The sequence below is a fragment of the Cervus elaphus genome, chromosome 3 (genome assembly GCF_910594005.1).
Source record: "Cervus elaphus chromosome 3, mCerEla1.1, whole genome shotgun sequence".
NCBI classification, from domain to species: Eukaryota; Metazoa; Chordata; class Mammalia; order Artiodactyla; family Cervidae; genus Cervus; species Cervus elaphus.
Window position 1 is genome coordinate 19,586,630 of NC_057817.1, and position 121,896 is coordinate 19,708,525.

General features: G+C 41.2%; 2 protein-coding genes and 1 non-coding gene across 5 annotated transcripts; all 3 read right to left on the reverse strand.

Moving 5' to 3' along the window:
• Window positions 1-20,364: 20,364 nt before the first annotated feature.
• Window positions 20,365-120,970, reverse strand: POC1B (POC1 centriolar protein B). 3 transcript variants are annotated; one of them, XM_043880895.1, is made up of 12 exons: window positions 120,707-120,970; window positions 120,026-120,110; window positions 93,772-93,943; window positions 89,340-89,519; window positions 78,954-79,061; window positions 78,716-78,831; window positions 77,451-77,584; window positions 74,721-74,789; window positions 73,950-74,102; window positions 55,867-55,947; window positions 25,250-25,468; window positions 20,365-21,519 (listed from the first exon to the last, which is right to left on the reverse strand). In XM_043880895.1, exons 1-12 carry the CDS (start codon window positions 120,965-120,967, stop codon window positions 21,415-21,417), a joined length of 1,683 nt encoding a protein of 560 aa, XP_043736830.1. In that variant the 5' UTR covers window positions 120,968-120,970; the 3' UTR covers window positions 20,365-21,414. The 3 variants fall into 3 exon arrangements, with proteins under 3 accessions (XP_043736830.1, XP_043736837.1, XP_043736843.1); XM_043880902.1 differs by lacking the exon at window positions 55,867-55,947; XM_043880908.1 differs by lacking the exons at window positions 20,365-21,519; window positions 25,250-25,468 and adding an exon at window positions 31,134-34,202.
• On the reverse strand, window positions 38,334-38,436 carry LOC122686229. The gene has a single exon (XR_006338664.1). It is a non-coding gene; the product is annotated as a U6 spliceosomal RNA (small nuclear RNA).
• Window positions 114,378-119,425, reverse strand: LOC122680039 (polypeptide N-acetylgalactosaminyltransferase 4). The gene has a single exon (XM_043880885.1). The coding sequence runs from the start codon at window positions 119,423-119,425 to the stop codon at window positions 117,677-117,679; it is 1,749 nt and encodes a 582-aa protein (XP_043736820.1). The 3' UTR covers window positions 114,378-117,676.
• Window positions 120,971-121,896: the final 926 nt, after the last annotated feature.

A 121,896-nucleotide genomic window follows, 5' to 3' on the forward strand; every position in this document is an offset into this window, starting at 1 on the left:
TTTTGCGTAATTCAGTATTTCGCAGATGCTTTCGGCCACGCTAATGCTTTCCCTCCCACTTAACACTGATCACATAGCAGCCAGTGACATTTGTGTTTCTTCAGGTGCTCAGTCCCAAAGCCTGTGTGAACTATGAAGGACGCTGATGGGAAAAGTGTGAAGGTCCTCGTGATGAGTGACGGCTCACTCTGGACCTGGCGCATTTCTTCAGGCCATTTCTTCTTATTCTCACATTTCTACCTTCTTGCCTATGTCAGCTTATATGCAAGGTGACTCCCCTCTGGAGATTTCAAGATGCTGTAAACAGCAACTGGGTCTAATACTTCTGCCTTCACGGACAGACAAAGAACGTATTGTGCTCGTCCTGCACAGACGGACCCTAACCAGTCCCCAGATCCAGGGAAATGGGGTTGCCCTGTTAGCCTGGACCAGCCAGGGCTCACCCATCCACACCTGGCGGCTACACCGTGGGGAGAGGAGTGGGATCGATGTTGGGGTGGCATTATCAGAATGTCCTCCACAATGTGGAACTGAAGCCGAAAGAGGACTGCGGTCTTGTAACTGCTTGCTCTTGCCACACAAGGCTCCCCAGACAATCGCTCGCTCCTCATGCAGTTCTTGACCAGGTTAACCTGTCCTGGGGTGAGGAAGGGGCCCCGTGAGAGTTGAGGGTAGGGGGCAGAGGCAGTGTCTGACCCAGTGGCTGCTCACTGAGGAACAGATAAGCACGCCAGTGAATTGAGTTGCCTTTTCCATATTTTTCCTTGCTTCCTTTTTTCGCGTTCTTTCGCACGATTGGATTTTTCTTTATCTTTAGCCCCACCGGGCAAGCCTGGTCTCTAGGAACACTCGGGTCACTTCTGAAAAGAGTGCTGAACACAGATTGCTTGCCAGTTCCCCTACTGGAGGCTGAATTCCAAAGGTTATTTTCTTTAAGCCTTAATCTCCACCTTTTGCCTCATAATTTTGAAGTAAAACCCTTCTCAAGACAGGTCCTCACAAAGCGCCTAGAACCGAACAATGTGTCATTGTTACACTTGCAGTAATTCCCAAACAGCATCAGTGAATTCAAATATTTGTAACTTGGCGTGGGTCAGTCAGCTGCAGCCAAGGAGACTCCATGCTGAGGTTAATGATGTAGCTTTAGTTTGATTTAATGCAAACAATGAAGAGAAATCAACACAGGTTGGATTTTTCCGCCTTTCCTGTGAAATAGTTAATGCCACAAATACAGTGCTTTCAGAAGACTACATCTAGCTTTGAAGACTGGCCGTCACTCATTCATCACCCAAGTGATGAAGGATTCTAGGGCTTAGCTGCCTACCGTAGGAAGCCTCAGAAAGTGCCTGAGCCTGTCCCAGAGCAGGTGTCTCTCCTTCCTTCTCTTCTGTCCCCCAGTCACTGCCCCAAAGGAAAAGACCCAAGAAATTACTGAAAATTAATGTAACTAATTACTCCTACAGCCACTTTCTGGCTGCCATTCCTGATATTATCAACCCTTTGTTATTAGATTACTGCCTAATTCATTTGCTAAGTTACCATGTGATGAGGTGTGTTATCACACACACATGCACACATACGTTTCTAAATTTGAAGTATAGTTAATTGATAAAATAAGTATAAGTATTGTTATTTCATAAAATGAATGCTGTGTTAGTTCCTGGTATACAGCAAAGTGATTCAGTTATGTATCTATCTATCTATCTTTCTCTCTATATATATATATTCTTTCTCATATTCTTTTCCATTATGGTTTATTACAAGATGTTGAATATAATTCCCCTGTTGTTTATTTTATTAACAATGGGTTGTATCTGCTAATTCTAGACTCCTAATTTATTCCTCCCCTCTCCTTTCTGCTTTAGTAACCATAAGACTGCTTTCTATATCTGTGAGTCTGTTTCTGTTTTATAAATAAGTTCATGTGTGTCATATTTTAGATTATTCCACATATAAATGATACCATATGATATTTGTCTTTCTCTGACTTACTTCACTTAGTTAGATCATCTTTGGGTCCATCCACGTTGCTGCAGATGTCATTATTTCATTCTTTTTACGGCTGAGTACTATGCCATTCACACATTTTAATGTGAGAACCTTAACACTTCAATTCAAAATAGTGCCGGGAGCTGAGACACTTAAGCCTTCTCCTCACCATCAAGTACTTGCTACTCGAGTCAAACTTAGCAGTGAATTTGGTTTAAATTTTTAGGGTCCCTTTGGGCTACAAGTAACTCCTTAAAACCTGCTGCTTGTCAAATACGTGCCTCAGAGAAGAGTCGGAGCCAAACAATTATGACAGTTTCTTGATAACTCCCCAAGGCCACCTGAGATGTGAGACTCTCCTTTAGTCCCAGAATGACTTCTGCATTGACCAGCTCAGCAAATGTAACACAGGATCATAGCGTCTCAAGGGAGGAGCTGGGCTTGAATGTTCCATGGTCTATTCTAAGCTACAATTTTCTCGCCAGTTGGTAAGCTAACCTCCCCTAAGCTATCTTCTGCCTGGAAGAGTCATCGAGATTCTTACCTTCTTTATGCTGACATATATCCTTCTAAAAATCCCTGCATTACCTGAAACAAATCAAATGAATGTCTAATCTTTGAACCCACAATAATTTAGCTCAGAGTTCTCGCATTTTCCAAGTCTTCTCTTCTCTGCAAATGTTTAACCATCTGCAAATGTTTAAACCCTCCTTCTGAAATGACTTCCAGTTGCTGCAGCTTCTCTGCCTGCCCCCCTCATCTATCCTCTCTAAAGTTCTCAGTCCTACCTCCTCAGCCCCAACAACCAGCATCACAAACGAAGCACATCAGACAGCCGCCCATTCTAAGCGTGTGCTCTGTATCTTCAGTAGAAGCAGAAGGCTTTTATGAAATCAAACACGTACCTTCTTTTCACTCTTTTGAATGATCAGAGTGGAGATTTTTCTTCCTAATCAGTACCATGGTTCCCAAGGATTGTTAGAACCAAGCTCATGAAGAATGAACTCAAAAGGATGATTATGGTCTTGAGGGGAACATGATGAGTCTTCTTTTGATCTCCTGACCACCCATCTTCATTGGGTAAAATAAACAAAGGTATTGACTCATTTCAATTTACTTAGCTAGTACTTGGAAAATAAGTATCTGAAAAAATAGGTCAATGTTTTTATGTATCTTCAGTTTTTGACTGCAAGTCCAGATGGCTCAGTGGTAAAGAGTCTGCCTGCCAATGCAGGAGATGGTGATCCAACCCCTGGGTCAGGAAGATCCCCTGAAGAAGGAAATGGAAACCCACTCCAGCATTCTTGCCTGGCAGGTCACAGTCCAAGGGGTCGCAAAAGAGTCGGACGTGGCTTATCAGTTAAACCACAGCAATAGAAAACCTAATAACTGCATAAACCGTCAGATATTACTGAATGCTGGCATCTCAAGCTGGATGCATTCAAAAGGTCTATGCTTTTGTTTTTGTTTTCCACTCAAGTTTAGAATCTGTAACTCTGCCTCCAGAATTCTGCTTGGCATTTTCACATAACTGTGTTCAAGATGGAAAGTTCTGAAAATAATGGAGCCACCAGCAGACTTCCCCTCCCATCTCATCAGTCAGGGTGGAGGCACCAGGCCAATCTGAGCTATAGAGAAGCAAGGAAGTAAGTTTCTGGTAAGGGAGGTGGATGGTCATGACCAGGGAAAGAGTCTGCTTCTTTGTGTTTAGAATATTTAAAAAAAATAGAGCTTTATTTTATTCTAAAAGTTGATACATAATTATTAAGCAACTTTGTGGGGAAAAAATGTTCCTAATGCCATTGCTCAAAGTCGTTTTTCAATGTACTATTTTAACACTGTTCTAATCATACTGTACAGTGTGCATTTTTTCCTGCTTTTTTCATTTAACATGGTTATTTTAAAGCTCTATGGTTTCTGAAATACAGCTATCATTTTGAAATAAAATATTATAGAAGGCAAAGGAAGTAACATGGGGCAGTGGAAAGAGGGCTGGCTCAGAAGTGAAATGACTGTGCTTGTGGCCCAGGCCCTGGTACTAATCCTTCACTGGATTCCTGTTTCCTCAAAACAGAGAACTGGGTTTCCTTCGTTCCCGCATTTCCAAGTCTTCAAGCTCATGAGAGCTGTACCTTTGAGACACCCAAGCACACTGTCCAGACACTGACTCAACACAGAAGGTCAGGACCACAAAGACAAGCAGCCCGTGAACTGGAGGCTACCTCCGAATGAACTGAATGCCTGATACATAATAACATAAGATACAATACACAATATGTACCACATGACATTAATATAATACCAGTTCTTCTTATTTTTCAGTGGAAGTCAGAAACCTGCATGTTAATGTCAAGTTATTCACTTTTTAAACATGGACTGATGCTGAAGGTCTGATGCTGAATCTGAATCTGCAGAGTCATTGGAAAAGACCTTGGTGCTGGGAAAGTTTGAAGCCAAAAGGAGAAGGGGGCAGCAGAGAATGAGATGGTTGGATGACATCACTGACTCAATGGACACGAATTTGGGCAAAATCCAGGGGATAGTGGAGGTCAGGGAAGCCGAGCATGCTGCAGCCCATGGGGTCACAAAGTCAGACACAACTTAGCGACCGAACAACAACAAAACATGGGCACCTAAGTTGAAAAACAAAATATTTTAGAAGCCAAACAAAGCATGTCTGCTAAATGCAGTCTGCAACTCTGGCTAAACTAGTAGCCAACTTGAGCAACACCAGATAAAAAGATGTACAGGTATATCACAGAGGAGTGGTAAGAAGAGGTGCTTATAAGACATTTTGGCTACACCGCTACTGGGTTATTACAATCCATCTAAAATATAGAATGTGTATATTAATGGTGAATAAATACGGTCTACGATTTTATCATCTTTAGTGTTTTACATTGATGGTAATTGATAATTACTTCCCACTGCTGTTTCTGAAACACCCCAGGGTAGGAGCTGAGCTTTGATGTGCTCTTTTGAACACATGTGGGCTGTACGGGAAACATCTGAGTCAGGACCCTGCTAGGCCACGACTCCTTTCATATGTGTGTTTCATGTTCATGACTTTTGTAGTTCAAAATCAAGGCCTGCGTCTTTTGTCTCAATCATTCAGGGTAAGGACAAAATGAAAATGAAAAACGATGAAAGTCTTAGACAGGAGTTCCCTTGAGAAAGAACCACCACCGCAAGCAGCTTGTTCTCTTCTCGCCCTGATACTGCATCTTTAATCTCTCCTTTTCAGAGAGACAATGAATGATCAACGTCACCAGTCACCGCGGGCCTCCGTGCTCCGTGATTGAGACTCTCGGTAGCTGAGAGCAGGACAGAGAGAAGATTTGACAAACTTTGAACTTTCTGTGTGATTTTTGCCTTCGCCACAGCTGTTATTAAAGTTCTAAAAAAGCAACAGCTCCCTACAAGAACGTCGAGTTTCTGAATGATTCATCTTCTCACAGACCCTGATATTTAATCCAGGTGTAGGAATAAACAGTATAACCCTTGGGTTCTCTCCTCGGGGCTTGGAAAGGCTTCAGTGAAATTCTATAGCTAAAGGCCCCTGCGCTTCCCCTGACTTTCTTTGTTCTACCAACTTTTTATCTCTGAAAAGCAGAGGGATTTCCTTTGGGGCTTAAGCTGAGGAAACAACCTAAGGTAGTGATAGTGTTTCATTAGCATTATGAGATGCAAAAATATCCTGAAGTCAATTCAACAAGCAACTCTTGGCCCCGATCTTGGAAGGTTCCCCCTGTCTATCCAGCAGAGAGGATCACAATCCCTTGCCTCCGTGAGGCTTCTTGTCCTCTGATCTGGCCTCACCAATATCTTGGACAGACAATCTTGGTTTTTTGAGTAAGGCAGAGAGGTGTCTCATCTGAATGTGATACATGCCATTTTTTTGTGTGTGTTACTTTTTCTTTTTAAAACTTTTTACCCATTTTATTTTACTAACATGAAATCACTTTGCAATATGGCTGATTTATGTTGTTGAACAGCAGAAACTGGGGCTTCCCTGGTGGCTCACTTGGTAAAGAATCAGCCTGCAGGGATTTCCCTGGTGGTCCAGTGGCTAAGACTCCTCACTCCCAGTGCTGGGCGCCCAGGTTCGATCCCTGCTCAGGGAACTAGATCCCACATGCCACAACTAAAGATCCTGTATGCTGCAACTAGGGCCCAGTGCAGCCAAATAAATATTAAAAAAAAAAACCAAAAATCAGCCTGCAATGCACGAGACTTGGGTTCAATCCCTGGGTCAGGAAGAGCCCTTGGAGGAGAAAATGGCAACCCACTCCAGTACTCTTGCCTGGAGAATCCCATGGACAGAGGAGCCTGGTGGGCTATAGTCCATGGGCTTGCAGAAGAGTCGGACACGACTTAGGGACTAAACCACCACCACAGCAGAAACTAAAGGAACAACGTAAAGCAAGTTTATTCCACTAAAAAAATAAAAGGAAATGGAAGAGCATTCAAAAAAAAAAAGATAACTTAGAATAAAATTTTAAACACACACACAGGCAATGGATAGGTGCTATTCTCATCCTGCCGTGTCCTGGTTTTGAGTCACTGAAAGAATCGGAGGTGGAAGACTAAGACGGATGATTTATTTTCTTAATGACAGACCTCAGAAGCTTCTGTTCAAAGAATGACATGCAAGTGTCAGTTTCCTGTTCACAGAAGGCCAGTGTGCTATTCTACAGATTGCTCCTCCTCACACTTCTTATTCCAAGCCTGGAGTCTGCAGAAGGATTAGGATATGACAGTAAAAGAAAAGGATTTGTGTCAAAGCAGCTACTAATGCTAGCCTGACATATCCGTCTCCTGTCAACACAAAGCTAGATAAAAAGTACATATGTAGCTGCTATTCAAGAGCCACTGAAAAAACCTTGAAATAAACAACATATATCACATTTCTATCAGATCTCTCAAAATTTTACATTCTGATTGATGCCTGACATTTACTTTAAAAATGTTCAGTAATGGTAACCTGAATGAACAAATTTTAAAGTAACCGTGTTTTTATTAATTACTCTTGAAGCCCTAAAGTAACTGTGTTTTTACTAATTACTTTTGAAGTAAAACAAGTTTTATTCTCTTTTGGTTAATGATTAACCTCAGCATTTTCTAAGTGCCAACTATTTTTTTCACATTTCCTTATGTAACTTTGTTATATTTTCCTTTTACTTATTATGATCACTCTTTACATTTTTAGGGAGACGCTTGGTTCATACTTTCATTATTTTGACTATATCTCATCTAATTTGACATATCGCATATCTACTTGCACTTAAAAATATTCTTCACTACATTTGGGAGTTTACTGTCTGGCCTGAATATTATTCAGTAAAGTTTTCTTTTTCATATTTTTTGATTAGTAAATCTAATTTTATGATTTACTCTCTGGATATATGGAATACAGAGTTGTGACTTACTTATGTGTTACAGTATGTGGTCAATATTTGTATAAAATACACTTGGGCAAAAAAAGCAAACTTAGTTATATTTTCATATAGTTTTTCACACATATGCTAAATCTGCTGTATTAATTTTGTATCACTTTGTGTCATGTGGATTAACCAAATTCTACTTATGAACTGTTGATAATTCTAATTACATTATGTATTGTATTTCTGCCAATTTTTTCTATTCATGTACTTTATAAACTTAGAAGTTCAAGATGATTGAGTTATTTCTTCTACTGCTTTTGGTTGTGAAATCTACCTTATTATGAGAAGAATTTCAAATCAGAGGCTTTATTTTTAATATTAATAGAAACATGCTTGAGATTTGGCCCAAAAGAAAATGCAACTGATGGACTTTGCGAACAAAAAAGTAGTTATAAACACCCTTTCCACCCCTCATTAACCTCTGCCTCTTGGCAAGCCATTGACCTATTTTCCTAGTAAGGCCAGGTTACCATTGTGTTATCTGGCTGAGTCACAGCTGGGGCTTATAGAGGACAGCCTGGCAATTACACTGTGTTCCTAGATTCAATGTACATTCATAAATCCTCTGGTGCATGAAGTCTAAGATCTTGTGACTTGCTAAGGCAGCATGTTGTATAAGCCATGAGGGAAAATGAAGCATAGAGTGCATTGATGTAATTCCACTTATCTACCACAGACCTATCTGTTTTTGTCATTAAATTTGCTCATGAGTTGAGCACAATTATTTGTCAGTAACCTCTAAATATTTAAATTTTTTCCTTAGCAGCCAAATATTTCCACCCGGGGCAGACCGTTTATCTTCCAACCCTGTTGTATGGTCAGGATACTCAAGATGGCTGTTCTCTTGCTCTCTGTATAACCCCTGTTTCATCAGTCCCTGCCTCCCCAACGCCCCACGCACATGAGTGTCTTTCCTCCGGCCAGAACGTCTCCACCCACTAGTTTATTAAAAGGAAACATCAGCCCTCCTGATGAGGATGTGGCTCAGCTGCTGGTTTCCCTGGTAACCGATAAGCCAATAAGGGGGAATCATTCCTCCTAGAAATGGTAGCCTCCTTCTGCCACGTCCTGACTGCTCCAGGACCCCTTGCCTTGGATGTGCAGGCTCCCCTGTCCGATAAATCACTGATGTCTCCATGGCTGTCTCTGGACTCTTTCTTTAGTCTCCAGGCTGGGCAAGTGCAAGGCTTGCAGGCAGGGTGCAGCCCAACAACTGCTGAGCCTCAGACACTCCTCTGAGTGCATGATGCCGGCAAGTAAGGACAGGGAATGCAATGTTGTGGAGGTAACCCCAGGGTAGCCATCCTCTGGTATCTGGGACCTGATAGTTGAGGAGATAACTTCGAACCATCTATCCACTGGCATGTGCGGCCCAGTGACAGCTGAGTACCATGAGAGAAGTCTTTCTCTTCCATTGTATTGATATTCCTGCTAACCTCAGTCTGTTTCCAGGATACAGTAACAGCCCCGTGCTCCTAACTGCATGAGGATGGCTGGTGAATACAGATGATTGCAAGGACCTGGATTATCTACAGAATAAAATGATTATCCCCACCCACCACCCCTAGACAATTATAGACACAGGCTCTAGGGATATTAACTCAGGAACAGGCTTGTGAATTGAGTGTTGCCAGTTACCCGGAGAAGGCAATGGCACCCCACTCCAGTACTCTTGCCTGGAAAATCCCATGGATGGAGGAGCCTGGTAGGCTGCAGTCCATGGGGTCACAAAGAGTTGGACATGACTGAGCAACTTCACTTTCACTTTTCACTTTCACGCATTGGAGAAGGAAATGACAACCCACTCCAGTGTTCTTGCGTGGAGAATCCCAGGGACGGGGGAGGCTGGTGGACTGCCGTCTATGGGGTCACACAGAGTTGGACATGACTGAAGCGACTTAGCAGCAGCAGCAGCAGCAGTTACCTGGAAGGGTTTGATAGGGGCCCGAGGCAACAGCAAAATAAAAAGAATACCCTTGGGGCTCTAGTCCCAGCTGTGGAAGGGTGCAGAGCAATGACACAGAGTGATGGAGCAGATGGAACAGCGGCTACATGCAGTCTATGATGCTTTCCACCACGTGGAAGACTTTCCAAAAAGCCTGCCTGAGTCCTTGCTGCTGCTGCTAAGTCGCTTCAGTTGTGTCTGACTCTGTGCAACCCCATAGATGGCAGCCCACCAGGCTCCCCCATCCCTGGGATTCTCCAGGCAAGATCACTGGTGTGGGTTGCTATTTCCTGAGTCCTTGAGCAACACACCAAAAAACCACTTGCTGTGAAGTTCAGGAATTGACCAACAAAAACAACATACATCGGCCTTTTCACCTGCCCTACATCCCTACTACTGCTGGGCTAATTGAAAGGATGAGTGGATGACTTAAACAACAATTGAGATGGAAACCTGCTTTCTCCACACGGGGACTAACTTAAGCCCTATTAACTATATAACTGAACATCCCAGGAGCAGTCATCTCTAACCCTATGCCATATGAACCCAAAGGCAACTAGTCAACACAACCTGATTTCAACTGTTGACCACTACTGGTCAGGAAAATAACTCACTTTTGCCCTTGTCACAGGATCTACCCCAGGGGAACACACGATAAGATGGGACTAGAAAGTAGGTCCCCAGCGGTTTGAGTTTGCTGCCCCATGGGGAACAGAATTAGAGAAGGACTTGCAGATTTCACCGGGGCTTCTACCTGGCCCCTCCTAAGACCACTAAGGTAATTAATCTGGGCCCCCTACTGGAGAAAGTCACCATCACATGAACCCTGTGGGCTGTTGTTAAACCGCCTCCCCAGCACTGGGCTCCGGTGGGGGGATGGATGGTGGACAGGTGGAATGGTCCTGAAGGCCAGGAGGGAAGTCACAGGCAGGGGCGCCATGATCTCAGGATGCTGTTACTGCTTGCAGTTTGCCTAGCAGTCGTGATCTTCTCTGTACTGTGCCTGCTCAACATTTTATGTTTCTTCCTTAGTCTGAACAGAGGGAATCTGCTTGTGGCCTGGGCGACGACCGTGGCCTCACTGAGAAATGGGCTTGATTGCTGGGTTGACAGCAAGGTACTGCTATCATCCTTTGGACTTCCATGAAAGGGTGATCCAATAAAGCACCTGTCTCCAAAGTCTACCCACCAGTTGGACTCTTGATACTCTCACTGCTGTTGTCTGTACTACAGTTGTGATGTTTGGCTGAAGGGCACTTCTCCATACCTGATTCCAGGGCTATCAAGGACGAGGGGCAGACCAAGATCATAAGGGTTATGCGTAGTACAAGTAGGGGTGGACTGTGGTTAGGCCACTCGGATGACTGTTCTCTTGACTTTCTACATCACCTGCTCCACCAACCCCAGCCTCACCTACAAAGCCTCGCGTGCATGGATCAGGTGGGTGGCCCCCCTCGATCATACGCACACCCCCCATGTTCACCTGCACACCCCCTTTTGTTCACGTGCCCCATCTTGGGTCACATGCACCGTTCCCCCTTGATCATGTACACACCTCTCTTGATCACAGGGTACACCCCCTAAAAATCCTAAGTGTTCACCATGGCTGGCATTCTGTGTGCCCTCAAGGGTACATGTTATAGCTTCAGATCTTGGGCCTACAGCTGCTCTGACATCTGGCACATAGGTGGGATTTATTTCTTTGGATCCAAAGGTGAATTTGAAACCAGAAATCCAAAAATAGTCTCAAAGGAGCGCTAACCAGGGTCATTCCTCCAGCCCTGTCCAGTCCACCTCTTATCCGCAGGAAGTACCCAGAGCTGACCTAGCCCTTTCCCCTCCTTAGGAAAGAACGATCCAAAGATGAGGGGCTGAACCCAAGGGTTAGATCCACTCCACTTGCCCTCAGGAATTAAAGTCGTGAAGAGTTCAGGTTCTCCAATCAGCACAGAGCCTAACCAATGAGCTGTTTCCCGGAGGAATTACTTTCCAGGAACTTGGAGCCTCAGCTGTGTCTAGCTGGGGCTCAGCAGGCGAGACTGAATAGAACGCCGGACCCCTGCACCGGGCCTGCGCCCTTTGCCGGCGGGTCTATCGTCAACGTTTAGGGACCTGGAGCCTGCGCAGAAGGGCACTTCCCCCGCACCTTTTGCCGATTACCTTTGCCGGCCCTCCGCACGCGGCCCACGCCCCAGCCCGCAAGCGGCTTTATCCTGATCCACCAGGGCCTTCTCTGAGGCAGAGCTGAAGCCTGTCCTGTCGCCTCGCCTGGCTTTCTCCAAAGAAACCCTCTCCCCAGTTCTACCGTCTGCATCTGGGCTGGCTGTGTATCTGGCAAGACGAACTTGGTTTGGTGACCAGTTTGGGAAGCCAGCGGGAGGGCACCCAGAGGGACCTTTGCCCGAGGATCATGGTCCCTGGGGGCACCGAGAGCCGGTGTATGAGCACCCGTGGCCTTGGGTCCCAGCACCACCCCGGAATCCTCCAGGCACCAGCCATCACTTTAGCTTGGTTTGGGGTTTGGGTAGAACGACACCTTTCGGTGAGTAACCTCGTTATGGAAATGGACCTGGCTCTAGGTTGTTCCATGGAGCTTCCCAGATGGCGCTAGTGGTAAAGAATCTGCCTGCATCACAGGAGACAGAAGAGACACTGGTTTGATCCCTGGGTTGGGAAGATCCCCTGGAGGAGAGCTTGGCAGCCCTCTCCGGTATTCTTGCCTGGAGACTCTCATGGACAGATGAGCCTGGAGGGCTACAATCCATGGGGTTGCAAAGGATCCGACAGGACTGAAGTGGCTTAGCATGCGTGTTGGCTGGGTTTGTTCCACAGTCCTGAGTAGATCTCAGTTGGAAGTCCCACTGGCGGGATTTTGGAATCAATAGGAAAGATCTTGGCTGCTGAGGTTCTCCGTGCCTGGGGGAGAGGCCTGGTTCAGCTATTTGTCCTTTTGTTCTGGTCTTCGGTGTCCAGGACCCTCTATATCTGATTGTCTTGTTAAGGATTAGATATCAGGGACTGAGCTTCTTGGTGACCACATTAAGGACCCTGAGCACCTGGAAGCAAGCCCCTTCAGAAAGGTGGTGGTGGTGGTTTAGTCACATCTGGCTCTCAGGACCCCATGCATTGTAGCCCGCCAGGCTCCTCTGTCTATGGTATTTCCCAGGCAAGAATACTGGAGTGGGTTACCATTTCCTTCCCCAGAGGGTCTTCTCCACTCAGGAATCAAACCTGCATCTCCTGCATTCAGGAGTATTCTTTACCACTGAGCCAGTGCAGATTCCCCTCTGAATGGATGATGTTAATTCAACAACTTGCCATTTCCTCTAAGTTGCATTCTCCAAAATTGGGTGACTTTGAATGAGGACAGAAACGGTATATACCTAAGAGAAGCAGAAGATATTAAGAAAAGGTGGCAAGAATACACAGAAGAACTATACTAAAAAGACCTTAACAACCCAGATGACCATAATGGTGTGATCACTCACCTAGAGTCAGACATCCTGGAGTCCAAAGTCAAGTGGGCCTTAGGAAGCATCATTACGAACAAAGCTAGTGGAGGTGATGGAATTCTAGCTGAGCTGTTTCAAGTCCTAAAAGATGACACTGTGAAAGTGCTGCACTCAATATGCCAGCAAATTTGGAAAACTCAGCAGTGGCTACAGGATTGGAAAAGGTCAGTTTTCATTCCAATTCCAAACAAGAGCAATGCCAAAGAATGTTCAAATTACTGCACAATTGCACTTGTCTCACATGCTAGCAAAGTAATGCTCAAAATTCTCTAAACCCGGCTTCAACAGTACCTGAACCATGAAATTCCAGATGTTCCAGCTGGATTTGGATTTGGATCATCGAAAAAGCAAGAGAGTTCCAGAGAAACATCTACTTCTGCTTTATTGACTATGCCAAAGCCTTTGACTGGGTATATCACAAAATAACTATGGAAAATCCTTAAAGAGATGGGAATACCAGACCACCTTACCTGCCTCCCAAGAAAGCTGTATGCAGGTCAAGAAGCAACAGTTAGAACCAGACATGGAACAACGGATTGGTTCCTAATCGGGAAAGGAGTAGGTCAAGACTGTATATTGTCACCTTGATTATTTAACTTCTATTTAGAGTATATCATGTGAAATGCTGGGCTGGATGAAGCACAAACTGGAATCAAGATTCCCGGGAGAAATATCAATAACCTCAGATATGCAGATAACACCACCCTTATGGCAGAAAGTCAGAGGAACTGAAGAGCGTCTTGATGAAGGTGAAAAAGGAGAGTGAAAAGGCTGTCTTAAAACTCAACATTCAAAAAACAAAGATCATGACATCCAGTCCCATCACTTCATGGCAAATAGATGGGGAAACAGTGGAAACAGTGGCTGACTTTATTTTCGGGGGCTCTGAAATCACTGCAGATGGTGACTGCAGCCATGAAATTAAAAGACGCTTGCTCCTTGGAAGGAAAGCTTTGACCAACCTACACAGCTTGTTAAAAAGCAGAGACATTACTTTGCTGACAAAGATCTGTCTAGTCAAAGCTATGGTTTTTCCAGTAGTCATGTATGGACGTGAGAGTTGGACCATAAAGAAAGCTGAGCATTGAAGAATTAATGCTCTTGAACTGTGGTGTTGGAGAAGACTCTTGAGAGTCCCTTGGACTGCAAGGAGATCCAATCAGTCCATCCTAAAGGAAATCAGTCCTGAATATTCATTGGAAGGACTGATGCTGAAGCTGAAGCTCTAATACTTTGGCCACCTGATGTGAAGAACTGATTCATTGGAAAAGACCCTGATGTTGGGAAACATTGAAGGCAGGAGGAGAAGGGGATGACAGAGGATGAAGTGGTTGGATGGCATCGCTGAGTCTATGGACATGAGTTTGACAAAACTCTGGGAGATAGTGATGGATGAGGAAGCCTGGCATGCTGCAGTCCATGGGGTCACAAAAAGTTGTATATGACTGAGCGACTGAACTGAACTGAGTTATGAATCCATGTTGGCGACATTGTTTTAATTCTTGCTGTAAAATGACAGGTTTTGGAATGGGTTCGATGTGTTCATGAATGGCAACTTGTGCTTTTGGGTTCAAATTTCCCACTTCAGAGTTCATTTGGGTGACACCACCCATGTGTATCACAGAGAAGCATGCCTTGGAAGATTAATTCATTTGCGTATGAGATGGAGACATACTGGATTCTTCTAGGCATGTGTGGAACAAAAACCACATCATTTCTAAGAAGTCTTCTCTTCAATCATGACTGCCTTTCCCTATAGCTCCCCTTCTAGGGTCCTGGCCCAGAGTGCAGAAAGGTGGGTCCCCCTGTGTGTTCCGTTCACTGTAAACCATGAACATGCGTATTCATTTTGTCTTGGTGTCACTGACACCACAGCCCTTTAACTCTGCAGGGTTTGGTCTGGTAAAGTACCAAAAGGCATCCAGCATGTGGGGGTCCTGCCTTTAGCATTCTTGCTGACTGTGTATTTTACCAGGAAATCAAGTGCTGAGTGAATAATGATATCAAGTTTGCCTACCTCTGTGAGAGTAAGAAGAACACGTATCACTTGAGTGGGCTTATTCCATTTTGGCTTTCCCATGTTTAATATGTTCTTAGCATCTGTGCATTCTGTCTCATCTTCTCTCCCCCTTTTTTCCTCCCTCCTTATCTCCCAGAAGTCTTTTGAATCAGTTATGAAAGCTACATGGTAGATATGGTTTCTGTTCAGGTGCTTAAGTGTCTAGAACCTCATGTTTATATGTTTCCATTATAGTATATGATAGTATTTTCAACATTTCTTGCAGTTAAAGAAATTAATACCAGAATTGCAAACAACTTAGGGGCCTTTTCAGATGGTCATCTTTCCCTTAGTGATATACATTTAAGATTCCTCCATATCTTTTTATGACTGGATAGCTCATTTCTTTTTAACAGTGAATAATATTCCATTGTCTGGATGGATCACAGTTTTATTAAACAAATCATCCCTGAAAGACATCTTGTTGGTTTCCAAGTTCTGGCAGTTATGAATAAAGATGCTATAATCATTCATGTCCAGGTTATTGTGTGAGCACATTTTCAATCTATTTAGTTAAACAACCAAAGATAACTGATTGTTGGACAGCATGGTAATTTGTATGTTTATTTTTGTAACAAACTGTCAAACTGTCTTGCAAAGTGGCTGCACCGTTCTGCATTCTTATCACGCAGCTCCTGTTGCTTCACATGGTTACCAGCTTTGGTGTCCACAGTGTTTGCATTTTAGTCCTTCTAACAGGTGTGTAGTCATCTCTCCTTGTTTTAATTTGCAACTTTCTAGTGACCTATGATGTTGAAGATCCTGTTATATGCTTATTGAGCCTGAATTTATCTTTGGTGTTTTCAATTGGTTTCTTTCTTTATTTTTGTTTTATGGGGTCTTTTTTGGGGCACAGTCTTCCCCTAGTTGCAGCGAGCAGGGGCTACTCTTCAGTAGGAGCGTGTGGGCTTCTCCTTGCGGTGGCTTCTCTTGTTGCAGAGCACGGGCCCTAGAACCCAGGCTCAGCAGTTGTGGTGCATGGGCTTCATTGCTCCGAGGCATGTGGGATCTTCCTGGATCAGGGATCAGACCCATGTCCCCTGCATTGGCAGGCAGATTCTCAACCACTGGACCACCAGGGAAGTCCTGGGTTTTTGTTTTTATACTGTTGGGCTTCAGTTGTTTTATGCCTATTTTAGATGGGATTCCTTTATTAGATAAGTGCTTTGAAAGTATTTTCCAAGGTTGGATGGGCCAAAGAGACCCTCCTTTTCAGTTCCCGACATTAAAGCACCCCAACAAGTTTGCTCTATTTATCCCAGATCAAAGTTTGGGAGAAAATTACACTGAGATACTTGATGAATAGTTACCTGGTGCAACAGTTAGGACTAGTCAAAATCAAGTTAAAAGATTGATAAAAGGGCCTGAGTCTCTTGGTTCAACCCCTTGCTGGGGGCCCCAGAGCCTTTTATACAAAAAAAGATGAATGGTCAGAGATGAAAAGAAAGCTTCTAGGACTCCTTGTAAAAGCAAGGCTTTTTTATTCAGTCCTAATGTAGACTAAAAGGGGCTTCCCTGGTGGTTCAGCAGTAAAGAATCTTCCTGCCAGTTAGGAGACAAAGGTTCAATTCCTGGCCCAGGAAGATCCTCTGGAGCAGGAAATGGCACTCCAGTATTCTTGTCTGGGAAAGCGCATGGACAGAGGAGCCTGGTGGACCACAATCCACAGGGTCATAAAAGAGTCAGACACGACTTAGCGACGGAACAACAATGGAGACTAAAAGCTAAAGGCGTAAAAGTTGGCAGAACTGAGATGAAATTTTATAAAAATTGGTATATTTAAATAGGTTTTATTGAAGCTGGTTTGCCTAAGTACATTGTCGAAAAAACACTTGGTCTTGCTGGGGAATGCTTCCCTGTGCTGTGCTTAGACACTCAGTCGTGTCCGACTGTTTGTGACCCCATGGACTGTAGCCCACTAGGCTCCTCTGTCCATGCGGATTCTCCAGGCAAGAATACTGGAGTGGGTTGCCATGCCCTTCTCCAGAATGCTTCCCTTGCTTGGTATTACAAGGCAGGGCATATGAATCTGTCCCTCAGGAGATACACTAATTAACATACTAAAGGAAACCAATGGGGTTATCTGAAACTGTGCATTATAAAGTAAAAACTGGGAGCTAATATTTAGGGGCTAACTTAAAAAAAAAAAAGAAACTTTACTCTGGGTCTAGCCTTGCACTCTGAAAGAGGGCCTTTGTTGAATGCCTTGTGCAAGCTCCTGAAGGCCTGATACATTAACTCTGAAATTCTAGAACATAGAACTCTTGAGTTTCAGTTTAGTTGGAAATCTTCTCACTTATGTTAAAAGATCAAATGAAAAAAATATAGTTAGGCAAAATCCATCTTTTAATATCATTTGGGAGGCACTCCGGTTCTTTGGAGAATTATAAAAGCAACTATCTTTCTCTCCCCAGGCAAGAATACTGGAAGTTGCCATGCCCTCCTCCAGATCTTCCCAACCCAGGGATCAAACCCAGGTCTCCCATATGGAGGGCAGATTCTTTACTGTCTGAGCCACCAGGGAAGCCTTCTTGCATATCTCTACAAATCAGAAACTTAGCTATAGCCCACAATGACCTGAGACTGAGCCTAATTAATCAGATAGAAACTGACAACAAGGAGTGAAAAAGTGGAAAAGTAACCTTTAAAAACTCCAACAGTTGGAAAGGCTCCTTTGCCTGGAATCTAATTCATAGCCTCCGTAAGGGTTTATCGAGGGCAAGTAGAAATCTTATGTCTTTTCCAAAAGGAGTGAAGCCCTAGTCCTCTGGGAAAGCAAATTTAACTTATTCCAGCTATTATTTATAAACTGTTTATACTGTTTATGGGCTTCACCGGTGGCTCAGCAGCAAAGAATCTGTCTGCAGTGCAGGAGACACAGTTTTGATCCCTGGGTTGGGAGGATCCCCTGGAGGAGGGCCTGGCAACCAACTCCAGTATTCTTGCCAGGAGAATCCCACAGACAGAGGAGGCTGGTGGGCTATATGCGGTCGCAAAGAGTCAGACACGACTGAAGCGACTCAGCACATGTTTATACTGTAAGTTTATATTGTTTATAAACTTACTTTATAAGTTTATATTTAAGTATATTGTAACACGGGATTCATAACTGTTACAGTGAAGCTATGAGATTTCAAAGTATGTCTGTGTAGACTGAATAGCCTATCACACAGTCTCCAGCCGATCTAGGAGTGAAACTTCCTAGTGCTGTGGGACAAAATTGATCATTAAATGCCTTCCAAATGCTTAAATTTATGATTGAGAGACATAGAATATTGGAGACATAGAATGTTCCTAGCATTTCACTAAACAGAGAATGTTGTGGTCACTACACCCACCCTCGATTGGGCACCCTGAATTCAGAATGGAGAAAAAACAGGATACCGGTACTAGATAGTGAAGATGCATATCAAAGGAATAATATCAATAAGCCCAGACTCTTGCATCTTCTTATACATAGAAAAGTGCTAAAATTCATTAGCTTGAGATACCTGGTTTTATTTAATGGTAATCTTTTAATGTTCTGACTACCTAGTTTGTCTTTGTTATGTTGTTTTATTTGCAAAACTTCTATTTATCCTGGCTCCTGTCTTACCTCTTTAGAAAAAGTCCCTTAGAGTTATCTGAGAGGCTGTATCCTCAGTAAGTGCACTGAAGAAAATATTCTCAACTTTTGGGTTGAGCATTTTTTGGGATACCTATCTGTTGAGCTCCTCCTATGAACTGTGCTAGTTTGGGAATCTAAAGGTGACAGTGCTTACTTTTTGAGAAGGTTAGTTCACCGTGGAAGAGGCAGAACTGGAACGGTGTTGCAATCTTGTTGTATCAGGGCTAGGCAGGGAGTGAATGGAGGGTTACTATTTCACATAGGCTGATTAGGAAGGGCACCTCTGAAAAGGCAACATGTGACCTGGGCTGGAATGTTATGAGCAAAGCCTGGGGACAGGGCTCCAGGCAGAGGAAATGGTAAGGCCAGTGCTCTCAGGTGGGAGGCGTTTTGCTTCTACAAAGGGAAGCAAAGAAGCCACTGTGACCAAGGGCAGTGAGTAAGTGTGGCCCCCAAGGGAGAGGGGAAGGTCTAAGATGAAGGGGTGGGGAGCACATCACCACTGTCAAGCCTTAGTTAGGCTTTTACTCCAAGATGGGAAGCCCTGAAGGGTTTGGAGCCAAAAGAGCCACATGTTTGAACTCCAGCTTTTCAAGAACCACTCTGGCCTGCTGTGCAAATATGACGGTGGAGACAGTTAAGAGGTACCGCAGTAATTCAGGGAAGAGACAACGGTGGCCTGTTTTGGTGGCTGATGAGGGGTGAGAAATGATCAGGTCTTTCATGTGTTCTCATAAGATTTGCTGAAGGAATGGGAGTGGAGTGTAGGATCAAGGATTCAAGGATAACTCCAACCCAAGTGCCTTGAAGGAGAGTTGGAGGTCCGGACACTAGGGGACAGAGGAGCTGGCTGGTGGTTGAGGGTACAGTGGGGACTGACTGGCTTTGGGCACATTCAGAGATGGCCTGCCAGGTCTTCCAAGTGGAGACGTTGCTTATGCAGCGAATAGGCAGCTAGAACAAATGAGAGGCTGGAATCTGAAGGAAAGAATCCTCAAAAGCATAAATAAAGGTGCAGGGGAGGGAAGGAGGATTATAAAATATCCCTCCTGAAAAAGTTTTAAGGCTTTTAAACTTCTGTCATCACTGTTTTTATATCACTTATAATAAAGGTCTATGACTATAAAAGTATGTGGCAACACCATGTTGCAGGAAGTGGTTATAACTGGTCAATAGTTTCTAAACTGTCGGCCTGAGGCCAATAGCACCAAATCTCCTGTGAGTTTGTTAGAGATGCAAATTATTGGGCCCTGCCAGACCAGACCTAGTGAATCATAAACCCGGGGAAAAGCACCAGGACTGTTTTGACAAGTTCTCCAGGAGGTTGTTATGAAGGTTCAAGTTGAGTGAGCTAGATAAGAAATTTAGTATTATTTCTAGATTTTAATCATTTAAAAGGAAACAGCTTTTTTTTAAAGGCAAAATGTCTTTATTGTTTGAAGAATAAAAAAGTAAACAAAAATTGGTATGGCATTTCATTTCTTAGTCTTCTCAATGAGGTTATAAAAAATACAATGCCACTTAGTCTTACAAACTCTTGAAATGGTCTACAAGTTCCTACTTAGTATTGTATAAAAAAGGCACTTAAAACACACGAGATGATAAAACAAAACCACCTCATAAATACAATTGAAATCACTTTGAGAAATTTCTCAATATAGACCCGTACGGAAATAGGACATTTTTCTTTTCCAAAACATAGTATTTTCCCCACGGTATGCCTGCAGGCATCATAAATGTGGACTGTCTTCTCCCACCTTCTGGTTTTGATATAGGTTAACAGAAATGCAAGCTAAATTCATTTTTTCCCAACTTAATCTCTTATTTTGTTTAAGATAAAATCCTTAAATTATAACCAAGATCATTTAGAATGTTTTACTCATTTTCATTTTGTTTCAAATCACAATTAAAAGAAGGAGGTAGACAATGATGCAAATAAATGTTCTTTTAAAGTCCTTATATCCAGGTACCAAAATCACCCTAAATATTCCTGAAGCATGTGAACACACGTGTGTATATTTTTAAGTGTTGCTGTTGCATGGTTCTGGGTTTTGAGGATTCTGCACTAATTTAATCTTCATAAACTGATATCACAGGTTTGGATATAACTGAAAACATTCAGTGCCTTCATCTACAGAAGAAGATACGTGTACTTCACATATTTCTAACTCTTCATTTTCTTCCAGGTTGGTCAAAGAATAAGCAATGTATGCCATAAATTAAATCAAAATCCCTGCCATATATCCTGTGTGTGCTATTGGTAATTAAAATAAGTGTATTCTTGCCTTGGAAATTCTGTGGTTTGACAGTTTGTGAGATCATCTTTTCATCAAATGGCATAGGTAAGAAAGTGTAAATTTTTTTAACTGAGAAATACAAGTCAGATCATTAATTCATTCTCTGCACATAAAATGCCATTTTAGAGGTAAGTGAATTATTTCACCCTAAGGGTACTGTTCACTAAAGAAGTACACTAATTGTTGAAGGAATTGCCTGAATATGGTCAATCTGAAATAACAATGAAATCCATAGATTTGGTTATTTTCCTGGCAGGATTTAACTATTAATGAAAACTGACATTTAAAAAATAATATGGGGGGGGGGAATATAGAGCCACTTGAATGCTTATCACTTTATTACTGGAACCATAAATAGTGATGATTTGAATTAGTCCTAGACACTGGTATGTTTAAACTGGTCCTTAATTATGCCTTTTCTGCCTTTCGTTCTGTTGCTCACCCTTTTAAGAAACACCATGACAATTAGCACATGGTTGCACTGCATGAAGCATCTGGTACTACCTTCCTGAGTATATGTACATGTGTTTATTTCTCATGCCTCTGCTCATATTTTTCTGCTCAAATTTTCTGTTGGATCGCATTGAAAAGCTTTTGCTGATTTTCCAGGCAGTCTTTCAGCTTATCCTCTGTCAAAGTCAGTCGCTGCTCCAAAATTGAAACAGTCTGCAAAAAAGGAGGACAAAGTCATCAGTGCCTGGTGATCTGGTGGTGAGGATGATGGTGATAATCTCTGCACTGATCTTTTTCAGAACTGTAATGCCTATCCTTTTGCCAAGAGGTTGGCTCAGAAATGAGCTCCAGAACTTGCTCCGTTTCTGCACCCCACCACAGGGCAAAGCACGGCCAGGCCGTTTGAGGAAGGGGAAAAAGAGGAAGCATTTAAGGACAAAGGAGTAAATGATCAAGCCTCTGTGGACAATTCTAAAGTCTGGTCTTTTAAAGCATCAATGCCAGAGAAGAGACCACATGAGGCATGTTATATAGTGTCCCAGGTAATGTGGAATAGGGGAGGTGGGACGGAATGCCACATGCCCCACTACTACTTAAATGGCATCACTGGTCATTCAGCCACAATCAATCCATGATGGGCCGTATCTATATTACCCTAGATAGCTGGATACCTAGCTTACTTTGAAAATATAATGACTGCCACTCATTTCTGCACCCAGAAGATGACAACAGCACCTCATAGGGTTGGTAGGAAGACTGAATGAAATAAGGCATGTAAAATGCTTAAGCTAGTGCCTGGCACAACAGGACTTTATGAATCTTAGCTATTCTAACTCCTTCAGCCAGTAAGTGAGTACATGACTAAACACACACACACAACTACTTTTAAATTGTGATTATCAATCACTTCAGTCTTTTTTTTTTAACTTCACTATAAACTAGATTCAGGAAATTGCACACTAAAAAGTGTCAATGAATTCTCATGAGAAAAACACCCTTGTGACCTGCACCAGGTCAAGAACTAGTGCCTTGCATGCACCTTCCCCTGTAACAGCCACTATCCTGACCACTATAATAATAATCTGCGTGTTTTTATGGTTTTACCTTTCAAATATGCATCCCTAGAAACTAAAGCTTTATCTTACCCATTTCATCTGCAGATTCCCCACTTCCTTGCTTTATTTTCTTTATAATTTGTCTGTTTACAGGCTCAGGCCATCTGACCTGTAGATTCCCTCCCAGACTGGATTTTAGGGACTGTGTGCTTCAGGTACAGGTACAGTTAAATCTGTTCTTTTACTCTCTGTATTTTATATAAACTGGAAACGGGATTCAAAGGCTTGGTAAGACTCAGGCTAGATCCCTCGGTAAATCTATTCTTTCTTTAGAGGGCAATGACATTCTATTTCCATTTATTAGTTGGGATGATTTATAAAATACACTTCCATATATTATTTGGTTACCTGAAAGTACAGTTCATACAGGAAAAGCAGCATAAATGCATGGTTACTTTAGTCAACAAGTTTCAAGATAATGAATTGATTCCCTATCAGTTTCTGACAGTAATCAGTTGTTCTTTTTGGGTTTTTTTCCCTATTATCTAATAGTTTTTTTTCTCTCATATTCCATACTATAGATCATGACTCATTATGATTGGCCTGGGAAACAGGCCAATCAAAACTAAAGCTGGCATGAGGTTGAGAGAAAAACTGCCTTTTAGAGGCAAGAGATGTCTGATAAACACAAAGTCACCTCCAGCACAATACTGCAGTTAATATGATCAAAATTAACAGCAATGCTCATAATACTTTCTAATATTTCTTGGGTGCCTACTATGCTCCAAGCATTTTGCCTGATATTTACATAATCACAATGCAAAAAGCAAAAGCTTTTGATACGTATATTATCAACACCTATAACACTGGTTAACTCCAGTTTCCTACTGTCTGAAAAATTATGAGAAAGCGATATTGTTGGGTTGGCCCAAATGCTTGAGTTTTTCTGTAACATCTTACAACTTACAGAAAAGCCTGAACATTTTGGCCAACCCAATACAATCTGTACTGAATTATAAACATTGTCACAGGGTTAGGAGATATTCAGTCATCTGTAATTGAAGTGAATCAGAATGTGTTTATTTCACTTGCTGTTCGCCCACAGATTCACACTGTTCCCATTTTCCAAGTGCACTGTGCCTGCTTTTCACTTCTTTCGTATTTGAAGGGTAGTCAGTCCTTCAAAGTTAAAAAAGTAGAGACTTTCAATAAAGTTTAAAGTGGTCCATTTAACCCTGAACTGGGGGAAAAGGTGAAATGGGTCATGAAGCTGACAGAGCAGAGATGGAAAGACCCTCAAGAGGACCTGCCACTCAATGTGACAGCGCAAGTGAGGAGCCAGGGCCCTGGGAAACAGGCCCATCAAAACTAAAGGAGGTTGAGAGAAAAACTGCCTTTTAAAGGCTAGAGACGTCTAAACACAAAGTCACCTCCAGCACAATACTGCAAAGCAAAAATTGGTGATTTCCCTATGATTTTCACTGAACAAATCTTATGACTCCAAGGTCTCACAAGACTTGTTCTCACAACCTGTCACAACCCATATCCATGTCCCTTAACTCCAAGGTTCGGAGATGTTATCTAAAGGGTAAAATTTTTAATTACTGGCTCTAAACCCAGAAGGGAACATTAAAAGACCCATGCCAAGGCCTTGAATTCTCTGGAGATGAGAATGGACATCTGAATGATTCTTAATTGCCTGGGCGATTATAATGTACAGCCAGGGTTAAAAACAAGAATTAGATAACTTCTATACAAGAGCTATTTCAACTCGAAATATTTATTCTGGGAAAGTAATTGACATCTCTAGTTCACGTCATAGCTTCTTTCTGTACAACTTGGGACGGCATCTGCTCTGACAAATATTAGTATCCTCATCCTGTTTATCAAAGAATGATAAGACTTATTCAAAAGAAACACCAAGGAGAGCTGGAAGGACAGCCTTTGATGTATCTATTTTAATACAACTGCTTCCATTAAATGACATCTAAATTTCCTGACCAAGAGTTGGAAGACATTTGGTATATTAAGATTCATGGTATTCCTTCTTTCAAAGGTAAACTGGCATTCTTTAAAGCAATTATCCTTCAATAAAAAAAAATAAATTTAAAAAAATTGCTTAAATGTAATTAAAAGGGATTAAGCCATTACGTCTTTCCTTTTCACTGTAAAATTAATTATTCACTACCTGCACGACTATATAATGAAAGTTAATAAAAGAATGTATACAGTCTGGTAAAAAAAAAAAAAAAATGAATGCTGAAAGTCATCCTGTGCAGTAAAAAATAAACTGAAATTTAGCATCAATGGAAAAAAAAAAAAAAGACTGGGTAATATTCTAAAAGGGGAATGCGAAAACCTCATCTCCAGAACAGAGTGTCCCATAAGAAGCTTTGGAATGAGGGAAGTTATGCATTGGACAGAGGGAAATATCCTCAGAGTGAAAACTAAAAGCATTGCCAATATTTCATTCTAACTGAAATGATTAATCCCAACACATTTTTTTCTTTTGGCCTTAAATATTTCTTTGATGATATCCAAATCTGAATACACTGCATTGGAAAATTCTTAGGGCAAAACATTACTGTCCAGAATCAAATTTATAGCATGAAGTACCAAAATGGTTCTTCACTGTCTCCTCCCCTCCCTTCTGGTCCTCAGATGCCAGATATAGTACAGTGTGTGTATGCACACGGTTACATGCGCATGGGCTCAGACCTTGCCTCCACAAGATCTAGAGCATCTCAGCAGAGCATGTGTTGCTCTGTTAACTACCACCTTTGAGCTTTCTAAGAAGGAAAGTATCCCCCCTGCTCTGCTAGTTCTGCAGCCTGCTGTAACCAGGATTTTGTACATCTTACCTCTAAGCGTGAAACATGCCAACCCACCTGTGTCAAAACATTGAGCTGTTCCATAATGTGCTCTAACGCGTCGGTTACAGCAAGCGGTATGCTTCTTTGACTCTCAGAAGGGAGGTCGCTTATGTCTTCTGTTTTCTTTTTCAAGATTGTAGGTGAACATTCTGATGACATTAAAGAAGGATTCAAGAAATATCCGCAGATCTCTTCACCCTTGTCTGGTAGAGTTCTAACAGTGGTTTCTGTTGTCTTTGACACCATAGAAAAGATGGGAAGAGTTATATTTTCTAAACTTTAAAATTATATATAGTTTCAATATTTCTCTTTTAAAAGCCCAACTTTCATTTAATTTTCATCTTCAACTACTGCAAATTACAATTACAAGAGGAAAAAAAGGCTAAAAAAGGGAATGGCGGAAATTCACAATTTTCCTTGATTTTTTTTCAGTGAAATATAGTTTGTATGTTGTATCTGTCTGAAGGATGAGGTGTTATACATTTAAACAGGTTGTTAAGTGCTGTCTAATTCTTGATTTTAAAAAGTCACATCCATTGAGATGACTATTATTTTGTTTCTCTGGGGAGGAGACAAGATGGTAGACGAGAAGGACTTGGGCTTGAGTCCTCTCGTGAAACACCAAAATTACAACCAACTGCTGAAGAACCATTGACAAAAAAGACTGAAACCTATCAAAAAAGATATTCTACACTCAAAGATGAAAAAGAAAACACAGCAAGATGGTAGGAGGGGGTGCTTTCCCAATATAATCAAGTCCTGTAACCACTGGGTGGGTAATAATTAAATAATTAAACCACAGAGGTATTCCCACAGGAGGGAGCATTCTGAGCCTCACTTGAGGTTCCTGAACCTGGGGGTCTGGCATCAGGAGGAGCCCCCAGAGCCTCCGACTTTGAAGAGCTTGAGAACAGGAGCTCCACAGGACCCCACTCTTGGAGGGCACACAGAAGATTTCAGATGCACTGCAAGCCAGGGTGAGGTAGTAACTCCACAGGAGCCTGGGCCAGGCCTGCCTAAGGGTCTCAGAGGGTCTTCTGGGAAGGTGGGGCTGCAGCTCACTGTAGCGTCAAGGACACCAATGGCAGAGATACTGGGGAATATTCACTGACAGGAGCTCTCCTTGAGGTTGCCATTTTCGCACTGAGACAGGGCCCCACCCAACAGCCAACAGGCTCCAGTGCTGGAACACCTCATGACAACCAACCAACAAGGTGGGAACACCTCGGGAACACCTCCCAAACGGTGGGCGCCCCATCCATCAGTAGGCACGCTGCCTAAAGTTGTCCTGAATGTACAGCCGCCTCTAAACACACACCTTGACACAGCCCTCCCACTGGGAAACCTGCACAAACCTCTTAGACCAGACACATCCAGCAGGAGGCAGACACCAGAAGCAAGAGGAACTACAATCCTTCAGTCTGTGAAACAGAAACTGCAACCACAGAAAGTTAGACAAAGTAAGATGACAGAGAAATATGTTCCAGATGAAGGAACAAGATAAAACCTCGGAAGAACAATTACACAGAGTGGAGATAGGCAATCTACTGAAGAAAGAACTCAGAATAATGATAGTAAAGATGATCCATGATATCAGAAAAAGAATGGGGGCACTGACCAAGAAGATACAAGAAAATATAAAGAGCTAGAAAATATAAACAACAAACAGCTGGACTATAACTGAAATGAAAAATACACTACAAGGAATCAATAGCACAATAAATGAAGCAGAAGAACAAATAAGTGAGCTGAAAGACAGATGGGTGGAAATCACTGTCATGGAACAGAATAAAGAATGAAAAGAAATGAGGACACTCTCAGAACCTCTAAAACAACATTAAATGCACCAGCATTCCCCTTATAGGGGTCCTAGAGGAAGAGAGAAAGGGTCTGAAAATATTTGAAGAGATAATAGGTGAAAATTTAACTAACTTGGGAAAGGAAACAGGCACACAAATTCAGGAAGTGCAGAAAGTCCCATATATTAATAGATAAACCCAAGGAGGAACACGCCAAGACTAATACATGTTAATCAAACTGACAAAAATACAATCGACACTACAGAAATACAAAGAACCATAAGAGACTACTACAAACAACTATATGCCAATAAAATGGACAACCTAGAAGAAATGGACAAATTCTTAGAAAGGTACAATCTTCCAAGACTGAATTAGGAAGAAATAGAAAGTATGAACAGACAAATCACAAGTACTGAAAGTGAAACTGTGGTTTTAAAAAATCCTAACAAAAGTCCAGGACCAGACGGCTTCACAGCTAAAGTCTATCAAATATTTGGAAAACAGGAAACATCTATCCTCCTGAAACTATTCCAAAAAACTGCAAAAGAAGAAACACTCCCACACTTATTCTATGAGGCCACAATCACCCTGATTCCAAAACCAGACAAATTGTTGAAGTGAAAGTCGCTCAGTCATGTCCAACTCTTTGCGACCCCATGGACTATTCAACTCATGGAATTCTCCTGACCAGAATACTGGAGTGGGTAGCTGTTCTCTTCTCCAGGGGACTTTCCCAACCCAGTGATTGAACCCAGGTCTCCCTCACTGCAGGCAGATTCTTTAGCAGCTGAGCCACCAGGGAAGCAAAACCAGACTAAGATACCACAAATAAAGAAAATTACAGGGCAATATCACTGAACACAGATGCAAAAATTCTCAACAAAATGAGAGCAATGCAAATCCAACAATAGGTTTAAAGGATCATATACCATGATCAAGTGAGCTTTATCCTAGGGATGCAAGGACTTTTCCATGTCTGCAAGTCAATCAGTGTGATATACTACATTAACAAATTGAATAAAAACCACATGATCCTCTCAATAGATGTAGAAAAAGCTTTTGACAAAATCCAACACCCATTTATGATTAAAAAAAAAAAAAACAAACTCTCCAGGATGTGGGCCTAGAAGGAACCTACCTCAACATAATAAAGGCCATATATGACAAACCCACAACTGACATCATACTCAATGGTGAAAACCTGAAAGCATTTCCTCTAAAATCAAGAACAAGATGAAGATGTCCACTCTTGCCACTTTTATTCAACATAGTTTTAGAAGATCTAGCCATGCCAATCAGGGAGAAAAAGAAATAGAAGGAATCTAAATTCAAAAAGAAATAAAACAGTCACAGTTTGCAGGTGACATGATACTGTGTGTGAAGTGTTAGTCACTCAGTCATGTCTGACTCTGCGACCCCGTGGGCTGTAGCCCACCAGGCTCCTTTATCCGTGGGATTCTCCAGGCAAGAATACTGGAGTGGGTAGCCATTCCCTTCTCCAGGGGATCTTCTCAATCCAGGGATTGAACCCGGTCTGCTGCATTGCAGGAAGATTCTTTACTGTCTGAACCACCAGGGAAGCCCAACATGATTCTATAAAATCCTAAAGATGCTACCAGAAACCTACTAGAGTTCATCAGTGAATTTGGTAACGTTTCAGGATAAAAACTTAACATACAGATATCTCTTCCCTTTCTATACACTAAAAGGAAAGATCAGAAAGAGAACTTAAGGAAACAATCCCACTTACCATTACTTCAAAAAGAATAAAATACCTAAGAATAAACCTACCTAATGAGGCAAATAGGAAAAGGAGTACGTCAAGGCTGTATACTGTCACCCTGCTTATTTAACTTATATGCAGAGTACATCATGAGAAACGCTGGGCTGGAAGAAGCACAAGCTGGAATCAAGATTGCCGGGAGGAATATCAGTAACCTCAGATATGCAGACGACACCACCCTTATGGCAGAAAGTGAATAGGAACTAAAAAGTCTCTTGATGAAAGTGAAGGAGAGTGAAAACATTGTCTTAAAGCTCAACATTCAGAAAACTAGGATCATGGCATCTGGTCCCATCACTTCATGGGAAATAGATGGGGAAACAGTGTCAGACTTTATTTTTCTGGGCTCCAAAATCACTGCAGATGGTGATTGTAGCCATGAAATTAAAAGACGCTTACTCCTTGGAAGGAAAGTTACGACCAACCTAGATAGCATATTAAAAAGCAGAGACATTACTTTGCCAACAAAGGTCTGTCTAGTCAAGGCTATGGTTTTTCCAGTAGTCATGTATGGATGTGAGAGTTGAACGGTGAAGAAAGCTGAACACTGAAAAATTGATGCTTTTGAACTGTGGTGTTGGAGACGACTCTTGAGAGTCCCTTGGACTGCAAGGAGATCCAACCAGGCCATCCTAAAGGAGATCAGTCCTGGGTGTTCATTGGAAGGACTGATGCTGAAGCTGAAACTCCAATACTTTGGCCACCTCATGGGAAGAGCTGACTCACTGGAAAAGACCCTAATGCTGGGAAGGATTGGGGGCAGAAGAAGAAGGGGATGACAGAGGATGAGATGGCTGGATGGCATCACCGACTCAATGGACATGGGTTTGGGTAAACTCTGGGAGTTGGTGATGGACAGGGAGGCCTGGCGTGCTGCGATTCATGGGGTCGCAAAGAGTCGGACACGACTGAGCATCTGAACTGAACTGAATGAGGCAAAAGACCTGTACCGTACTCCAAAAACTTTAGGATGCTGATAAAAGAAATTGAAGATGACAAAAACAGATGGAAAGATATCTTATGTTCTTGGACTAGAAGAATCAATATTGTTAAAATGGTCATACTACCCAAAGGAATCTATAGATTTAATATAATCCCTAAGAAACTACCAATAGCATTTTTCACAGAACTAGAGCAAAAAAAATTTTTTTAATTTGTATGGAAACACATAAGACTCTGAATAGCCAAAGCAATCTGGGGAAAGAAAAATGGAGCTGGAGGAATCAGGTTCCCTGACTTCATATTCTACTACAAAGCTACAGTAGTCAAGACAGTATGGTACTGGCACAGAAACAGAAATATAGATCAATGGAACAGGATAGATGCCCATAAATAAACTTATAACCTATGGTCAATTAATCTATGACAAAGGATGCAAGAATATACAATGGAGAAAAGACAGTCTCTTCAATAAGTGGTGCTGGGGAAACTAGATAGCTACATGTAAAAGAATGAAATTAGAACATTTCTAACACCATATACTCTCATAAGTCTTTGTGCCATCAGTAGAGCACTTATCACTTCTTGTTCTAGGTTACTGTCTTGAGGGTAGGAGCCATAACTTGGTCATTTTTCTTCCTAAGGTGCCTAGCATAGAGTAAGGGACACAGACTGGGCTCAACATTTGTTAAACTAAATTCAGCTGACTGTCCTGCATCTGATGAGCCATCAACAAAATGTAAATATTGATAATTTGACAGTACTTGGAGAGAAATATAAACTTAAGATAATACCACTCTCTGCTAAAAATTAGTCTTAAATGCCTCCTAAAGGTGCGGTCTCTTCCCAGGTGACACAGTTGGTCAAGAATCCACCTGCCAGTGCAGGAGATACAAGAGATGTGGGTTTGATCCCTGGGTCTGGAAGATCTGCTGGAGAAGGAAACAGCAACCCACTCCAGTATTCTTGCCTGGAAAATTCCATGGACACAGGAGCTTGGTGGGCTACAGTTCATGGGGTCATAAGGAGTCGGACATGAGCACACACACACGTACACACAAAGGCACAATGAGGGAGCAATATAAGCATTTATCACTTACCTGAAAATCACTTCTTGATTTTTATCCCCTAAAAGTATATATCTGATGGTTTCTGGTGAAATAGCATAAGGATTTTCTGACAAGCATGAACACCAAAGGAGGCACTTCACATGTCAAGTGAAACTGAAAGTAGCTCAGTCATGTCCGACTCTTTGTAACCCCATGGGCTATACAGTCCATGGAATTCTCTAGGCCAGAATACTGGAGTGGGTAGCCTTTCCCTTCTCCAGGGGATCTTCCCAACCCAGGGATCGAACCCAAGTCTCCCCCATGGCAGGCAGATTCTTTTCCCCTGTGCCACCTGGGAAGCCCTAAAATAAGTCAGTTTGGGCTTATAATTAACATTTCTAGTTTTGCTTTAATTCTATAAAGTAGAAAATAAAACAAAGTGAGAACAGTCTATCCAAAAGTGGTCTTGACCCCTGCAGTTAAAGTGAGTTTCCCATCATTGAAGGTTCTAAAATAGACTTGGGATGGCCACTTGTCAGGAATATTGTGAGAAACACACAAACATCAGATCAGGAAATTCAAACTGAATGCCCTTTAAAAGTCCTTTCCATTCCTGACATTCTGAGAGTTTTTAAGTCACTACATGCATACTACTCTCTCTCTTATAAAATGCCTGCCTGAAATAGACTAGGATAACAAAAAATATCTTTTGCCTGGACAAAAATAAAAGCAAAGACTCAAAGAAAGAATGGATCATTTATTTTCAATGAGAACATTCAGAATCAAGATTAGAAACTCCAATTATCTTTATATGGTATCTGAAACAATGAAGATATACCATTTATTCAAACAAGATTGTTTTATTTTAGCACTTATGGGTCTGGAAAATTTTAGATGCCAGAGATATAGGAGTATATTAGTTTCCTACCATGACTTAACAAATTACCCACAAGTTTAGTGGCTTAAAACAACACAGATTTACTCTCTTAAAGTTCTGAAGGTCCAGATAGATTTTATGGGGCTAAAGTCAAGGTGTCAGCAGAGTTCCCCACAGAGTTCCTTCTGGTGGTCCTGGGGGGAGTCTATCCTTGCCTTTTCCAGCTCCTTGAGGAGGCTGACATTTGTAGCTCTAGGCTCCATCACTCTGATCTCTACTTCTCTGCTTCCCTTGCTTCCCTCGATGCCCTCTAAGGACCGCTGTGATTGCACCAGCCCATAACCTAGAGTAATCTCCCCATACCAAGATCCTTAACTTGATCATATTTTCAAAGCCCCTTTGCCATGTGCATGCATGCTTGCATGCTCAGTGGCTTCAGCTGTGTCTGACTCTTAGCAACTCCATGGACCATAGGCCGCCAGGTTCCTCTGTCCATGGGGTTCTCCACACAAGAATACTGGAGTGGTTGCCATGCCCTCCTCCAGGGGATCATCCCTACCCAGTGATCGAACTGGAGTCTCTTCTGTCTCTTGAATTGGCAGGCAAGTTCTTTACCATTAGTGCCACCTGGGAAGCACCTTTGCCATGTAAAGAAACATATTCACAGATGCTGGGGATGAGGACATGGACATCTTTTTGGACCATTACTCTGCCTAATACAAGAAGTGAATAAACAAAAGAGATCCTGTTGACATGGGGTTATATTCCAGTAAATATACAGATATGTGATGTAATCTCAGGTAGTAACAAGGGTTATAAAGAAAAATAAAGCTGGGTAAGGTGTTACATTATGATTTAGCTCCACTGATGATGCATTTTTTAATGTGAAGGAAGGTAGAGAATAAATTTTGGGCTTGTTAAGTTTGAGATGCTTAGGTGATTTTCAAAGGGAAAAGTCATGGATATAACTGGAAATACATGAATCTAGATTTCTGTGGAGAGGCTGGGGCTAAACATATAAATTTGGGAATTATCAGAATATATATAAGCTTCCCGGGCGGTGCTAGTCACAAAGAATCTGCCTACAATACAGGAGACCCAGATTTGATCCCTGGGTCAGGAAGATTCCCTGGAGAAAGGAACAGCAACCCACTCCAGTATTCTTGCCTGGGAAATCCCATGGACAGAGGAGACTGGCAGGCTACAGTCAATGGGGTTGCAAAGAGTTGGGCACAACTGAGGTGGCTTAGCACACAGCATAGAACATACATGTATTGACCAGTTTTCACAATGGACACAAATGAACAGCCAGGTGAAGAGGTACCTAAGGCAGGGTACCTGGAAGGGTACCACTTGCAGAAGCTTCTGTTCCCTTGGAGTTGGGGTGTGAGGCATGTAACTCTTTATAGCTATGAGTCTAGGAACCAAACAGAATAACTGCGAAGACTTTATAAGGCAGGAAGAAAGGAGCAGGAAAGATGACTAGCGGCTCATGTGGAAGGAGAGGTACTGGACTAGAAGCCAAGTAAGGAGAAGGGAGTGGTCACCAAGACCAAGTCCTGTAGAAAAACTGATGTGGCTGAATCACTGGAACCTGGACAAGAGTGGAATGGTGCGGCAAAAGCTGAACTGGAGTGAATTCAGAAGAGTGAAAAAAAGGAAAATGAAAACAGGAAGACTGAATGTATGCCTTTCTTTTCAGGAGTTTTGCCAAAAAGGAGAGCAGAGCAATGCGACAGGAGTTGGAAACAGATGAGGGGTCAAATGAAGTTTTCCTTGTGAAAGATGAGAACTACATTACAAAACGTGTGCTGATGAATAAGATCAAACAGAAAGAAAGCGCTGATGTCACAGGACAGAGAGGAGGGAACTACTTAGTAAATGGATTGCTAGGCAGTACTGAGTGCTCCTGGAGTTTTGTATGAATAAATTTAAGGGGAAGTCAGTCAGCATGGCTGGCTAGTCAAGTTCAGTTGCTTGGGTGTACAGAGTTGGCAGCAAAATTTAACCAGGCTGAAGTTTTTGGGGTGACTACAATGGAGAGAGAAAGGGGGCAAGGGCATGGCTAGGATGATGACTATAGAATCTAAGCCCATTAAGAAGAGACGTGCACACAGACACAGAATGTGAGCAATGAAAAGGCAGAGGCTCGGTGGATTGGCGTTCCTCCTGGGGCTGATGAGTTATCAAAACTGCAGGGCTAGAGGAAGTGGTGGCCAGTGAGTGGGAGGCTTTACACTGAGTTTACCATCAACACAAAGGATTCAGACGGTTACTGAGTTCATCTGAGAATCCTGACCAGGAGAGGACGGATGCATTTCAGAAGTGAGTCAGAGTGTTGCTCTGTCTTTGGTTCTTGCCTTGAGATCAAAAGCCATGTTAACCAAGGTGCGCATGGATTAATCAGAGGCAGAACACAGAGCTATGGAGTCACCCGTGCGGGCTTGTCACGGGGCCACGACACAGGCAGGGTTCATTCTCAGTTTCTAGCACTCTCAGGAAGAAAAGGCTGTTCGTCCTGAAAGAGAAAACCACATCCATCTTATATCCGCACAGTGTATTGTACATCCTTGTAAGAACCTACTTATCTGATCCAGTCGGATTGATTTAAAAATATTTCTAGGATAGAATCGGAGAATGTCATGCGAAATTTGTGTCTCCCAGACTAAATTTGCTGAGCTGAGAAAGCCTTCTGTTTATCCCTTGGGAAAAATCATACATCTTTTTTTCTCAGAGAGAGAAAAAAGAAGCTTTGGGGATAACGTTTTACTGAGGGCTTTGATTTCTCTCTTCAAACCAAATTGAAAATTTCATTTTTGTCAGAAGACTTGAAAAACACCCCTGCCTCAATGCAGCTATCAACTAGAATATCTGAATGATTAATTCAGTGCCCTTGGAAATGACAGCCAAGGCCATAAACCTGTCTGTCTTTATTTTAATCTTTACTATCATCTCCAGAGAAGCTTATTAATTTTGAAGCCATGAATAGGTGGGATAGAGCTAGGACAAATAAATCTGTGCAAAAGTATCCTTCCATGTTTCATGATTAGCCAAACATAAGCTATGAATCCCTTAAAGGAATATTTGTCTTCAAATGCCCTGTGCCGAGTCTCCAATTGTGCACTATCAGATAAATCTTAATTAATGATAAAGCACTACCCAGAATTATCTAGGGGAGATGGAGAAAGAGCACTGGTAGTCCATGAACTAGAATTAGTGCTCTCTCTTCTAAGCTAATATAAAACTAAAAATGCTATTCCCAGTATCCTAGATGAATATAAAACCAATAAAACTTTCTGTAAATTCTAAAGAGAAAAAGCGTAGTTATTACATCTCTTGTAAATCCTGCTGTTATACCCGAAAGGCCTACAGACTAAGGGATTCATTTTTATTATCTCTTTCCTGTAGAATCAACAAGAACATTTAATGCAAACTGCTGAAATGACTAGGGTAGAAATCAACCATTATTTATAGCGATACCTCACTCTGTTCAAAAAAGGTGTGTGTGTGTGTGTGTGTGTGTGTGTGTGTGTGTGTGTGTGTGTGCGCGCGCGCACATCTAAATTCTGAGGCAGGTAGTAGCTTATATTGTACAATGATGTACTGCTTTAAAAGATGTTTTACATTTAAGTAAGGATCACATCTTGCAAAAACTGAAGTTTGATTTGGAAGACCACATTTGGTTTAGTTTCACCCACATCATGTCTCAAAAAAAAAACAAAACCCATCTGTTCATCTTTCAGAAAGCTACCCCTTCTCTGAATGCACATCAACCATCCAGTGAAATTAATATAGGCATGAATAAGAGACGCAACCTCACTGCAACACTAACATTTCTGAATGAATCTGGAATCCTCTTTTCATCTCATAATAACTGATGTTTTTAAGTTCCAATTTTGCTCTTAAAATTCAATGAAAATACCAAGTGAAGTTAAGTCAGAAAGAGAAAGACAAATACCATGATATCACTTATATGTGGAATCTGAAATATGACATAAATGAACTTATCTGTGAAACAGACTCACCACAAACATTGAGAAGGTAGGGGAGGAATTGCTCAGGAGTTTGGGATCAGCAGAAACATACTCATATATGGAATGGATAAACAAGCTCCTACTTAATACCACAGGCAACTATATTCAGTGTCCTATGATAAACCATATCAGAAACCAATAGCAAAAGGAATGTATATATATGTATAACTGAATCACTATGATGTATAGCACAAATTAACATAACATTGTAAATCAATTGTAATAAACTTGCTAAAAAATTCAGTGAAAAGGTATAGGAATAATAAAGCAACCCTCTCCCCCACCTAAGAAATAAAGTATACTCTACCTCTCCCTCTTAAAGGATGCCACCATCTTGAGTATGGTGTCTGTCACCCCAAGCTATGTGCCTTTACTTTGATCACACAAGCTGACATCCCTAAATAGCAGTATTGCTTTTGCATATACTCAAGCTTCACATAAAATAGTATTATATTAGGTCTCTTTAGTAGTTGCTGTTCACCGTGGGATTTGCTACAGATAAGTCTGCTTCACTTATTTTCACTGCCGAATAGCATTCCACTGATGGATTATACCGTAGTTTATGTATCCTTTGTACTGGTAACTAGCACTGAATTCCATAGTAAGCACTCTTACATATGTGTCCGGTACACAGGAAGGTGAGTTTCTCTACAGTCATAGTTTTACCAGATATTCTCCCAAATGGTGGGATCAACCTACTCTTTCCTGAGCAGAAGAAAATCTCCCCTTTTTCTGTAAAGTCAAAAGTATTTGATAGACATTTTAAATTTTAACAAAGTAATGGACAGGAAATGATTTCTCAAGGTTTTAATTTTATTGTGCATTTCTTCGATTATTGGTGACTTGAGCATATTTTACGTGTATAGAGATCATTCTTCTGCAAATTGCCTATTTAAGTCTTCTGTCCACTTTTTAGTTGGCCTACTTCTCTTTTTTCTAATTAATATTTAAGAGTGCCTCATGTAGAGAAGTCCAAATCAGAACTACAGTGAGGTACTACTTCACGCTGATCAGAATGGCCATCATTAAAAAAAAAAAAAAATAGAATTACCATGTGACATAGCAATCCCACTCCTGGGCATATATCCAGACAAAACTGCTATAATTCAAAAAGATACGTGCACATTTATGTTCACAGCAGCAGGATTCACAACAGCTAAGACACAGAAACAACCTAAATGTCCTTTCACAGATGAATGGATAAAGAAGATGTGGTACCTGTACACAATACTATTCAGTTATAAAAGAGAATGAAACAATGCCATTGGCAGCAATATGGATGTGATGAAAGAATATCATACTAAGTAAGTCAGAAAGAGAAAGACAAATACCATGATATCACTTACATGTGGAATCTGAAATATGACACAAACGAACCTACCTATGAAACAGAAACAGAATTAGGGACAGAGAGAATGGACTTTATAACTGAATCACTTTGCTATACAGCAGTAATTAACACAGCATTTTAATTCAACTATACTTTGATAAACAAAAAAGTGCTCCTGGTATATTATGGATGTAATTACTTTGTTTATATGTGTAATACATCCTGTACTCTGTGGATTGGGTTCACTTTTATTTTATGGGATATTTTTTTTACAGATGTTTTTGTTTTAAACATAGTCAAATTTATTAAACTTTTTCTTTTATGATTTGTACATTTTATATTTTGCTTAAGTAATCCTTGCCTACCCAAAATACAAATATATTCCTGTTTTCTTTTAGAAGTTTTGAGGTATGGTTTTTCCTCACTTAAGGCTTTAACCCATCTGCTATTAATTTTGTTTGTGGTTAAAAGTAAGAACATAATTTTATTTTTTTCCAAATAGCTAGCTGTCCCAGCAACATTTATTGAACAGTCAATTTAGTGTCTACCTCATCTTCATGGGTCCAGAGAGTCAGGCCTTTCATATACCAACCATCCACATTTGTGTGGTTCTGTCTATACGTTCTCCACTGTGCACTCTGTCTCACCCTGTAACAATACCGTGTGTGTGTGTGTGTGTGTGTGTGTGTGTGTGTGTGAGTCGCTCAGTTGTGTCCGACTTTGCAACCCTGTGGACTGGAGCCCATTAGGTTCCACCGTGTGTGTGTGTGTGTGTGTGTGTCGCTCAGTTGTGTCCGACTTTGCAACCCTGTGGACTGGAGCCCATTAGGTTCCACCGTGTGTGTGTGTGTGTGTGTGTGTGTGTCACTCAGTTGTGTCCGACTTTGCAACCCTGTGGACTGGAGCCCATTAGGTTCCTCAGTCCAAAAATTTCTCCAGACAAGAATACTGGAATGGGTAGCCATTCCCTTCTACAAGTGAATCTTCCTGACCCAGGGATCAAATCTGGGTCTCTTGTATCACAGGCAGATTCTTGACCACCTGAGCCACCAGGGAAGCTCATTCTTAGAGCTTAATGAGTCCGCAAGCTTCAAAGAGCTTCAAAATTGCCCTGGGTATTTTTGGCCCTTTGCTCTTCCATATAGGCCATGAAATCAACTTTCTAGGTTTCATTAAAAATCTTACTGGGATGTTTATTGGAATTACCTTGAATTTGTAGATTTATTTGGGGAAATCTAACATCTTTATGACCTTGAGCCTCCCTATCTACAAATAAAATATTCCAAAACACATGGCACACCTTTAATAAATTCATGTTATCCTCTTGTGGAGGCCACTCTAGTATTTTCTGTATCTTTTCAATTTCAGTATATGTGCTGCAAAAGCAAATACACCACCACCACTTTAGTATCATGGTAATGTACACAGAGGACCAACCAAACCAACAAGCCAAATGTACTCCTCAAATAACTATCCTCATTGTTTTTATGAAATGTAAAATTACCACAGAATCAAAAGGATTATTTAGAATAAATTTCTGAAAAATTATTTCCTGGGCTTACTGACTCCCTGAAATAAATAATGCCATCCCTTGACATTTTTTACAAGCTTTTCTACTATTCCTTAAAACTCTTCAAGTGCCAAGTTCAGGAGAAGTAAGCTGTGTGTGAAAAGTCATGTTTTAATTGTACACATAAAATAACTCATGTTTCATGCTTTGCTCACTTGAATAAGACTAGCTTCCTCACTGTGTTTTAATACTATAAAGAAGCAATTTTAAGGCAGGAATTCATCCAATCATTTAACAAAGCTACATTCAGAAAACTGGCAAGCTTTATAGAACATCTTTTAGAGGGCAAATATTATATTTATTTATGGTTCTGCTCACCAGCTAGCATAATGTGAACATTATGAACAGTATGATTAATGACAACTGTGATTATAACAGGAATGTATATTCACAGCTGGGTACTGAGAACCACTGTTTTATTTATTATTCATTATATCATTCAAAAAACAGAAAGTGAAAGCTTTCTATGTGATCTTGGTATACACAGTGCACTTTATATTAGTTGATTTTAATTTGCATTTGCAAAATAAGGAAGTCATTCCTCATCTTCCCCAAATAGATGCAATTTGTCCATGTTTTAAATCTCTATAAAAATTCAAATTTTGTTTCTTCAAGGCAGTTGTCATTTTTCCTTCCATTTCTGCTGTTTGTAATACTGTGTAATTACCCATGCTGACATATAATATGGCACTATATGAATGAGGCATCAAGTCACACAGACTCGGGTTTAGTCTTGTCTGTGTGCTAACTGTGTGACCTTGGACAAATTCCTTGGCCTCTTCAAGCCTTAGTTTCCTCATCTGTAAAATGAAGAAATTTTATTGGGATGTATTATAAGGTGGCTGTGAGAATACTGGTAAAGAGTTTAATCTATAGTCTGTAATCAATGACCTATCATTATCAATATTATCATATTGTGTCCTCCCCTGATTCCACCAAAATCTAAATTGCACCTTTCTAGAAGACAGAAGTCATACCTCGTTTTCTTTTAGATACTTGACAATATGGTGAGTACTGCCTGTATAAGGCATGCATAAAATAATTAATAAAATCTGTTGAATTAAACATAATTTTCTATCCATTATATTCAAAGTCTAAAAAATTCTCCTATGTCTGGTTTCTCTAATTAATAGGCTATTTAAGGGCTGGTGGCAGTTGAATAAACAAATGTGTGCGTGCTCAGTCATTCAGTCATGTCCAATTCTTTGTGACCCCATGGACTGTAGCCCACCAGGCTTTTCTGTCCATGGACTTTCCAGGCAAGAATATTGGAGCGGGTTGACACTTCCTACTCCAGGGGATCCTCCTGACCCAGGGATCTAACCTATGTCTCTGGCATTTAGGACAGAGAGCTTATAAGTAGAAAATCAATAACAAACACTTCATTATAAATAACTGAAGATGCCATGTTTTACTGTTTGATAAACATACTATATTTTTCTTTCCTACATTTTTATATGTTTATAGTGTAGAAAGGTATGGGTGTTTTGCTTCTAATTTTGCTGGTGGAAGAAACTCAGAAACCAAAGGATAACAACCATGACTTGATAACTAAGAAGGACCTACTGTACAGTACAGAGAACTATACTCAGTATTTTTAAATAACCTATAAGGGAAAAGAAACTGAAAAAAAAATGTAAATATATCACTTTGCTCTACACCAGAAACTAACACAGTATCATAAATAAACTATACCTCAATTTAAAACATTAATTTTGAAAATGACTGTATTTTAAAAAAATTACCACGGGGAACATGGTCCAGGAGAATTCATGTTCAAATATATCATAAAGTTCAAAAATATTTTTCACGCCATCATGAGTCAAAGAGAATATGAACTAGATTCAGTAACTTTATAAAAAGAGTGGTTAAGAATCATGAAAATTTATTTGCATTAAACACATACCCAGAGGAGTAAGCAGGAAGTTCTTAAAGAGGAAGCCACGACACCACTAGAGCACACTGCTACTTATAGCCATTAAGTGCAACCCACTTTATCTGCTTTATGTTTCTGTTACAGTATTTACCAAATAATCAGCATTATTCAGACAGTTGTCTAATGATTCCTTCGGATGAATGAGGTGAGATTACTGCCAATCATCTATCAAAATCGTTAACGTATCTGGTACGGAGACCCAGTTTGGGGATCATCCCGTGGGACCTTACATCTTACTCAGTTAAAGATTCTTAGATCTGTACTTCTGCCTGGATGCTCCACACCCAAGCCCTGGCTCTCACTGCCATTATCTACCTAGGAGCTTTACACTTGGGAAGTGCTCTATACTCCTCCCTCTCCTCCTCATCTAATCAGTAAACAGAATTTTAACTCTTTCTCTTCAGGATCTCATGGCTCGGTCTTCTCTTCTTTATTCCCCTCCATGTTACTGCTGGAGATCAAACGCCTCCCACCCTGTATCTGGATCACCATTGCACTTGCCTCCTAATGTTCATGCCTCCAGTCTCACTTCCCTCTAACCTCTCCTTTATCATGTCTCTAGAGTAACTATACTAAAACCCAAATTTGCTCTTGCCACTCTCCTGCTTAAAATCTTTCAGTGGTCTGCCAAAAATTATTAGGGTGAATCCAAATACCTTCAAATGGCATTCAAGATCATTCATGATCCACCCTCATCTTTTCTCTCCTGACTCATCTCTTGCTATTCCTCAGCCCCAAGAGTCGGCTACTGTTCCCTGCAGCCAACCAGGAATGTTCATGGTTCCCTGAATTCGCCATCCCCTCTCAAGCCTTCTCACCCTTCTCACTGAACTGTGTGTTTTCCACAACGGCAGGCAAATCCTTAAAGAATCAGCTCAAATTTCAACCCCTTCTGGGAAGTTATCTCTGATTTTCTGTCCCCCACCCTCATTTTCTGGGCTTCTCTGGTATATCAATGGTAAAGAATCCACCTGCCAATGCAGGAGACATGGGTTCGATCCCTGGGTCAGGAAGACCCCCAGAGAAGGAAATGGCAACCCATTCCAGTATTCTTGCCTGGGAAGTCACATGGACAGAGACTGGTGGGCTACAGTCCATGGGTCCTCATAAAGTCAGGCACAACTGAGCACACACACTCTAATTTTCTAGCACTTACACACATGCACACACACAAACTTCTTATTTAACCACTCTATTGATGTACTCCCATAGCAATTTAGGTATTTATCACTATTATTGGACTGTCTTTCATCTGTGTATTCTCATTGCTTGGTATATAATAGATGCACAGCACATATAATGAATAAAAGATTAATATATTCTAGTTGTCTCTTTCTGAATGTTTTTTGAACACTCAGAAAACTAAGATCATGTTATCTGGTTCCATCACTTCATGGGAAATAGATGGAGAAACAATGGAAACAGTGACAGACTTTATTTTTTTGGGCTCCAAAATCACTGCAGATGGTGACTGCAGCCATGAAATTAAAAGACGCTTGCTCCTTGGAAGAAAAGTTATGACCAACCTAAACAGCTTATTAAAAAGCAGAGACATTACTTTGCCAACAAAGGTCCATCTAGTCAAAGGTATAGTTTTTCCAGTAGTCACGTATGAATGTGAGAGTTGAACTATAAAGAAAGCTGAGTGCCAAAGAATTGATGGTTTTGAACTGTGGTGTTGGAGAAGACTCTTGAGAGTCCCTTGGACAGCAAGGAGATCCAACTAGTCCATGCTAAAGGAAATCAGTCCTGAATATCCATTGGAAGGACTGATGCTGAAGCTGAAACTCCAGTACTTTGACCACCTGATGTGAAGTACTTACTCATTGGAAAAGACCCTGATGCTGGGAAGGACTGAAGGTGGGAGGAGAAGGGGATGACAGAGGATGAGAGGGTTGGATGGCATCACTGACTCAATAGACATGAGTTTGAGTAAGCTTTGGGAGTTGGTGATGGACAGGGAAGCCTATCCACGACTGAGCAACTGAACTGAACTGTAGTGAGCTGTTTCTTTGCTCACCCTGCCCCCTCTACTCATTGTTCAACCCACTTCATACTGGCTTGCACCTGTATTAGTCCACTGAAAACGTTTTCCAAAAGGTGACCAAAGACTTTTGTTAAATTCATCATTTAAAAAATTCTTCTCTTAGTTTTCAGCAATGTTGACACTCCCATCTTCTTGGAAACACTCCTCTCTTGGTTGCCTGGACACCACATTCTCCTACCCATCCCTTCGCTCCAGCCATCTTTTCAGTCCCCAGAGCATACCAAGGTCCCCAAAAGTCTCTGCATGTACAATACCCTCAGCCTAGAACACGCCTGCAGTCCTTAATGTCCTCACATCAACTCTTACTGAAGCTTTAGACCAGCACTTCTCAAATTTCAATGTACACATAAGTAACCTGGGGATTGTAACACGCAGAGTCTGACTCAATAGGCCTGGGATGGAACCCAAGACTCTGCATAGATCTAAGATGCTCCCAGGTGATGATCAAATAAACCATGGACCACATTTTGAATAGCAAGGCTTTATATCTCAGCTCCAACAACTTTTTCAGGGAAACTTTCTCTGATCCTACCTCACTTACACTCCTGACTCAATCAAATGCACAATTCCTACTTTTGCTGTATCATGTAACTTTCCATGATAGCTTTGGCTCATCATCATAACCTACATCCATCCTCCTCCCCCTCCACCCCCTATTCCTATTTAGTTCCTGGCATATTCATTTTTTGAAAAATGAATGAACAATGTCTGTTGAGCCAGCCCCTGACTTAGGCTGAGTCATTCCCTTCAGGATGCTACACACCACAAGGTTCACCAGACTGAGCTCAGCTCCTACAGAAATACAGCTCATCTGTGGTTAGTAGCCTGTAAGATTTTCTATTCCTGCCAAGATTCACTCATCTAGGGGCTGCAGAGCCATGGCAGAAGAGTAATTCCATATGTACTGGTTTTTCTACTCTGACAAGCTGGTTGGCCATGTCCTCCATATACACAGTCTATTAGTGCTCCAGATTTTCTTGTGCTAGGTATATAAGAAGCAGAGGAAAAAAAGTAAATCCTGGTTAATGTGGTCAGATCCAAATCTCCCTCCTCTCTCTTTTGCACTGACAAAAACTTTCAGTACCTTCTGAATTTTTTCCATTCAAAATTCATTGTTAGATTCTCAAAAAATTCATTTTTTTTTACATTTAGGAAAATAATTTTGATTAAAAATACTGTAGAAAAAAATTATATAGGTTAATAGCTGGATACAACAGCTAGAACATTTACATGAAATAAGTTTTGAGGTGGAATATAATGGAGGAGTTTAATTGCATAAAGCATGGCAACCAGAAGCATTGCCACTGTTGCCGAGAGAACTGCCTGGAAAAAGTGCCAAAGCAAAACTAAAAATAAACAAATAAAACACAGTTTGAGATAAATCCCAGGAATGTCATTTCTCTCAGCTAATAAGTACATAAAAATAGTTACTGCACATAGTAACAGAAATAATAAGACCTTAATGCTTGATTAAAATATTAATCATGTAATACCTTAGGAAAGACTGTTGCTCTTTAAATAAAATGCTTCAGGTATACTTCAGGGAAGAGATAATTTATCTTTAAACAGAATTTTTTTTCCAATTCTGTTTGATGAACCTATCAGTATACTCAATTTTTAAAATGGTGATTTTTTAAAAACATATTATTTGCTTAAAATGTTTCATGTCATTTAATTGTATGTCAGACAGAGGCTGTTTCCCCTGAGTTGGGAGGAAGAAGGTGTGACTCTCTGATAGATGAGTGGCCAAAATGTAAAACAGCTATAGCCTTATGGCATTTATAAATCACATAATATATATAAACTATTTCTTGAAAAAGAAAAAATGAAGTTTTTAAATAGTTTTTAACAGCTTGAATTTTTTTCAGTAATTTTATTGTGTACTGAATTTTATAGAGAGTACACAGAATTTTCTAAAAGTACAAATCTGGAAGACTGAATTTCTTAGTCAAATTCTTCAAAAGTTTCAACTGATTTTCCAAAGCACACAGCGGTCTTCACTTTATCTTAAAAGAATGCTTAAAATGAGCAATTGTTTTTCATCCTGAAATTTCATTAAACGATTATTATCCCTAAAATGTATTTTTCTGAGTTTAGAATAACATTTACTCTGGTACTTTGTCTAATGCTAGATGTCATTTAACATGAATTTATTTCACATAATATCAACCTTAAAGAATGGGCAAAATAGGGCACAGATTCATTGTACTGAACCTGTAGCGTCAAACAGGAAATTTCCAAGTGACTTCTGAGATGTCTTTTAACATTTCACCTGTGGGGACAAGGGGTAACACTAACAGGACATAATTACTCCCCAAGACGAGATGGGAACTGAGTCTAAGGAGCCGTGAGCTTTGGGACTGGATCCCTAATCTGAGCAATAATAGCGGCAAGAGAGAGAGGAAGGTTGGAGGAGACAGTCTGGGTTCTACAAATAGGTGCACAGCTGGACAAGTGCCTCGAATCACTGGAAAGAAACCCCAAATATTACAGGCTTGAGCAAGCTTTTGAGCCTTGTTCATAAGATTTCCAGACCAATGAACAGAGTATTTACCAAGAAAACATAGCTCAGTTAAAAAAAAAAAAAGTCAATGGAAAATGATATTCACTTTATAAAATTCACACTGTAACCAAATCTGATGGACACTGACATTATCACCTATTCCACACAGGAAATTATATCCGTATGCACCAGAAAGAATACCAGTAACACCAAAGAAACCTTACGCACACACAATTCTTGCCACAAAGAATACTCTGCCTTAAAAAAAGATTAAAAAAAAATTAAAAAATTAAAATAAGTTACAGGGTGAGGTTGAGGACCTCAGACGGTCCCTGAAGTAAGAGAAAAGTAATTACAAAGTCCTGCCAAGGAGGGAAAGCCCAAACTCAATTTTTGTCAACTGTCATAATGATGTTCTATACAGTAATTTTTTCCATCATTCCAGAATCAAATCCAGTCATTCACACTCATTTACTGTTGTTAAACATGGTATGAATATATAATATTCTATCACTTGACATAGTATATTTTATTTAACTCTCTTAAAGGATATTTGTTTGATTTGTGTCCATTTATTGTTGCTGTTGTTTTAAGTAACGCTGAAATAAATACCCTTTAAGTTTTTTTCTGTACATCTTATTTATTTAGGATCTTTAGTATGATCATTCAGAACCCAGCAGGAAAACAGAAACCACAACAGTTATTTTAATAGAGAGAATTTAATATAGGGAACCCAGTTAGACAGGTTTGGAAGTCTGCAAAGGCTAAAAGGAAGCACAGAAGTGAGAAGAAATAGTAAATGCATGAAGCAAGCCCCACTTGGGGCTGAAGGAACAAAGGAAAGAAGCTGGTTTGTTAGAAAGTTAGACACTCAGAGGCCCCTTGCTGAGCTGAGATGGTTTGTTCATAGGAGGGAAGAGGAATGTTCATTAAAAAGACATTCTGAGAGGAAGAGGAAATGCCTGGCATTCCTTCTGCATCTCTCCTTCAACTTAAAACAAACAAGTAACTCTTATGTGCTTCAGTAAAACAATCCAAACAAATACACGAAAAGTTAATAGAATTTTGCCACCATAAATGCTGAAACCCACCAAAATTTTGTAGTGATCTATCTGGAAAGCAGTTTAAAAAGTACATATGATATTAAAGTTGGGCTTTATAGTGACCATCATTGTTTCAACCAAAGGAAAAAGAAAATACTGTAGGAATTAGGAGAAAAAAAAAAAAGGAAGTCAAATTATACCAGAACATTCCTCAGTTGTAAAAGTCATTTCAAGTCCATCGTAATGTTTAAATCATAGGGGCTGATGGGTTGGTTGGTTTGAAGCAGCTTTCTATATGCTCGAGGATGGATGACGGTGCACACAGAATGGTATCTTCTATGATGCCTGACTGTCTCAGAAAGGAAAAGCAAGGGGAACGAAAGACACAGACAGAACTAGGCAAGAAGCAGTGAGCTTCAGTTGCCAGTTCCCTCGGGTTACGACGATTTCAGTCTCTCTTAGGACCTAATATATTAATAGTTTACATCACCTGACGTCATAAAGCACAAAGAACTGACAGAAAAATTGATTTCAGCGGACCTGTGGACTACCTCCACCAAATAATTAGCTGTCAGGTGGCTAAATAAAGGAGCAGAGGCAGCTAGCTTCACCGTATAAGCAGCACCGAATAACTCAAAACCAGACGGGTGTCCTATGTGGGACAGCTGCGGGTGAGGCTTACTGTTTTCCACAAGGCTCTAACAGAGCCGCGAGTGGCGTTTAGCTCCAGAGCAAACCCTCCTCCGGGTCAGCAGGAAGCTGGTTCAGGGCCGACCGTCCGGGAGACAGGCCCCTGGCAGTCATGTCCTGTGTGAAAAGCTCACTGCTGTTCTGCATTCCTCAGGGCGCGTTTCTGCTCCTCTCAGAGGATGTTGCTCTTCCACAGGAAGAGGAAGGAACCAGTTGTTACTGGATGTGTGGGCTGAGGCTGTCGGGCATTTTCAGCATGCCTCAGTCTCAGCTGTGGGAACTGGGGGTGCGGCTTAGATTCCCAGGCCTGGGACAGCCCGGGGGAGTTGCAGCAGTTCAGAAACCCAGGGGCTCAGGAAGTTGGGAGGCAGAAACGATACCTGGAATTTTAACACCTCCAGTTCCCAGCAATGTGCTCATTTTCTAAAGGAAATTCAAAAAGGTATTTACTCCGTTGGGCTCCCAGAGAGCATGTTTTATAAAATCCTTCTGTAAATTCTCGGTCTCTCCATTTCATATAGAAAGGTTTAAGTCCTAAACCACTTTTGTCAACAGGCTATAAAGACCAGTTTTATTGCACAAATTTTTAACCAGGACTAAGCCTAAAATTTTAATTAGTATAAAATTTTTGGTAAAAGGAAGCACTCACAATGTAAGCTTTCTTCCTCTGTGACCTTGAAACTTGAAGGGAGTGAAGCTCAAATTAGTAAATCCTTAATGACAGCTGAGTCAAACACTTAGGGACTTTGATTATTATGATTTTTATAAAAAAGTATATTTTCTTTGGAGGAAAAAAAGAAAGCCTCTGACCAACACTATTAATCTCCCTTTACAGTGGTACTTAGTAAATCAGGTTTTTGAAAAAGCCACGTTCCTTTAACAGACTAAAAAGTTTTAGTTGGTTGCTTTTTTCCATAATCCCAAAACGCATTTTTTTTTTAAAGGTCAGTTATCACATTTACAACTGTTGGTAGTTCTTATAACATATGGGTCATGATGTACCCAAGCAAGGATGCAACTAACTTGAAAATAGTCTCAATCTCTCTAATGTTTTCTCTAAAATAATTTGTATCTGAAAAAAAAAAAAATGTGTTTTCTATTCTAAAGGGTAAGAGATTTATGGAACTGTATTTTTTCTTATTCTGTTAGTTATCATGTGTGACTTTTTTTTAAAAAATGCTCTGACAATTTAATTACTTTATTTCTTTTAGTTTCAAAGAGTGAGGTTTTAAAATTATTTCTCAAACTCTGATAAGAATTCAACTTTTACTCCTAATATCTAACAGTTACACAACTTTTTGAGACACTGAATTAAAAAAAAAAGTATTACTGTATCTCACTTGACATATTCACTATCATTTGAAATTAAGACTAAATGTCTTAATAACATGAGGATAACTGTGGAAAGAACCTCTGTGTCAAGTCCAGAGCTGGGTTTTACAAATGCCTATGCTTATTTTCTTTCAAACACTTAAGAGTGGGGAAAGGAGAAAAATATTGAGGGCCACTGAACCCATGCCTAAAGAGCCCATATATAAATGCCTTTTCCTAAAGCTTAGTAAGCAACAACAAAAATACAAACATATCTAGTTTTGGAAACCATATGCACTAAACTAACAAGTCAAATGCTACCTTATAAACTATTGCAAAGTTTAAACACTTAAAAAAGAACTTCACCTACCCCCAACTTTAGATGCTGTTTATATGATAATCCAGGAATGTTATCATACAGAAAAGTAGTGTAAGCAGAAGCTTTGTGCAACGTGATTTTTACTGGTCTTCCTGGAAAGGTAAATGGGGTATCTGGGGACAAACCATTGCATATTGCCAAGTTACACTTTCCAAATTACAAATTTTAGTTTTGAGACTTTTAGGTTTGAATACACTATTCTTTCAAATAAGTCTTTCCAAATCTTTGCTTACATAAGCAGTTAGGAACTGGAATAACTCTGTAACTAGTTATGCAATGTTGTCTAGTAACCAGGATGAACTGTTGCCACAACATCCATGGAGATATCCTCTCTGCATTGGCAAGTTTACTCTTTGTCTGTCTTTTTATTTTATCAATACATCAGTATTTTCAGATAGCACGTATCATATGACAACCTCCATGAAACTGGATTAACTTTAACCTTTCTCTTCCTAAAAATCGACTGATGTGACCATCTTTCCAGAAGGGGAAATCAATGAACTTTGCTAAAAAATGCAAATCTAAAGGACATCTTGGAAGGAAGAGAATGTTTCACCATTGTCCTTCTCCAAGTCAAAGAAACAGTACAGTATTTCTTGCTTTGATTCAGCTGACCACTTTCTTGATCCCAGAAAAGAATATAGGAAAATCAAAGGTCTTTTTTCTCTCAGCAACTCCTCTAGTAAAATGATGCTGAACTGGGAGATAATCTCGGCCACCCGGAGATTACCCAGGGCTGCACCTTACTATCCCCGGGGACAGGAGATAGGGAATCTCACAGCTGACATCCAATCTGTCAGGAAATCCTCTTGGCTCTGCCTTCAGAATATCAATACATTCAGAATCAGATCACTTAAAACCCTCTCCTCTGCACCCTGGATCAAGCGACTACTGCCTCCTGCCTGATGATTTCATTAGCTTCCAAACTGGTCTCTTTGCTCTCCTCCACCGCCTTTTCCCAATACTTTGGCCACTTGATGTGAAGAGGCGACTCACTGAAAAAGACCCTAATGCTGGGAAAGACTGAGGGCAAGAGGAGAAGGGGGCGACAGAGGATGAGGTGGTTGGATGGCATCACCGACTCAATGGACATGAGTTTAAGCAAACTCCAGGAGACAGGGAAGGACAGGGAAGCCTGGCATGCTGCAGTCCATGGGCTTGCAAAGAGTCAGACCCGACTGAGCAACTAAACACCACCACCACCACCTTCGCCAGCTGTTTCTCCACATAGTGGCCAGAGTGAACCTATTACAACACTTGTCAGATGGTGCCTCTTCCTCTGAAGGAACCCCACCCCCCGGGCAGTGGATCCTCCTTACTCCCAGTCTGGCTTTCTATCACTGCTCCCACTGGCCTGGAGGGCCTCCCCACGTACTCACCTGATTTGTTCACTGCATTCCTTCAGTTCCTTCCACAAACATCACCTTTCACGCGACTCCTGTCCTGACCACTCTCTCTAAACGCACCCCTCCTCCTCCCCGAGTTCAGTGCTATCTACACCTCTGCACTGTTTCTGTCTGCTATACTCTACGGTCTATTTTTTAAATCTGTGAATTGCTTGTCTCCCCTTCTAGAATATAATGCAGGCTTCCTGGGTACAGGCACCTTGTTACTCACGAAGTATGGATTGAGAGCTAACACTGTGTGCGGGCAGCTATGCTCTTGGCATTCTGCCACATCTGCTAGCCCATGAGGCAGGCGATGTCAGAGACTCCAGATGAGACGGATGCACCTGCCTTACTTCGGTACGTATCACATTTTCAGTCACTTCTGAGGCATCTACTTATACCTTGCTTTCCCCACCTGGAATGTCCCTATCAAAATTCTACCCATCTCCAGTCAGGTCAAGACCTGGTCAAAGGTTTTTTTTTTTTTCTTTAAGAGATGTCTTCTTACTTCCTCTAGCCCATTCATGACCTTTTACCAAATCCTTCTGTTAATAATCTTTCATTTGACAATCATATACCCCGGCATCTGGACTTCCCAGGTGGCACTAGTGGTAAAGAACCTGCCTGACGATATAGGAGATGTAAGAGATGCGGGTTCAGTCCCTGGGTCGGGAAGATCCTCTGGAGGAGGGCATGGCAAGCCAATCCAGTATTCTTGCCCAAAGAATACCAAGGACAGAGGAGCCTAGTAGGCTACAGTCCATAGGTCACAAAGAGTTGGACACAACTAAAGCAACTTAGCACGCACTCTTGGCAGCCAGTATTTTGAAACTGACATTTATACTGTGTTTTCTCTCTACCTAGGTTATAAGTTTCCTGAGGTCAGGCAGACACCCTGACATCCTGTCTTCAGGATGTCATGTGATGCCTCCATGCAGTGTGGCTTTAAATATTTTGACTGATGGAGCAAAAAAAGAGACTGTAGACTTTGATTTTCTCCTGTACTGCAATTGTCGACTCTCAGTTATTTAAGTAAATTTAATCTGGAAACTGTCCCTAATTCTAAAGAAAGGCATATATATTACGTTCATACTCTATGTAGTTCCCAGAGTGAAAACGAGAAACGCGGTTCTCTGAGAAGGTCCATTGTTTTGATGGTCAATCAATTGAACATGAGCAAGATTGACAGTTCCATTGTAGTCATTTGTTGGAAAAGTAATAATAAAATACATCAAAACCTAGGAATATAGTTTATCTAAAAATAACAATTTTAGTAATCTTAGTATTTTAAGTAAATTTTGCTTAGTCAGTATTTTTGAGAAATGCCACTTTATATAGACAATTGCTCTTTGAAAGAAAAGCTATGACAAACCTAAACAGCATATTAAAAAGCAGAGACATCGGGCTTCCCTGGCAGGACAGGGCTGGGACTCTGAGCTTCCAATGGAGGGGGTGTGAGTTCAATCCCTGGTTAGGGAACTAGGATCCCGTATGCTGCATTGTACAACCAAATAAATAAAGTAAAATAAATTTTTTTTTTTTAAAGCAAGACATTACTTTGGCACAAAGGTCCATATAGTCAAAGCTATGGTGTTTCCAGTAGTCATGTACGGATGTGAGAGCTGGACCATAAAGAAGGCTGAGCACCAAAGAATTGATGCTTTCAAATTGTGGCGCTGGAAAAGACTCGAGAGTCCCTTGGACTGCAAGGAGATCAAACCAGTCAATCCTAAAGGAAATCAACTTTGAATATTCATTGCAGGGACTGATGCTGAAGCTCCAGTACTTTGGCAACCTGATGCAAGAGCTGACTCATTGGAAAAGACCCTGATGCTGGGAAAGATTGAAGGCAAGAGGAGAAGGGGACGACAGAGGATGAGACGGATGGATGGCATCTCCAACTCAGTCGACATAAGTTTGAGCAAACTCCAGGAGATGGTGAAGGACAGGGAAGTCTGGTGTCCTGCAGTCGAAGGGATCACAGAGTTGGACATAACTGAGCAACTGAACAACAACAGAGGAATTCCTGTCTTGCTTGCCTGGTGAGGAGAGGGGCTGAGGATGTAGCCACACCACATGTCAATCTAATGTTAAATGGCTCCGTACAATTTTGACGACAAAATCTTGGTCTATTTTTAAACGAATAAGTGAAAACATTAAAATATTCAATGAGAATCTTGAACTAAATAATCTTCAGAAGATCAGTATTTAACAAGTGACAATGCAATTAGAATAAGATTCAGAAATTTGAGATCATTTTTAAACTATGTCTATGTGACAGCCTTTACAGAAACATTTTTTTTTTTTTTATCAACAAAGCTTTAAAATGCAGATTGGGAACAGCTTATTTTGATCCTGAAATATTGTATCAAGCTTCCTGCCTGGCATCAGAGACACAAGTGCAAGCCACAAAGATACCAGCGGTTACACTGTATCCCATAATTTCTTTTCTGTTGTAAGAAGGCATCAGAGCACAGATATCAATACACTAAGATCTAGAAATCTGCCTGAATGTGATATTAAATCAAGTCAAAACAGGAACAGAAGCCAATTATTTCCTATATCATAAAAAATCTGCTTTTATCCTATTAATAAATTTCACAAAATAAGTTTTAAAGAGTAATCTTTTTATATCTCATCTTGATGAAAATGAATTTCTAAAGAAATGTTCTTCCAGTCTGCAAAAACCAAACAAATCCCCCAAATAAATAGTAACCACAATAATAAAAACAAAAACCACCTTTAAATACTGCTTTTTTTGGCTTCCAACATTTCTCTGGATTTTTAAATTATAATCACATGCAAAGTTCACACCATACTAGTGCTATATGCCAGAATAGAAACAAATATCCTTTACAATTATGCTTGACTTGTGCAGAAGCAAAAGAAAAGCAGCCAATATGTAGAGGAGATGACAGATTAAGAAATACCATGAAATTAGCGGGCTTCCCTGGTAACTCAGATTGGTAAAGAATCTGCCTGCAATGCAAGAGATCTGGGTTCAATCCCTGGATTGGGAAGATCCCGTGGAGAAGGGAATGACCACCCACTCCAGTATTCTTGCCTGGAGAATTCCATGGACAGAAGAGCCTGGTGGGCTACAGTCCATAGGATTGTATAGAGTTCATGGGATTGCAAAGAGCTGGATACAACTGAGTGACTAGCACATACCACAAAATTAATGGAAAGGCAAACAATCACAGTGATTTCACTTTAGTTTTCTAACTGCTTATCTATCAATAAGCTAAAAGAAAGATACACTGAAAATTTAAAGGAAAGCTCTTTAAAGATACTCCGTATAAAATCTAAATGCTTCATGAGCATCTATGTCTTCAGAAAATGTGTTAGTAAGAGAAATACAATCAGGATTCTTTATGTCTTGCTGGGAGAAAGGCAGCTATCTTCCAGATTATAGGTAGGATCTCATTAGCCCAATTCCAACCCAATTCATAACAAATGAGTTTTTGTTTTCTGTTTTCTTATTTATTTTATTTTTACGTAGCATTGAGCACACAACTCAAAGTAACAGTGGAATCTTCCTTTTAAGACTTGTATGTTGGGCTGAACCATGGGAAATCACAGATATTAGATTGTTTTTGCCTACAAATGGCAACATCATATGATTCAATCTAATATTATCCCTTATGTGGATAATAAATGTAGTCTTCAGTCTTATTATACTGTTTTGTAACACAACTACAAACACCGCTACATGTTTATTATAAAAATTATCTTGCCCATAGAGAACAGACTTGTGATGGCCAAGGCAGGAAGATGTATTCAGAGGTTGGTTAGCAGATGCAAACTATTGTGTATAGGGTGGATAAAATCACAAGATAAAAAGACAGGTTTTCTGTGTAACACAGAAACTATATTCCCTGTGATAAACCGTGATGGAAAAGAATATTTTAAAAATGTATATATGTGTATAGCTGAATCGCTTTGCTGTACAGCGGAAATTAACACAACATTGTAAATCAACTACACTTCAACTTGGAAAAAAAAAATTGTCTTCTTGAGGTCCTACCTACTCTGTATTCCTGAGTCAGTTGCTCAGCCGTGTCTGACTCTTTGTGATCCCATGGACTGTAGCCCACCAGGCTCCTCTGTCCATGGGATTCTCCAGGCAAGAATGCTGGAGTGGGTAGCCATTCCCTTCTCCAGGGCATCTTCCTGACCCAGGGATCAAACCCAGGTCTGCAATGCAGGCAGATTCTTTATCCATCTGAGCCACCAGTGAGGCCCTGGCATTCCTAATTTTGGGCCCCATAATGTAGACACTTGACTTTGATGCTTCTTCAACACCACCCAGGGACAGACAGCCTGCTATCACTTGCGAGCTGGCATTTACGCTCACCTCCATAGCATACTATCAAGAACACCTGGATTCCTCAGTTCATGAGGCTCTGCAAAGTTTGAAGGGTACTGGCAGGGAGAGTGAGTCTCAAAGTTCAGACCAAAGACTTTTGATGATCTCTTGTATCTTCTAAGGCAGAAATATCCAATTTTAGTCTACCAACTACCTCACAAGAAGGCAGCACATCTCAAAAGCCACCTATCTTTTGCTCCTCTACTGGGGCAAAAACTCAACTCATCAGAAATTATAAATTTCAATAGCGGGCCCTTTGAGTAATTCATTGAACATAAATGTATTGAGCACCTACTATAAGCTAAGCACTGTGGCAAGAATTTGATGTCTAGTTAATCTTTAATCTCATAAATAACTTATTAATGCAGGAATGCTCATAGGGTTATTTTATAAACATGAACATTGTAAGAGATAAGACCACAGACCTGCTTGAGGTCCTAGTGCATGCATGCTCAGTCACTTCAGTCGTGTCCCAGTCTTTGTGACCCTATGACCTTATAGAGCCCATCAGGCTCCTCTGTCCATGGAATTCTCCAGGCAAGAGTACTGGAGTGGGCTGTCATTTCCCCCTCCTGGGGATCTTCCCAATCCAGGGATTGAACCCACATCTCTTCTGTGACCCGCCCTGGCAGGTGGGTTCTTTACCACTAGCGCTACCTGGAAAGTTACCAACAATTCTTGGGATTCTCTTTGACAACCAGCCCCTAGGCTGACCCTCCAGCTGACTTCCTGTCTCTGGGACTTCTTATGACTGATCTGGGAGTCTTTTCTGCATGGCATTCACCCTAAAAAGACCCTTTAATAAGCAGACTTCTTTCTGACACAGGATAGACTAGTTCTCTGCAGAATTCCTCTACAATAAATACAATTCTTGAGATCTACTGGTAAGTTTATAATATTGTAATGTCAAGGGCTTTTCTTGCTTGTTTTCTTTTTGGCCACATGTGAATAATTTACCCCAAGTGTTTAACTATACTGACTCTATTTCAGCAGTGTTGCCAAAGACCACGCCATTCCTCCCATTTGTTTATAGGACGAGTTTTGCTCTAACAGAATTGATGGCAGAAATGATCTGCCTTGCAAAGATTAAGCACACTCAAATTGAAAGGCTAAAACTCTCAATTTTTTAAGACTTCAGATACACTGAGTAAATAAATTGTATGTATGTAAATACACCTTAATTTTTGGATTATCCATCAAGAGAGATGAACAAAGGAAAATGACTACTTTTCTTACAGCTTCTAAGGAGAACAGAAGTAAGTTCAGCACCTCTGAAAGGTAATTATCAAAGAAGGAAATCTCTTCTCTAACAGCACCTGAAATGTCACATGGACTACCTTAACAGGAGACGAGACAGCATGGATTCTCCGGCCCTCAAGGTCCTCAAACTACTTTTCTGGAAATTGGTACTCCTCCCCCTGGTGGCAATTTAGACACATTGTAAGTTGACTTTTCATATAAGGTTTTTTCTAAACTGTTAGGCTACTTAGTCAATTTTATAATCTTTTCTCCCACACACTTTTTAAGGAAAATGGATTATGCCAAACAATTAAATACCACTTAGATGCCAAAGGAAACTTACTGTGGTAGAATCAAAAGAAAGGATGTCCACAACAGGGGGAGTAGAGGTCTGCAAATCGATTACATCAAGCTTTGGATTAATCTGCATATATACATTAAAAAGGCTAATATTAGATTTTTATACCATAAGAAATTGGATGTCATTTGTAACAATCTAGAGGGTATTTCCTAATATATTCTCAAATTAAAATATATTTGTACACTAGCATGGATACAAAATTTTTAAATATTAGCCTATCAAATCTATCAGTATGTAAGAAAAGATCATTGTGACCACGTTGAATTTATCCCAGGAATAAAAATTGTTTTTTACATTTGAAAATCAATGGGATTCACCTATAAAGGGCTATTAAAAGTAAAATAAATAACCCACCTTAAAAGATGCAGAAAAAAATCCTAGCCAGTTCAGTAAGACAAGAAAAGGAAATAAAAGCATTAAGATGTAAGAATTGAAACAGAAGAAATAAAAATTGTCATTCATATATAATTATCTATAAAGAAATCACAAAAGAATCTACCACTAAATCATTAAAACTAACAAGGGAGTTTACTAGATCCAAAATTGATACACAAAATCAATTACATGTCTGCACTTTAGTACACAGAAAATGTAGACTTTTAAAAATCATAATTTACAATACTATAAAAATTTAAAAATACATCAAAGAAAAACAAAGATGCATAAGACCTTTATGGAAAAATAAAACTCATGTAAAGATATTAAAGAAGTTTATTGAAAATTATACCATCTACTGGCACAAAGACAGAAATATAGATCAATGGAACAGAATAGAAAGCCCAGAGATAAATCCACGAACCTATGGACACCTTATCTTCGACAAACGAGGCAAGAATATACAATGGAAAAAAGACAACCTCTTTAACAAGTGGTGCTGGGTCAACCCACAAGTGGTCAACCACTTGTAAAAGAATGAAACTAGAACACTTTCTAACACCATACACAAAAATAAACTGAAAATGGATTAAAGATCTAAATGTAAGACCAGAAACTATAAAACTCCTAGAGGAGAACATAGGCAAAACACTCTCCGAAATAAATCAAAGCTGGATCCTCTATGACCCACCTCCCAGAATATTGGAAATAAAAGCAAAAATAAACAAATGGGACCTAATGAAACTTAAAAGCTTTTGCACTACAAAGGAAACTATAAGCAATGTGAAAAGACGGCCCACAGATTGGGAGAAAATAATAGCAAACGAAGCAACAAAGGATTAACCTCAAAAATATACAAGCAACTCCTGCAGCTCAATTCCAGAAAAATAAATGACCCAATCAAAAAATGGGCCAAAGAATTAAACAGACATTTCTCCAAAGACGACATACAGATGACTAACAAACACATGAAAAGATGCTCAACATCACTCATTATCAGAGAAATGCAAATCAAAACCACAATGAGGTACCATTACACGCCAGTCAGGATGGCTGCTATCCAAAAGTCTACAAGCAATAAATGCTGGAGAGGGTGTGGAGAAAAGGGAACCCTCTTACACTGTTGGTGGGAATGCAAACTAGTACAGCCACTATGGAGAACAGTGTGGAGAATTCTTAAAAAACTGGAATTAGAACTGCCATATGACCCAGCAATCCCACTGCTGGGCATACACACCGAGGAAACCAGATCTGAAAGAGACACGTGCACCCCAATGTTCATCGCAGCACTGTTTATAATAGCCAGGACATGGAAGCAACCTAGATGCCCATCAGCAGATGAATGGATAAGGAAGCTGTGGTACATATACACCATGGAATATTACTCAGCCGTCAAAAAGAATTCATTTGAACCAGTCCTAATGAGATGGATGAAACTGGAGCCCCTTATACAGAGTGAAGTAAGCCAGAAAGATAAAGAACATTACAGCATACTAACACATATATATGGAATTTAGAAAGATGGTAACGATAACCCTATATGCAAAACAGAAAAAGAGACACAGAAATACAGAACAGACTTTTGAACTCTGTGGGAGAAGGTGAGGGTGGGATGTTTCAAAAGAACAGCATGTATACTATCTATGGTGAAACAGATCACCAGCCCAGGTGGGATGCATGAGACAAGTGCTCGGGCCTGGTGCACTGGGAAGACCCAGAGGAATCGGGTGGAGAGGGAGGTGGGAGGGGGGATCGGGATGGGGAATAAGTGTAAATCTATGGCTGATTCATATCAATGTATGACAAAACCCACTGAAATGTTGTGAAGTAATTAGCCTCCAACTAATAAAAAAATTAAAAAAAAAAAAAAAGAAAAGATGCTCAACATCACTCATTATCAGAGAAATGCAAATCAAAACCACAATGAGGTACCGTTACACGCCAGTCAGGATGGCTGCTATCCAAAAGTCTACAAGCAATAAATGCTGGAGAGGGTGTGGAGAAAAGGGAACCCTCTTACACTGTTGGTGGGAATGCAAACTAGTACAGCCACTATGGAGAACAGTGTGGAGAATTCTTAAAAAACTGGAATTAGAACTGCCATATGACCCAGCAATCCCACTGCTGGGCATACACACCGAGGAAACCAGATCTGAAAGAGACACGTGCACCCCAATGTTCATCGCAGCACTGTTTATAATAGCCAGGACATGGAAGCAACCTAGATGCCCATCAGCAGACCAATGGGTAAGGAAGCTGTGGTACATATACACCATGGAGTATTACTCAGCCATTAAAAAGAATTCATTTGAATCAGTTCTAATGAGATGGATGAAGCTGGAGCCCATTATACAGAGTAAAGTAAGCCAGAAAGATAAAGACCAATACAGTATACTAACGCATATATATGGAATTTAGAAAGATGATAACGATAACCCTATATGCAAAGCAGAAAAAGAGACACAGAAATACAGAACAGACTTTTGGACTCTGTGGGAGAAGGCGAGGGTGGGATGTTTCGAGAGAACAGCATCGAAACATGTATATTATCTGGGGTGAAGCAGATCACCAGCCCAGGCTGGATGCATGAGACAAGTGCTCGGGCCTGGTGCACTGGGAAGACCCAGGGGAATCGGGTGGAGAGGGAGGTGGGAGGGGGGATCGGGATGGGGAGTGCATGTAAATACATGGCTGGTTCGTGTCGATGTATGACAAAAGCCACTACAATATTGTAAAGTAATTAGCCTCCAACTAATAAAAAAAAAAAAAAAGAAAGTTATACCATAAAGAGCTCAGGAGCAAAGCCCTGTATATATGAAAACCAAATACAAAATAAAAATGGTGCCACAAATCAATAGAGGAAGGATGACTTGTACCTGAGAAAACAGGCTCACTAAATAGATCCCTAACACTACATAAAAGATGGACAGCAGATAAATTATAAACCTAAATGGTATGTTAAAACTATAAAGTTAATAGAAGTAAATGTGTAAAAATATCTTTCTGACCTGGGGTAGAGAAGGATATCTTAAACTGAAGCGGCAAATGTAAAGCCATAAGGCCAAAAAAATTAAAAACTGATCCATCTTGTTTACACCAATATTAAGGATCTGTTTCACAGTGGATACCATAAAGTTAATAATCAGATAATGGAACAGGAGGAGATACTATGTTTGGAACTGGAAAAGGACAGATATCTAAAATATATAAGAAAAACCTACAAATCAATGTGAAAAGAACAGAAGTCCTAAAAAAACATCACAGGAAACCTAACAGTTATCTAGAATATGAAGAGATTTTCAGAAACATTAGTAGTAATTAGAAAAGGGAAGCGTAAAGCAAAATCCCACTTAATACCGATCAGATTACAAAAGCTGGAAAGTTCAGTGATCTGCTGACACTGTTTATAGAACATTTTTTCTAATGGCAAAAACAAAAACCACAATCTTGCAGAAACTAACACTACATTGTAAATCCATTGTCAATAAAATAAATGAATTCAAGAAACAAACCACAATCAGAAATCCCCAAATGTTTATCAACAGTAGAACAGATACATAATCATGGGAATTACTGTCTTAAATTCACTGGAATCCTATACAGCAGTGAAAATGAATGAAATACAACTATGTACAACAACATATGAAAGCATGAATTCAGAATCCATACATACAAATCTCAGGATTTTAATGATAAATAAAAAAGCAGGTTATATGAAAATATACATAGTATGATTCCATCGTATAAAGTTTAGAACTATCCAAAATGAAATAATATCTAATTATTGATTCAAACATATACAGTAAAATTTAAAAGAAAAGCAAGGGAATAATAGAGTGGTGACTACTTCTGAGGGAGATTATTTCAGAATTGGGGGGAAAAAAAAAGGAAAGAAACCACAAGGTCACTAATTATTTACACTAAACGTTATGAATACAAAGCAGTAAACAAAGGGCAACAAAGATAGCAGAAGTTGGTATCAAAGAAGGGCTCCCAACAAGCAGCGTCCTGGCGAGCCTCAGGAAGGGACTGTGGACTGCGACAGGCTTCCCATGGAGAAAAGAGAGCCTAAGATGACTTCTTTAGAAAAGTGAAGAAAACAAAAGCCAAGAGAGACGGAGACGAGGTCCCGAGCCTCCCTGAGCCCAGAGGAGAATGCCGGCCCAGCCTGCTGCACAGGCGGCCACAGGAGAGGGTGGCGAGGTCAAACCGTGAGGGGGAGGGCATCTGGGAAGCCACAGGAAAACTGGAGGCTAAAACGTGCTTTAGAAAGATTGTGCTGACGGGAACACGTAGAGTATCCAGAATAAAGCAGGGATGTGGCAGTGAGCACAACACTGCACTTATCCCGGTGGTAATAAGGGCTGAACCCGTGGTAACAGGAGTGGAGTGATTTTAAGAGCGAATCTGCGGTAAGAGGAGTGGAATGATTTTTTAAAAGCACGTATCATGTTTGATCGGTACAGCTGTGGCTTTGGAAACATTATGAAGTATTTACATTTATCCAGCCACTTGCGTTACAGGCAGAGGCGTACACACCCAATAATCCCCATACTGCAATAAAGAAGGAATCAGAACCACACAAGGCCATCTGTTTGGCCGCCTAAGTTTTTTCTGGCCATTCCGCAGAGCAGAACGCACGGCCTCCTTCCCATCAGCTCTGGGTCCAGAGTTGAGGCAAAGGTAAGAAACCTGAGGCTGACTTGCTTTCCTTTCAATGGTGAGCTAGCTGTCCAGAAAGTGCTTGCAGACACCTTATTTTCTTTTATCTACTGCCATCTAGTGTAGATATGAAATTGTTAACCAATGAAAAATTCAATCTGCTTTTGCCATCCGAAACAAGAACTGCTCCAAAAGATGAAATCATATGGAAACGATCAGCGTCTCTCGTAGAGAAATCCTTGAGCTTCTACGGGCTGGGAAATTCTTGCTGTAACATTTTACTGTATTGTGCTACAAGTTGCTGCCACATTCATTAAATGAAGCAGGAAGGTCTAAGTAAAAGTTTATAGCCTTCTCCACAAAGAAAATATGCTGAGACAGTGACACTTACAGTTAAGTTCTTTGCAAGCTAATCTCCACGAATATTAACAGCACCTTCTAGCTCTCCATTTTTATTGAAGGAAATAATGCTTCAATAACTACAGTTGCCTTGAAATGGGAATCACCTGCCTTATGAGAGGCTGAGTTTTAATCACCGAACAAGGGATTCACGCATGATGGAGGATTAATACAGGTGCCCTCACAGATTCCATTCCACGCTGAGGTTCTGGTATATCCACCACAGTGAGGCGTTCATGAGCTAACAAGTTCTGAAGAGTAAGAAACATGCCCATCCTGTCCACTGTTGCATAATCTAAAGCTACTATGATGTCCAGTATTTGTTAACAGGATGAAATTAAATTTTGATTCTATTGAAGCACTGTATGAAAATAGTTAAAGGTACAGAATGGAACCAGGGTGACTGGTTGCAATTCTCAGGCCGCTGCTTGCTAGCTCTAAGATTTAACTTACACGGACCTCAATTTCTCATGGAATGGAAATAATGCTTATTTTAGCTTTTAGGAAGACTTAAGGACAGTTTATGTAAGGTAATTAGAATAATGTTGCATGTGTTAGATATTATTATTACTGCTGCTATTATTATATAATCTCTAAAGAATATTTTCAGAGATACAAAACAATACACATACCACAGCTAGAACTGAAATACAAAACTGGTAGAGGAGTGGTCAGTTTTATTAACCATAAATTAATGACACAACGTTTCAACCTTAATAGAAGGTTGAGATAAAAACTCAAGCTCAGACTCCAAGTCGTAAATTGATCACTTGTATTTTTCAACTATGAATCGTGGCCAGACTACCACACAGTATCTTTATGTAAATATTTGGTTAAGTTAAAGGAAGTTTTTCTTCTTGCTCAATATCATACAGAATTTCCTATGCAATACGGTGACTAAGGTAACCTCAAATGGCCATTATGAAATCAGAAACCAAAAAAACAATTATTGACAACATCTTTTTAATTAACTACTACCCCTTCTTACTGGACATCGATTTGAGCAAACTCTGGGAGACAGTAGAGGACAGAGGAGCCTGGCGTGCTACAGTCCATAGGGCTGCAAAGAGTTGGATGCAACTTAGAGACTGAACACCACCACTACCAGCCCTTCTTACAATATCCTGCAACTCTCCGAACAGCTATTTTGAAGGCTTTCTGTCTCCAAGATCTACCACCGTCCTTTAGAATGGCTCTATGTCTTCCCATCAAAATGTGCAAAAAGGTGGGGAAGAGAAGTGTCAGGCACACACAGTTCCTCCTTCAAGAAGGAGAGTTGGGTTTTGTCTGGGGGTGTGGACTGTGTAGCCCAGCTCGTGCCAATCTGAGAAAGACAAGTCAGCGTGAATTAGTGATGCGCCACTGCACAATGCGGACAGGGTTAAAATACCTTGTATTGAAAATGAGCTGCTTTCCCACCAAGAAAAGAAAGAAGTTGTTCTTACGTTTTAATTAAGACAGTGTGCCCAGGCCAGGAGCGTTAACAAAGGCTCTGCAGTTAGATGAGCAGAAAGGACAGAGGAGGGGTCTGTCTGACACAGTGAAGAAGAAGATTTTATGCTTTCTGCCTTCTTTCATGTGACCTTCATCTCTCATTTACTCTAAAAGCAATCTGGCCACCACCCTCTCTATCCGTAACATAAAACTAGTAACTTTTATGTATAGTCAGCTGGTACCCGAGGTCTAAGACTCCCTAAGATTCCACACCTTCAAACAAGTGGTACCCTTAAAAAGACTGGCAAATGGATGACTTTTGTAAAATGTCAAATAATTTCACTCAGAAGATTGAGATTATGTGATTAAAATCAGCCTAACAGAAAACACAATAAAATACGAATCACAGGAATATGGTGTTGCTTCAAACTCAGAAATCAAACACTTCTGGGTTACTAAAAAAAGAGGAAGCTGGGGAAATTAGATCATTTAGATGTGATTTATTTCACATTTTCTAATAATATATTTTAATTCTTTTAATTAGGAATTTTGACCTCAAAAAAAGGGGGTTGCTAGTTTTCAATTATTTCCAAAGTAACATATTACTTTGCCTAAAGCTTTGAAACTGATTTTGCCTAAAGCTTTGAAAAAAAAAAGTTTAATCCATCAAATTTAATATTTCAAAGTAAAATTTGCTTATCTTACATAATACACAGTACAACTTCTATTCTGATTCACACTATTCTAAGTGACATCTAAAAATTAACAGCCTTTTAGCTCTTGAGAGATTCATAGACATTAGTTTGAAGCCTTTAAAAAATAATTTGATATTTAACAATTATTTATTCATAATGTTAAAGATGTTCTCTGCCCAGAAAACTTTATATCTTTGCTTTACTGTAAGAGATTTTATGGGAAAAATATGAACAGAACGTTGGTTGTTCTTATGCAGAATCCTATATCACAAAGTCTCTGGCATTTTCTGTCATGAAATCTGAATTTTGACAAATGTAAGCCATATTGTATATTTAGTTTAAGCAGGTAATAAATGTAAAGTGCTCAGGTAGTAACTGACATTTAGTAAATGTTCAATACTCATTATTACTGGGCATCTAGTAAGAATGAAGCCTTTTGCTAAATATAAAAAATAAAAACAAACTGGAGTTGTAAAGAATATCTTTTTGTACAATCTATATACTCTCTCAGGACATGGCTCCTGTCGCTGTCCTATATACAAGCCATACTTAAGAGTATTAAATCATAATTACTTGTTACATTTAGGGAAACAGAACATTAGTTCCCCCAATCATCTTCCATAACTAAGAAAAGGAAAAGAAATGGATAACGACTCTATAAATTGTTCTCTGATCCCCTAGTATTAGAAACTGAATTATGTATCCAGACATTCACTTTCTCAGAAGTGCCATTTTCAAAAATTTTCTTGGTAAATAAATGATAGATGACAATTGCTACTGAAACTTTATTTCAATCCCCATTTAGTAAATATGTATGAGTGCTTACAGGCTTCCCTGATGGCTTAGTGGTAAAGCATCCCACCTGCCAAGCAAGAGACATGGGTTTGACCCTAGGTTGGGAAGATTCCCTGGAGACGGAGATGGCAACCCACTCCAGTATTCTTGCCTGGGAAATCCCATGGACAGAAGAGCCTGGCGGGCTGCAGACCACGGGGTCACAAAAGAGTCGGACATGACTTTGCAACTAAACAAGAGCAACATACAGCAAATTTAAAATGTACACGAAGGCTGACTTTCTCAAGGCAACAAACATAATCATTCAGTCCCAATGTTCAAGATTCTGCACCAAGTAACTGAGCTGTAACTCCAAGACGAAAAGCCAGTTTTTAATAGATTTTTAAGTGCCTATGTGAAAAATATGGGTATAGAATGGTTCTGCATGGCCTGGGTCATCCTGACCTAGCCATACAAAGCAACCCAGCTAGTTTTACTGCTTTCTGGTTGGACTGCCAGAGCAGAGCTACTGAGAGAACTTGTTGACATCTTAAAAAAAGTCTAGCACTCTTAAGTGGGCTAAGGCTGAGAGTAAATCACAGAGAAAACGGCTTGAGTCCCCAGAGCCGAGGCAGTGTGATATTATGGAAGTATCACTAGGTTAGGAGTAAGGAGACCTGCGCTCAGCCCGCAGCTCTGTCACCTACCACTCTGGAAAGGCAGGTGGCTGAATGGATAACAGGACAACAGCAAAGCTGCTGATCAGGCCCAGCCAAGCTACAGAAATACTAGCATGAAAAACACCAAGAGTCAATAAAACCAGCATAGGTAAAGCAAGAAAAGGAAACTCAAGTTAAAATATATTTCACATGTACTTGATGTGAGTTCATTTGATCACAGGGGGTCAACAAATGCATCTATAATTGTAGAAACTGAAACAAAATGTGATAAACCAGAAATTACAATATATTCTTTCTTTCAAAGAAATAAAAGTGGGAGAAGCAAGATGGTGGAAAAGTAGGTGGACATGGAGTGCATCTCTGTCCACAGATAGATCAGGAGTACATCTAGAGATACAACACTTCTCACAGAACACTGGCTGAGCACTAGTAGGAGTCCTTGGCCACAGGAAAGGACTATACACATCTGTGCCTGACTGGGCAGGATGAAAGGAGGAGGAGCAGGAGGGGAGCACGCAGGACCAGACCTGCACCTGGGGGTGGGGGAGCTGAAGTAGGGGAGAGACTCCTGCTGTTGGTTCTGGGTTTTTAGGGTTTCTTTCCCTTCCTTTTTCTCTGATGTTGTGGTTGTTGTTTTTATTATTATTATTTATATTTAGGCTTTGGGGATATATATTTTTTTTAATCATACTTTTTATTTCTTTTATATATGTTCTACTTCTACTTTGGCTTTCTGCTACACTGTCTTTTTAAAATTTTGTGTTGTTTTTTGTTTTCTTTTTGGGCTTTGTTTGGCTCTTTTTGGATCTTCTTGTTGATGTTGTTTTAATATATACAGATATTTTTTATATATACTTTCATTTCAAATTTGCTTTTCTGAATTTTTTTTTTTCCTTTTACCATTTTTGCCTTTTTTTTTTCTTTGCTTTATTCCTCAGCTGGCACTCTGCTTTGGTTCTGCTTTCTGGTTTGTATTTTAGTTTTGTTTTTAACTGGTTGATTTCATTTTTGCTTTCTTTTGTTTGTCAGGTTGCTCTCCTGTAATCTGCTTTCTGTTTTAGCTTCATGTGTGTGTATATGTGTTCTTTTGTTTTTGTTTCTGCTTGTCTAATTTTGCTTTTACCATTTGTCTGGGATTTCATTTTTGTTTTTTTTTAAGTCCCCTTTATTGCCATGACAAACGGCTTATGGGGTCTTGGTTCACTAACCAGAAGTTGGGCCTTAGCCTCTGGGTGGGAGTGCTGAGTCCAGGACACTGGACCACAAGAGTACTCCTGACTCCAAGCAGTATTATTGGTGAGAACTCCCACAAAAGCCTCTATTCAAATCCAAGACCCAGCACCACCCAATTGTCTGAAGCACCCAGTGCTGGGTGCCTCACCCAAAGAATAAGCAAGACAGGAACACAGTCCCAAGGAGCAGCAGGCAGGCTGCCCATAGATACCCCAACACACACCACCTCACACGGCCCTGCCCATCAGCAGGAAAAAACTCACCTCCACTGGCCAGAATGTGGGCACAAGCCCCTCCCAACACAAAGCTTACAGAAGCTACTGGACCAACCTCACCCACCAGGGGCAGAGACGGGAAGCAAGAACTATGACCCTATAGCCTGAGGATAAACTGAAAGTGAAAGTGAAGTCGCTCAGTCGTGTCCAACTCTTTGCGACCCCATGGCTTGTAGCCTACCAGGCTTCTCCATCCATGGGATTTTCCAGGCAAGAATACTGGAGTGGGTTACCATTTCCTCCTCCAGGAGATCTTCCCAACCCAGGGATTGAACCCAGGTCTCCCGCATTGTAGGCAAACACTTTACCGTCTGAGCCACCAGGGTAGCCTGAGGATAGGAGACCTCACACACAACCCTAGGACAAAATGAAAAGACAGAGAACTATTGCACAGTTGAAGGAACAAGGTAAAAACCCACAGGACCGACAGACCATGGAGCTGCAAAAAACAAACAGGAAATAATAAGCAAACTACCTGAAAAAGAATTCAGAGTAATGATAGTAAACACAATCTAAAAATCTCAAAAATGGAATGGAGAAAATGCAAGATTCTTTTAACACATTTAGCAAGGACCTAGAAGAAATAAAGAATAAACAGTGATGAACAACATAATTACTGAAATTAAAAATACTGTGTGTGCTAAGTTGCTTCAGTCATGTCTGACTCTTTGCAACCCTGTGGATTATAGCCAACCAGGCTCCTCTGTCAATGGGATTTTTCAGGCAAGAATACTGGAGTGGGTTGCCATGCCCTCCTCCAGGGGATCTTCCCAATCCAAGGATTAAATTCACGTCTCTTTTGTCTCCTGCATTGGCAAGCAGGTTCTTTACCACTAATGCCACCTGGAAAGCCCAAAAATACTCTGGAAGAAATTATTAATAGAATAACTGAGGCAGAAGAACAGATAAGTAAGTGAGCTGGAAGATAGATTGGTCTACTGAAGAGCAGAATAAAGAAAAAAGAATGAAAAGAATTGAGAATAGTCTCAAGAAACCTCTGGGACAATATTAAACTCACCAACATTTGAATTATAGGGGGCCTAGTTGAAGAAAAGAAAAAAAAAGGGTCTGAGAAAATTTTTGAAGTGATTATAAGTGAAAATTTCCCTGAAAGGAAAAGAAATAATCAAGTCCAAGAAATGCAGAGTCCCATACAGGATAAACCCAAGGAGAAATGTGACAAGACATATTCATCAAACTAACAAAAATTAACCACAAAGAAAAATGTGAAAAGCAGCAAGCAAAAAGCAACAAATAACATACAAGGGAATCCCCATAAGGTTAACAGCTGATCTTTCAGCAGAAGCTCTGCAGGCCAGAAAGGAGTGGCAGGATATACTTAAAGTGATAAAAGGAGAAAAGCCCTACAACCAAGATTACTCTTTCCAGCAAGGATCTCATTCAGATTCAGAAAATCAAATCTTTACAGATAAGCAAATGTTAAAAGAATTCAGCACCACCAAACCAGCTCTATAACAAATGCTAAAGGAACTTCTCTAGACAGGAAACACAAGAGAAAGAAAAGATCTACAAAAACAAACTCCAAACAATAAATGGTAATAGGATTATGGACTTGGTGGCTCAGTGTTAAAGAATTCATCTGTCAATGCATGAGATGCAGGTTTGATCCCTGGGTTGGGTGATCCGCTGGAGGAGGTATGGCAATCCACTCCAGTATTCTTACCTGGGAAATCCCATGGATGGGAGCCCGGTGGGCTGGAGTCCATGGGGTCACAAATGAACTGGACATGACTTAGTGACTAAACAACAACAACAGTAGGATCATAGATGTCAATAATTACCTTAAATGTAAATAGATTAAACAATCCAACTTAAAGACACAGGTTGGCTGAATGGATACAAAAATAAGACCTCTATATATACTGTCTACAAGAGACCCACTTCAGACCTAGAGACACATATAGACTGAAAGTGAGGGGCTGGAAAAAGATATTCCATGCAAATGGAAATCAAAATAAAGCAGGTATAGCAATTCTCATATCAGATAAAATAGACTTCAAAATAAAGACCATTACGAGAGACAAGGAAGGACACTACATAATGATCAAGGGATCAATCCAAGAAGGAAATATAACAATTATAAATATATATGCTCCCAACACAGGAGCATCTCAGTACACAAGGCAAATGCTAACTATAATAGTGGAAATAGTAACACAATAATAGTGGGGGACTTAAACACCTCACTCACACCAATGGACATATCATCCAGAAAGAAAATTAGTAAGGAAACAAGTCTTAAATGACACATTGGACCAGATAGACCTAATTGATATCTAGAGGACCTTCCATCCCCAAACTGTAGAATACACTTTTTTCTCAAGTGCACATGGAACATTCTCCAGAATAATTCACATCTTGGGTCACAAATTAAGCCTTGGTAGATTTAAGAAAATTGCACTTTTTTCTGACCACAATGCAGTAAGATTAGATATCCATTACAGGAAGAAAAAGAACTGTAAAAAAACACACAGGGGCTAAACAGTAAGTTTTTAAGTAGTCAGTCAGTGAAGAAATCAAAGAGGAAATAAAAAAAAATCTAGAAACAAATGACAATGAAAACACAACTCAAAACCTATGGGATGCAGTAAAAAAACAGTGCTAAGAGGGAAGTTCATGGCAATATGAACCTACCTCAAAAATCAAGAAAAATATCAAATAAACAACCTAACCTTTCACCTAAAGCAACTAGAAAAAGAAGAACAAAAACTCCAAAGTTAGTAGAAGGACAGAAACACAAAGATCAGAGTAGAAATAAATGAAATAGAGACAAATAAAACAAATGCAAAGATCAATAAAACTAAAAGTTTGTCCTTTGCAAAGATAAACTTTAAATAAAAAATAAACTGATAAATCTTTAACCAGACTCATCAATAAAAAAAGATGACTTAATTCAATAAAATTAGAAATGAAAACAGAGAAGTTACAACAGACAACCAGAAATACAAAGGATCATAACAGACAAGAGACTACTAGAAGTGACTATATGCCAATAAAATGGACAACCTGGAAGAAACGGACAAATTCTCAGAAAAGTAAAACCTTCCAAGACTCAACCAGGAAGAAATAGAAAATATGAAGAGACCAATCACAAGCACTGAAATTGAAACTGTGATAAAAAAATCTTCCAACAAACAGAAGCCTAGGGCCAGATGTCTTCACAAGCAAATTCTGTCAAATATTAGAGAAGTGCTAACACCTATCCTTCTCAAACTCTTCCAAAAGAGGGAGGAAAACTCTCAAACTTATTATAAGAAGCCATCATCACCCTGATATCAATACTGAAGATATGTCACAAAAAGAAAATTATGGGCCAATATCTCTGATGAACAACCAGCCTCAACAAAATACTAGCAAACAGAATCCAAACAAACACATTAAAAGGATGATACACCATGATCAAGTGAGGTTTATCCCAGGGATGCAAGGATTCTTTAACACACACAAATCAATTAATGTGATACACCATATTAAAAAATTGAAATATAAAAACAATATGATCATCTCAATAGATGTAGGAAAAGTTCTCAACAAGATTCAATGCCCATTTATGATAAAAACTCTCCAGAAAGTAGGCATAGAAGGAACCTACCTCAACATAATAAAGGCCATATATGACAAACCCAGAGCAAACATTCTTAATGGTGAAAGAGTGAAAGCATTTCTTCTAAGATCAGGAACAAGACAAGGATGCCCACTCTTGCCACTATTATTAAGTATTGTTTTGGAAGTCCTAGCCATGGCAATCACAGAAAGAAAAAAAAAAAGAAATAAAAGGAATCCAGACTGGTAAAGAAGTAAAACTTCCACTGTTTGCAAATGACATGATACAATACACAGAACACATCTAAAGAAGATGCCACCAGAAAATTACTAGAACTAATCAATGAATTTAGTAAAGCCTCAGGATACAAAATGAATACACAGAAATCCCTTGCATTCCTATATATTAACAACAAAAAGTCAGAAAGAGAAATTAAGGTAACAATCCTGAAAAGACAACCCTCAAAAGAGAAAATAATTGCAAACAAAGCAACCGACAAAAGATTAATCTCCAAAATAACAGTTATAGCAGCTCAATATCAGAAAAACAACCCAGTCAAAAAACGGGTGGAACACCTAAACAGACATTTTTCCAAAGAAGCCATTTCTCCAAAGATGGCCAACAAGCACATGAAAAGATGTTCAACATTGCCCATTATTAGAGAAATGCAAATCAAAACTACAATGAGGTATCCCTCATGATGGTCAGAATGGCCATCATCAAAAAATCTACAAACAGTAAATGCTAGAGAGGATGTGGAGAAAAGGGAACCCTCCTGCAATGTTGATGGGTATGTAAATTGATACAGCCACTATGGACAGCAGTATGAAGATTCCTTAAAAAACGAGGAATAAAACTACCATATGACCCAGCAATTCTACTGCTGGGTATATACGCTGAGAAAACCATATTTCAAAAAGACACATGTACCCCAGTGTTAATGGCAGCACTATTTACAATAGCCGGGACACGGAAGCAAGCTAGATGTCCATCAACAGATGAATCAACAAAGAAGCTGTGGTACATATCAACAATGGAATATTATTCAGCCATAAAAGGAATGAATTGAGTGAGGTGGATGAACCTAGCGCCTGTTGTACAGAGTAAAGTCACTCAGCAAGAGAAAAACAAATATCATACGTTAACATACACAAACGGAATCTAGAAAAGTGGTACTGATGAACTTATTTTCAGGGAAAAAATAGAGATGCTGACATAGAGAACAGACTGGTGGATATAGGTGGGGAAGGAGAAGAGGAGGTGCACAGATAAGAGCAGCATTGACATATACATAGTACATGTGCAAAACAGCCAGTGGGAAGTTCAGCTTGGTGCTCCGTGACAACCCGGAGGGGTGGGATGAGGGAAGTAGGAGGGAGGCTGAGTCACACTGCTGTATCGCAGAAACCAACACGACACTGTAAAGCAATTATCCTCCAGTTAAAAATGTATATACTTTATCTTAAAAATGAATGATGATTTCAATGCAATACCATCTATTGCATAGAATAAAATCCCATGAGCCATCCTCATGTAAATACATAGATGACTACAGTTTATCAAGCATTCATAGTTGTTTTTAGTGGGAGGTATCCATTTAATCATACTGGTGAAAATGGAACTTCTTACAATCCATTTTGAAGATCTAAAACATATACCACCATGTATTTACACATAGTATGAACTTAATAAATATTTGTAGAGTCTAGGAATATATAATAAAAAAAAAAAGCAAATGATATTACATTCACTTAATGTTCTGAGCTGCCTCCTGAGAAATCTGTATGCAGGTTAAGAAGCAACAGTTAGAAGTGGACATGGAACAACAGACTGGTTCCAAACTGGGAAAGGAGTATGTCAAGGCTGTATATTGTCACCCTGCTTGATTAACTTATAAGAAGAGTACATCATGAGAAATGCTGGACTGGATGAAGCACAAGCTGGAATCAAGATTGCTGGGAGAAATATCAATAACCTCAGATATGCAGATGACACCACTTATGGCAGAAAGCGAAGAAGAACTAAACAGCCTCTTGATGAAAGTGAAAGAGGAGAGTGAAAAAGTTAGCTTAAAGCTCAACATTCAGAACTAAGATCATGGCTTCTGGTCCCATCACTTCATAGCAAATTAGATGGGAAAACAATGGAAACAGTGACAGACTTTATTTTGGGGAGCTCCGAAATCATTGCAGATGTTGACTGCAGCCATGAAATTAAAAGACACTTGCTTCTTGGAAGAAAAGTTACGACCAACCTAGACAGGCATATTAAAAAGAAGAGACATTACTTTGCCAACAAAGGTCCATCTGGTCAAGGCTATGGTTTTTCCAGTAGTCATGTATGGATGTAAGAGTTGGACTATAAAGAAAGCTGAGTGCCGAATAATTGATGCTTTTGAACTATGGTGTTGGAGAAGACTCTTGAGAGTCTCTCGGACAGCAAGGAGATCCAACCAGCCCATCCTAAAGGAAATCAGTCCTGAATATTCATTGGAAGGACTGATGCTGAAGCTGAAACTCCAATCCTTTGGCCACCTGATGTGAAGTACTTACTCATTGGTAAAGACCCTGATGCTGGAAAAGATTGAAGGTAGGAGGAGAAGGGGACGACAGAGGATGAGATGGTTAGATGGCAACACTGACTCAATGGACATGAGTTTGAGTAAATTTTGGGAGCTGGTGATGGACAGGGAGGCCTGGCGTGCTGCAGTCCATGAGGTCGCAAGGAGTCGGACACAACTAAGCAACTGAACTGAACTGAATGTTCTCATTTCAACACATTATCCTATTATTACATTTTACAATAAATGTTGAAATAACTGATTTAAAAAAAAGAGAGAAAAGTGAGGAAATGATAATACAATAAATGGCACAAAGATTAAGTAAAGCACAATGGTAAAATACTTTAGAAGGTCTGGAAAAATGGTGGCAAGTTGAAAAGGACAAAAATTATAGCAAAGAACTGAAAATAAACACTACCATGGAAAAACAAGGAAAGAAATCCCAATGATGTGGCCAAATTAAACAAAATCTAGAAAACTGTCCAAAGATATCAATTTTTTCTGGAAACTTACTCCTGAGTGTACACACACACACACACACAAACCCTGAGACTAACAGAAACAGCTGTGGTAGGACAAAAGACCAAGAGTGACGAAACCAAAATTAAAGGACTGACAGCGGGTGAGGGACCCAGGAACCATTTGGAAGGGAGTCGAACTGCAGCGTGAACAACAGTCACGAAGTGGCTGGGGACTGCCATTCAGGAATAACGTCTTAAAAATTCAAAACATCTACTCTAAAAACAAAGAAGGATTCTGCCAATGATTGGGGGAAAAAATTCAGATGAACAGACAATAGTGATTCCTGATTTCAGCTCTTGCTGAGAGAAAAACGAACTTAAGAAGAATCATGCAAAATGGAAAGAAATAGACTAATACCAGCTAAGTATCCAGCAAAGACAAATTTACAGCTAAATAGACAATTATATACTTGAAAATATATGTTGGCAAACAGTAAAATGGTCTCAATTACTAGATGTAATGCTTAAACCTCTTCTTACTGTTCATAAGACTTGCTTCAAGATACCCATTTCAATAATTGCTCTAAAAATTCTTGCCTTTCAGCTGTTCTCATGACAGCTATCACACGACTTTCCTAAACACATCTAGAACACGAACTAGTTCAGACTTTACAGCCAGAGGCCTTAGATTTGATTCTTCATTTCCCATTATTATTATCACAGTTTTTAAGTTTTATTTCTAAATCTTCAAGCTGCAAATATGAGGCTTTAGCACTTTACATACTACTCTATTTATAGTTTTATTAGTGAATATAATTGTTTCTTAAAGTGCTGTTGTTTTAAAGGAGGACTAGGCTTTATATAATTAAGTATAATTCCAAGCATATAATTCACCAACAGTCCCAAAGTGAACACTTACAAATGGCAGGGCAAATACTCATTAAATACTCACTTCAACAGTTTCAATTCTTCCCTCATGCGGATGTGGTGTCCTTGGGTAGATATCGAGAAGATGTGGCGGTGAATCAAAGTGCAGTCTTTTGAGGTTTCTTTTACTAATATCTTTACAATTCAGTTCATCAAAGTTAGTCCTCCATAATAAGACCTATAAAAATTAATCAAGTTGGCAGTTACTGATTTGCAAGTACAAGTAGTAGAAGGAAATTTTTAAAAAATGAACATATAGAATAGGCTGTCAAAATAGTTAGGAAGGCTAGATATATATTCCCACATTATATCTCAATACTTTTTAAAAGGGTAATAGGGAGAGATTTCATATTCTGAATTTTCTTTATGTCCACCTTATTCAATAAATGTGGCTCTGAATGACTTTTGGTCATTTCAAATAAATACAGACTTGTTACAATTTAAATGTACCATACTCAAGAAGTTTAATCAACATTTGAAAAATAAAACACACAGACAATAGATTAGGCAACAATTCAAGTGAAAAGGCCCACACCAATATTAGGCACTCAGTGTTAGTTTTATGTATAAGTATAAAGATGAGCAAAAGAAAATAACTGCTATTTGAGTTCCAAAAATGATCAGAACTGGTACCATTTCAGCTACGAGAGAGCAGATTCCCTGGCACTAACTAAAATATAAATTCATTCATAATCATCTGAAATAGACAAACTAGCTGGTTGTAAAAATCTCAGCTGAGGTCTCAGATTCCATTTTCCCTAATCAAATCAAAGAGGGAGCAGAGAGCTTTACAAACCTGTGCATCTGCACCTCCTGATGTAAACAGCTCTCCACCTTTTGAAAATGAAACAGTGAAGACAGGCCCCTAAGACATAAAGGGAGATAAAAGGAAAAAAAGCATTTGATAATGTGTTTCCGTGGCCAAGAAGGCTGTGAGTATTAATTTTTCATCCTAATTTGTGCAGACTATTTATGCAATAAGTCTGAGGACATATTCAGCTGCTAGCAACCAAGGCAGGCAAAGAGAATCAAAGCATCAACTCAGTTATCTGAAGACATCTATAAACAATACTAACTGAAAAAGAGATACTAATAAAAATGAGAAAATACACTTTTCTTCCCTTTAAAGAAGTTTGTGCATAGGTCAGTGAGTAAGAATTTCTTCTGTTAAAATTTTCTGGCTTTGGAATCTTATTCAACAAATCACTAGCAGAAGCTGAATGATAACCCTGGAAGTGATGGGAACGAGGCTGTATGAAGAGAAGTCATTTCCTGAACCCCAACATGCTTCACCGAGTTCTTCACGTGGGCCAACAGTGAGCCACTTAAAGTTCTGAGAGCAGGACACAGATAGGAGAAGAGCTGTGACTGATGACAACTGATACCATGACTGTGAGAATGATGAGCTGGAGTTTGAACGAACAGTTGGAAGCCACTTAGGAAGTTACTGCAGTTATCAGGGTGGGAGGTAACAGGAAAGTGAGCGTGGTAAGCAATGGCTGCGGCGCTGGACGGCTCTTGGCACAGTCATAGAATGACCTCTGGGTCAGCTTTTAGTCAAGAGGATTCATTTCTCATCTCAGAAATGCTAGTATACTGTTTGTTTTTTTAATAAGTCAGTAATAAGTTCCATTCCATACAATGGAAACAGTGAGAAACTTTATTTTGGAGGGGCTCCAAAATCATTGCAGATGTTGACTGCAGCCATGAAATTAAAAGATGCTTGCTCTTTGGAAGAAAAGCTATGTCCAACCTAGACAGTTTATTAAAAAGCAGAGACATTACTTTGCCAACATAGGTCCGTCTAGTCAAAGCTATGGTTTTTCCAGTAGTCATGTATGGATGTAAGAGTTGGACTATAAAGAAAGCTGAGCACCGAAGAACTGATGCTTTTGAACTGTGGTGTTGGAGAAGACTCTTGAGGGTCCCTTGGACTGCAAGGAGATCCAACCAGTCCATCCTAAAGGAAATCAGTCCTGGGTGTTCATTGGAAGGACTGATGCTGAAGCTGAAACTCCAATATTTTGGCCACCTGATGCGAAGATGTGACTCATTGGAAAAGACCCTGATGCTGGGAAAGATTGAGGGCAGGAGGAGAAGGGGATGACAGAGGATGAGATGGTTGGATGGCATCACTGACTCAATGGACATGAGTCTGAGTAAGCTCCAGGAGTTGGTGATGGACAAGGAAGCCTGGGGTGTTGCGGTCCATGGGGTTGCAAAGAGCCAAACACAACTGAGCAACTGAACTGAACAGAATCTATACATGAAAACTTATGGGGAAAAGCCTCTTATATCTTTCACGTAGACCAGCCCACAGTCTCAGGTTAACACCTCATAAATACCTTCACGTCCAGACTGTGAAAATTTCCATCTTCGTGTATAGTGCTTTTCTCCTAAATTATTTTATTTACCTTTTTTCCCAGTACTCAGTCCTTCTTCCAAGGATATTTTAATCCATGGCCACTTTTATTGGTTGTTAATCCAGCCCAAATCCATGGGTACACATATATCTGAGCTGGTTAACTGTCTATTTCTGCTTCCCTCTAACACAGCTGTGAAACAAATGATAAAGCAAGCAGGAAGCCCAGCAGGATACATGAAGACAGAAAAAGAAAACTTCTCCCCTAGACCACAAAGCCCAGTCTATTTCTGGATATAAATCGCTTATACTTGGTTAAAAGGAAGTACCTAGTACATCTTATTTTTAAAAGAAGAGGGGGATGTATTCTAAAAAATTTAGAGAAGTTTGAACATTTACCCAGAAAGGAAGAATAGTTTTTACACTTAAAAAAGTTTTCCTTTGCAATATTATATATCAGTATGTGCATGTGTGTCTGAGTGAACAGGCTCCATAAACAGCACCCCATTTCCCCACTGAATTCCTAAACTAATTAAAAAATAAGACAAAGAAATACTATCTTTCTTACTGATGAGGGCTTGTAAAGAGAGAACATGGCTTCATCTGTGGGCAAACAGGCTTTCTAGAACTGAAACCCAGAATGAGTCACACTTGAGTACCCCGTCACAGGCAAGACTGGACAAGGGCTGGCCTCCCCACAAGAAATGCCAGAGGAGAGCCATGAGCACAGGCTCCTAAGAGCTGAGGGCATTAGGCTCGACTTGTCAAGTTTCTCCTTCTAAACTCACCCATCAGTTTAGTGGAAGACAAGAGTGAAAGGGTGGGGAGGCTGAGAGGGTCAGAGCTGGCACGTGAAGGGAAAGAGCAGAAGTCAGAAAAACACGTATCTGTCACCATTTAACCAGTCAGACCCATACTACATACCGAGGAAGACAGCCGTGGAGGGTTACGTTACCGGCCATTGAAAGATACACATTGATTTTGACAAGAACTACAATAAATAATATTTCGAAGAGCTGCTTCCAGAGGATGAAAACACATCCTTGCAAGCAAAAAAACCAAAAATAAAATTGTAATAGCAGCCATGTGTAGCACACTTGGGAAAGTAATACAGCCATATAATAAGGTGGATCAGAGCTAAAGCAAATATCTTAGGGTTCACACCGTATGTCCTTGAAGTGTGTATATAAGCCTTCCTTCTAAGAGGTCCAGGATCTTCAGCGTACCATCTGAAGAAGCAGTGATGAGATAGTTACCCGAAGGATGGAACGACAGACAATTAACTCCACCGCTGTGAACTGATTTGTGGAAAATAAAAGCAAAAAGTTCAGAGAATAATTCTTAATTCTAAAGATGCCCCTTTACCCTACTAGCAATATGAGGTTGAAAGCAAGAATCAATTAGAGGTAATGTCTGTCTCCATAGCACCAAAACTCTACATAGCTCACTAAGACAAATAAGTAGTGTGGCATCAAACAGCTTAAGCTTCCAGTTCATGAGACAGAAAAACTTTACAAATGAGAATCTGTCAAGGAAAGATGGTCTTATTAACTACCTAACTATAAAATCTTTGGATATAGTGCCAATATAAACAACCATTGTCTACCACCAGTTCACGTAACGTATACATCCTAGCCTTAAACTAAATTTAATAACCAGTTAGTTGCTTGGGACAAGGCGAAGAGTATGGAGATATCTTTGGAGAAGGGCAGCCGTGCCAGTTTGAGAATTCATTTCTGGACACCATCCTTCCAACAGGAGGCAGTATAACACAGTGATCAAAGTTTGTTAATCACTGTACTTTGTAGAAGCGTACTTTGTAAACAGAAAGACCCATGTCAGTCCGAGCGATATTTTAGCAAGTTACATAGGCTCTTTCAGCCTCAATTTCCTTGTCTTTAAAGTGGAGGTAACAGTAATACCTCTGAGGGCTGATGTGAGAATTTAGCACAGTGTCTGCTACATTATGTTTATTAAGGAACGGAAATTTGGATTTAATATAAATCTAATACACATTAAGAAATCAATTCATTTCTCTTTTAACTTTAATAGACAGGCACAGTAGGATGTTGTTTTCTGCCAGTTATAACACCTATTTATGCTCAGGTATCTCATTCTGAGTCAATTTTAATCCTGGATTCTTGTACAAAGCAGATAACCAAAGTCTGAAAATCTTATAGTAACTTTTTTTCTTTTCTTTTTCCTTTTTTTTTTTTTTTAACAGCTCTGGCATCATTTTTAAGGTTCATCCACCTCCCTCTGCAGGCTGGCACCTACCCCAGCTCCTTGGACCATGCTGCTGATGGTAACTAACTTTTCTCTGGTCAGTGCATCACACTCAGTAATAGGGCCAAGCCACACTGATAATAGTCTCTGCCAGTGTAAGAGAAGCTCACTGTACAATTCAATTCTGTTATGGGAATCCTTACCTTGATAATGTTGGAGTAGCTTGTTCACTCTTATATCCCAGATTTTCACAGTATGGTCAGAACCTGCTGAAGCTATGCATGTACCATTAGGGTTAAAAGCCACAAAATTTGCAAACCTGGGAGGGAGGAATAAGATGGTCTAATATTTCAATTTCTCTTTCTTTATTTGAATTGTAAACAATTAAATGTCTCCTTAGCATACTAACCCATAAAAATTCAAAAAGAGAAATGGACTTACCCTACGAAATCTGAGAAGTTGTTGACACACTGCTTATTTGTGGTATCCCAGATTTTAATAGTTTTATCCTCACTGCATGATACAATTAGCCTGCCATCAGGTGAAAACCTGGAGAGCATAAGAAAGATCATTCTTGTGGAAGGCTCCTGAGAATCACAATCAACTCTACCATGACACACAAGTCAGGCTATATGTATTAAATGATACCACAGCATGCAGCAGAATCACGTTCTGCTACCAACATCTTTCCAACTGAAAATAACACAATGAATGACATTAATAAACCATTAAAAAAGATCACAATATACTATATAGACTAACCAAGTTTCTCAACCTTTTATTCTTTTATTTAAATGATTTACTTTTATGGTACCTGTTCTAGGTCTGCACTGCTTCCAAGTCAAATATCTTATGCTTTTTTTTTTTTAAGTATTCTCTATTTCTGTGATTTTCCGGTGTTATCCATATGACCCAAGAGAGTCTCTATTACTCATCTTACCAACCCTGCAGTGAAGCTCTTTGTAAGAAAAGGACTGGTATCTTAAGAATTAAAATTGAATGCTATCATCAATAGGGGCTTCACTGGTGGCTCAGTCGGTAAAGAATCTGCCTGCAATGTGAGAGACCTGGGTTCGATCCCCGGGTCGGGAAGACCCCCTGGAGAAGGAAATAACAACCAACTCTAGTATTCTTGCCTGGAGAATTCCATGTATAGAGGAGCCTGGTAGGCTACAAAATGTGTCCATGTGGTCACAAAATGTCGGACACGACTGAGTGACTATATCATCAACAGGAGAACAGATTCCCCAAATCTGTAACTTCCTGGATGAGGGGAGGCCAGAGAGCTTCAATGAACTGAAAATAGGACAACTCATTGATACAAAACTGAAGCTCCTTCATGGACACACCTACTATCCACACACCCCATTAAAAAACAAAACGAGAAAATTCTCAAACATCTTGTCTACTGCTTTTATACTCTCTCTCCCTTTAAGATCCTTTCCAAGGTTGCTTTTCTGCCTTAAGTGCCTTTGAAAAATGGAGACAGAAGGGCAGAAGATCAAAAAGGAAGTGAAAACTATCAGGAAACTATGAATACTAATTCTGCCATTAATACTTTAGCAATAACAAAACCCAAAAAAGACAAATTTAGGTCACAGACCAATTATGTTTCAATTTTATTTGTAGTTTCCCTCTCGGCCCAGATTACTATGAAAGTCTTCAACTAAGTAAGGGTGTGGATTATAATTGAAAGCTTTTCTTTTTGTTCTCTCACCATCCCCTCCTCCCAACTCCTGTTCTTAAGGCTGGCCTAAAAATAATTCTTCCTAACAGAAACTTTCAATCTAGAGTTTATGAATTCACCATATTTTAAAAAGGACAGAGATGCATAATTAAATTCTATGTGAAATAGTCTTTAAAAATTCAAAGAAATAAACTTGAAAGGAAATATCTCCCACACTGGGCAGTTCAGCTTGATTTTATAATAACATATTAATCTTTTCCTTTAGAAAATATGTGAGGAAGATTCAGATATGAATGACAGTATTATAGAAACACTCCAAAGAGATGAAACTTATTTTGTATAGATTCTGGAGCAGAAAAACCTATTCAGTATCCCCATGACAATAACCTCTGCATAAAATTATAAATAATTAATACAAGAAATCAAAGTGTGTTTCTTAAAATGCTATCTTTTTAAAAAATTACTTAATGTGAACATTTAAAATTTTATTTCTAAGAGATGACTCAGTTCTTACATTTTAAGAAAGCAATGATGAAAAATGTAATAAAACAGAAGGATTAGGTGAAAGCCGAGTACAAAGTACAAACTCACGCTCTGACATTATTGGCCAAATACAACCACTGCCCCCGCCACAACTACCACCATCCTCATTTATCCTGCCAACATTAACTGAGCATCTATGTGCTAGAATGGTTCTTAGCACTACTTATGACAACTCATTTAATTCTCAAAATAACCCTACCAAACAAGGGCTACTGCTGGCCTCACTTTACAGATGAATCAACCAGGGCGTGTAAAGGCACAGGAAGTTGCCAGTCACACAGCCAGGAAGATGTGACCTAGGAAGTCTGGCTCCAGGGCCAAACCGCTCGGCCGCTCTGCTGAAGACTCCGACAGAAAGGAACGTTTCTCTTACTGGCCAGAGGAGCGCACAGGAAGTTCTGTGTGGCTTCTCTGTGACCACAGAAAGTTCTAAAGTGGAAGCAAACCACAAGGCCATGCTCTTAGGAGGCTAAGTGCCTGGGTTCTGCTTGACAGGCTGACCACTTTTAATAAAATTCTGTGTGTGTCTGCCGCCGTGCCCCATCAGTGCCCTTGAGGAGTTTGTGGGAAAGATATTCATTCATTGATTCATTCAAATATCTACTGAGCACCTGCAGGAAGCAGGCATTGGGCACTGACCTGGTTACAGGAATATCGCGGTCAGTGAGACCGATGAGACCCCTGCTTTCAGCAGGCTCTCATTCTAGGTGGGAGGGAAGGCACACAAATCATATAATTCTAGATAACGGTAAGAAAAAAGTTTTTAACAAAAAGGTACCCGTTAGTCACTAGAAGCTCCCCAGAAGAAACTTGTGAATTAGGAAAAGAATTTTACCTTGACTAGCCAGAAATTCATCCCAAGCAGCTGGAATTACAGCCTGGGAGAAATTTCCCCAGAGACGGAGAAATGAAATGAAGAGAATGTGAACTTCAGATAAGTGGGGAGTGGAGGAGCTGGCTGGGATGAAAGGAGCCGGTGCAGAGAGGATGTTTCTATCTCCAGCTCGGGGAGGCGGGGCTCAGGAGCCTGCTCTGGACACTGTATTCCAAGCCCTGCATGGACTGTCTGCAGGTTCTTTTTGTCTCTTGTGTGCATGCTGTCCCTCAGCCACGTCCAATTCTTTGCAGCCCCATGGACTACAGCCCACCAGGCTCCTCTGCCCATGGAATTTTCCAGGCAAGAATACTGGAATGGGGGGAATGGGGTGCCATTTCCTCCTCCAGGGCATCTTCCCAACCTAAGGATCGAACCCACATCTCTTGCATCATCTGCATTGGCAGGCGGATTCTTTACCACTAGTGCCACCTGGGAAGCTTTTTTGTCTTTGGAAGGGTTGAAAGTGACAATGGCAATTTGGCCTTTTCCTCCCTTTTATTTTTATTTTATTTTTTTTTTTTTGGCCCCACTCTGCGCCCCCAGAGCCAGCAGCGGGCGCAGGAGGAGCCCTCCCTTTTATTTTTAACTAGATATATCAGAGAGAGTTTAGCACCAATAAAAGAGGCTACTCTTTGCCCTGACTTTGACCACAAAATGACAGTCCTTTTTTTTTTGAGGGCTCAAACAATACCTAACAGGGTTATTAATTTTAAGAATATTAAGAGGATATAAAATTTCTACCAAGACATTAACAAATTTCTAACTCTCTAATTCAGTACCACCCAACCACCTTTTAAAACTTCCGGCGGGGCGGGGGCGGATTGGGATGAGGAACACATGTAAATCCATGGCTGATTCATATCAATGTATGACAAAAACCACTACAATATTGTAAAGTAATTAGCCTCCAACTAATAAAAGTAAATGGGGAAAAAAAAGAAAAAAAATAAAACTTCCAGCAAGCGTGTCACCAAGATGGATATTAGTCAATGGTGACTAATGGATCAGCAGATGTGAACTGTCTGTAAGGCATTTGAGAAGTTAACCACTTCTTATTCAATCCCTTACAATGTACTTTGGAGAAAAGGAGGAAATTCTCAAGCGTTTTTCTAGAAAAACTGGTTCATATGTCCTTGAGAGTAGCCCAAGGTATATAATAGGAGTTCTTTAACTTTGAATCTATGGGGTTCCTAAAACTATATGTAAAACTGTAGTCCATAAGCACAGTGATTGAGTTATTTCTTCATTAGTGACTCAAACAGATCCGTGAACCCTGAGTTTTAAAGTGCATTAATAAGAAATCAAAATTCTCATTTGGATAATTCTTATCATTAGACTAAACATTCTATAAAAAACCACTATATACGTACATGTACCAAATTACCACACTGTACACCTTACCCTTATACAAGGTTATATGTCATTATATCTTCATAAAGCTGAGGGGAAAAAACACAAGGGCACACATCTCCACCCCTGCCAGACACTTAGCTGCACGGAGGAAGGGCTAAGCCTTCTGAGGTGAGAGCCTGTGACTCAACTATCAGCCCTCCACGCAGGAGAAGGAAATGGTTTAATTTGAAAGTTAGATAGGCGACATTTAGGAATTAGTTATCAGCCACACCCAAGGCTCCAACTGCCTGGGGGTTAAAAAAAAAAAAGAATTTAAAATAAGGGAGGATAGAAAGGAAATAGGGGAAGAGAAGGAGAGAATGAAGAAAACATAGAAAGAAATATATTCTCAAAAACCAAACTTACATTTCTGGCCCTCAGGGTTCTGAGACCAAAGTAGGCATTGTTCCATGTCCCTTAAGAAACAAATCATTAGTAAGTGGTACTCTGAAGCCAGCAGCTACTCAATAGGAGGGGAAAGCAGTGAAAAGAAGACTGCTCGGTCAGTACAGAGTCCTGAATTTTAGGCCATTTCTGCAGCTGCCCAGCTATGTAACCTCATGAAGCTCCTAACCACCCGAGCCACTGTTTTCTGCCTGGATAATGAGAGAGTCTAAACTGCATTCAAGCCTGAAACTTTCATGTGGTGGTTTACTTGCTAAGTCGGGTCCGACTCTTGCAAAACTTTCATAGGCTCATTAAAAAAAAAAAAAAAATTGGCAGCCTCAAAGTTTGCTTTGATGGGATTTGGGTTTACATACTGAAGGTGGAGTTCAGGCAATAAGCAAAACATTTATGTTTTTTAAGTGTTGGTCAGCATTAGAAGAGAAACCATCTGTTGGTCGCAGTGATAGAATTCATTCCTATAACTGCTGAGAGACAAAAAGCAGAGGAAAGAGATGTAAAAAGATTTAGGTATACTGTGAAGTGTGCTAATTATTGTTGGATCATTTACCATCTGCACGCCCGGACTTCTCTCCTGGGATTCCCACCCATAAGGAGAACTGCCTAGTAAGCGCTTCCTCTTGGATACCCTGCAGGCTCTCTGACTCCGTACTTGTCCCAGTCTGAACTCATCTTCCTCCCCAAACTCCAGTGTTCCTTTTCTCAATAAATGATTTCTCGAGCCAGAAACCTAGGAGTCAAGCGTGATTCCTGTGTCCTCCACTCACCGTCACATTCCAGTCCATCACCAGACCCTGCCTCTTCAGATCCTAACAGGCCCTGCTGACGTTCCACTATCCACAATCAAGAACCATCTATAAATCTTTTTTTTTTTTTTTATTAACCTTTGGTGGTTTCACATTTTTCACGGGAAAAACTGCCTCGAGGATCTGCCCTCCTGTCTCTTCATCATCACCTTACACTCCTGGCGCTGCACCCCTCGTCTCCCTGTTCCTGCCCCAGGTGGTCCCTCATACGCCGTTCGCTTTGCTTCAAACACTGCTCCCTCCCTTTATCTTGTTTCAAATACTGACCCTTTGTGACCCCATGGACTATACAGTCCATGGGGTTCTCCAGGCCAGAACACTGGAGTGGGTAGCCGTTCCCTTCTCCAGGGGATCTTCCCAACCCAGGGATCGAACCCAGGTCTCCCACATTGCAGGCAGATTCTTTATCATCTGAGCCACCAAGGAAGCCCTTTAAATACCTAAGAGGATTTAAATCAATTTAAATCCTTCAAGTCTCTGCTCAGGATCCTCCCCCAGTAGGTTTGCTCCCCACACAGCCAGTTATTCCATTTGCTTCCCTAACAGAATGTAAACCTTGGGAGGAGAGAGACTACATTTGTCCTATTCACTGCTGTATCCCCAGACACAGTACACAGTACTGAGTATGAAAGTGAAAGTTGCTCAGTCATGTCCAACTCTTTGCAACCCCATGGACTACACAGTCCATGGAATTCTCCAGGTCAGAGTACTGGAGTGGGTAGCCTTTCCCTTCTGCAGGGGATCTTCCCAACCCAGGGATCAAACCCAGGTCTCCCACATTGCAGGTGGATTCTTTACCAGCTGAGCCACAAGGGAAGCCCCTAGTACTGAGCATGCCTTTCAGTAAACAGGTAGAGCATTAAAAAACTTTGCAATGGGATTGGGACTAACTTCATATTATGGTCAATGACATGACTGAGCAACTAAGCATGCATACACACAGTCAGTGAAAGCTGATGTGTAAAACTTTTGTAACTATTTGCACAACATGAACGTACTTAATGCCTCTGAACTATACACCTGAAAATTGGTTAAGTGGTAAATTTTATACTATATATAGTTTACCCAAATACAGAAAAGTCTTTGCAATTCAGAGGATCAAAGATCACTTGTAACACAACCAAAAACTGAAAATTAAGGTCAGATTTTCCCCATGAAAATTAATGCTAGAGAAACAATGCTGGAAAAGTTGTTTCATTGGCCTCTACTTGACTAAGGATACCATAAAAAAACACAAGTTACCCCACAGCACACATTATTTTTAAATACTGAACTTTTAGAAAAATTCTTCTGCCACTAAAAATAAGTATTTCTCACTTGCATATGTAGATATTTCAAACAATACATGTTTTCTTCACTACTCATTAAAGACAAATTGCAAGTTTAAAAAAGCTGGGAAATATAGTAAGTAGAAACAGCCCCATAGCACCATCACTCAAACAAAATCATATAATATTGTGTCTATGCAGGAACTTTATCTTTTGTTCACGTATAGATCTTTTATATTATAATCACGAGTTCTGAATATTGCCCCTCCTACCCCAAACACAAACATATTTTCAAGTCACTACTTATATATCTTCTTTCAATAGCTATATAATCATTTAAGTTTATTTAACCAGCTTTCTCTACTTGGAGAACTTGATTATTTCCAAGTTCTCATCATTATAAATTATACTGAAAACAGTATCTTTAAATACAGATTTTTTCTTTGAATAAGAAATTTGAATAAATCTATTTAGGATAGATTTCCAGTTGTGAACTCACTGTAACAAGGACTCCTGATATATTTTCAAATGGATTTCTAAAAAGACTATACTAATTTCTATTTTTAAAGCATGAATATATCTCCCAATAGATAACATATATCTTAAAAAAAAATTTCTGTGAATCAAGATGTATGATTGAAACAACAGTTAGCCTAGAAAACACAGCAGCTGTCCTTACACTAATGGGCACTGCGTCTATGCCGCATGGAGTGAGTCTGGGCTCCAGGGACAAACTCACAGTCAGAACTGGGCCCAGAAACAAGACACTGAACTTTAATTACTTAAGTCCACGGCACACTTAAAATTCAAATAGTTAGAGGAGAAATAATTGCTCTGTTGACCCTCTACATTCATTTAAATACATTGTCAATGCATTGGAAGGAAAAGCAGTATCACTTAGACTATTTCTAATGTTAACCTAATTCATCTGTAATTTTTGTAAATGTGTGGTGTGCAATACAGATCTAACTTTAAATTTTTCCAAACCTAATTATCTGAACTACATACATACATTTTAATATATTAAATAACTACTTAATATCATCTTAATATTTTAACAACTATTCATCTACTTCACCACTGATTGGAATTACCATCTTTATCAGAAAACATATGCGGATCTGCACCTGAACTTTCTATGACCCATTTTTCTAATCTGGTACCATGACTGTCTTATTTTAATTTCTACAGGTTTATACTGTGTTCTAGGAGTCGGTTACACAAGCTTCTTTCAACTTTTTCTGGTCATTCTTTTTGTGGTTATTCTTGGACATTTAATTCATACATATGAATTTTTAAATCAACTTGTAAGTTTCCACTAAATGCCTTTGGCAAAGCTTCCCATTCTGAATAAGGGTAGCAATGACTTACTCCCCTACTATAAAAAATCATACAACTCAGCAAAATATATGAAGCTATTGTTTTTAGGCACTGATGAGAGACAGAACAGGGTTGTGAAACTTGAGAGCTAGAAAACAAATGAGATAAGCACCAGATGCGTCCCAAATTTCTACCTGGGAGCATTTCTCAGGCATGGCTTAAGGACACAGAGCCCATGGAAGCAGCTGCAGTCTCACTGGGCAGATAAACAGCAATTAGAATTCAGAACTGCTGAAGGGCTGGAATCTTGAGGGCAGGATTGATAAAAGGACCTGTGAAGAGCAGAAATACCTCCAAATGTACCCAAGTCTTGAGTCTTTGATTAAATACAAACCTGATAAGGCTCAGGACAAGAAGGATTGAAAAAAAAACAAGAGTAAAGCCACTCTAGATCCACCCTAAAAAGTCTATATCCAACACAATCTAGCTAGGCCAACAGAAGTGTAACAGCTTACCAAAACAAAACTCAACACTTTTTAGAAGATGATAGAGTAACTCATACTCTCAAACATTTAGCCATGTTTGAGCATATAACAAAAAATTTTAAAAATATAAACAAGCAAAAATTTTGACTCGGATATGACATAAATATTGGAATTAACAGACAAGGACTTTAGAACTATTATAAATATGTTCAAGAATTTAATGGAAACGATGAGCATAATGAGCACACAAATGGAAAATCTCAGAGAAATGGATAAGCTTGTAGTACACCGGACATGGTAAGGAAAAAGTGCCACTGAACTTGAAAACAGGCCAATAGAAACAATGCAGATTGAAGCACAAAGAGAACTTAAGTTTGAGAACACGAACAAAGCCTCAATAAATGAGGGAGGTTTACTGCAAAAGTCTCCACAAGGGATAATGATGCTGAAAATGAAGGCAGTGTTGGGGCTGGAGATACAACAGATATTATGAGTGCACATGACGGTATGCAAGGTCCACTCCCGCTTTTCGAAACTCTCCTTCAGGATCACTTCCTATGGAAAGTGCCTTTCAAAAAAAGAGTGAAAGGAAATGTTTTAAGGCTCGTATCTCTGTCTCCCTCCCCCCCTCTTCCCCTTCCCTTACTAATAATTCCAGGTATGGCTTTATCCCGAAACCACACCATGTAATTAGACAGCAATTTCTGCCTTCCTCTCACAGCTCCACTCTCCTCTAAAGAATCAGCATCATTCTCAAATCAGTGTTTTGAGCACAGGGTGTCCCCCAGCAGTACGAGCTCAAATAAGACTTGGCCTGTCTCACGCCAGCCCTCTAAATGCAAAGTCATGCCAGGAGAACAGATCCATAACAAAAAAGAACTCGGATCACACTTTAAATAAGGAATTTAAAACAAAAGTGCTTCCCTCCCAGGCCAATTTCAATAAGGAAAGGAGATACATATTTTAAGTACTGTAGCAGCGTGTCTTAGAAATAGAGGGCTCCCTGGCTGTTAGCAGATGCTAATAACACTTATGATAGCACTCGTCCCAGTAGAATGTTGCCAAAGGTTATGGAGTCATTCTTGGTTCCTCTTTCTCTCATCCCATCCAATAAGACAGCAAGTACTTTTGCTTGTAACTTAACTACAGTAGACCCTTGAACAACATGGTAGTTAGGGGCACCAACCCTCTGCACAGTGAAAAATCCACGTGGAATTTAGTTTACCCTAGGAATCCAAGGTTCCTCCATATTCACAGTTCTGCATCTGTGGATTTAACCAACCACCCCTGCAGCTCAAACCCACGTTGTTCAAGGGTCAACTGAATAAATGATCTAAAAATCCAACCACGTCTCAAAATCTCCACAGCCACTACTGTGGACCAAACCAAGATGAGAACAAGTGCAACAGCCCATACTTCCCAGCTCTGTCCTGACTTTCGATGGTCTACTCTCCACATGGTGGTCAGGGAGATCCCACTAAACTAAGTCAGAGAGAGGAACAGGCTCCAGTGGCTCATCTGCTCCACCTGTCCATCGGGGCTATTCCTCCACGCTCCCACACTCTCCACCACCCCTGCCTTCCTGCTCTTCCTCACATGGCCACCCGGCTCCCGCCCGAGGGCTTTCACTCTTGTTTCTTCTGTGCAGGACATTCCTTTCCCAAACATCTCCAACCCTCACTCCCTGCCCTCCCCTCGCTCTCTGCCCAAAGGTCACCCTCTCTGGGAGCAGTCGCTGAACACCCCGTTTAAACCAGCAGCTCCGTTTTTCTCCACAGCACTTACCACCATCTGACCCACCATATCGAGTTTCCTATTTGCTTATTCTCTGTCTCCCCTCCCTAGAATATAAGCTTCGTGAGAGCGGCAGTTTTTGACCATTTTGTTTATTATTATTTCTGGCACACAATAAACATTTGATGAATAAATAAATAAATGAATGAGTGAATTTGCCCTCAATCCCCTTTTCTGGGATTTGGGGGTAAAATACAGACTATGGCAAGAAAAAAAATATGGAAACCTTACGGTGAAACCCTGCACTTACTTGGCACAGCGAACCCAGTGTGTGTGTCGGTACAAGGAGTACAAGAAGCGCTGGCGACACATGTTCCATACTTTGATAGATTTGTCTTCAGAAGCTGTAGCAAGAAACTGGCCATCGGCTGAAAAGTCCACGCTTCGAACTGGAGCCGTGTGAGCTTTAAATTCAGAGGATTTCCCTCTCCTGGAAATAAATAGTTTAACATTTATAACATGTGATTTAATTATAATCAAGATCTCATCAGTATACAGACTTTGAAACATATACCATAGTTTAACTCATAAAAACTGACAAAAAGTGTGGAAAGGCTGTTTTGTATTGCACTCTGCATCAGAACTGTTTAAGCCGGTTTTGTTCACTGAAGTCACAGCTGATACTTAACAAGACAGAGACCCTGGTGGTCATGACCCGGAAATTCATTTGCTGATTTTGTTTTAACGGGAAGCTAGGAAATAATATTTTGAACAAATCTCTACCATGTATTTTAAGTTCCTGTTGTTCCTCTAGAGGCCGCAATATACAATTTAAATAAACTGCAACCTAGCAAAGCTAAGATTCGTTAAATAAAGAGCTCTAAGGCAGTGTTTTCAAACTTTCACATGGAAGTTGTGTGGGCTGGCAATCTAGGTTGGGAAGCAGGAAATGTCCTCTGTATCATATGCCTTGACAAAGAATGTCCCTGGGTGATTTGACTCTCCTGTTTTGACCCACCAGCAATGGGAACTGAGACCTCTGGGGTGTACCTAAGATCTTGCTCACCTCTGAGCCCAATCTTACATTCACAAGCAAAACAAAAGACAAATGGTAATAACAAACTTCGATTCTCAACACCTTGAAATTTCAGATACCTTCTTTCTTTTTCTTGGCTAGGGTGCAGAAAAGAAAATAGGGAAGAAAAAAAAAACGATGAAAATAATGTGTGGCATTTAAGAAGCAGCAGCAGGAAAAGTACTGAAATGATTCGGGGCAGGCTAGTAGATGGAACTGGAGTTATAAACAGTGACATTCAAGAAATGCTACTTTGTGTCAGCGTTTCCACTTTCCCAAGGTACTTTCACTTTATACCACATTTAGACTTAGCAATTTTTTCCATTCAGAAAGTCACATTTATACAGGTGATGCCTTATGGGAAAAACTGCCACAAGTGTGTTAAGAAGATTAGGCAGCAGAACTGGCAGAAGCCTAGAAGTTACACCCAGCTCCTCCTCTTCCCCAGTATCCGAGGGGTCAACAGACCTATTTAGTGACAGTGAGATCGCCATCACCTCCTAAAAATCTCCTGAATCCCTTCTCTTCTTTGCATCGCAGCTGTGCTCGTATTAAGGTGGATATACACACCCTCTGTATCCTTCACCTAGATTACTCCAAAAGCCTCTTAACTGGTCTCCCCACTCTAATCTTTTATCCCCCTCCAGTCACCTACATACTGTGTTTATAGACTTGCTAAATGTGTGATTCTAGGCATATAAATCCCAGTGTAAATGTGTCATAGGCTGCTCTCCAAGAAAAAGTACAATGCCCAAGCTCTTTGGCAAGACCTCCTGCAACTGCACTGACCTTTGTACAGTTAAGAGAGCCACACTGCCTCAAACAATCCTCTGGCTTTGCACTAGCTGCTTTCTTAGCCTGACTGCTTCCTCTTAACCAGCCCCCTTTCACCAACCCAGATAGGCTTACTTGTTCCCTATCTGCCATGTCTATTTTGCTTATCGTAGTATACAGTAATGTTTGTTATAAAATAGACCTGCTTCTCTCCTATTAGGCAATAATTTTTCTGAGGACAGGAATCATGACTTACTTATCTCTAAAAGACCAGCATCGAGCACAACGTCAGGCATGTAAAAAGAGCTCAGTATGCTTTGCTGAATTCTGCTGGGAAGAGTCGATACTTAAATGGTTCTTAGATCCATCCTGGCTTTCCCTTCCAGTGGTCTGTAGCAGGCAGAGGCGACTCTGTCATAGATCTCCATCACCTGATACGTGGTATTTCACCACGAATAATTAAAATAACATAGGAGGGAGCATTCGGGGACTAGTCCAGTGAGGTTTCAAGGGAATGTTCTGAGCAGAAGTCAGGAGGACAGCATGATTCTCAGTATACGGCCCAGAGTAAACAAAGTGGAGACGGCATCTAATGTGATCAGGAAGCCAAGGAAAGTCAGCACCATCAGAATCTGCCTTGATCTTTACTGGGCCCTCCACACTTCAGGAAGTCTATCCTGTCTGCCTTCTTTGTAATAAATCCTCCTCCTGGCAATAGGCAGGCCCAACTGACGGATCCAGATCTGGTCCCAACAGGAAGTATTGTGAGAACCCGAGATAAGAGTGCCTCGTGTTTGTTGTGCTGGTGCTTAGCTGGTTTCTAGCTCCTCAGCTGCCTTAACAGAGTCTTTCCACCTCCCACACAGTTACCTGCCCTTTCTGCCTGAATTCTCTTGACTGCCCACCGTGACCAATGCCAGCCAGACCTGCCTCCCAGCTCGCTCCTGCTATTCCTTCTCAGCCTTCCGACCACCAGCTTCAGGGTCGGTCTGCTCACCTGGCGGCCCACAGTTCCTCTTTCCCCTGGGCACACACACCTCTCTTCCTCACCTTGGCAGAATCCACCAATTTCTCCTCCTTCAAATCTCGAGTCTCAGTCAGGCTACTGTTGTGACTGACTGTGACCAACGGGATGTGGCAGGAGGCACACCGTGCAGGCTCCAGGCCCAGCCGCAAAGCAGCCTAGCAGCTTCGGCTCTGATGATCCTACAGCTGCCACGCTGTAAGGAGGCCCTTTTATGCTGCTGCAGAAAGGGCGTGTGGAGGACACAGGAGCCCAGCCTCTGGCCAACACCGAGGCCACCGGCCTCTGACGGAGGCACTGGGCCTGCCAGCCCAGCTGCCAGCGCAATGAAGCTGCGTGACGGCCCACATTAACGGGGCAGTGGGAAAATCGTCCAGACCGCCCCCAACCTGGGAGAGATGATGGTGACTGTCTTAAGCTACTAAGTTTGGGGACTGTTATGCAGCAACAGATAACTGGTTCATCAGTTTCCTTCTCATCGCCATGACCCGCTGTTGCCCTGGCCTGCTGAGATATGATTTAGGAAGAGGAACTAGACACATCTACACAAGCCTAATTGTGGTGCTTAGATCAGGCAGTGAAAATTAATAATTCCATGTGCTTTTAGCTCATCTACCCAGTGGTTTACTCACTGGGCTTTCCCCAAAGTAGCAATGGGAGGCGGAGGCTGTGCTGAAAAACAGCAAACCACTAGTCCTAAATTGTCAAAGTCAAGGCTTTTAAAAATGTTTTCCCTTTTAGACCCTGAGCCAGTCTCTCTTCCTTACAGTTCCCTCTTAGGCTGCTATCTGTAGTGTCAGACAGAACATGTCAACATGTCCCTTCTCCTCAGTAGCGTTTGCTGCCTTGAGACAATGTTCAGATTTCTCAGTTTGGAGTTTCCTTTGGGCCGTGGCAGGGAAAAAAGTGCCCACTGGCAGGGAAATGCTTCAGGAACCTTCATTTATTTGGGAGTGCCTGAGCCCATTCAGGCACGAACCACAGATCAAATCCCGCCCCTACAGAGTGATGGAAAACATTTCTTATTATCTAAAGAGAAGTGATCTGATATGTACATATTCCAGAAAAAAAGGGGGTGGACAGATGAAACAAGACTGATAAGAACATTGAAGAATTACTGAGTGTGGTGGATGGTTATGGTGGGGAGCTGTCATGTTATCTACTCTACTTTCATATATCTTTGAAATCTATATAATTTAAGAGTTTAAAAACTTTTAAAATAATCAAAGCTCAATAACTGCTTAAAATAGATGGACTTTCAGCTAGGGTTTGAAAAGGTAGTAGGTTGAAACTGAAAGTGTTCATTGCTCTGTCATGTCAGACTCTTTACAACCCTGTGGACTGTAGCCCACTAGGCTCCTCGGTCCATGGGATTCTCCAGGCAAGAATACTGGAGTGGGTAGCCATTCCCTTCTCCAGGGGATCTTCCCGACCCAGGGATTGAACCCGGGTCTCCTGTATTGCAGGCAGATTCTTTATCATCTGAGTCACCATAAACTGTAAAATCTTGGTTAGGCAGTCCGATGTGTATCTCTCTGGAGAGATGATGTAAAGCTTACATGAGATTTATAAAGGGATTGATAACCATCACCCTCCCAAACCGCCTCTCCCACAAAAACACTTAAGACATTATTAAGCATATTTCCGTGGCTAGAAATAGTTTTCAAGTAGAAGACACAATTATGAGTTCAAGATGAGGGAAAAATGGTATGAAATAATTTTACCAGGCAGTACACCTCGTCTGTGACTTAGACAAAAGATGTACAGGTAACTGGGGGGTTAGGCAATCCAAGGGGCATAGCACACAGCTCAGCCCCAGTTACCCTTTACATTTCTAAAGCCATAGCAAAGAAGGTGTTCTTCTCTTACTTATCAGGGATCCAGAGTCTAATGGTCCTGTCTCGTGAAGCTGATGCCAGTAAGTTTCCAAGTGGAGAAAACTGCACGCTGGTGACAACATCCTTGTGACCCACGTATCTGAAAGCTCTAGCTTGTGGCCTGAAACTCCACAGCATGAGAAATGTATCCCAAGAACCGGTAGCTATTAAGAAACAGAAGAACAAAACCATTGTGTGTGAAAATGCAAACATAGGCATGTCTCATTACAATGGGCGGGGTATCTAATAACAAGACATCCAGGTAACAGAGAGGCCGGAGGTGGCACGACAGACCAGGAAATGGCAAAAATATTTTAAAAAGAAACCCAAAGCCACGTCACTAATATGCAGGCATGGCTGTGTCCTATGTAGCCACACAGCAGGATCAGTGGCCCCTGTATTTGGTTAGAACTCAATGACTACTTATTAAAAGAAGGCAGCTCAGTACAACAGAGACACAGGACTGGGGGTGAGTTCTGTGTCTCTCAGGCTGACTGAGAGAGTAACTTAATCTCTGTGTCATAAGCACTGCATGCTTCTCCCGAGAGGGCTGGAGAAGATGATTTTTTTCAACTGTTCATGTGGAGATAATTTCACAGTTGCAGAACAGTTATACTAACAGTATAACGAACACTAATATACTTTTTACCAGATCCACCTGTTGTTACTATTTTGCCCCATTTGGTTTATAATTTGCTTGTGTGCTCACTCTTTTTCTGTACACAAGCATGCATGTGCACGCATGTGCATGCACACACACACAATTTTTTTCTTAAGCCATTTTGGGGTAAGTAAATTCATCACCATGGCACCTAAGTATTCCTAAATACTTAAGTGCATATTTCTAAGAATAAAGCTATTCTACATACCAATAACACTGCAATCAACTTCACAAAAATTATCGGTGACAGTACTTTAACCAACCAAATGTTTTCCAGTTTTGTTAACTGACCAGTAATGTCTTTTATAGCTAGATAAGGTAAGCTTAAAACCCACTTTGTGCTCTGTTATGACATCCTACAATTAATAAAAGAATCATATGTTTCAGACATTACCTTAAAGCTCTAAGAAAAGGAAAACAAATGGAATCAATAGTGGAAATAAATGCCCTTGATCAAGAAGTAAACCAATGAAAGACAGATCTAACTCTTGCCACAAAACCAAATGTTATATACACATTAAAATGAGGTGAAGTGAAAGTTGCTCAGTCATATCCGACTCTTTGCGATCCCATGGACTATACAATCCATGGAATTCTCCAGTTCAGACTACTAGAGTGGGTAGCCATTCCCTTCTCCAGGGGAATCTTCCCAACTCAGGGATTGAACCCACGTCTCCTGCATTACAGGCGGATTCTTTACCAACTGAGCCACCAGGGAAGCCCATTATATATGCCTGTACCCCCAAAATAGCCCCAGTGAGAGAAACCAGGTCAGTGAGAATCATTAAGCTTATATTATAGAATGTTTAGGAAAAAATACCTTGAAACACAGTATTACTGTTAGAAGAGAAAAATAAAGTCTCTGAAGCTCTGAAAAGCTTTTAAGTTCTTTAGCCATAGATAAAATTCATTTGAACTTGACCTATGCATTGTTTCCATGTAAAACAATTAAGAGTTTATAAGCTGCATACTACCCCCCTTTTTTTCTTAAAGTACAAAAGTTGATGTTCCATCACAATTCATCAAATTATTAAATAAATCAGATTCAAATTATTTGGGGCTAATGTGACAAAACAGGGAAAACCATGAATTATCATATATGTTATATTTAGGACTTGAGTTCTAAGGTATTATGCCATAGATTTAGCGAACATCAATCATCTTATAAGTCTTATTAAAGAAATAGAAAAAAAAAACTTTTCCCATGTGATAAGAACTCTTAGGACTTACTCTCTCAGCAATTTTCATATATAGCATACAGCAGTGTTAATTAATGTTATACATTACGTCTCTTGTACTTATAATGGAAGCTTATACCTTTTTTCCCATTCTTAATGTTATACGGAGTAGTGAGTGGTTCTGTTTAAGGAAGGGACATCCCCATTTGAGCAGAGACTTGAGTGAAATGAGGAGTGATTCAGGCTAAGACATGAAGAAAGAGCACTTTAGGCAGAAGGACACCACCTGTAAGGGCCTGAGACAGCAGTGAGCTTGGCAGCCTGAGGAACAGCAAGGAGGCCAGCATCTCCACCAGGACAGGCAGAAAAAGACAACCGGGGCTAATAGCCCACCAGGAAGCAGATGCCAGCAAGGAGCCGTGTGAGAGGTGTGTACTTAGTCCTAAGCCACTGAAGGATTCTGAACAGGCCTATCTTGTGATCTGATTTAAGAAAAATGCCATTCTGACAGTGAGAAAAGGATGGGCTAGCCAACAATAATGGTGGATCAACTGGGTATTCACAATGAGGAAAACAATGTCTCCTATATTTTATACTATACACAAAAATAATTCCATATGGATTACAGATCTAAATGCGACAGATAGAACAATAAGCTTTTAGAAGAGAACTTAGGGGAATATATTCATGGCCACCGGGGTAGGCATGATTGTTTAAACAACACATGAAAATTACTAAAATACTAAAGGAATGATAATTTGTACTACACTAAAATTAAGAAATTTTATTCACTGAAAGACACCACTAAGAGAATAAAATGGCAAGTCACAGAGAGGAAAAAGATATTCACAATACATTTATCCAACATAACAAAGAATATACAAAGAACCCTACAAATCAATAAGGAAAGTTAAGAAAACACAGTAGGCAAATAGGCAAAGGGCTTAAGTAGGCACTTCATAAGGGAAGATATACAAATGGCTAATAAATGTATAAAAAGGTACTCAAATCCATTAGTCACCAGTAAAGTGTAAATTAAAACGACAACGAGACACTACTACACTCTCATTAGAATGGCTACAATAGGAGAGATCTGTTAGTTCAGTCGCTCAGTCGTGTCCGACTTTTTGCGACCCCATGGACTGCAGCATGTCAGGCCTCCCTGTCCATCACCAACTCCCTGGGCTTACTCAAACTCATGTCCATCGAGTTGGTGATGCCATCCAGCCATCTCATCCTAGGCTGCCCCCTTCTCCTCGTGCCCCCAATCCCTCCCATTCATCAGGGTTTTTCTAATGAGTCAGTTCTTCACATCAGGTGGCTGAAGTATTGGAGCTTCAGCTTCAGCATCAGTCCTTTCAACGAATATTCAGGACTGATTTCCTCCAGGATTGACTGGTTGGATCTCTATGCAGTCCAAGGGACTCCCAAGAGTCCTCTCCAACACCACAGTTCAAAAGCATCGATTCTTCAGTGCTCAGCTTTCTTTATAGTCCAACTCTCACATCCATACGTGACTACTGGGAAAAACCATAGCTTTGACTAGACAGACCTTTGTCAGCAAAGTAATGTCTCTGTTTTTTAATATGCTGCCTAGGTTGGTCATAACTTTTCTTCCAAGGAGCAAGCTTCTTTTAATTTCATGGCTGAAGACACCATCTGCAGTGATCTTGGAGCCCAAGAAATTAAAGTTTCTCACTGTTTCCATTGTTTCCCCATTTATTTGCCATGAAGTGATGGGACCAGATGCCATGATCTTAGTTTTCTGAATGTTGAGCTTTAAGCCAACTTTTTCACTCTCCTCTTTCACTTTCATCAAGAGGCTCTTTAGTTCTTCACTTTCTGCCATAAGGGTGGTGTCATCTGCGTATCTGAGATTATTGATATTTCTCCCAGCAATCTTGATTACAGCTTGTGCTTCATCCAGTCTAGTGTTTCTCATGATGTATTCTGCCTGTAAGTTAAACAAGCAGGGTGACAATATACAGCCTTGACATACTCCTTTCCCAATTTGGAACCAGTCTGTTGTTCCATGTCCAGTTCTAACTGTTGCTTCTTGACCTGTACAGATTTCTCAGGAGGCAGGTAAGGTGGTCTGGTATTCCCATCTCTTTAAGGATTTTCCACAGTTTGTTGTGATCCACACAAAGGCAATAAAGCAGAAGTAGAAATTTTTCTGGAACTCTCTTGTTTTTTTGATGATCCAATGGATGTTGGCAATTTGATGTCTGGTTCCTCTGCCTTTTCTAAAACCAGCTTGAACATCTGGAAGTTCAGGTACTGCTGAAGTCTCACTTGGAGAATTTTGAGCATTACTTTGCTAACATGTGAGATAAGTGCAACTGTGCGGTAGTTAGAACATTCTTTGGCATTGGCTTTCTTTTGGGATTGGAATGAAAACTGACCTTCTCTAGTCCTGTGGCCACCACTGAGTTTTACAAATTTACTGGCACACTGAGTGCAGCACTTTCGCAGCATCATCTTTTAGGATTTGAACTAGCTCAACTGGAATTCATCACCTCCATTAGCTTTGTTCATAGTGATACTTCCTACGGCCCAATTGACTTTGCATCCCAGGATGTCTGGCTCTAGCTGAGTGATCACACCATTGTGGTTATCTGGGTCATGAAGATCTTTTTTGTATAGTTCTTCTGTGTATTGTTGCCACAAGATATCTTCTTAATATCTTGTGCTTCTGTTAGGTCCATACCATTTCTGTCCTTTATTGAGCCCATATTTGCATGAAATATTTCTTGGCATCTCTAATTTTCTTGAAGAGATCTTTAGTCTTTCCTATCCTATTGTTTTCCTCTACTTCTTTGCATTGATTACTGAGGAAGGCTTTCTTATCTCTCCTTGATATTCTTAGGAACTCTGCATTCAAATGGGTATATCTTTCCTTTTCTCCTTTGCCTTTAGCTTCACTCCTTCTCTCAGCTATTTGTAAGGCCTCCTCAGACAACCATTTTGCCTTTTTGTGTTTCTTTCTCTTGGGGATGCTCTTCATCCCTGTCTCCTGTACAATGTCACAAACTTCCATCCATAGATCTTGAGGCACTCTATCAGATCTAATCCAGTCAATCTATTTGTCATTTCCATTGTATAATTGTAAGGGATTTGATTTAGGTCATACCTGAATGGTCTAGTGGTTTTCCCTACTTTCTTCAATTTAAGTCTGAATTTCGCAATAAGGAGTTCATGATCTGAGCGACAGTAAACTCCCGGTGTTGTTTTTGCTAACTATATACAGCTTCTCCACCTTCAGCTGCAAAGAATATATCAATCTGACTTTGGTAATGTCCAACCATTTGGTGATGTCCATGTGTAGAGTCTTCTCTTGTGTTGTTGGAAGAGGGTGTTTGCTATGACCAGTGTGTTCTCTTGGCAAAACTCTGTGTCTTTGCCCTGCTTCATTTTGTACTCCAAGGCCAAATTTGCCTGTTACTCCAGGTATCTCTTGGCTTCCTACTTTTGCATTCCAGTCCCCTAACACGAAAATGACATTTTTTGGGGTGTTGGTTCTAGAAGGTCTTGTAGATCTTCATAGAACCATTCAACTTCAGCGTCTTCAGCATTACTGGTTGGGGCATAGACTTGGATTACTGTGATATTGAATGGTTTGCCTTGGAAGTGAACAGAGATCATTTTGTCGTTTTTGAGATTGCATCCAAGTACTGCATTTTGGACTCTTTTGTTGCCTACGAGGGCTACTCCATTTCTTCTAAGGAATTCTTGCCCACAGTAGTAGATATAATGGTCATCTGAGTTAAATTCACCCATTCCAATCCATTTTAGTTCACTGATTCCTGTCGATATTCACTCACTGTCTCCTGTTTGACCACTTCCAATTTACCTTGATGCATGGACCTAACGTTCCAGGTTCCTATGCAGTATTGTTCTTTACAGCATCAGACTTTACTTCCATTACCAGTCACATCCACAACTGGGTGTTGATTTTGCTTTGGTTCTGTCTCTTCATTCTTTCTGGAGTTATTTCTCCACCCTTCCCCAGTAGCATATTGGGCACCTACTGACATGGGGAATTAATCTTTCAGTGTCCTATCATTTTGCCTTTTCATACTGTTCATGGGGTTCTAAGGCAAGAATACTGAAGTGCTTTGCCATTCCCTTCTCCAGTGGATCATGTTTTGTCAGAACTCTCCACCATGACCTGTCCTTCTTGGGTGGCTCTACATGGCATGGCTCATAGTTTCATTGAGTTAGATAAGGCTGTGCTCCATGTGATCAGAGGCTGAGCCAGATCTGCCTTTGAGTGTTTCAGTGTCTCCTGCAGTGGTATGGGTCAGCAGTGGCCTACTGCAGGGGCAGGGGCTCTGGGTGCAGCAGACCTGGGTGTGGCATAAGCCCTCTTGAAGGAGGTCGCCATTAACCCCACCATAGAGCCACCAGAACTTACACAGGACTGGGTAAACAGACTCTTGGAGGGCACAAACAAAATCTTGTGCCCACCAGGGCCCAGGAGAAAGGAGCAGTGACCCCACAAGAGACCAATCCAGACTGGTCCGTGAGTGTCCAGGAGTCTCTGGTGGAGGCGTGGGCTGGCGGTGGCTGCTGCTGGCTCCAGGGCACTGAGTGTGGCAGTGTGCACAGGACCTTTTGAAGGAGGTCACGTTATCTTCATCACCTCCACCACAGTTTGGCCTCAGGTCAGACAACAGGGAGGGAACACAGCCCTGCCAGCCACAGAAAACTGGATTAAAGATTTATGGAGCACGGCCCCGCCCACCAGAACAAGACTCAGTTTCCCCTTCAGTCAGTCTCTCCCATTAGGAAGCTTCCATAAGCCTCTTATCCTTCTCTAAAAGAGGACAGACAGAATGAAAAACACAACAGAAGAAATAAATAGCACCAAATCTTGGTGAGTATGTGGAACAAAGGAACTCTCAGATAATGTTGGTGGTTATAACCACCCTTGGAAAATTGTTTTGAAATCTGTTAAGCTGAAAGACTTCCCTGGTGACTCAGATGGTACAGAATCCGCCTGCAGTGCAGAAGACCTGGGTTGGATCTTTGGGTCAGGAAGATCCCTGGGAGAAAGAAATGGCAACCCGCTCCAGTACTCCTGCCTGGAGAATTCCATGGACAAAGAAACCCAGAGGGCTACAGTCCACAGGGTTCAAAGAGTCAGACACAACTGAGCGACTAACACGTAAACACACCACACACACCACACACACACACCACACCACACACACACACACACCACACGCACGCACGCACACACCACACGCATGCACGCGCGCACACACACGCACACACACACCACACACGCGCACACACACACGCGCACACACACACCCCACACGCACGCACGCACACACACGCACATGCACATACGCGCACACACACACACACCACACGTGCACATGCACACACACACACGCACACACACACATGCATGCACGCACACACACACATGCACACACACACCACACACACTCGCACACAAGATGACTGTATTTGGGCTTCCATGGTAAAGAATCCTCCCGCCAATGTAGGAGAAGTGGGTTTGATCTCTGGGTCGGGAAGATCCCCTGGAGAAGGAAATGGCAACCCACTCCAGTCCTCTTGCCTGGGAAATCCCATGGACAGGGGAGCCTGGCAGGCTACAGTCCATGAGGTAGCAGGACAGTCGGACACGACTTAGCGACTAAACAACAATAAGCAGCTGAATATACACTTACTATCTGACTCAGCAATTCGACTTCTAGTAGTCAAATATCTACAGAAATTCTTACACATGTTCAGCAGAAGATATAGACAGTAATGTTTATGGAACTACTACTCAAAGAAGACCAAAACTAGAAACCCCACTGCCCATCGAAGTAAAATGGATACACAAATTGTGGTATATACATACTGTGTACCTGTGTAATTAAAATGTATTTACAAAGTTCAAGAAGACGCAAAACTGATCTATGGAGTTAGAAGTCAGCACCGAGATTATGTGGGTGGCAGGCAGGGAGGACAGTGGCTGGAAGGGAGATCAAGGGTACTGGCCAAATAGGCAAGTCACACTGTGGAGACTGAGCAAGCTGCTCACTGTTGGTACATATCTTATACTTCAAAAAAGTGTTTAGACAAAACAAACAAAAAGTCTCAGTCTGGCTGTTGTCTGGAGTGCATACAGAAGGAAGAAGGAAGTCAGTCTGGAGGCTGTTGCAATAGCCCAGCCAGAAGGAGGTGGTCTGGACCAGGCTGAAGACTGTGGAAGCGGGAGAAGTAGTCAAAACCAAGGTATATTGTAAAGACAGAGTCCACCAAGGTTTGCAAACACACTAGATGTGAGGGGGAAAGACAGAAAAGAAAACAAAGGTGCCTGGCTGCTGGCCTGGGCACCCAGGTGAATGCTAGAGATAGTTAATGAGATTAAGGCATTTAAAGTATTAAGTGAAATAAGACTCATAAGCCAAGTCAGGCACACAGAAGACACTCAGCTGTAGCTATTATTACAGGAGTGTTAGTTTTTGCTACTGTCAGCAGCGTCAGTGTAGACAATACATTAAAGACTGGAAATCGGATGGGGTCACTCAAGCAGTAAGTCTAGATACAGAATCGGAAGAAGGTGCTTAACCTGGAGAGAAGGAAGCGAAAGGAAGGAGCCATTGGTGGAGTAGGAAGGGCCAGGAGACTGCGGTGTCCAGGAACAGAGTGTGTACTCACAGAGGGTGACGGAGTCGTTGTCAAAGGCTTCAAAGGGACTTGGTGAGATCAGGCCTGAACACGACCAGCTACATAATTTGTGGGATCCCGTATAAGATGTAAAAGTGGGGTCTCTTGTAGGAAATCAGTGAAAATGTCAAGACCGGGATGGCAGGGCCTTAAACTAAATGTGTGACCTGTGCGACCATACAGGTCAATTGCCCAAGAAGCCAGCTGTAGGCCCAAGGATCAAAGGCTGCTTTGGCAGCAGAATTGTTTCAGTGGAGTGGTGGGATCAAAGCTGGAACGGTGTGGGTTGAGGAGAAAATGGGAGGGAGGCAGTAGAGAGAGTTAAGATACACAACTGACCCACGAACTCATTGAAGGTTTATAGGGTCCCTAAAATTCAATATGACAAGGACCAGGAAAAAATGTTATTACAGGATCAATGTGAAGTGGCAATTAATTGGGGCTGGTGGCGGGGGTGGGAGAGACACAGAGCCAGAGGTATAAGAATATGACACATCGGAGATGGTGACATAGGAATTGAGCTTTTACATATTTCCTCAGAAAAGGAAAAGGGCACCTTAACAGAGTTAGTGTTAGTTGCTCAGTCATGTCCAGCTCTTTGTGATCCCACAGACGGTAGCCCACCAGGCTCCTCTGTCCATGGGAATCTCCAAGCAAGAATACTGGAGTGGGTAGCCATTCCCTTCTCCAGGGGATCTTCCTGACCCGGGGACTGAACCTGGGTCTCCTGCATTGCAGGCAGATTCTTTACTGTCTGAGCCACCATGGAAACCCTTACCTTAACCAGAGTGGATGCTCAAAAATTGTTAGCTTTAGGGTTGATGGCTACTTACCCATATTACAGCAATACCTGCTATTGTCAGCATGAGGCCTGCTAAAGAGAAGTGACAGAAAGGTGGATGAACGCTTAGTTTAAAGGATGTGGACAGCTAACCCTGAGAGCCAGGTGGCTTTCCGAGCCTTATTAACTATGAAACACTGGCAGCAGAGATGTCCCACTTACAACTGTGTGGCTCAGCATATACATGCTACATTGTCTTCCAAATCTCAAGAAAACAGAAAAAGGACTAACCATCTACAAAATGCTCATGAATGCATTCTTCCTGGAAACTATGAAAACCGACCCTGAATTTCTCTCCTTAGTTCCTTAACCCTGGCCCACCAAACCCTAATACCATCATAATAAAAGGTATCTGATTATTGGCATCTGTGCTGTAGAGTGTCAACTTGGAATTTGTGTTCATACATTTCCAGTGAACCACACCCTCTATAAACATTACCCCGTCATTTAAAATGTCAAAGCTTGCACCTAATCGCCATCTGTTTGAGATAAACTATCAGAGGGAGGAAGCTAAAAGTTTAATAAGTCTAGCCATTAAAAAAAATCTTTAAATTATATTCTATAACAATAGTCCATTGTTTCAAGAAATCCTTCACACTCACCTGGAGCTGATGACAAAGAACAGACTAATAATGGTTTGCTCTACATAACGTCCAAAAGGGCATCAGTTGTTGTGTTGAATAGCAGTAACTTTCTTTAATCAACCCAAGCACTCTCACTGATTTAACCAAAATCAACTGCGGTTAATTAGAGGCTTGCTTTGTGAGGAATATCTTTTCTGGAAACAATGGTATTGCCTCCGGTTTTCTCCATTTGTTGCTAAATTCCCTTATCTATTCTGTTGTGTAAGTGTGTATGATACAGAATTCCAATATTACAGGAGTATTTACTGAATTTCCCTCCAGCCCTTGGCCACCTGGTTCCCCTTCCTGGAGGCATATTTAACATATTTGTTTAAGCACAGAGGAGAGAAGATACTCTCTTCTGTGCTTAAACAAATGTGGGTGTCTAGTTACATTTCTCTCTAGATTATTTATAATTTTCTCCTCCAGTTTTATTGAGACATAACTGACATACTACACTGTATAAGTTTAAGGTGAACGGAGTAATGATTTGACTTACATACCTCCAATGATTACCACGATAAGTTTAGTGAACATCCATCATCTCATAAACATACAGCAAAGAAATAGGGAAGGAAATAATTTCCCCCATGACGAGAACTCTTAGGATTACTCTTAACTTTTATATATATTGTCGGTTGGTTGATCTGTTGATCAGCTGCTCAGTCGTGTCCGTCTCTTTGCAACCCTGTCCTTAGGGACATCAGGCTCTTCTGTCCATGGGAGTTTCCCGGCAAGAAAACTGGAGTGGGTTGCCATTTCCTCCTCCAGGGGATCTTCCCAATTCAGGGATCAAACCTGCTTCCCCCACACCAGCAGGTGGATTCTTTACCACTGCGCCCTTGGGAAGCCCACATATAACATACAGCAGTGTTAATTACACTTCTACATCCCAGTAGTACATCTCTTACAACCGGAGGTTTGTACCGTTTGACCACTTTCATCAATTCCCCTTCTCCTACCACTGCCTCTGGTAACCACCAATTGGTCTTTTTTTTTTTTTTTGAGTTTGATTTTTGCTGATATTTCCTCGTCATTAGATTTAGGATACATATATTTTGACAAGAATGCCACAAAAGTTATGCTGTGCCCTTATCAGTGCATTGTACTAGGGTACATTTGGTATGTTTGACCCAGGATTGGTGAGATTAACTTTTATCACTTGGTGTAGGTAGTTTTTGCCTTGTAAAGTTAGTGTTTTTTCCCCTTTGTAATTAATAAGTATTTTGTGGGGGAGATAAACTATGTAAATATCCTCTTCCTCAATAAACTGTCACCCACTAATTTTAGCATCCTTCATTAATTTTTGAACCCATTATTCTTTAATTTACTAATGTTTAATTAAATTAATGAACTATTTACTATTTTAAGGATGAATCTTCTCTTTTTCTCCATCTATCTACTTATTCAATACCTCGTTTACATCAGTATGGACTCAGATTATTTTACTCAATGGGCTATTATCCAGATTTATCATTATTTATTCTGATTCTCATACTGTTCCAGATTTGGCTAGGAAAAGCCCCTTAAAGCTCGCCTCTGTGTCCTGATATGTGTCCATCATTCTTTGAATACTTCCTTATTTCCATATTTACAAGGTATTGCAAGATGTATTTTCCCTGCTCCAGCCCTGGTGCAGGTCTTTTTTTCCCCCCAAGAAGTTTGGATTCCTTTTCATAGAGAATGGCAAACTTAGAAACCAAGATATGGCAACTATGTTTGCTCATTGCTACTGGGCTTACCAGGTGGTGCTAGGGGTAAAGAACGCGCCTGCCAACACAGGAGATGCGAGAGATGTGGGTTTGATTCCTGGGTCGGGAAGATCCCATGGAGGAGGGCATGCCAACCCACTCCAGTATTCGTGCCTGGAGAATCCCATGGACACAGGAGCCTGGAGAGCTACAGTCCACAGTACAGAAAGAGTTGGACACGACTGAAGTGACTTAGCACGCATGCATAAACTGCTGTGACAGCTGACAGAACTAAGAAATGAGATATAAACAGAAATCTCAGAAGTCAGAACTAAGAAATAAGATAAAAATAGAAAGCGGTATCTATCCATATGCAGAAATCAAGATAAAGGTATTAAGAACCACGTGTTCATATACTGGTAACTCCCATTTCAATCTAACAGCACAGAGTATGTTTCAGCCCTTCCTCTTCTAACATTTATATCCCACAGTAAAAAGAAAGAAAAAAACCTGGCTCACATTACACTCAATATATTTTTGTTCAAGTCTAGGGCATGCAAACAGTTTCAGAATCACTAACCCACATCCCTGCCATAAGCAGTCCTACTAACTAGAGTCAGGGTGCGGTTTCACTCCTTTTGATCTTGTCAGATTTGGTTTTATTCTGTGTTAGAGTAAGGCTCCTTCAGTTGTGAACTGAGTGTTGGGGCATACCCTTTAGTTCAGATGTAGCCTGATGCCTATGGCCTGGCCTCCCTGGTGTCTCGCCTGAGGTGCTGGGAAAGATCTCCCCTCCGCCTGAGCCACAGCTTGGTCGAGCTCTACTCGGCATGATCCCGGGGATCACCAGCCTCCTCCTCATCCTCCCCCGCCTCCTGCCTAGCAGGAAGGGATCTCCCCGAGACCTCACACTCTCTCAAGTGCACCTCAGCCAAAACTGCAGCGGCCGCACAGAGTCTGAGGTCACCCACCCCACTCCGTAGCAGCTTCTCGGGAATCCGGCCACACGCACCCTGGCCCTGTCACAGCCAGGGTGAAGGCCTCTCCTGCCCCGGCTCAGCCAGGCCCACTCTGCTCAGCTCTCCCTCTCGTGGGCAGCGGGGAGTGCGCCCCCGAGAGAAAGCCAAGGCCAAGCGCGAACGGGAGGGGCTCACCTTGTGTCTCCCCCTTGCAAGGATCACTGGTTTACGTTCCCTGTCGCTCAACATCCGAAAACAGTTGCCTTGTATATTCTGTCTCGTTTTACAGTTGCTTTCAGCTGGAGGGCACATTTGGTTCCTAGTTAACTACCCTGACTGGAGAAAGAAGTCAGCCCCAGTCTTTTTCATAGCTGAATAGTATTCTATGGTGGTGGTGTTTAGTCGCTAAGTCGTGTCTGACTCTTTGCGACCCCGTGAACTGTAGCCCGCCAGGCTCCTATGTCCATGGAATTCTCCAGGCAAGAATATTGGAATGGGCTGCCATTTCCTTCTCCAGGGGATCTTCCCAACCCAGAGACTGAACCCGCATTTCCTGCATTGCAGACAGATTCGTTGCCACTGAACCACCAGGGAAGCCATTCTACGATGTACCTGTATCTTAATTTTTTCAACCAGGTGACCATATTTAGGTTGTTTACAAACAGCATTGTAATGAACACGTGTCATTTCTGACATGTACAAAATATCACTGTGATAGATGCCCTGAATAATTATTGATGGGTCAAAAAGTACGTATTTTAGCAGGCCCATGTTCACCATCTAGTATCCTTCACAACTTAAAAAATTTGGATTATATTCCTCTCAGGCCTTTTCATTCCATAGTCAAGAGGGTCTGAAAAACTCAACCACCTCTATATAGAAATTCTCGAATTTTTCAATTATTTCAGAAGTTCCTCAGTACACTTCTTACCTTCATCACGTCTGCTTTAAAACTCCCTACCGGGACGAAACTCAGCTCTCTGGTACGAAGGCATCACAATTTGTACTTTCTGCTGCATTTCTAGGTTCATTTTGGTTTTGGGTTACAACAGAAAACACTGGATCACCTTCTTCAGGGAGATATAAACAAGAAAATTTTCTAAGGAAATCTAAGGAGGAATTCACTGTAAATATTTTTTTCAAGACAAGAAAAATAAAATGTAATCCCCAGGCAAACACACCACAAACCAAGACAGAAGTAAGAGAGAGGGTTGCATAATACAAAGACAATATTCTAATCATAACTAGATAAACTTTAATATCTAATTCTTTCAGAATCAGCTTGTCCAATCCAAGCACTATGTAATAGTATTGATATAATTAAGTGATGGCACTAACTCAAAATTCCTCTGCCATGAATAGGGAATAATTTTCCTGCTAGCTGACATGAAGTAATTAGCCTGTTAGTAGTGTAAGCAGAGTCTCAAAGAAACTGGGGCTGCTTTAAAAATAATCTTTAGTAATGACAGTGTGGAGAAATTTAATGTATTCAAATTCTCTATGAGGGCTGAGGAGCTTAACAACACAAACCCTTCCGGAGTTGTCACTAAGGGCCAAATCCTTTTAAGAACTTGATAAACATCCTTTTACTTAATCCTCACAAGGAGGCAGGTGACTATCATTATCCCTTTTGTATGGATGAGGAAATGAGGCTTGGTGAGGTGAAGTCACTTGCCCAGGGTCATAAACATAGAAAGGAGCAGAGTTTAACCCAGATCTATCAAACTCCAAGGGCTTCCCTGGTGGCGAGGTGGTAGAGAATCTGCTTGCCGATGCATGAGATGTGGGTTCGATCCCTGGGGCGGGAAGACCTCCTGGAAAAGGAAAGGACAAACCACTCCAGTATCCTTGTCTTGGAAATTCATGGACAGAGGAGCCTGGTGTTCTACAGCCCACCCACCGGGGTCTCAAAAGAGGCGGACTCAACAATAACAACAATCAGACGCCACATTCCACATCAAGAGCCCAGGCTCCGGGGGTTTACAGACTGGCCCCACGGGAGTTCCTGGGGACCTTGTTAAAGACGTGTATCTCTAGGAAGTTACACTCTGTAGAGTGAAACCCAGGAACCTGAACTTTTGACCACCTCCTCAGTTAATTCTGACGGACGTGGAAATCCGAGAAAGACCGCACCCTGCTTCTGCCTCTCAGTGCACACCTGAGGTCACGTTAACACTGGGGAGCGGTGTTTAAAAACAGTGACAGGAGAAGGAGCTTCAGTAAAAGCTGCTACACAGGTTGCCATCAGGAACCAGAATAACAGGCTTCCCTGGAGGCTCAGGGGTAGAAAAGCCACCTGCCAATGCAGGAGAAAACGGGTTTGATCCCCCGGTCAGGAATATACCCTGGAGTAGGAAGTGGCAACCTGCTCCACTATTCTTGCCTGGAGAATTCCATGGACAGAGGAGCCTGGTGGGCTACAACCCATGAGGTCTCCAAAGGGTCGGACACAACTCAGCAACTAAGAACCAGAAGAGAAAAAGAATTTTTGGCAAACTTCAATTATGGTTTCACGGTCAGGAAAATAACTTTAAAAATTCACAATTTCATTCTGCCTCTATTCAGTAAGAAAGGGGGTAAATAAAATTGTTCTACACCCTCATTTATTCTACAAACATCCCAAAGATTAAACAGGGAATGAGTCGATGACAGAGCAACCCTGAACACAAAAAAAGGAAAGGCTGATAATGTCAATGCTGAAATACATCATTTTAAATGGAAACTTCAACACGCGGCTTAGATTGTGCACGTCTTGTGAAAATGCTCTGAAACTCTTCTGATGTTTGTATAAACTTGAGTGCGGCCCTCTGGGAAACTGAGCTGAGGGGGGAAAGTGTGGCTCCAGAAGCTGATGAGAGATTGGGCTCAGCCAGGCTCTGCTGCTTACCAGCTACACCGCCTCAGCTAACTTACTCAGCTTCCCGTTTCCACCTCCATGAACAGGGATGACATTCACAAGCTATCGTTTGCTCCCATCCTCTCCTCTCTGATTGCCTCCCATCCTGTGAAACCCAAGAGCGCACTACCCTCTGAGTATACACAAATCTACCACACCTCCTGTGGTTTCTCCAGGCATGCCTCCAGCCCCACTGCCATCAGTGATGCCTCACTCTCGCTCCCGTGATGCTCGGGATGGTCCCTGGGCTGACCCTGGTACCCACGCTTGCTGTCCTTTCCCCAAAGCTGCCACCTGGCCACAGAAACACCATTTACAGGATCTCTCTTGTGCACACATCCTCCTCTCTGAAAGTCCCTCCTCCTACTTACCTACTTACACATTGACTCTGCCTGGGGACGTCAAGCTCCCTGAAACCCTCCCAAGCGGCAAGCATTTTCACACTTCACCTACCTGAGGTCACAGTCTTTCTCTCTGTTCCAAGTCTTGGTATTATAAGTTCACTCAACAGATATCTCAGCCCTACCACATGTAAGGGCAGGATGGCTGGGGCGGGGGGAGTCCTGAGTCACAAAATAGGCAAAAATCTCTAAACAGGGAGCTTTAGTTTAAGCAGAGAAGAGAGCAACAAGTCAAGGAGCAGGCTAACGTATCAATTTAAATTGTGCTAAGAGGCATGAAAGATAAAGCAGGGTGTCATATGAGAATTTCTCGTGGGCACAGAATCCTTAATTCAGGTGAAGTGATCAGTGGCATTTTAAGTGGAGGCATGAAGGACACAGAGGAACCAGCCAAGCAGAGGGAGGTAGTGAAGAACATTTCTGATCAAGGGCTCACCCAGGCCTCTCTGAAGACCTTTTCTTCCATGTGTCCTCAGCATCCTGTTCCGGTGATCACGCCCTGGATGTTATCACAAGCAGCGCCAACACTTCTCTGATCACTAACTGAAACCCACTATCCTTAACAACACGCTTTCCTTATAGCTGGCTTGCTCACAGCTTCTATCTCATCCAGACGCCAATCCACTGACCTCCGTTCTCCACGGAGGCTCTCTTTCACTGTCTTCATTTCACTATCCAATTTGTAGTCTTCGTTTCTTTCCTTACCCAGTTTATAAACCCTTTCTTGCACATATATTCAGACCTTTGACTTGTCTTCCTCTCTTCAAATTCCTCTGGCAAAATCTCGGTCACTCTGCCTTTTCTGAGGCTGAATCTGTGACAGAAATGCTAGACACACTCCAAGGAAGACTAGGAACAATATAAATTTAAGACTGCTAATTTCATAGGGACTAGTCTACACTGCTCGGTGGTGCTCACTTCTGCAATAATTCCCTCCCCCACTCTCTCTAATGACTAACATATTCTCTCTTTCCAATATTTTTACCCTGCTCTATCTACACCTTGGCTTTCATAATGCCCTGCTATAGTGGCATTCCCTCCTATTTTTCTAACCATTCCTTCTTGGATTCTTTTGCTATTTCCCCTTCTGACCCAAAGGCTGGAGATCTTCGCATGTGTACATATTGAGTCGCTAAATCGTGTCTGACTCTTTGCGACTCCATGGACTATAACCTGCCAGGCTCCTCTGTCCAGGCAAGAATACTGGAGTAGGTTGCCATTTCCTTCTCCAGGGGATCTTCCTGGACTAGGGAATTAACCAAGTCCTGCAGTGGCAGGCAGATTCCTTACCGCCGAGCCTCCTAGAAACAGGCCATTTGCCCTCATTGTTCTATGTTTTTCCCAGGTGACTTCATCTATTCCATGACTTAAAATACCATTCATATGCTATAACCCTAGTTTGAAGACCACCATCCTAGTTTGAAGCACCGTCATCTGCTGATATTACTATAATGGCTCCTAACTGACTTTTCTACTCACAGCAGTTCAATCCACACAGAAACCAGAGTGATTGTTTTGAGGTGTGAACGTGTTATTCTCTCCCTTAAAATCCTTCAGCAGAGTTCCATGACTCTCGGAACAAAAGCCTAAAACACTGCTTCTGTCTTAGTTTCCTGCGGCTGCTGTAACCAAGTACCATAACTTTGGAGCCTTCAAACAACAGAAATTTATTCTTTCACAGGTCTGGAGGCCGGAAGTCCAAAATCCAAGTGTTCGCAGGACCACACTCCCTCTAAAGGCTCTAGAGATTTCATTTTCCAGTCTCTGGTGCCTTCAGGATCTCCTTGGCTGGTGGCTCTATGACTGCAATTTCTGCCTCTGGCTTCATGTGACCTCCTCTTATCTCTCTGTATGTCTCACTCAGGGCCCACCCAGATAGCTCAGGATGATCTCTGTTCAAATCCTGCAAAGACCTTTTCTTTCCAATGAAGTCACACTTACAGGTTCCAGGCATTAAGACTCGGACACATCTTTGGGAGGGTTGCCATTTAACCTGCTACAGCCTCCGAAGACTCAGTGAGCTGCCTCTGCCTCACCCACAACTACACCTCCCAAAGCTTTCTTCACCTCCCAAAGCCTTTTATCTCCTTGATCAACGACAAGCTCTTTCCCACTCTGAATTTTTGCTTATGCTAATCTCTCTCCAGGCTTTGTTGGTGGCTCAGTGGTGAAGAATCTGCCTGCCAATGCAGGAGATGCCAGTTTGATAGCTGGGTTGGGAGGATTCCCTGGAGAAGGAAATGGCAACCCATTGCCGTATTCTTGCCTAGGAAATCCTATGGGTAGAGGGCAGGCTACAGTCCACAGGGTTGCAAAAGAGTTGGACACAACTTATTGACTAAACAACAACAAATAATTCTGCCTCTGGTCTTTGCCTAGCTAGCTCCTCCTTCAGGTCTTGAGTTGAATCTAACACGCAGAGAAGTGTTCTTTGACCCCCATAAACTTAAATATATTGCCCCAGTTACCATCATTCAAAGAACCCTGTTCCTTTTCTTCACCACAAGTTGTATCTGCACATGATTTGTGCTTACTTGTTAATATCTGTGTCTATCACTGGACCATGAATTCTTCATACCATTGTTAAGAAACACATCTGTTTTGTACACTTCAGTATGTACACCCAAGCATAGGCGAGCACCTGACAAACAGCAGAACTAAATTAAGAAAAAAGAAAAAAGTAAGTAGAATACCTCCTATTCCTTTTTGAAAGAGGATCAGGTAAGTATAAATAAATGAGTTAGAATGATGATCAGGCAGCGGAGGACACTGCTGGCCTGCAGGAGACATCCTTGCCCAGCCAGCCTAGAAATGCTCAAGCTGGGAACAAAAGGAAAAGTAGTACCTGATTAATAGCGTTAGGACTTCTCTAGTCTCCAGTTCTGCCACAGACAGCTATACAGTCTCTCTGGAACTCATTTCACTTTTTATAATAATCTCTACCTCCTGTTCAAAACGATTGATTGAGGTTTTTCTGAACGTTTAGGGAAAAACTCCAATACAAACTAATTTCTACCTGTAGCCTAATTCTAAGCTAGGAGGTGCACAGATTTATCTAATTTCCTTAATTATGCTGAATTACAGCATGACTCAAGCATTAACAACAAATACCGCTGGGCTGGTTTAAAGTCTAGTATGCATGGAGGGCCTTCCCTCTTAGCTCAGTCGGTAAAGAATCTGCCTGCAATGCAGGAGATCCGGATTCGATTCCTGGGTCAGGAAGATCCTCTGGAGAAGGAAATAGCAACCCACTCCAGTATGCTTGCCTGGAGAATCCCATGGACAGAGGAGTCTGGCAGGCTACAGTCCATGGGGTTGCAAGAGTCAGACACGATTTAGCAACTAAACCACCATGCACGGAAGAACAGAGAAAAAGAGCAGTCTTTTCTGAGACACGTGAAATTCCCCAGCCACTTTTTGTCCCCTGAAGTTTTGTTTTTTTCTAACTGAGATACAATTCACATACCACAAATTCATCCTTTTAAAGTGTACAATGCAGTGTTTTGTTCAAAGTTGTACAACCACGGTCACCATCTAATCGCAGAACATTCTCACCACCATCAACAGACCCTCCAAAAAATCCACCTTCATGAGTAATCAGTCTCTATTCCTGCCTCCTCCAGACCCTGGCAACCACTAATATTCTGACTCTAAAGATTTTCCAGTCTTTTTTTTTTTTTTAATGTTAATGAAACTGAAACACAGAGAGATGAAATGATTTGCATCGGGTTGCAGCCACTTAGGAACTTACTAGCAAGATTATTATTACTCCTTATTAGGAAGATCACAACACACATGTTTAGGGTAAGTTTTTAAACTGTACATAAAAGAAAAAAACAAAAGATCAGTGAAAATATATTTAGCTTGACTACATGCATGCATGCTCAGTCGTGTCTGATTCTTTGTGACCCTATGGACTGTAGTCTGCCAGGCTCCTCGGTCCATGGGATTCTCCAGGCAAGAATACTGGAGCAAGTTGCCATTTCCTCCTCCAGGAGATCTTCCCGACCCAGGGATCGAACCTTGTATACTGCGTCTCCTGCGCTGACGAGTGAATTCTTTACCATGAGCCACCTGGGAAGCCAAGTTGACTACATATACCTTAAATAAGGCTGCAAGACACCTGAAATATAAGGCAGAGTCCTGAGACTGGTGCTGCTCAGGCAATGTGTCATGCCAGGGATTAGCAGGAGTGGAGGGTGTTTGGCAAGGATTACTGAAAGAGGAAGAAAGATACTACTGGTGGACAGGAATTGTGCTTAGGGACGGGTAATACAGACAGGTTGAGGGAGGTGTGACGCTATGCAGTTTACAGGGCAGACATGTTTCTTTACGGCCCAGGGTTTCGGATGTGTTAATGCGCCCACGTGTCCACTTGGTTCCTTTTATAGTGCTCCCAATTTGTGCCAGAGATTTCTGATCATTTCCAGTTTGTTTATCAGTAGTTAATGCACGAATGGTGTTAGAACCACTACAGAATCCTTGCTGGTTAATGACACTTTGCAAAATAATACATGGAATTCAACTTTTTTAATATTCTACTGTCTGCATTTGTCAAGTAAGTAAAATGATAACAAGTTTAACTTACTCCTATTACCATCCATAAATGTGTACATAGAAAGAGTGATCCCAGAGACTAAAAGCATCAGAATCCATTTGCAAAAATAGTTAGGCATATGTTTTATTTTACATGTCTTAATCAATATTGCAAATATCATTAACAAAAGGAAAAAGGATATAAACCGCTCATCATACACCAAAAAATTCATTGTTCAACAAAAGAGATTAATCTGAATTTCAACATTCTTTGTGCTCATTTCATAACATTATTAAAACACCAATTCAAAAGGACAAACAAGTCAAAACTAAGTATTTCATTAACTAAAATTGAGACCCTAAATCAACTACACAACTGAAAAATAACCTTCCATCAACCAGGAAAAATCTGATTTGCTGACATATAATGAATACTCAAGAGCCTACTACTGGGTGCACAGACAAATTTTCTTTTACAAACAAGTTATTTTGAGTTATACAGACTCTGTAGATGACTAGATTATCATTGTTTTTAAATGGCTGCTAAAAATGACTATTTAGAGTCAACCTATTCACAGAATTGAATACTAAATAACATAGTCACCATTTAAAGTTGAAATTCTTGTCTACCAAATTTTTATAAAACTTTTTAAGCATGTAAATTAACTTAAAAGATCTGTTAATTATATACAGCAAAAGAGCTTTGGTACCAATAAATTAGAAGTAAGAAATCAAAATATACCTTGTAGTTTACAGTGTATTTTAGGAATTAAATTGGAAATGCCAACATATGAAAATGTGAAAGTCTCATTCTTCTATTACCTACATTGTTATGAAGAATGAACCACCCGCTTATTCTGAATTACTGATATAAATAAAACACGAGCCTAAAATTTCTTCCAAAAAGATGACTGGGTCACACCCTGCAATTTAGGCAAAAGGTAAATAAAGAATTCAGTGTTTTACTTTTCAATGCTCCCTTTTGCTTTTGATGAGAGCAGAAAGATTTTAAGATAAAAATAATTCCAATAAATACATCTAGAATATATCAATCTTATCGCTCCCATCTGATAGGGGGCTAAGAAGAACAACCATCTGCCAATACAGGAGACACAGGTTCAATCCCTGGGTTGGGAAGATCCCCTGGAGAAGGAAATGGCAACCCACTCCAGTGTTCTTGCCTGGGAAATCGCATGGGCAGAGGAGCCTGAACGGCTACAGTCCATGGGGTCACAAAGAGTCAGATATGACTAAGCGACTGAGCATGCAAGAAGAACAAGAAAAATAAATAAAAAGAGAAAAGTGATTTTTAAAAACCAAAAGGCAGGTTCAGTAAGGGGTGAGGGTGGGTTTAGGAGAATATTTGCTGCCAATTAACCAATTCAGAGCACTGTTACTAATTCTTCCTAAATTACACCCAAGGTCATGCACATTGCATATAGAATCTAAACCATTCTTTGCTACATAACATATGAAAATTATTAACACATTTTTACTTTAAGAAACAAAAGAGAAACAAAATATACAAAGCAATATTACTGTTTGAAAAGGTTATTCTAAAAACTTTTCTTAAGTTTAGATTTTGCCAAGTTCCTACTCTCCAAGTAATCAAGTAGACACCAAAAACAACATCTGAGTACTGTGGACTGATCCTTTACGGAGCATGCCTTTTTCACAAATCTATACCAAAATGAACTAATTAAGATTTAATTCTGAATTCAGCCTGTGATTGATTTCTGGATATAACATGGGAATAAAAACAGTAAAAGTAACTTTTTAAAAGTATGTTTACTTCTCACATAAATTAGTTTGGAAAATATTAATATTCTTAACCCAAAAGATTCCTTTCAGAGTTTGAAAGATTAAAGAGTAAAAAACAAAATTGGTTCAGCAATTCTCAAAATAAAATGAATACAAACACTGGCCACAACTTTCCACTCAATCCAAAATAAACCACTTCAGTTGAGCTCAGCTCACTTAATTTTCAAAAATCATTTCTTTTTTCCAGCTTCATACCTGGAATGACCATTGCTCAACAACATTATCTACGTTAGCAGGGAGGAGATAAAAGTGTTGTAGAGATTGCAAGGTCGCTGAATGTACAAGCATGACATTCCAGAGCTGGAGGGAATCTTCAAGACCTGCTCCAGCACCCACATTCTACAGATGAGAAAACTGAGGCCCAAAAGGAGTCATTTAATCACAGGACTTACCAAAGTCACATTGTTTGGCTGAGCCATTCATTCAGCCAGTCATTCATTCACCCACAGTTACTGACAGCTATCTAAGCACCAGGCCTGGGGCTCCGTGCAGAAAAGAAGCTGGAAGGCCCCATCTACCATTGCAGAGAGCTATCCTTCCCCTTGGAAAATCTTTAAGATCAACCCTTAAAAGTCCTCATCAGCAAGAACTCTGTAGGAGAGTTGCACTGACTTTGTCAAACAGGGCCCACTTTCAGTTTCACACGTTTCAGTAAACACAGTTGGCCTCTATTGTGTTTATTTTAAGTGATTATTAAGCATTTACTTTAAGTGATTAAGCATTAACAAAGAGAAGCACAGTATTCTGAATGAGTCCCTCTCTGATACATTCAAAGTTGAAGGAAGTGCAATCAGAAAATAACCCATACACACACACAAGTTCACAGAGAGGACAGCTTACGAAATCAGAGCGATTTGAGGTATCAACATAGAGCAGTTAAGTCTAATAGCTCAAGCTGGTAAAGTGTGGAATGTAAATGGTTTCCATTTCATTCAGATGTGGGTGTATTTTTCTGAGATGTCTGTATGTTAGGAAGACCTTTAAACTCAATTCCAATTCATATCCAGTGACAATATAACTAAACCAGGCCTTTCTCCTGAAGAGTAACTTTCCTTGATTTTTATCTGAGTAACAGAAAATTAGAATTAAAAAACTAAACAAAACCTAAAATTTCACATGCTGACTAAAGGAAATTCAAATTCTATGTACAACAAAAATAGCAACAGCTTGAACTGCACATTTCTGAGTTTTTTTGTTTTTTCTTTTTAATGAGATGTGCAGTGGACTTACCCATCAACATAAATCATCCCTCATTTTGCTTGGACTTTTATATTCTTTAATATTAAGTCTGGCACTTAAATGTTTTGTGTATCTTAAGTCACAGTCGAGTCGACTTCTTTAAGAAGTAAGAGAACATATTGACAAAGCTCTTAAATAAAACAACCCCCAAATAAGGCACTTTAAAATATTAAACAACAGCTCTCTGCGCACCCAGGTTCAGTGTTTTGTTTTAACCCAAACGCTCCACCGCTTCTACAGAGCTCGTGCAGATGACCACTGGGTGAATGCTGATGAAATAAATCTTCACTGAGGCTCTCTGCAGGCTGACTCCCCTGAAGCTATTGTCAGTTCCGGACCAAAGTGCTGTTATGCTCATCTATTTCTCAAACTTCCAGATTTGATTTTTATCCAGAGCATCACAAGTTCTCATCTGAACATCGGGCCGGCCCTCGGGTGTCCGGTAAGCACTGAGACACAGTCCTGAGTGGGGATGAAAAACAGTTCCATCTTCTTTAAAATGCCAAATAATGTTTGCTGGGATAGGAAACCCATCTTTGGGACAATTCTGCATTCCCACATGCTTTCGTAGCTCGGCAACTTCTGCACATAACTCCGTCACCGAATTAAACCTTATTTCTTTGTTGGAGGTATATTCAAAGAATTGATTGCCTCCTTGACCATGGCATCCAAATAGGGAAAGGTTAGCACTTGTGGGGTTGTTGTCAGGAGCATTATAATCTAAACATTCAGAAGAGATCCCAATACTGCGAATAGCTCCATGCCAGCCTGGCCTATCCTCTGGAACGTGCAAAGTAGAAAACACATTTTTCAAATACCAATCAAAGCTCTTGCACCTCAGCCTTTCCCGTAGTAATTTTCTTTCAGAAATATCGCCATAAGCTTCTTTCCTTGCTGGAGGGTTTCGATTGTAGAAATGCTCCTTGTACTCGTCCATCCAGACTTCCGCTGCCCGAGCAGTATTCTGCAGGAAATTGGGCCGAGCATATGGTGCCCGCTTAGGGAATACGTGGCCCACGTGGGAACATGGGTGGATCTCCAGTTTACCTCCACACTGCCACACCCTGAAAGACAGCTCCAGGTTTTCACCTCCCCACACTTCCATCCCAGTGTCATAAGTTCCAAGGTACTGAAAATACTTCTTGCTGACCGCAAACAGTCCTCCGGCCATGGTGGGCGATCTGAATGGTTCAATTCTCGATTTACGCCTGTCCCTCTCATGTTTGGGGACAGAATGCCACTGGAAGGTTAGACGCCAGTCGAACCCACCAATCATGGGCTCCCCAGTCTGCATATAGAATTCAAAAGTATTCCAGTCGATGGTGTCTATAACAGGACAAATGATCACTGTTTCATCCTTATGAATCCTTTCCAAAAGTGGCTCCAGCCAGCCAGTATTACACTCACAGTGACAATCCAGGAAAGTGAGGACGTCGCCAGTGGCAAAAGTGGCCCCAATCAGACGGGCCCTCACCAGCCCTTCCCGCTTGTTTGTTCTAATCAGGCGGACTCTATCCAGATTGCTGACGTAAGTCTCCAGCTGTGTCTTCAAATATATTCTGTCGCTCAAGTCATCGACTAAGATGATCTCCTTCAGAAGGACTGCGGGAGAAGTTTCCAAAACACTGTGGATGGTGCGAAGTAAGGTCGACCAGGCTTCGTTATAGAAAGCGATGATGACAGAAGTGGTGGGAAGTCTCCTGTAGTTAAACTTCTTGGACTTACACTCATACATTCTCTTATCCTCTATGTGGCGGTGCAGGGAAATCCTGTCACTGAGGTAAATGTTAATGGCATATCTCTCAATGAGTTCCTCTTGCTGCTTCAGCTCACTCTCGCTGAGCTGGAGCTTGCTGGCTTTCCCCCACTCCCCAAGGGCATGGGAATCTGCAGGGGGCTTCTCATATAGGGGCCGAGACAAATCCACTGCTTTCTTCCCCGGCTCGGAGAGCTGTCTTGACCCCGGCTCGCGGGCACCGCCGACTCGCAAGGAGACATGGAAAGTGGAGACGGAGAGTTCCATCAGGAGGTAGGCCACTGTGAGAAGCGCCAGCAGCAGGCAGCTTTTGCCTGCCCACGTCCACCTCACGGCCATCCGGATCCTCATGGCTGGGGCGCGGACGCGGCCACCAGAGTCACCGCGCGCCGGGGAAAGGCTGCGGGACCCGACGCTTGAGCTCCGGGCTCAGGTAGCAGCGAACTTCCGAGCAGGTCCCTCCTTTCATGCAGGCGTTCGGCTCCTCGGCAGCCGCGGGGGCTTCCTGGGGGTCACCTGGGACCTCCGCGGGGCACGGCCTCCGGTGCAGCCCCAAGTCCTCTCTCCCCACTTCCTCCCGCCCGCCTCACAACTTTTCACAAACTCTGCAGCCAGCAACACCCCACCCTCCCCGGGCCGAGGGCAAACCCCTCCCCTTCCCACTTCCTCCCCCTGGCGGCGACTTCGCGCCAGTGGCCGGCCAGGCCCGGGCCCGGGCCCAGGCCTGTGCGCGACTCTGCGGGGCCTGGCGGGGCCGGGAGCACCAAGGTGACCCCGGGCTCGGGTCCACTCCGGCTCCGACTGCATCTCGGCCGCTCTCAACATGACTCCACCCATATAGATCCTCAGAGGTGGCTCTCCTGGGGACCCAGCGTGGACGGGCGGCAAGGGTTCCCACCGATTGAGCGTCTCATCACACACAAAAAAAAAAGAAAGAAAAAGAAAACTCACCAAGTTGTTTGCCGTTGGGGCTAAAGTCCACGGAGGTGATCGCAGCTTTGTGGCCCTTAAAGTAACGCTCCAGAACCGGGTCCTCCTGGGAAGGAAAGTTGTCAAGTTTTGAAAGCAGGTGCAGACCTCGAATGTGCGGGGGTCGGAGGGGAGCGCGGTCCCCGCCTGCGGGAGCCGGCCCGGGAACCGCCACATCGGTGAGGGGTTGTGGGGAGCAGCAGCGCCCCGAGCGAGCACGCGGAAGCGGGCGCCCGCCGCAGACCACCTGGGCAGAGCGATTGAGATGCACGTTCCGGGGCCCCGCCCGCAGGCTCGCGGTCGCAGGTGCGAGGCGGGGCCCCCCGGCTTCGGTACTTTTCAAAAACCTCCCAGGTGATTCTGACGCAGGCGCTCCACGGAAACCCTAAGAGAATTCTGGGGGGACCATGGGGCCGCCGGGGCGGTCGGAGCCCGGGGACTCGGGGAGGAGCGCCCGGGGCTCCGCCAGGGCTCGGCGCTGCCGGTGCCCCGGAGGCAAGGGATGAGTCACGGGCGCCCCGGGGTGAGGGGCGCGGAGCTCGCGGCTCAGGACTCGGCTGAGGACTCCTGCCTCCATGTCCCGCCAGGTGCGGGTGTAGCCCGGACCTGGCTCCCCGACCCGCGGGACCGGCTCCGGGGAGGCGCACCGCAGCCCGTCCTTACCGGGGAGGAGGCCATGGGGGAGCGCTCAGCTCCCGGCTCCTGCCCGCAGGGGGAACCGGGGGGAGGGAGGGGGCGGGGTAGGAAAGGGGACCGTGCGGTGCCCGGAACCGTCCGCCCGGAGCGGCAGCGCCTCCCGGTCTCTACAACAACGGCGCCCCAGTCCAACCCCGCGCTCCAGGCGTGGCCAGCCGAGCTCCGAGGCTGCGCCCGCGCCGCGGAAAGCCGGACCTCCGCCACCTGGCAAGCCGGACGCCCCGGCATCAGGTGTCGCCACACAGCAAAGCCAACGTTTGCTAACACCTGAGCTTCCCCCGGCTTGATACCAAAAGGAGGGTAGTAACCGAGATAGGTAGGAGACCGATGGTTGGGAGAGGGTTACGAACCTGTGATCGATGCAATCAGAATTCTATTACGCGTTAAAGAGACAGCGCGCGCGAATTTGAAGCGGGTCCCTGACACCTTATTTTTTTATGCGGAAGAGAGTTTGATCTGAAATGAGGCAGCTTGCTATTTATTAATATACACAAAAGTACTAAATCTCTGAAGGACAGACTTGAATTTATTTAATCACTATTTTTCACACACGCCCGGGGTGTTATAAATGTAGATGCTGGATAAACGTGATGAATGAATGAACGAATGTTTTCCATCCACTTAAGGCTCTTCTGCCGTGTTTCTGTTCCAATCTCGTTTGCCTGTGCTTTAGAGCTGCAAATTGATACAGTAGCATATTTGAGGTCTTTAGGAAGACTCAGACACAAATTTTTGTTCTGTTTAAATTACCCGGCCACATAGTAACTATAGACGTTGCTGCAGTAGACTTTCCTACATAGAGTATCATTTGAGCTTCAGCAACACTGTGAAGTTGATAGTTAGGAAATGTTGCCGACCTTTAGAAATTATAAACTTGATTCTTAGACATTTTGATTTAATTATCAAAGGTTACACAAAGACAGCTCTTTCAGTTCCAAGTCCATATCCTTTTTTACCCTGTTACAAAGCTTGAAGGACTCAGCTGAAAATTACATATAGAATAAAGATTCTTGGCAGCATAAGATGGCATAATAGACCACAGCTGGTAAGATACATGGTCTATACAAATGAAAGGCATACTACACTATTACAGATTTTCTAACTAGTTGTTTAGTGATAGAATTTAGTTGTAATGAATACTGTACATAGCAATCAAG

What these genes read in the sequence shown, in the direction of transcription:
- LOC122680039 (XM_043880885.1), bottom strand. Translation starts at nt 119,425, where the DNA reads ATGAGGATCCGGATGGCCGTGAGGTGGACGTGGGCAGGCAAAAGCTGC.
- POC1B (XM_043880895.1), bottom strand. Translation starts at nt 120,967, where the DNA reads ATGCCGGGGCGTCCGGCTTGCCAGGTGGCGGAGGTCCGGCTTTCCGCG. An exon ending in AGACTCTGGATCCCTGATAA is followed by an intron (nt 89,520 to 93,771) that starts GTAAGAGAAGAA and finishes ATTTATTTCCAG; the next exon opens with GAGAGGGAAATCCTCTGAAT. An exon ending in GAAGAATTGAAACTGTTGAA is followed by an intron (nt 55,948 to 73,949) that starts GTGAGTATTTAA and finishes GTATATATGCAG; the next exon opens with ATTAATCCAAAGCTTGATGT.